Below are 143,339 nucleotides of genomic sequence, written 5' to 3'. Positions count from 1 at the left end.
TTGGACACAATTTAACTGAAGAGTTTTTTAAAAAGTGGCTTTCAGTGTCTGTATTTTTAGCATATAGCAGGTTCTACAGGTCCCCTTTAAAGTATTTCTATTTATTATTATATTTATTGGTTGAAGAAGTTGGACACTTAAGGAACTGACAGTCCATCTAATAGTTTTGCATATTTCACTCTGAACTATAAATGTCAACCTCATGGTGGCGCTAGAGGGAAAAGTCAGAGAATCACCAAAGTCAGCAGGATTCGTCTTCTGGGGAACAAGAATGTCTGAGCTGCAACAGTTAGTCAATTATTCGATTAGCGGAAAGTTAATTGGCTGTTTTCAACTTTCAAATGTGATGATTTAATGTTCGTCATACATGACAAAAGACATTTAAAGACGTCACCTTTCACTCTGGGAAATTGTAAGGGGCATTTTTCACTATTTTCCAAACGACTAATTGGTTAATCAAGAAAATAAACATTGATAATGAAAATAATTGTTAGTTGCAGCCATAGTTTGTACAAAATTTCACAGCAATCCCTCCGTTAGACTGATAATGCCGTAGCGCCACGCTGCCAGCAAGTAAAAATGTTATGTACCAAATTTAGTGAAGATATGATGAAAATTGTCATATAGTAGTGGGGGAAAAATGCAAGAAAAATTCAAAATGTGAGAAAACCTGTTCAGGTGTAAATTATTTGTTGTTGAACCAAAGAATCCACCTGGAAAGTCTTGTATAAATGGCGACAAAATGGCGCTTCTGGATTAGCGTTGTCTCTTTTTAAAATACTCAAGTTTGAATGCATGAGAAATTACACAAAATTACGTCAGATTAATTTAAATCCAGCCCACGTTGCCAGATCCTAAACTAACATTACGTTGCAGACTTTGTTTGGGGGGAATTTAGACCCTAAAATCCTGGCTGTAAAATTTGAATCAACAAAAATTTAACATCTTGTCATCAGGTGTCCTCCCTCCTCTCCTTCCCTCATTCATGGTGGTGGGGGAGGGGGTTCTCTGATCTGCTCCCCCTCTTCTTCTTTTTTCTGTGTCTTTCTGTTATCTTCTCTTTACAGGAGAAAATAGGCCGAGCGAGGACAGAAGAGGAGAGGAGAGGAGGACTCAGCTTCCTTCCCTCGGTGTGGTTTCCTGTTTGTAGGTGGGAGGATGTTGCGACGGTTGCAGCAGCGTTCACACAGCGCTGCAGCTTTTTAACACCCAGTTACATCTTCTGATTGGTTCGAGGTGTTTGTGTGAAACTTTTTTTTTTTTTTTCTGTTCTGACATTTTGCTCCTCTGAGCTGCAGGCCCTTTTTCTAATTTCCACCACCAGTTGCAGTTTGCAGCTCGCAGCTCAGGGCAGTTACATCAACCCACACAGCCACACTGTTCACTGCAAGAGAGCTGTGAACTTTTCTAGCAGCTTGCTGGTGAGTGAGTCACCTGCCTAGTGAGTCAACCTGTGCAGAAGCTTGTCACACTCATGAACTGCAATCTTGTGCTCAGGGTTTGGTCACTAAACAGGTGCTTTTTGTGACTCTTCTCTGTATTTTCTGTCATATTTCAGAAGCTGGTGCTCCATCTCTTTGGACAAACGTGACCTGAGCTGATGGTCAGTCATCATCTCTCTCAGAGGAAACACTGAGGAAGGCAACAGAAGATCAGAGGAGCTGTGGCGGGACCTGAAAACAAAACCCAGCGCCTAAGATAGCGCCCTGACTCAGAAGGTGATTGGGTGCAATGATGACAAAGGAGGAGAGTCTGTGACAAAGAGGGAGGGAGGAAAGCGCCAAAGTAGGTCGCTGAAGGTGCAGATCAGACACCAGATCAGCCGTCAGGGTGGAAAGACAGACGGAGGCAGAAGAGAAGGAGAGAGTGAGCATAGACGTCTTCAGATATGGCGGATGTTTGGTTACAGTAGTCGCCTCATGTGGTCCAGATCCTGCGGGGGATACGAGAAACTTCACCGATCCTCCATCTGCCTCGCCGCCACACGATTGTCCCTCCAATCAACATTTGTCCTCAGGTGTAGGTGAGTTTTTTCATCATTTTATCTCCTCATGTGCAATGGAGGAGCCTCAGGTTGGTTCCCAGCATGCATCTGACGGACAGGAACAAGGTCGAGCTCAAGGGGTTTCACAGCAGGGCCTAACAAAGTCAAGAAGCCAAACCGGTGTTCAATCTGTGGCACGAAAATCTGTCTTGTTCAGTTTTTTTTCTGTGTGGTGCCGACGTCGCGTCACTTTGGGCCTATATCTCTTTCAGTCACTCAATGAGGCAGAAACAAATGCTAAATGAGCACCAAGAGGTTTACAAATACACCAGTAGGAGTAAAAAATTAAAGAACTTTTCTTTAGTTGAACCTGTGAAAGAACTAAAACATCCCACACTTTACATCACTTGCACTGGTGGGATTTTTTCATCCTCACACAGTCAGTTTTTGATCTGACTCAGAGTACCTGCACGTCTTGAATTCTCAAAAAAGAAGCTTAGCTGGTGTTAAAAAGTCTTAAATTTCCTGTCCAAAGGTGTTGAATATCGTCTCTTTCCTGCTGTAGACAGTAACATTAGTTGTAAGTGTTTTTTGAATGTGTTTGTGGCTGTCAGGAAACGTGCTACATCTATAAACTACAGTGAGACGGTGCGACAGTAGATTGTGCTACAGGAAGAGTTTCAGTCAGCAGCATCAGACCTGCAGAAAACACTGTCACTGCTACAGCTACAGGAGCTACGAAGCTCATCCAGTGGTGGAAAGTAACTAAGTACATTTACTCAAGTACTGTACTTATGTTCAACTTTCAGGTACTTGTACTTAACTTGAGTATTTCCATGTGTTGCTACTTTATACTCCCACTCCACTACATGTCAGAGGGAAATATTGTACTTTCTACTCCACTACATTTATTTGACAGCTTTAGTTACTTTTCAGATGAAGATTTGACATGAAATAAGAAGCTTCTAAATTATGCTGCATTATTTAAGATTAAAGCAGCAGTTCCCAAACTTCACATAACATCAGTGTGTAGTTGTGTCTCCTTGTCATCATGTTTCAGATGCCTGTGAGCTGTTCGCTCCTCTAAACTTTGTTTCAAATAAATAAAACCCAAAGAGGTAAAACAATAACAACAAACAATATTTCACAAAAACACAAAGATGAGAGAAAGGTTCTGGAAAATAAATCAAAATGTATGTGTCAGAACTTTGTTTTTGCTTCTTTCCTACACAAATTATCATCTCACAGTCGCTCAGAGGGATTTATGATTTATGTGGCCAATGTTATAAAGTCCTGAAGATCAAATAATGATAATTAAATCCTGCTTAATAATGTACTTTATTAAATGTACTTAATATCGTCAAATCCTGATTTTTTGCAAAAACAAATACTTTTACTTTTAATAATAATAGTAACAATAGTAAATTTACCTGGTAATACTAACATACTTAAGTAGGATTTTAAATGCAGAACATGTACTTGTAATGTGGTATTGTCACGTTTCTACTTTTATTTACGTAAAGGATCTGAGTACTTCTTCCGCCATTGGAATACAACATCTGGAAACCACGAATGTCTGAACCACATTTTGTGCCAAACTATCAAGCAAATGTTGAGATATAAGATAGAATAAGTAAAAACTTTGACCTCATGGTGGCGTTAGAGGAAAAGTCAGAGGATCACCAAAGTCAGTAGAATTCATCCTCTGGGAAACATGAATATTTGCACCAAATTTCACTCCAATCCATCAGATAGTCGCTGACGTATTTCAGTCCGAACCACAGCGGTGGACCGACATGTTAGCAATGCTGCTAACGAGGCTAAAAATTAGCGACCTGAACTGAAACTGTACTGAAATAATGTGTTTACTACCTGTGTGTGGTGGGTACTAAGCAAAACTGGTCCTCTTATCATATACAGCGATAATAGACTTATAATAACATAAAAACATTTGTTGAGCTTTATACAAGTGGTTTTCTAGGCGACCCCTCTGGTTTACATTAAGTCACACTGATTTCAGTCACATGAATGTCACTTTGGCACAATGACAGACATTATCCTGGTATTTTAATAATATGATTTTGCAACCATGGATATTTTGAACATTTGCAGCTCATTTACGTTCTATTCACATGGTATTTGTACTGCAGGAGCAGCTCTCCAAAAATAAACATATAATATATTAAATTAAGCAGAGATTCTGTCTGTTTCTAGGCTGATATCATAGAGATAATGAAGTTCTCCTGACTGCTCCAGTACAAAAAGTTGGCACCAAATATTCATTCATATTTCTTTATTTTTAAATCACATTATTTCCTGATTTAAAATGATTATTTTCTTTTTTTTCATTTTTAACTGTTCTGTTACAGCTGCTGTTTGAAAAGAAGATGCTTTGTTTTTTTTTTTATTAAATGAGAACCTCTAAATAGAAGAAATATATCCGTCTCTCTGGAAAACAACACAGAGCATCACCATCATCTGTTTTTCCTTTTTACACTGTATCGAGATCATCTCCTCAGCAGTGTCATTAACTATAATCTGTTTGATAAAGTCTGCTACATCAGTTCAATGTCTTTTCCTGTCGCACTTCCTTTCCGTATCTTCGACTTTATTACTGTCATTTCTATTTGGCTGCTTACTAAAACCTTTCAGGGGTTTTTGTTGTAGTGAGGAAAAATAAAAAATAAGCATTAAGATGGAGCCAAGACTCAAGATGGCCGCCTCCCCATGCTCTAATCTGGTTTTGATCCCTGTTAAGACGATAAAATAAAGAGTGTTCGAAGAATTAAACGTGGGGGAGCTTCTTCTTCTGCAGAGTACCTATGTTTATCTGGATGTTTCCATTTTCAGGTCACATGAGGGGGTGCAGGTGTTTTCTGTTCTAGTGTATTTCTAGTCTTCTAGGAGTTTAGTGGAGAGTTCAGGTTTACAGAGGAAAGACAATGTACCAGTCAGTCAGTAAGTCAGTCGTACCACGTGTAAAATGGTTTTCCTTCCTGTGTGACGCACCTCTGCAATCAGGAGGCAGATTATCATCATGTTCTTGTGATGCTGCAGGAAAGTAAAAACCACCAGTTATTCAAGAAAATACAGCAGGCAGCGTCGGTTTCTAAAACATGGTTTCCTTCTGTTCATAATTCCATCAAAAATAGAAAGAGAACATGCTGTATGATAAATACATGACTGTGTAAAAATGTGTAAAAAGGATTATATGTGTTGAAGCCCCGCAATGCTGTCGGCGTCAAGTTTAGAGCTTCAACGATTAGTTGACCACCAATTAATTTGCAGTTATTTTGATAATTGATTGACATATTTCAATAAAAATGCAAAATATTTTATGGTTCCAGCTTCAAGTATGATCAATTGTTGCTTTCCTTTGTCTTAAATGACAGTAAACTGAATATCTTTGGGTTAGTGACTGATGTCCAGACAAAACAAGACATATAATAACTAATCAAAATATATCTGCAGATTAATCGTTTAATTGCAGCACTGATTAAGTTTATTAGAACTATACTGTATGGAGCGCAAAAACTGACAAAATGTAAGCAAAGGCTACCAGACAACTCAAAAAGATAACTGAACACATCAATAACAATACATAATACTGTTAGTTATATAGTCAAAATTAGTGTAAAACTAAATATAAAGTTTATACTTTTTATACTTTTTTTTTTTTTTTTTTTTTTAAATCTGCAAAATGTGACCACTAGTTTTCATCAAAAACAAACACAACACTGACATATCATCAGCTTTTAAGTTGATATGTTGAACTTCTCAGCAAACAGCTGTTACTGAGCAACGTTATCATCCCATAATAATTAACAAATACTTGTGGGGTTCCTCAGAGTTTTATTCTGGGTCCTTAATAGTTTCAGTCTGGTTAATTTGGTTGGATATTAATTTTGTTGTCCACTTGTTTTCAGCAGAATAGTCTGTAAAAACAATTTCTGTCATATTATCAGCTTATAAAGTAGTTGTGGCTAACATGTTAGCAAATATTCACTCTCTTTTAACAGTTTTTGCTCTCTACCAACTCCTGAGGGAAATATCTGGCTCTTTAGCTGCTAAATGCTCCACTATGTTCACCAGCTAGTCTACAGCTAACTGTGTCTGTTATCCATTTGGTGCTGAGCAGGTAGTATACAGTAGCTTTTTAGAGCTTTTCTCTGAAAACAGCCACCTGCTGCAGCCGAAAATGACGCTATGAGAGCGCTGAGAGTGAACTAAAACAGTAAAGTTGCAGTTTTCAAATGAGGTGACACCTCAGTAATGGTGGTTTGTCTCGTTTTGCCGACAACCTGGAATCATCTATACTTATGGTCAGAAGGCACAACACGTCATCATAACGTGTTATTTGCTAGATTAACTTTTTTGTCTGGTTGAAGAACTGAAAACTTAATTGTGTCGCCTCCACCATAATTCTACAGTCATATTTCTTTTCTACCACATTACCTCTGGCTGAATCAGAAACAGAGGGTATTAACCCTCTGTAGTATTTTGAGGATAGCTGGAGTTTCACTGTCAGGATGAGGTCACAATTTTCATTTGTTCAGTAGTTTACTATACAAGACATTGTGAACAGTAAGAGTCAGTGTGTTATATTTCTCTGCTGATGATGTTACATTGATTGTTTGTGATGATGATGATGATGATGAATGTGACCAATGGAAATATTCTTGGTGTCTTTTGCATAATTTTATTTACAAAAATCCCCTAAATTTCAGTCTGATATATTTTGTATTTTTGGAAACTTTTAAATCCCCTCTCATGACGTCCTCCTCAGATGAACCATGGCCATAACCTGGTACTTCCTGGTCCTGGTGGTTGCTATCTTCATTTCCCTCATCGTCCTAGTCATCGTCTGTCTCGACTGCAGGAACCAAGGCCCGTTGGGTGAGTTAATGTCATGTGGTTAACAGCTGCTGTATATGTTAACTCTTACATCCTGTGGTTTTGAGGTCCTGAGACCAAAGTTTTAACACTTTTGATGGTCATTACTGACTCTGTGATTCTTGGTTTTATCTGCCGAGAGTTGATACATTTAAATTTCAGTTGTTAAAATGACAATTGTGCTTCCTCCCACCAGTCTCCATCAGGCAAGCCAGCGCTTCAGAGATTTACATGCCGTGAGTACTACTTCACATGTCTATGAGTTGTTAACAGCTCCACCAAATAGTGATTTTTCCCTCTAAACTTCTCACATGCTTTCATTTCAATAAATGTTCAAATGATCCAATATTTCAGCAAAAATCAAAGATTAGAGAAAAAGTCCAAAAACTGAAAACAGATTTGTGTATCAGAACTTTGTTTTTTCTTCTTTCCTCTCCCATTAATCATCTCACCACCCCTCAGATTTATCTGCTGACCCTTTGGAGGGGCCCGACCCCTAGGTTGGGAACCACTGGACTAAACTAGCTAACTGTATATAAAGTAGTGTAAACTAGCTCCACCTCCAGCAGCTACAACAGTAACATGCTGCTCTAACACTGGTGCTTCACTATTAATAATCTAATGATGTCATATATAATAATATATCAGTCAGAGGGACCAAACCACTACTTTTACTGCAATACTTTAACTACATCAAGCTCATAATACTTATGTACTTTTACTGTGGTAGGATATTTCATGCAGGACTTTTACTTATAATGGAGTATTTTATATTGCTGTACTGTACTTTTCCTTAAGTAAAGGATCTGAATACTTCTTTGACCCACTGGTGATGACAATGAACAGCAGCTGTGTGTTTTTCTAATACATCTCTTCTCCTCTTTCTTTCAGCTCCAATGAATTCAGAGTTATCCATCCAGGTAAGTCTGAAACACTTGATGCTGTTGAGGGAAGTTTGTTGAAGCTTGTTTTTAGTTAGAAGTTTGTTCATCTGCTTCAATTTCTATAATTCACTTAAATCTGAAAAGTGTGTAAAACAGTTCCATTACAGAAAGCTTCTCCCTCTGAATATATTTTAAGATCCTTTTACTTTTTATACACTTCTTAAATCTTTTCATGGAGCCACAACTCGTCAGTACATGGCAGGGAAAGCACAACCCTTTATTGAATAATAATAGATAAATAAACTTTGCAGAAGTTTAAGTCCCATTCATTTTAAACTGCAAAAAACATTTTCAATACAATGAATAAAGTACATCTTTAAGCAAAGGGGGTTGCAGTTCATACAGTTTTTTTTAAATAAAAAAACATGTTTATAATTTTAACAGCTTATGGATTCTTAGAGGACTGAATTGAAATGTGAATACAGTCGATCTAACAGCTCAGCTGCTGTCATTAACCTGTATTTCTGTTCATTTTGTCTGATGATATCATGATTCTACAATAATGATTTTATCTGCACCTCAACTGCTTGGTAATGACAGATAGTTAACATAATATTTATAAGGAGCAATCAAATTTAATTTTTTCTCTGATATCTGACAACAGAAACAGAAAAATATGTAAATGGAAACCAACTATATGGTGGTAATGCAGTTGCATTAAAACACAGAGTATGTGATCACAGAGAGCAGGAAGAGACCATAATTCTATATCCATATTTCTTTTCTATCACGTGACGTCTGGCTGGATCTGTAGCAACAGAAGGAATTAACCATCTGTAGCATTTCAAGGATAGATGGAGTTTACATTCACTGTCACCATGAAGTCACAGTTTTCATTTGTTCAGTGGTTTAGTATTCGAGACATTGTGAACAGTCAGTCGGTTACATTTCTATGCTGATGATGATATATTGATTGTCTGTAATAATAATAATGATGATGATGTTGGATGTGATTTTCTGTTGAATTGCAGCTCAGCCGACCACCGATCTGAGCTCCATGCGTTCTCCCCCCATCCTGTTGTCACCTTTGTAAGTTACTTTTTATAACAAAACACACCTGGGATCATATCAGCGGACCAATTCAGTGGTCTGTCCACTGACTGTGGTCGCTGACACGGATCACTGGTTACTACCACTAGTAACTACCGGTGACGCTAGTGGTCTGTGGAGTGGTTTTTGTGGTCCCAATCCTCCTTCTCCCTTCTCTGGCTGTGTTGGCAATAGAGATAGATAGATAGTATAACCACACAAAATGCAATATACAGTGCAACAATAAGAATAAGGTATAACTGATAATAGAGTTTATTTAATAGACAATAAATGAAGCATGTTCCTGGAGTTTACTTTCCATATTGTAGGACAAACTGGCTCCACTACAGAATTTGTTATCAGAAGCTTAAAGTTTTGTGATTCTAATAAAGTTAAACAACAATTATTTTTTAGCATACAAAAAACTACAGATCCAATGAAACTTTTACCGTGCAGTATGTTTATTATGTTGAGTTTTAGTTGAAGCTGTTTTACAGACGTATTGATTCAACTGTCCACTTGTTTTGGAGGCTTTAGTTTGTGCTGCTGTTTTTCCACTCATTTATAAAAAGTTGGTTTATGAAATATAGGAAAATATCTGTCAGTGTAGAGGAATCTAATTCCATACCATAAAGTTTAATTAAAACCATGTTGACTTGAGTTGCAATTATCAACTAATTGTAATTTTTCAAGCAAAAATGCCAAAAATTTGACAGTTCCAGCTTCTAAAATGTGAGAAATCACTGCTTTTCTTGGTGTTACATAAAAGTATATTGAATGAAAATAATCGTTTGTTGCAGCCCTGAAAACCTTTTTAGAAAACAATTTCCACAAAAGCAGAACATTATACTCTCTATAAGGCTGTGATATCATTGCAGGGCTGTTCTATTAGACAGCATTAGTATTAGCTAAGTGTACCTGATAAACTGGCAATGATTGTAAATTTACAGTATCAAAAATATTGAGAAATAAGTTACAAAATAGAAAAACAGTTATGTAAACAAAACATATGTAAAAATAATGGAGAAAATATAATGTATCTTGGTTACTATCAGCTACAAAAATCTAATTTTCAAGTTTTCTCTCAGACGTCCCTCAAACTGATGTGTTTTTAATTTTCCTTTTTCACATTCAGCCCACATTCATCTGATCCTGGAACTCGGAGATACCCATCCATCACCCCGACAGAAACTGGTGAGATATTTCTTTTCTCTGACTTCCATCTGTTCGTATTTTAAAGTTTTCTGTTGTCACATACTGCAGTTTATCTCTGATGTTGGTAGTTCACAGCATTAACACACTTTAATTATTGCTTTTATTAATTTTTTTTTTTTTTATTCTTTCCTACAGAAAGTAATCCGAGTTACGAGAATTCACCGGATGGTAAGACCACATTTTCCATTAGAAATGAGTTTGTTGTTTCCTCTGTAATGAACAGTTGTTCCCAACAGGATGCTGATAAAAAACCAAATCTGAAGTCATTTTTATTTGAGGCACCGTGAATCTCTACTGGCAACAAATCACGAGACTCCTGCAACTTAAGCGTTAAAACACTTTTTAGCTGTAATATATGAAAGTTTGTGACCCGGCCACCATGTTGAAAACAGACGAGCCAAAACTAAGCACCACCCAACTCGCAGTACGTCACCCACCACATCCCCACCAGCCCGAGCATTTAGTGGTGATTGAATCAAATCCCCCTCCCCCATGGAAATTTGTTAGAGTGGAAGTAATGTCAGACTCAAGATGGAAATGCGGTGAAACGAGGTGACAATTCTGTCTGATACAACTCTGATACAACTGATCCAGTTTCTGCAAAGTGTTTTAGAGTTCCATGCTCTGCTCGGGGTCACATTTCACATGTCTATGAGTTGTTAACAGCTCCACCAAATAGTGATTTTTCCCTCTAAACTTCTCACATGCTTTCATTTCAATAAATGTTCAAATGATCCAATATTTCAGCAAAAATCAAAGATTAGAGAAAAAGTCCAAAAACTGAAAACAGATTTGTGTATCAGAACTTTGTTTTTTCTTCTTTCCTCTCCCATTAATCATCTCACCACCCCTCAGATTTATCTGCTGACCCTTTGGAGGGGCCCGACCCCTAGGTTGGGAACCACTGGACTAAACTAGCTAACTGTATATAAAGTAGTGTAAACTAGCTCCACCTCCAGCAGCTACAACAGTAACATGCTGCTCTAACACTGATGCTTCACTATTAATAATCTAATGATGTCATATATAATAATATATCAGTCAGAGGGACCAAACCACTACTTTTACTGCAATACTTTAACTACATCAAGCTCATAATACTTATGTACTTTTACTGCAATACTTTAACTACATCAAGCTCATAATACTTATGTACTTTTACTGCAATACTTTAACTACATCAAGCTCATAATACTTATGTACTTTTACTGTAGTAGGACTTTTAATGCAGGACTTTTACTTGTTATGAAGTATTTTTACATTGCTGTATGGAAATGTTTACTTAAAGGTAATTCATAAGTTTTGCATATTTACTACACTAACTTGCTCTGTTTGAAATGTTAAATTATTAAATAAAGTAAAATTAAATTATCCTTAAATTGGGAGAAGTTTGCATTATGATTTGTTCAAGAATTGAAACACAAAGTTTAGGACTTGGTCTTGACTCAAGACTTGAGACATAGTTGTGCCTTTCACAATGACAATGTGAATATATTGTTTCCCTTTTTTGATGTTAATGTGCTTTTTCTCAGGACCTGATTATGTAAACCCTGAGAGCTACACAGACACAGACTACATGTAGGTTTCCTCTTTCTGCTGCATCATCTGCATGGTTTTCTTCTGTCTTTTTTGGTTTTTTTTGAGTCTGATCTGATCGTCTCTTCTTCTGTGGTTCCTGCAGAATCGTGTTGCCCGATGGTGAAGCTCCTCTGACCAATCAGAGCCGAGCTTCAACGCCCAGTTCAGGTACCATAAGAGACACAAAGAGAGTTTATCATCCGGCAGCTCTGAGATCAGTTTATAAGTGATAAAAACAAGCAAGTTTTATTCATGTTTGATCATATTTTCTCTTTATTTAATGACATATAAGTAATACAGAGAAAGAAACTGACACTAAGAAGAAAACTGAGAATGAAAGTGAGGAAAAATCAGATAATGGAAGAGAAAGGATAAATGCTGCATCATCAGCTTCATCATCAGAAGGACTGAGGATTGGTGGATTTGAGGAAACTGAATATAAGCCAGTCCCTCCAGGAAATTATGATTTTGCGACTTTGTGTCGTGGTAACTTATGTCATCGACAGCGTTACCAGATGGGAAATGTTTAAGTATCGTACCAGAGGCCTAAGATTATCGTGTTTTCAGGATAATTATTGTACACAAGTCATAACCAAGACAACAAATAGGCGTAAATGTGTAATTTCAGAAAACACGGTCTGCTGCTGCCTGTGCTGGCACAAGATGATCAAATTATCGTACATTGTTGGACTTTTGGCATTATTGATCGTACATCTATACAGACGGCAAAATTATTGTACAAATATGAGAATTATTGTGCATCTGCCAACACTGGTCATCGCAGCACCTTCAGATGGAAGAAACAACAGCATCTATAAGTTGGTGTTGTCTAGCTGAAGGAGATCAACTATAAACCGAAACCCTCAGAGCCTTGGTTTTCTTGTGCCACAACCAACGACTCCACACTGGAGCTTTTGAGAGAGGAGATGATGGAGTATCATAGAGAACACTGAACTGTAGTTTCATACATGAGTTATATACATGTATATATGAAGCGATATTTTTATGTTAATGGATTTATTTTAATGGTATTATTGACTGATATTTGGTGCTAATGTTGAGGTGAAAGTTTATTAAATAAAAGCTTATAAATGGAACTCAAGTACACTATTTTCTTTTTTATGTAAACTTTTAGCCCATGATTCTCATGTCCACAAAATAAATTGAAAAATAGCACTTAAATATGGATACATATACATATGACTCTTCATTGGTAGTATTTTTTTTTAAAAATCGTATAATTTTTCCCTATTCCCGCAATTTTACCACAACAAAGAGTGCATAAAATGTATCGTAAATTGCATCGCAATTTTTGAGAAAGGCCGCTGCCAAATCAAGCATTTTTGGCTGCAATAATCACAAAAAACTGATAAACAATGTCTGTTTTCATCCACAGATACTCAACATGATTACGAGAATATCAACAAAGGTGAGTTAGTTCACATGTGTTGTGATGCTGTTTCCTTTAAACATTATTAGTCATTATAATGCAGTGGTGGGATGTAACTAAGTACCAGTAATTTTCTTTTCTATGGTTATCCTTCTTCATTTTAACATTGTTTATAAGAATTTGCGTGTTTACACAGCTGTACATCACATTTACCATTCTCTTCTTCTCTCTTCAGAGGAGGACAGAGACTATCTGAATGTGGAACCGCTGCACAGTGAGTTGGAAGTTCAATTCCTCTGTGTTTTCTTAAGTAGTAGCAGCAGTGCTAATGCTAACACAGACTACACAAACATAGTTCTACAGGTAGTGAAAAATGAACTGTGAGTGTCCCAAACATCCAGCAGCACTAGTTAAAAAAAACACTGAAGCTCCTCTCACACAAGTAACGTTAGCATGAAAATAATAAAGTAACATTAGCATAAAATACAAAAAAGTAATGTTAGCAAAGAAAATAAACAATGTTAGCATGAAAAATAAAAAGTAACATCAGCATAAAAATAGAAAAGTTATGTTCGCCTGCAAAAAAAACTTAACATTTGCATGAAAACTAAAAATGCAGTGTTAGCATAAATAGAAAATAATGTTAGCTTAAAAAAAAGTAACATTAGCATATAAAATAAAACTTAACATTAGCATGCAAAATGAAAAGTAATTAGCATAGAAAATAAAAGGTGAGCAAGAGAGATTTGAAAAAAAAAAGTAACGTTAACATGAGAATCCTGCTGTTTCCTCAGAATATAGCACACACTGGACAAAGCGTCACTCATAAGAAATTGTATCAATCCAGGATTTAATCAGTATTATTGATCAGCCACAGGATCATGTGTTCAGACTCATGATTCATATTTTTGCACAACACGATGAATTTTACACCCAAAGATATCAGTATATACAGAAACACTGAAATGACACATCAAACTGATCAATTAAGTATTGATCACAGTGTCTGACAAACTGATCACCAAAGTATTGATCACAGAGTCTGAGTTCACTGTAAATTTCAGATGCTTTATGTGTTCATTGTTTTAAACTCGGGTGTGGTGATGGTGCTGCTGGACAATTAGTTATGTAGCTCGCTCCCCGTCTCTCAATTTCCTGTCTCACAGGTTACAGGGAGTATGAATTGATTATTAGTAAGTTACATTATTTCTTGTTTCTGTCACAGATCTGGTAGTGCGACATGCTTCGAATGAGAGCAAGAGGACGTCCATGTCCATAGCTGAATATGGTACTATGCTGCTTTGACATACAGCATGTTGATGTTCAAGTTTTCTGCGCAGCATTTAATATGACGTCATTATATAGACTTTATCTCAGCACCCCAAACTCTGACTGACTTCCAGCGTCCCTGTGTTAATGGATTTATTTTAAGGCATTAACGACTGATTTTATTTGGTGCTAATGCTGATATGAAAGTTTATTTGATAAAGGCTTCAAAAAGCTGAAGAAACTCAAGTACAGTGTTATATATATATATATATATATATATATATATATATATATATATATATATATATATATATATATATATATATATATATATATATATCTTGGAGCCCATGCTAATTATATTAAGAACATTTTTAAAAAATTAGCACTGAAATATAGTTGTTTCTGTGATATGCAGAATGCTTCTTATCCAAGGAAGTGTCACTCAAAGTCGCAACGCCCTTAATTACGCATAACTTTAAGTCTTAATAAAATTTCAACAGGTGAGTTATATAAAAATTCACCCCCCTGTACAGTTGTCGTGAACGGGGAAATTAGCTTTTGTACCAGGCCGTAAACATGTTTATTTTAGCTTTAAAGTTGGGCGTTTTAACATGGGTGTCTATGGGGATTGACTTGCCATTAGAGCCGGCCTCAAGTGGCCATTCGAGGAACTGCAGTTTTTGGCATGAAGGCTTCATTTTTTCAGCCCTGGAGGCCAAATTTTTTTTCCCAGGATGGCGAAGTCATGACCCGTCCTACTCTGCCTCTGATTGGCTAGTACTCATTGCCTTCGTTGGTTGGGTTGGTTAGGTGTAGGCATGAGGAGTGAGACTGGTTAGGGTCAGGGTGAGAATATCAGGTCAAGCCTATCAGAGGCAGAGTAGGGTGGGTCATGACTTCGCCATCCTGGGAAAAAAAAAATATTGCGTGCCGGAATTTGCCGCTGGAGCTAGACGCTTGGTCACATGTTGTGTTTTCAGTTTGTTACGCTGCCCCCAAGTGGCCAAAAAAAATCAGTTATTGTTTTCCAAGCTTTGAGATTCAAAGACCTCAGAAACAGTAGTCCACATAAAACTCACCACAAAGTCCATTTAGTAGCTGTTCTGGAGCTTTCTGTCTACTGGTTGGTTTACTTTGAATAATGGTGTACATTCATGCTTCCAAAAATTTCCACTTGTACACACGAAATCAAAAATCCGAGGATGAACTCTTCACATTCTGGAAGCTCTCTGAGGTTTCCCGTCACAAATCTGTTTAATCTGATGTTTGATTTCATGTTTTCCAGCAGAAGAATCGGCTCAAAGTGACAGCGATGACGACGACGATGATGATGGGAACTACGTCAATCAGCCACCAGTAAGTTCACATGAGATTGCTGGTATTTAGAGGGTTTTTTTTTTTTTGTCCTGAAGCAGCCGTTGCTCAGTTTTTGTTTTTCCTTTCAGATGATCCACAGCCAGCCCACAGACTGACGAGGGAATGACCTCTGACCTGCCTGACCGTGAGCTTTTCCACTGCCTCCGTTTTTTTATTTTCCAACTTCGGCCTTGTGACGGGTGTTTAACTGCTGACGGTGTTTATTTAAACTTGCTGCAAGACTGAGAAAAAGAGACTGAAAAAATGACTCTTGTGGAGTAGCAATGTGGAGAAGTGAACCTCACTTCTCTCAGTTCCTGAGGGTTCATCTGGGGACACTTGTGATCTGTAGGGCTAAAAAACAAAACAAAAAAAGTCAGTGAGGTTTCACTTTTATAATCTCCACTTCCAGTCTTAAATGATTAGTCTGCTAATGTTCTTTATTTTCCTTCTTGTCAACAAATCTATGTGATATATCTGATTTCCTTTGCGCCATAGACCTCCCTTGTTTCTCCCTTGATTCCATTAAGGCTGCAACTAATGATTATTAATCATTAATTATTTTCTTGATTAATTGATTAGTCGTTTGGTCTATAAAATGTCTGAAAATGGTGAAAAATGGTAAAGATGTTTGGTTTGGGCCAAACTAACTTTTAATTTATACCTTGAAAGGCCTTAATATCAGGTTTGATCGTCATAGTTTTTGGTCAATTTGAAGTTTTTACCCCTAAAACTTACATGTGGAGTGATCCTGCTTGAGGTAAACGATGTTGCAGCTAGCAAGGCGGTCAGGTTTTACCCCCTTAAAATCACCTTGATCTGTGCATATAATCCATTAAAAATACCTCAACAGATTATGATCCATTTAATTTATCCATCAAGTGTCCCCATGCCATGAATCTGTCATCCTTTTAAAGAACAAATGAAGCGGTACATACAGTATATCTAATATTTTGTAAAGAAATGGAGAATGTTATTGTGTGTAGGAGACGACAGAGAATAGATCAGCAGCACATGAATGTGTAAATTAGTAATTAATAGAATAAATAAATCAAATTAAAGGTGTTTTCAATGGGTTTGGATTTCAAACTGATGGACACATTAATGAATCTCTGCCTACTTTAATCTAAGATTAAGGGTTCTGGTAGGTTTTCAGGGGTAAACTAAGGAGTAATTATTGGTATTTAGCTGATTCTTGTTTCATTACCATGAATGAAACTATATATTTGTGAGGTGTTTTTAAAGATCAGTAGGAACCAATGAGCTCGGAGCTGTAGAGACACAGACAAAAGCAGGGAAGGAGGAAAGTATTGAGAGACGGACGAACACGTTGTTGGTTTGGGTGTTTTCACGAGATTTGTTGACAATAAGAAAAATAAAGAATCTTCTTTAATTCTTTAATCAGCTGTTAGGAATATAAGATACGCTGGTATCTCCATGAAAAGAAGAGCAAAGACCATTTTCACTAAATTATTTGTTTCCAAACTTTTACCTGCACTATTTAGAGCTATTTTGATTATTTTTTGGTAATCGTTAAGTCTAAAAAAGTCAGAAAAGACTGAAAAATGACTCCAGACAACAATTCAAAACCCAGATATATCTATCTATATCAAATCTGTCTTAAAACAATACCAGCATACACAAACGTACATTGAAAGAGTTCTTATCGGAGGTGCAGTGATCCCTCGTTGTAAGTACAAATTAATTCTTAAGTTAATAAGAAATTACAGTAACAAGGCTTCATTCATTTGACAAATCAAATACACAAGTCAGAAAACATTTGGAACCACTAATTCGGACCGTCACTAAATTAAAAAATCCAGATTTAAACGTGTCAGCAGAGTGAAAATACTCCCAACAACAGAGTTATGTGTCTCGTCAGGCGGCAGGCAGTTCGGACAGTTTCCATTGAACTCTTCAGTCAGAAGAGTTCAAATTCTGTAGTTTTTTAAAAGTAATTTTTAACGAGCTATTACGTTTTTTTTTTTTATTGGTTAACCCTTTCCTCCACAGTGTCCGTCTAACATAATGAGAGGTTTAGACCACACTGATGGTGTGTATGTGATTATGTTTGAGCTTTATTTTGGTTTTTACTGACAACTCCTGAGAATGTCTACATCCAAACGTTTGTTTTTTTTTTAGTGTATTTATGTGTTGTTACCGTGTTGTCTCTGGATCTGTTTTCAAATCGTGTGTAATAGAAATGTTTTTTTTTTGTTTTTTTTTTAAATAACTACACTTCAATTAAACCTTTACAAAACTTTAAACTGTTCTAGATTTCATTCCTTTTATGAACACTTAACAGATATTTTCTTTTAACGACCACATCCATCCAACCAACCGACCGACCACAGTATCGCAGCTGATGGAGGAACAGGCCGACGTTTAGTGAAATCAATTATTCGCAGTGAAGGAAGAACGTTCGCTTCAAGTAGCTTTACTTTAAACACACGTCATCTCTTCAGAAATGCAGCAATTTTATCACGTTCTTGTCCCGATGTGATGCGTCGCGCCGCCAAAAGATCGCTGTGATGACGATGAATTTATAAAGTATTTATAGAAATTGTTTGTCATTTTGGAAAATACATTTATTTGCTTTCTTGTCAAGATTAATAACGTCTGTGCTTTAAATATGGAGCTACTTATCTTAAGCTTAAAGACAGCTAGTCTGGCTGTCTGAAGCTCACTGATTAACACGTTATATCTCATTTTTAAAAATCTGTACAAAAACCAAAGTGTAAAAACCTCAGTTTGTGGTTTTTAGGGGAACTGGGAACCACTGAAGTAACTGGAATTATTTCTTGCAAAATGACAGTTGGTGCAGCGACCGCAACTTTTTTGTGAACAATACTCAGTGCAAATTGCTGGAACTATTTCTTGTTAAACGCTCTTCAGACTGTATCTGGCAACCCAAACAGTACCTGGAGAACATACACGCCTAAACTACCTAAAACTACAAACTGCCATTTTTACATTTCAAATCAAACAAAAGAGATAAAACTTGTTAATTTGTGAGCAACTAGAAGTGTTGGCAGATGTGTTTTCATCGTCTTAACTCGGAAATAAAGCAAATTAGCGCTTTATTTCCCAAAATGTTGATACTACTCCTTTAATATTTTTCCTACTGTTCATCATTTGCTGCCATTCATTCTCTACAGTAAGAAAATCAACTTGAACAGACTTAGTTAAAGTAAAGTAGTTGTTTACACCTGGTGTTTACATGCGTCCTGGGTGACTGTTTGTGATCAGATCTCACTTCAACGCTTTATATGCAAATAAACACGGACATCATTTCCGTTTTCAAAGACCAAATTCGTTCATTATTAACCGGCAGTAGGACCAGACCAGGTCCACCCCGTCCAGGATAAACATTCAGGATATAGATAAATACTCCACGTCTGGATGGAGAGAGAGTTGTATACAGCGTCTCTCCATTCAGAGACACTGCGGCATAACTTCATTGATTATTTAAATCTCTGACAGGATCAGTCAGGATCTAATGTTAATTAATGTTCAGTCCAGGTTCATACTGTTTGGAGTAAAGCAGCCGCCCTCCTGATAAATTCTGAGCTCATTATGTCGAGCAAGCAAAACTAAAAACTGTCGTCATCAACTTGACAGGAAAGAAGAAACTATCCAGCGACGTTTAGAGACAGACAAGCGAAAAGTTAACGGTTTAAATATTCTGATTGTCGATTTGAAGAGTGAAACCGGTGAGAGGAAGAACGAGAGGTCGATTACATTTTTAATTCACATGAAAAACAAAATAATTAGTTTATCTTGTTATCAAACAGGTTGAACAGCTTTGGACGGAGGGTCGTGTGTCTAGTCTGCCTGAAAATAGAGGTTGAGTAGGCGGTCCTTCAATGTGACCCAGGATGCATTGCGTTTACACTGCTAAAAGAATGTGGCCACATGCGGCCCAGACCACCTCCGAATGTGGTCTGAGTGATCAGATCTCAATCCGTCCTCAATGCGTCTTTACACCTGTATTTACAGCTGTCCACTAGTGATACCAGGTGTGAACAGGGCCGTCGTGTTGTAACGTAGTCGTGTAAAAGTCTGCAGAGCGTTACGACCCGACAATAACAGAGAAAAATGAAGTTGTGTGTCATAAACATTGAGTGTCGTTGCTGCTTTTAAATGAATTAAAAAGTTCAAGGGTTTGTTTTTTTTTTCAGTGGTTTTATTTGTCTGTAAAAGGAGAAGAGGTGGGACGGGGGAGAAAAGAACGATGTTTCCACTGTCGTCAGTCCAAAAGTTTCCACCAGTGATCGTCTTCAGTCCAGCTTGTGTCCATGTGTAAAAAAAAAAAAAAAAAGTCTCTACTTACATATTAAAATCCAGAAAACTTTCCCCTAAAAGTTGACGGAAACGTCCCAAACGAGAGACGTTTCTGTCTTCGTCTGCTTTTCTAAGAGATGTGGGCAGAAATCAGAGCTTAATAATTTGATGGCAGGAGGTGGGAATGTTACAAGTTGATCGGGACGGTGGGGAGGGGGTGGGGGGGGGATTCGTCACACAATAACGCTCTTCCGTCGTCGTCGTTGTTTCCCCGAATGCAGCCGTGACGCTTCAGTTTGCAGAGTGGTGGAAGGACAGCTGCTGGGCGTGGTGAGCCTGGACCTGAACAGCTGGAAGACACAAAAAAACTGATTTTACACATCTGTTTCTCAACATTTTTAATTAAGGCTGTTACAAAATGATCCCAAACTAATTCCATTACCCATGGTGGGCTAAAGCAACATTAATTTGAGTCTTTTCACATCTGATTCTTTGGTGAAAGGGGATAAATTCATGTAAAGATATCCCAGTAGAGCCACAGAATATAAATATAGAGCTGGAAATGTGCTCGACGTGTCCTTGAAATCTTGTTCGATTCTAACTTAAACTTTGAGCATCACATGACAAAACTTTTACAAACGTGCTTTTGTTGAAGAAAATCACTCAAGTCCTTGTTCAAAGTTTGCTGTGGTGGAAGTGGTTCAGCAGTAGACTGACCCAGAGCAGAGGGGATGGAAACACTTTATACCATAAAATCAAACATTTGGTAACCAAAAGGTAGGGAGGGAGGGCATCTGCATACAGGATCAAGGCAGCGTAGTAAAGGGGGGGGGGGGACAGGAGGGGCTGCTGCATTCAGACAGTTGGCATCTTGTTGATCGAGGAGTTGTTCCCAGACATCACTTGATTATCAAGTCTAAACCCAAATGTGTATTTTCTTCTTCGATTTTAGAAAGATAGATAAACTTTACTGATCCCAAAAGGGGGAAACCACAATAATCACCGCATGCAAACACATACGACAAGAGGAAAAAACATAAAAACAAAGACCCGGTTTAGTTTTAAAATGCGTCTTGGGCGATCAGATCACAAGTGGACGGCGCTAAACACAAGTGTAAATGACCACCGAGGCGCCATTTTGATCCAGGACGCATTAGACCACATACATGTTTTTATCTCATCATGCCTTGATTTGATTTATGTGCCTGATGAGACAAACTGACGAGCAGCTACACACGTTAACCAGAGTAAACAGGTTTGAGCCTCTTCACGCTGGCTTTCAGTACGTTTTTAGACTTGATTTCAAGGTTCTTTTAATTACTTTCCAGGCACTTAATGGTCTGACTCCTCCTCCCAGTCTGTGCTGGGGGGGGGGTTCCTGGGTTTACCTTGGGGGTGTCCGATGTAGAAGTGTTGTGGAGCTCCCTGTTGGGGCGGCGGGCCGTGCTGGGGGTTGGAGCCGCTGCCCTGCTGAGGGGGGGCGTAGTGCAGCATGACGGGCGGGCCGTGGCCAGCAGAGTGGTGAGGTCCTGATATACCCGCTGAGACGTGAGCCTGCAGACGACAAACGTAATATTTATACTACAGCAACTTATAATAAATGTCTGTTGGAATTTAAAATCTGATCTCTTTATATCAATACTGTTGATCATAAATCCCACATCAGTGTATCCTTGATAAGACAGAGATGTTTTCTGCTCACCTGTGTGAGCTGGCTGATGGAGGGGAAGCCGTGGGGCAGCTGGTGGGTGGGGAGGCTGTAGCCCTGCATGGTGTAGGAGGCCTGCGGGGAGCTGTGGCCCGGCGGCAGGTTAGGGGGCGTTGGAGCCGACAGACCGGCGGAGTGGAACATGGACTGAGGCTGAGGACCGCCCTGACCCGACTGAGAGGGAAAACGAGAGATGGGAGTTAAAACTGATAGAGCACAACAACAACAACATATTACACACTGACAGCTCAGACATCGATATATAAATATGGATTATAGATGCTGTGAGGTCACAGTTTACAGCGTGTTTGTCAAGCCTCTTTCATACATAGTTCCTGGTAAATTACTGGTCCAGCAGATGGCGGTAATGCAACAGAAGAAGAAGGCGAAGCTCAGATCAAACTGTCAAACTAGGCAGACCTGATCAAATATGAATCAGGATTCTGTTAGTTTGTCGTCTATTTCTCGCCTCAAATGTTTCCAGAAACATATTTTAGTGTTTACTGTTTGGCCGTAATATGAGAAAGTTTGTGACGCGGCCGCCAGACGAATCAAAGCGCCGCCCAACACGCAAAACGTCACCAACACGTCAAGTCTTGTGATTGGTTCGCTAGCTCCACGGTGAAAGTTAGGTGCTCTTCCCTGTGATATTACTGCTTTCATTCACAACACAGCTGTTCTGGCGTTTTCCCTGAAATGTTTCTGGGTCTTGAGGTGGGATATTGTTCACACATCCATGCAGGAGATGTTCCTGAACATTTCAGGGATAGACCGCGTGTGTTGAAACAGTCGACAACAAGTCGTGATGGAAACACTTGTTTGGTGTTTTGTCAGTAGCTACAGAAAGCTCCCTCACCTGAGTGTGTCCTGGACTGGGCGCTGTGTGCTGGGGTGGGGGCTGATTCCCAGTGGGAGTGCTGGAGGGCTGAGGATGATGGATGGAGCCCGAGTGGTGAGAGAACGACTGAGCTGAGAGAGAGAGAGAATAAAGAACAGATAAAAGAGGCACAGAGAGAAGAGAAGCAACAAAATGACTTAAATGTTCAATCGATTATCAAAATAGTCGCCTTCACATACGTCTCCCAGTGACTGAAGATACAAATACTGCTATAGACGGATCCAGGTTATAGACGGTCATGTAGGCTGTAATGTTTGTAAATGATTTCACTTTTTAAGCACTTTTGCAAAGAAATCTGTCCAGGAGGAGTTATTAAAATAAAGTTTATACACTATCTACAAACACAGAGGAATAAGATCTATCAGGCTTTGATACACACACACAATAGTGATTAGTAGATCAGTTCTTCAAATGTGGTTTGACTAATTCAGGCTAAAATTATCCCGTCAACTCTCATCCAGATAAATTGGTTGTTTGAGGCAGTTTGAGGATTGATTTGTTATCTTGGATAACGGAGGCAGAATGAGTAGAAGCTTTCATGTGACTGCTGATCATGTGACGTAGGTGTGTTCTGTGTTCCTGCTTTATTTGTTCTACATTGAGCTTCACAATGTTTCTGCTCTTTACACACTTTCATCACACACACAATGAAACATTTTTAAACTTAATGCTCATAGACGAGGTGTCATATCAAAGGTCCTGAGTCAAGTTTATTTCCTACATTCAAGATAAGAACTTTGACTGCAAGAACCTTTTATATCACGTTTTTTTCCTTCACAACTATAAAAGTGATTCCCATAAACTTAAATATCCAACCGTCTATTTCATGCAGCTCATCTACATTTATAAAACTCACCGCTTTGTTTCATCTGATACGAAGAATAAAAAGCATGAACTGGGCCCTCCTGCTTACCGTACATGGCCTGCTGTGGCCCCGGCGGGCCCTCAGCCTGGCCCGGGTACTGGGGGCCAGGAGGACCCATGGGCTGAGGAGGGGCGCCGGGCGTCAGCATCCTCGCTCCCCCCTGCAGCATCGAGTACACCTGAAACCAGAAGAGACACAGAAGACTTCATCAGCGACTGGTTCCCAGTAGACGTTACACCCTTAAAGCTGAACGCCGCTCTGCTGCTGTACCTGTCCGTGGTAGTGGGGGGGCATGGCCTGGATCACCTGCCCGTACTGCAGGTAGGACTGGGGGTAGGGCGAAGCCACCAGCGGGGGTCCCGCCGCCGAGGCTGCGGCTGAGATCATGGGGGAGGCTGGGGACGGGTGGTGGTCCTGACGTGGTCCCACCACCGGGCCTGAAACAGCACGACAGACGGTGAAACCAGGCGGGTTCACATTCAATTCACATCCATGACAAATAATATCAGGATGACAGATTTGGGGAAAATATTACATTTTTCTGACTAAACAAAGGAAATTAAACTTTTATTGGTCGTCTACGTACGTATATTCAATACCAATTTATCTTAAAGAGCGTCCTGCTGGCCTGGACGTTTAAACGCCACATTAATGTTCACGTCCATCCAGGACTCGTGTTGTACTTCTGTTCATCTCTCCATATAAGATCTAATAAATGATCCCCAAAAAGATCAGTTGATGTAGGTCAGCTGCTCGTTGGGTCTCTTTACAAACCAAACAAGGAAATGTAGTTTATCTGTAGTAAAAGCTGGATATACTTTAAATTATGGACTTGTCATCTAATAAATAGAGATAAATAGAGGATAGTAAGGCTACAATTAAATTGATTTTCATTATTAATCTGTTGATTGTTTTCTTGATTATCAATTAGTTGTTCAGTGTTTAAAAAGTCGAAGATGACGTCCTCAAACGTCTTGTTTTGTCCAAAAGATACTTTTTACCGTCAGTTTACTGTCATAGAGACTAAAAAAAGCTGGAATCAGAGAATTTGGACATTTTTTTTAACTTAAAAATGACCCCAAAAGATTAATCAATTATCAAAATAGTTAGCGCCAAAAGCTAATAAAACAAACAAAAAGGTTAGCGACAAATTTTCTGTCAATGGAACTGATTGATTGACTAATGGTGGCGGGTTCAGAGGACGCTGAGTCTCTGCTGAAACTGTTTTGATACAACAACAAACTATTTAGTGCTCAACACAGATCATTTTCATCCGTCTGCTAATCATCTGCAGAGACACGTTGTGCATAAACATTCATAAAAACATAGATTTAAATCAGACGTGTGAGGTGAACGGTTACCTTTCGTTCTGGGATATTTCCCCTGGTTGACGGTCGACATGGTGTACTGATACAGCTGAGGAGCCTGAAGACAAAACAAGGACACATTCAAACTGTTTTCTTTGAGCTCAGACTGAAAAAAAACGTCGACACCGACGGGACGAAACCGACGTCGAAGGCTTCAGACCTGAATGGAGTGTCCTTGGATGGGGATGGGCGAGACGTAGGACAGGTAGTGTCCCGGTGGGCTGCTGTAAATGGCTCCGCCCCCTGGTTGTCCTTGGGGAGGCAGGATGAGCGAGGGGCTGGGCTGGGTGGGTCGAGGCGGGGTGGGGGTCGGCGCAGGTTTCTGTCGCAACACGAGGACAGAAAAGACTTCATCTAGAGTCACATTCAGCTGTTTGGTAGTTTTATACTTTCTCATAGTCGACCGGTGTAATATTAAACAAGTCTGTTATCATCATATTATTGTTTAGACTTTATTTTTTCAGTAATTTCAAGTTACATGTGCAAGAAAAACCTCTTTCAGTGTTCATTTAAACACCTTGATTATTGCCTCAACACAGACTTTAAGACTTGATTTTAAGGTTAAAGGACTTAAACCAACAGTCAGCTGTCTAAATGAACATTAAAGCTGTTTTTCTTGCTGTAATCATTCCTCCTGTTCATACTGACCATTAGAAGATCCCTTCATAATGACCTTACAATGGAAGTGATGGAGGACAAAATCCACAGTCCTCCTTCTGAGCAAAAAATGTATTTAAAAGTTTATCTGAAGCTAATATGAAGCTTCAGCGTCCAAATGAGTCAAATCAAATTTAAAAATTAAAGTGTTACAATAAGTGTTCATGAAGTGTGTGTCAGTAGTTCAGCTTTATCTCTGGGGAACACCCCCAACTCTGGGAGTGATGTCCAAATTAGGAAATGTGCGTCATGTAGCAGGTGGATGTGACTCCCCTCACTGAGACCTGCTGATAGACGTCACAGCGGAGCAGAGGAGAGACACTGAGATAGTGATGTAACCGACCTGCACGCTGGTGTTTGACATGGTTTATTTTTCTTCCTGAAAACAAATAATTTTTGAAATATTTGTATGAAACAAATATTCATAAAAAAAACAAAAAAAAAAACTCTATGTGCTTTGCCGAATAACGTATTTGTATTCAGGCACACCCCTAGTGGACACACTGTGGATTTTGGCCTCCATCACTTCCATTGAAAGCACATTTGAAGGATGTTTTAATATCCAGTATGAACAGGAGGAATGATTACAGCGAGGAAAACCTCTTTCACTGTTACCATGGATACCTGACTGCTGGTTGGGTTTTGGTTCAGTTTAGCAGCTAAAAAGACAAACATGTGTGTGTGAGACAGTTTCAACAAACTAACCAGCGTTGCATTTCCTTTTATGGGAAGAAATTCTTTTGCATTCGGATTCAATGTTGAGTTTTTCACTTGCCTGCAATAAAGAAAACAACAGAGACGATTATTCAGCCGTAAAATATAAAACGAAAAAAGACCAAAAACAGCTTTGACATCACTGAGAGGATGTTTATAACCAAAACAGTCATTTCTGAGTATAATTTCCCAAAAAAGGAGACACAGTTTCAGATATAAACATTTTTTCAGAAGCATAATAACACACAGTGAAGAACAGAAAGTTCATAACATCAAAAAATCAAGTAAATACAAGAAGCCTGGAGAATATTCAATTATTTAAACAACATCCTCAATGGAAACTCAGGAGTCTCCTGGATAATGTAACGATCATTTATGTTGGTTTTCTTTAAATTATTTTATTTAATTCTAACTTGTGGAACATGTTTTTACACTCTGTATGTTTTTATGGTTTTATTTTCAACTCTTGTTCTTGTGAAGCACTTTGTGAATTTCATTTCTGTGAAAGGTGCTACACTAAATATTATTATTATTATTATTATTATTATTATTATTATTATTATTATTATGTTCTGACCACCAGTTTCATTTGAGAAATCACAATCAATCAATCCATTTGCTTGCATTCTGTTGTATTGGATTTTTATCACTAGTGATGTTGCGGTGGAGCATTACACTGAGCTGCAACTAACCATTATTATCAATTATATATTTCAGTTTGTTCTATTTTTATTAAATCGATCAGTTGTTTGGTCCACAATATTTCAAAAAATGTGGTGAAAGATGTTTGATCAGTGTTTCCTAAAGACGACGTCCTCAAATGTCTCAAAAACATTCAGTTTACTGTCAAAGAGACCAGAAAATATTCACATTTAAGAAGCTTTTTTCTTAAAGAACGACTCCAAACAATTAATTGATTATCAAAATAGTTGGCAATTAATCAACTAATTGATTAATCATTGCAGCTCTACGTTACACTGCTGGATTCTGTGGAGAACTTTATGCCACAGACACACAAGATTTCCAAAAGGACGATAAACTAACTGACCTGCTGGATTTACTGTAAGTTACTTACGCAGCAGCTGTAGAAGCAGCCTCCGTTCGCTCGCTGCTCTCTGGACACGCCTCCTCGCCGCTGTTGGGCGGAGCCGGCTGCGGTGTCCCGGTCTGCTGCCGCCCCTCTGGTCCGGAGGACTGGGGGCCAGCTGCGGGGCTCTGGGCAGCAGCAGCAGCGGGGGCGGTGGCGGTGGCGGCGGTGGTGGTGGTGGCGGTGGTGGGGGGAGATGCATCAGTGGTCTGCTGCAGATCAGAGGAGGCGAGGAGGGAGGTGACGGCAGGTTTGGGTGGCGCGGGGGAGGAAGAGGAGGAGGAGGAGGAGTCGGCAGGCGGAGGAGGATCTGCAGAGGATGGGCTCGCTGAAGGTGAAGAGCTGGACTGCAGCTAAAGAGACGAGAGAGGAAGAGCAGCGAGAAACATCAACAGCTGAGTCTTTAATGTTAATAAACTGAGGCTGAAAGAAGCTCCTGATGAGACAAGTTATGAGAAACAACCAAAACTTTTGGTTAAAGAACAAAACATTTTAGCGTTAAAAGTCGTCCAGATCACTCCTGAGTCAACAAGGGTGTTTCCATCCACATCCACCTGTTCTCAATTCGTTAATAAAAAAAATGACAGAAATTTGAGGAAAAAAAGACAAAATATCAGAAAAAAAACGTGTTTGTTGTCTGAGATGTAAAAGTAGTTGTGTGGATAAAAAACTTGGTGAATAATAACGACGTACATGTGACTAAAACGTCACTTAAGAAATGAAAACGTCAAATCTTCTGTGAGTAAAACGATTTTACTTTTTTCTATTATTAGTTGAACTGAATTATATTTGAAAAGGAAAACCTGTAAGTATTTAGCTTCAGAGACTGGGCGGGATTATAAAAACATGTTTTGCTCAAATATATGAATATTACAGCCTTGAGATTTTGTGTTTGTTGTCCTTGTTTGGGTTTAAACAGTTTATGTTTATTCAGTGTGTCAAAAGATTCACAGTCAGGTGTCTGTAATCATTCCTCCTGTTCATACTGGATATTAAAAGATCCTTCAAATGTGCTTTCAATGGAAGTGATGGAGGCCAAAATCCACAGTGTGTCCACACAGTCATTTAAAAGTTGATGTGAAGCTTCTATTCAGCTTCATCAGTCTGAGTTAGTCATATCAAGTGGATATCTGACACATTTACAGTCTTTTTAGCATCAAATTCCCTCTTTGTGTTTCCTCGGACAGTGTTTCCCTGTTGAGCTGCAGGTGGAAGTATAGTAACAAAAAGAGGAACTTTGGCACTAAAAAGACTGTAACATTGAAAGATATCTACTTGATTTGACTCATTTGGACGCTGAAGCTTCATATTAGCTTCAGATAAACAGAAGGAGGACTGTGGATTTTGTCCTCCATCACTTCCATTGTAAGGTCATTATGAAGGGATCTTCTAATGGTCAGTATGAACAGGAGGAATGATTACAGCAAGAAAAAACAGCTTTAATGTTCATTTAGACAGCTGACTGTTGGTTTAAGACAAAGTTGGAAAAGATTTGTGAACTCGTCCTTTAAGAATTGTTGCTGCACGAAACTATTTAAAAGTACAAAAAACAGACCAGCAGAGGGAACTGTCTGGCACAGAGATGACCCCTGACCCCTGACCCCCGGCATCACAGCAGTCTTACCCTGAACTCTTTGCCGAACTTGCGGAGCTCCTCCAGCTGGGATCTCTGCTGGACCGAGGGAGCTGGGACAGAGAGGAGAGAGAGGAGGTGAAAGTTGACATGAGTACCGCTGGTTACGGATTATAGAAGAGAAACAAAGACGTTTTCTACCTTTGCTGCTCTTTCCTTCCTGCGGACTGGACAGACTCTCAGTTCGCTCTTTAGCTGCTGTGTTCAGGATTTCATTCACTGCAGAAGGCAAAAAAACAAGTTATTTCCTGCTTCCATATACATTAATATCAATCCAGCAGATGACAAATTATGATAAAATAAGATTATTTTATATTATTATATAAAAAGTGACTCAAAAAGACAAATTGATTATCACAACAGTTGCAGCTCTACTCTGTGTTATTAAGGATGTGACGGTTTATTCAGTTCTGTCTACAGCTGAGGTCACTAACTGGAGGACTGCGGTCCGGGTCCGGACCCAGACGCTGTCCCACATGGACCCGGACCTACAGCCAAGACAGAAGGTTATGATTTAAAACCTAACGGGGAGCTTCTATGTAGACTCTACTGTAGACGGAGAAATTTTCCTGAAGTGAAGCATTTTATTTAAACATTTTATTTATTTTCTCTTATTTTCATCTGCAGCCCTGTTTTATTTAGTAGATGAGATTATTATTACATATTACATATATAACATATATGTTCAGTTCTATGTTAACAATAAATATTGTCAAAAAGTTTTTGAATTGATTTGATTTGACGGTCAGGTATTGATTACATGCAGATGTTGATGCAACTACGAGGCTACTGAAATATATCTCACACTAAATAGTTAAGACATTATGATCTTCTGGACCTTTGCTTCAAGTTGAAACCCCCTGATCTACAGTGTTCCTCTCAGGCTGCTTACAGCCAATCAGCAGCTTCCACGTCTCCAGTCTGAAGAACCTAAAAGTAGCAACGACGGCCGTTAGCTGCTCCGACTGACTCCCGTTCACCAAACATCATCTTCTCTCTATAAATACCGAGTCAATCATTGTTTTCAATGAGTCACTCTGGTCTCAATCTCTGAATTCAGACCCTCTAATAAGTGCTCTGGTGGTCATTTTGGAAATTATTGCTTCATTAATAAGATTTGGAGACTTATAGAAGCTTTGATGTCTGCCGTGAAGGCAAAGCTCATTACTGTGAGCTCTAATGATTGCATGGTAATAATTAAAGGACACAGTTAGAGTGTGGTGGACACGTCTTCCCTCGGTTCTTCTACTTCTACCTGAATCTCTGTGGTTTGAAGTTTAGTTTCAGGTATCAGGGTTTATTTTACTGTTTCCTGATCGTTTTCATTCATAACTGAGCTCAACATTTCCTGCTGACGAAGCAGCGTTTTTTATATTTTACAGGTAAGATAATAAACCGTCTCACCATCGACAGGGAAGATCGGGGTGGGGCCGGAGGGTTTAGCGGTGGGTGCTGCGGTGACGGTGGAAGGGGAGGAGTCCAGGTAGGCGGGGCCAGCCAGGGGGAGGTCCTGGGGAGGGGCGTCTGGTTTCGGAGCACGAGACACTGACGGGTGGAGACAGAGAGAGGTGACGATGAAAGGATTCAAAAAACAAAACAAACTAAAATGCAACAACACGTACATGAAGTTCAGTTTCAAAGAGACATATTCGGCTTATTTTGTGATTTTCTGTTATTTATATCCTGTTCTGATGTCGGATGCCGCCTGCAAGTCAAGACTCAGGGCGTCAACCTGCTCTGAACGCTTTGTTTGCAACTGTTTTTGTTCTACCTTGCTGACGCTCTGTAGGCTTGGTTGCTAAGGTGGTTGCTAAGGAGGCTGAACTGAGGGGCTGCATAAAGGACCAGTAGAAGATAAATGAGGAGTTTTTAACTGGAAATCATGCAAAGATATTCCAGTAGAGCCCCAGAATATAAATATATGAGTCCTTAACTTTAATATCTGTGATTGTTTCTGATGCTTTTCGTTGTCATGTTTGTTGTGCGTCTTATTTCTTCTGTTGTACTCGGGACTCTCTTGCACTAGAGATCTCTCAAAATTTGGAAGAAACGTGATGAAATAAAACATTTTATAGTCGTGTTTCACAGTGTTGAGAGTTTTAGTTTTCTGGACTAGTAAGATGTGTTTTCAAACGGACTGTTAGAGAAACTCTGTGTGTCTCGTGTGCCGACCTGCAGGTGTAGACTGGGAGTTCGGGGTCCGCAGGGTTCGGCTGCTCTGAAGTCTCTGGGATTTTGGAGAAGTTCTGGATGCAACTGAGAGAAACAGACAAGCAGTCAAAACTAAACAACACAAACACCCTGAAGATGACTAAAGTCTGACAAAGAATTAAAGAAGAGAGTTTTGAATCGTTATTAGTTCCTTTGGCAGTTTTCAGTGTCGCCACATCAAACCTCAGGATTCACATTTTTGAAAAACAAACCATTTCCTGACAACTCAAGGTCATATCACAACCTCTTGACCTCTTGCTACACTGTGAAGAACTTTAACACAACAAGCTGTAAACAGAACCGTGTTCCTGCACATGCTCAGTAGCGTCCTCCTGTCTGATTAAAACTACAGTGAACAGCTGTTTTAGGGAAATGAATGAACCAATGGGCAAAGGAGTTAAGAGCCACATACAGAGCAGGAAAGCCTTATAAAAGATTTCACATAAGATTTTCTATATTTTTCTTATTGTCAACAATCTCATGTGCAGAACCAAACTGTGATATGAAGCACAACAAGCTAGTGAAGCTGTAAACAGAACCGTGTTCCTGCACATGCTCAGTAGCGTCTGCCGTACACAGAACTACTCTCCAGAGACTGAAAACATGATGCTGTTATTAGTGTTTGGATCCGTTTCTAAACAAACTAACGTGACCAAACTCTTCATGATGGAGGATCATGTGACCCAGCACAGCGCTGTGACTCACTGACGTGTTTTTAATAGTTTCTGGAACAACAACGGAGGAATCAGATACATCAGGCTTTAGTTTGGATACAAACATTAGATTTGTTAACAAGAAAAATAAATAAATTGGACATTTGCTTTAACAATAACTAAATCTGTCTGACTGTTTGTTTGTTTACGACTTGAGGACACTTGTTTTTATTGTATGAAGGTTTTAATCCCGTCACGTTTACACTGTTATAATGTTAATGTTGATCATTATGTATTGTCCCCTATAACAGCCAGGTTCGGTCTCCCTCCGTACCTCCATTGACAGATGAGCGCGTCGTGTCAGCCAGCGCCTGAGGATGTGAGAGCGAGTGAGGGAGAGGAGCGTGATTGGTGCAGGGAGGGCTGCCGGCCGCCGGCGGGCTGCCCTGTGATTGGTGAGGAGAGTAGGCGGTTCTGACGGACAGCGGGCTGCTCCTATCGGAGGATGGTTTCGGGGAGGACGAGCTGGGCGGCGGGTGTCTGGAGGAGGACGGCGCCGCCGCGGCTCGACCGGACGATCCCGCCCCTCTGCTACCGGCGGACAGGCCGATCTCTCGAGCCCTCTGAGGGAGAGGAATGTATTTACCTTCCCTGGAAAACAACATGGAGGAAAAGAGGCGGTGAGAAGGAACAGTTTAATGTTTACATTTTCTTCTCTGCTGTTCTGGAAACACATCAGAGTCTGGATTTATGTGCCGTGTAGATTCACCAGAGTTGGAGGTAAAACTGCAACTAACGATTATTTTCATCATCAATTAATCTGTCAATGATTTTCTTGTTTCATTGTTCAGTTGTTTGGTCCATAAAATGTCATAAAATAGTGAAATATGTTGATCACTGTTTCCAAAAGTCCGAGGTGACGTCTTCAAATGTCTCGTTTTGTTCCAACTAAACGATTAATCGATTAATTGCCAACTTTTTTGATAATTGTTGAATCATTTTGAGTCGTTTTTTTAAGAAGAAAAAGTCCAAATTCTCTGTTTCCAGCTTCTTAAATGTGAATATTTTGTGGTTTCTTTAGTCTCTTATGACAGTAAACTGAATATCTTTAAGTTGTGACGTCATCTTGGACTTTTGGGAAACACTGAACCACATGTTACACACCAAACAACTAATTGATTAATCAATAATGAAAATAATTGTTAGTTGCAGCTCTAATGTGAGGACTGTGGACCAAACTTCTACAACCTGTTTTCCAGCTGTGGTCAGTAAATTATTTTTTTATCAGAGAAACAAACCCAGGCTGAACAGACAGATTTGTGTCTCGTACCTGCTGACGGAGGAGAACCCGGGGCTGGCTCTGTCCTCTCGGACCACCGAGCTGTATCTGTCCTCTTCGCTCCTGCCTTCGTCGTTCTCTAAGGAGACCCGGCGGCGGTACTGCAGGCTGCCCTCGATCTCGCTGGCTAATCGAGCCGCTCGTACTTCCCGCTGCCGGTAAACCTCAGAGTTCCCCTTCTCTAAAGGCATGCTGGGAAACACAGAGACAAAAACAGCAGATCATCAGGAAGGTCGTTGACGTCACATCCACATCCGTTCTTTTTATTTTAAAGCTGCAATAAGTGATAATTCTCACATTCAAGAACCTGGAAGCATCATATCATTACTTAATGATGAATCAGTTGCTGATGAAGTTTCCTTTGATCGCCCAACACGTTACACACTATCAGTTCATACATTGTTATTATAAAAATATTGATTAAACACACTTTCCTGAGTCCTAAAGTCACAGAGAAACCAAAGTTTTTACATCTTTATCTTGTGAAAGGGGATTTCTTAGTGAATCTGTAGCGATGCAGAGAGATACAAGATATCTCTCTGTGACCTTTGACCCTCAGACTGACGCTGCAGCACAGTTTTACATGACGAGCGGGCGTCTGCTTACTCACGTGTACATAGAGAGGCTGGAGTCATAGGTGGACTTGACGCCGTACGCCTCCTCGTTAAACTTGAACATCTCGTTGGCGTCCCAGCCGTTTGACTGGAAAACAAGAAAACACATCAAACGTCAAACAGTAGAAGCTTTTCTCTTCTTCCTCACAGCCGCAGGTACGTATGTGCTGTAATGATAAACACGTACGATATCGACGCACAACAGAAATCAACTACAGTCTGACGGATACTGGATTCTTGAGTCTGTATGTTTGTTCCACGTCGATCTCAACAAACCGATATGACATCGTTTCTACAAAGCTCTGTTTTCCCCTGAACGCACCACAACGCCAGGCTGCTGTTTTCACGTTTACACACTCTGGAGAGGACGTCTTGAAAAAAGCTCCGTTTTCAGGAGAGAAAATCACCGTTTTAGTCTGGACGGAGGAACGAAACGGAGAGTGTGTGCGCGTGTGCGTGTGTGTGTGTGTGTGTGTGTGTGTGGTGTGTGTGTGTGTGTGTGTGTGGTGTGTGTGTGTGTGTGGTGTGTGTGTGTGTGTGTGTGTGGTGTGCGTGCGTGCGTGTGTGTGTGTGTGGTGTGTGTGTGTGTGTGTGTGTGTGTGTGGTGTGTGTGTGTGTGTGGTGTGTGTGTGTGCGTGTGTGTGTGTGTGGTGCGTGCGTGTGTGTGTGTGTGGTGTGTGTGTGTGTGTGTGTGTGTGTGTTCCCTCACCGTATCTGTCTCCAGCTCGAAGTTTTCTCCGTTTCCGTCTCCGTCCCACCGCTGCAGAACCTTCTCCCTGTGCTCCCCGTTCACCCGTGACGAGCTGATGGCGGCGTCGGTGAACGTGTCTGTAAACAAACACACACACGGGTTAATAAAACTAAACCAACTGTCTGCATCTTCCTCACGTCTACAGTCGCTCCTCGCGTCTCGTTACCTCTGACAGCGAAGCTGAGGTCGACATCACGGCAGGTCATGGTCACCAGGTCGGCGGGGCTGAAGATCATGGTGTCAGTGATGTCTTCAATCTTGGGTGAAAAGGACTGGCTGCTTCCTCCTCCTCCTCCTCCTCCTCCTTCCTCGCCTCCCCCGCCTTCGTCTCCATCACTACGTTTATGAACAGCGTCCACAGCGAGCTCACACTGTCAGACAGACGAGTAAACACATGGTTCAGTCATCTCAGTCGCTCCGACCGCTGCTGCCGTGGAAACAAGCTTTTTTTTTTTTTTTTTTTACCTGTGAGCTCAAAGTCTTGAAGATTCCTTCGTACACGGCGCCGTTTTTCACTGTCACGTCACAGGTGGAACCCTGTAAACAGCAGAGAGGAAGGACTCAGTCTTTACGTACAGAATGAAGTTCTATCAGGACTAGAAGTCTACTCACCACCACCGCCGTGAGGAAATGAAGCATCCGAGCGTTGTTGTAGACGCCTTCAAATATCTGCAAGAAAAGATGAAACAGACGCCGACAGTGATAACATGCTACATGCTATTATCATATTATCACATGCTATTAACTCAACTGCTGATTATTGTTACATTATTTCATATGTTATATGTTAGTATTCTTTAGTGCTGTATTATTACTGTATAGTGTTTGTATACATAACATTATGATTATTGTATTTACTGTACTTTCATTCATATCTTTACCTTTATACTTATACTCTAGTATTATATCTCTCTACTATAGTCTAAGGTACAATGTGTATTATATCTAATTTCTTTAATCTCTTATTTTATTTTGAAATGTATTTCATTCAGAGTTTGTTATGTTTTCTCAGCTCGTCTCTCTGTAACATTTGAATTTCATCTCATCTTAAAGGAGAAATTAAAGTATTTTACAAATCAATCCATTTGGTCTGTTTCTCAATTGATCATTTATTGAATGTAAACACAGACCAAATCATTACTGATGAAAAAACTGATACTGACACATGAACCAGTAAGGATCCATTTAACTGGTTTATAATGATGAATATATAAACATATAAAGATATGTAGTTAGTGGAACGTCTAACAGTGTAAAAATAATTATTAATCAGTTCTCTCTGGAGGGAAACTCTGTCATTTAGACAATAATCCTCATGTAAGAACCACAAACACCAACAGATTCATTCTTCAGAGGAGAAACCAGTAATCTCACAATATTTGTGGCATTAATCAATTTTCTCATACGAGGAAAAAAACAGCTGTTTGACTGAATTATAAAGTCTTAATCTGAATGAATTTGGAGTCTAAATATGACACCAAAATCAACTAAAATATTTAAACAGAATTCAGGTAAAATTATTATTCTGTTCACAGTATCATCATCATCATCATCATCATCATCATCATCATCATCATCATGGCTGCAGATTCACAGAGTTTTACATGTTTTTATTGGAATAATAAAGATAGTTTTATGTTCAGAAGATGAAAATGTTCTCGCATGCAGCCGTTTCTGTTGTGAGTTGTCTTGTTTCTTAGTGACCGACAAGCTAAATGCGATAATAATAATAATAATAATAATAATAATAATAATAATAATAATAATAATAATAATAACAACAACAATAATAATAATAATAATAACTGCCCTCAGATTGATCTGTTGGGTTCTACTGTGAGTCTGAGCGTTCTGCTTGTTTCTCATTTGATCACAACTTAAATGAACAGATTCTGATGATAAATGATATTTATATATTATTATTATTCGGGGATTTCTGTACATCCGTCCAAACTGTTTCTCTCATTTTTTCCCAGTTTAAGAATTTTTGTGAAATGTTCTACTTCTCTGATTCGAGTCTCAAAGAATAACAGTGTTTCTATTTTATATTTTGCTTCATTTTAACAACATTATTATTGTTTCTCCCTCTGGTTTCGCCTCCTTCAACGTGTTTCCTTCTTACTTCTTTAAATGTAATTGTTTGTTCTCTGTGTCGGTGATCAATAAAGTCATTAATCTTGAGATGTGGGAGTGATGGTTGTATGAAGGACGATCCTGCAGCATCAAATGCTGACGACACATTTAATTTAAGTGGATGTGAGTTCTGAGAAATGACAATAAAGAAATTATAAATCTCATCTTCTCTTGTTGTGGGAACAGCTGAAGAACCAGAACACGCTACTGTCCTCTTTGTGTTTAACATAAACGCCTGACAAAAGAACTCAAACCAGAAAAATCCAGACAAACAGCACAGACGCAATAAATTAAAAATTCATCTGCTTTCTTCTTGATAATAGAAATGTTCTGATACCATTTTTTCCTTCCTGATACCTGAACTTGCATATCGACCGATACCGTTGCATAAAAAAAAAGAAAGATACTACAAACCCTGTGCAGGTGTGATATGATTTCTGCCCCTCGAAACTAAAGCCTTGCACACTGTTCACGCTGATTATTTACTGGCGGGACTTTCCAGTGTAAATGTTGGCAGATTGCTGACATTCTGCTAACAGCTAACGTTACACTATTTACCGGTGATCAACTCTTCTTCACTGTTCTAAAACAGTAGTTATGTAGGGGAGTGTGAAACTACTATTGGATCAGTCCACAGACTCACATACTCGCTGATACTGATCCAGTATTTTAGGAAGTATCGCCGTTACTCGTATCGATATCAGAACGACTCATCTTGATAATTGATGATTCTTGAGCTGTTACTTACTAAACTGCTTACAGCAGATGACTGAGTCTGTGACGGTGGTTTCATTGTGCTCCTGGTCCTGCAAAGAGTCAAAAAACATCAATGTGAGCTTGAAGTTTTTACAATTAACACTTAAAATGATGAAGCCACTTAGAAACAACAGGTTAACAGATAATATAAACCAGACTTTGGTGTTTTATTTGACTTCTTTAAGATTTCATTAAACTCTTCTTATAATTTTTTTTAACAAAATGAACAAAATCACACACAAAGAGGAAGATCTTGGGTAGATAATAGAGATTATAAATATGAAACAAAATCAAATAATCCAAACCTTTCAAAAATATCACAGGTTTTTCCATTAAGAATTAATAAACAGTTATTGATTAGTTGCTTGGTTTGACAAATCGCTCCCAAATTTAAACCGTCGACTGGACAGAAAACAAATAAAAACAAGATAAAATAAAAACAGCTAAAAGGATATTTTAAAGCATCAACAAAACAAACATGTAATCATCATCTGCTGCTTGTGTGCGAACAATAACAACAAGCTTCAAACAGGCTAAATACACAGAGACTGACCAGCAGCTCGAAGTCTTACATGCTACGATGCGGTGAAATTATATTAACTCATGTTGCAATAATCTAAACTGTTTCCCTTGTAGATACGGTGGGAAACTCTATCTGTTGTTGTTGTACAGAATAGTAAAACCAGCTAGCTATGTGAGCTAACGCAGCTAGCTTAGCGTCGATTTTTTTTTTTTTAGCAACAGAGACTTGACGAACCGTCGGCGTCACATTAGAAACTGACAGCTGAGCAAAGTCTGAGTGTGTCAATTATACTTTTTAGTCATGTGCATCCCTGTTATTCCAGTCCCGTCGTCCCAGCGGAAAGTCACACGGTTTGACAGGCCGAGCACCGAAACGCCGCTGAAGAAAAACAACAACAAAACACAGCAGCGGGAGCGCTTCATTTACTTCTGCACACGAGACGGGGGGGTCACCTCCGACGGGCGGAGTCACGGTGGAAGAAGTATTCAGATCCTTTACTTAAGTGAAAGTAACACGACAGCGATGTGAAAATACTCAGCAAAACGAACATTACTTAACTAAAAGCAATTTAGACAAAATAAAATTGCACTATGAAATAAACATAAGTGCATATTTAAATGACAAGCAGCATCAGGTCGATTGATCCAGATCTCCTGATGATGTCACACAGTTAAAGACGTATTAGCTGTGATCACTTTCAGTTCAGATCAGGTTGGTGTCTGATAACTGTGAAGAAAACATGCACAACCCAGTGAGATTACTGGCACTTATCAGTACAGATCAGCTGCGGAAAAAGCATGATGCTGAACTGAAACTATGTACTGACCCAGTGTGTAATCCTCATCCTGGAGCCATCAGACCTGCAGGATTAGAGGCCTGAGTAAAGGCCACTGCTGAGGGTCAGAGGTGATGATGAGGAGACTGAGCAGGTATCTGCTGTTTCTGTAGCTGCAGCTGCTTCATCCTGCTGTCTGTGACTCTGCTTTTACAAGAAAAAATATATATAAGCACAGATGTAAAATACATCAATATATTCACAAACATATCAATCAGTCCTGCTGCTCCACACGCTGCCTCATAGCTGGGATTGAATGGGCCTCAGCTCACACAAGGTGCAGAATTACCACACAAGTCATTTATATGACTCACACTTCAAATATTACGGAGTTACATTATCATTTATTTACTGAGTTATATAATGAAAAGTCGTGTCTACTGTTTATCTGAATCAGTTTATCTGTCTGACTCCATCAGAGATAATAACGATACACTGGTTACTAATACAGTCACTAATACAGGAGACAGAGCAGTGCGGTCATTTGTTGTTGTTCGTTGTTGTTATAACCAATTAATATTACAAATGTTATCGCGAGGAGAGATTATCGATAATGTTACGCTATGAAAACGACACAATACTATCTCTTACCGTTCATCCGGCTACACTGCGGAGAAACAGCTGAATAAATGTCAGGAACAGACTTACTGAAGGCTAAAGATGAATATTAGCTCGAACAAATAAAAGTCTTTCGAGTTTCATTCACCACAAACATAAAAAGACACGAATAGTTCATATTTTGGCTGAAGTTTTCAGTGAAGTTAGTCATAAACTTTGAATCGCTGCTTCTGCCGTTTTCACTTCCGCGGAGTCAACGAGCGGAAATACGGACAGCGCCACTCTGCCATTGCAGCCCACATTGTGGTCGGAGGGGGGATTACACCCTAGTGTACAGACAGCAGTCGGACCCTTCTAAACGAAAAATGAACTCGTTTGTCATTATTATGAACGAAACTGCCAATCAGATTTATTTACTTATTAATCGAAGGTGGCTGAACGCCGTTCCGGCCCACTTCAACCCCTGTGTATAAGTATATAAAGTAGTGTAAACTAGCTCCACCTCCAGCAGCTACAACAGTAACATGCTACTCTAACACTGATGCTTCACTATTAATAATCTAATGATGTCATATATAATAATATATCAGTCAGAGGGACCAAACCACTACTTTTACTGCAATACTTTAACTACATCAAGCTCATAATATTTATGTACTTTTACTGTAGTAGGATTTTGAATGCAAGACTTTTACTTGTAATGGAGTATTTTTACATTGCTCTATTGGTACTTTTACTAAAGTAAAGGATCTGAGTACTTCTTCCACCACTAGTCAGATGATTAAAGGCAGCAGAAACAGACAGAGGGATGAGGAGGTCATCTGCTGTGATTGTTTCCTGCGTCCCACTTGTTCCTCTCCGTCTTATCTCTCTGAACGCACACAATATTTTCCAACAACACTTCCCTCCAGCCAAACAGCTGAAAACAGTCTGTCAGAGAGAGAAAGAGAGACGAAGAGGAGACAGAGGGAAAGAAAAGTTGGAGGCCAGAAAACAATCTGACTTCATAGAAATAGTTTAATAATAATAATGGTACATTTCATTTGTCCTGCACTTTTCATTCATAGTGAAACTGAAAATGCTACAGTATTAATAACACAGAAAACACAACATAAAGAAAATAGTAAAGAGTTAAGATGAAGCCTTCCTCAATAGAAAGAAAGATCTGGTCTGTGCTGCCTCAGATCCCCCATGGTGCTGAGCTTGGCACTGGGGGGCCCCATGGTGCTGAGCTTGGTACTGGGGGCCCCATGGTGCTGAGCTTGGTACTGGGGGCCTGGAGGAGCGAACTGCTGGCAGATCTGAGGGTGCAGGTGAAAGTTTGTGGTATCACAAACATCTGACAGGGTTAGAGAGGGCTGGAGTTTACAGATGTTTCTGAGTAGAAAGAGGTAGAAAGAGGAGTACAAACACCTCGGGATCAACACTGATAACAAACTGAAGTCAAACTATCACACTGACTGTATTTTGAAGAAAAACCAACAATCACTTTCTTATGAAAGCTAGTCTTCTTTGATTTTGAGTGTTTTATGTTGAGATCTTTTTATACGTTTTTTAATTCATTCAATTTATGACATTCTGCATCCTCTGTTGCCATGGTAACACTGATGCTGCACAGAAGGACTCACTTAGCGAAATTGTGAGTATTACCAGAAAAATAAACCGGCACTAAGCAAGACAGCCTTACCGACATCCTGTTCAGTGAGCTTCAGCTCCTCCCATCAGGCCCAACGTCTTCGAGCCCCGAGCTGCAAAAGTAACAGAGCGAGGAATTCCTTTATCCCATCAGCCATCGCTCTCTATAACACACAGCAGCACATAAAACCTCCTGGTACTCACAGCAGTACTGTAGTCAGTGCTGCACGGTGGAAAGTATGGTATTGTGTATATTTCTGGGCTGCATTGTGTCTTCTCTCACATTGAATCTTTGTACTCCAGGAGCACTGCTGGACGCTGCTGTGTAGTAGTTTAGTGTGTTTTATGAAGGATGTGTGCCATGTGTGGACGATGTCTTGGATTGCTTGTTTCTTCTTAGTGTGTGTGTTTCTTTTATTGTGTTTGTTAAGTTTTGGACAAACACTGCAAACCAATTTCACTCTTAATCTTAATTTTTCTCTATTTTTTTGACATTTGACAAAATGATTAATAGAGACATCTCTAACTAGATTTACTCTCCTCTTCTCACATTTTTAAACTGTTTTCTTGTATCGTCACATGGTGGCGCTGTTTCCTTGTTTGTATATTTCACTTGATTTCATCAATAAAGTGAAGGAATAAAGAAAACACAGACAATCTAAAGTTAGTAAATTTCCTGGAAAGAACCAAGTACTTCAGCAGAAATTTATAGGTCAAATAAAGACAGTGTTCAGTTGGTTCACATCCAATCAATGAATTCCAGTTGCTAAGCTTGCATAAGCTAAAGTCTTTCAGTCAGTTCACAGCAGGTCAGACAAACATGCAAACATGTTTCATCTACAGAAAAACACACAATTCAACATATATGAGAATAAACCTTCCAATAATAAATGACTGATGAATAGATATTAACTAAATGGAAATCTATAAATAGACCAAATTACACAAACAATTCTTTCCTGGGAACTTTGAAGAAATTAATAAGAAATTCTAAGAATAATGGAGCTTTAATATAAAACGTAACCATGAACTCAGATGGCGTCCTGGTGGTCCAGTGGTTCGATAAAAACATCTAACAGATCCACAGAAACAAAACAAAGAACTAAGATTCTATCAAATATGCTTCATTTATACACAAAGACAATAAAAATAGATGTTATACATGAAGAATAAAAACACTGCAAGTTCCACAGATGTTTCTGTTGTTAGATCTTTGTTGTGTCGTTGTTTGGTCTTTGTTTACCACCATCATAATCATCCCATAATATGATCTCTTTTCTTGGTTTTAGTTCAAAGTCTGACAGCAGCAGTGTTCTGTGCTGGTTTTATAGATATTATTTGAATATGTTTTAATGGTGAAAACAGGACTGGACCAGCTGCTGATATGATCATCAAAACTTAGTTTTTCACCACAGAACCAAGATATGATTTGACCTTCATGCAGGTTTTCTGGACCAATGATAAATTCTTTCTGAATTTAACTAAATGAAATTTGTGGACATCCAATCTGTCACATCTGTCACATCTGGGCCCGTATTTATCAAGCGTCTCAGAGCAGGAAATCACTCCTAACTGGCCAAAAATTATCAGAGTGACGCATCTCTGCTTCTACTTTTAGGAGAAAAAGCCTTTTATCAACTTTCCAAACTTGGTAAATGATTCGTATCTCTGCCAATGTTTCGGAGCTGCAGGAGATGGAGTTCAGGCAGAGATATTCCCTGAGAGGAGAGATGTTTTGGGAACGCTTGATGACACTGAGCTTATTAAAAGATTGTTTGGACTAAAACAGAATCATTAGTGAGACTGACTTTGTGTGTGATGCAGAGGAAGACACATGATTTAAATAAATACAGAACGTCCTCACAATGTTACACTTTATGGTAACGGAGAAAATGCAGCTGTGCAACAGTGACGATTCTGTCAGAAGCGACAATGATGGAAGTCATGAATCAAACTTTGATCTGGATTAATGCGCGTCGTAAAGATAATGAGCATGACGAGGGTCCTCAGTTACAGCCCACTAAAACTTTTATTTCAACACAATCATGTCAGCTGCATAATGAAGGATATCTCAACTTCATATCAACAGCTCAAATATCTTATGGGGTTTGGTGTGTATGTTCTAAAACGCTCATGTTGATGAAGAGTTCAGTGATTCAGTGTCTCTGTTTTTCCTCACAGAGTTCAGACGAGGACTGTCAGCAGCACTTTACGTCCTGTTTGCGTCGTTCCGGGTCGTTCCGGTCCACTTTAATCCCCGTGTAAGTGTGAATGTTGTGAACAACAACCGGGCTGACCCGAGCACCTCTAACGAACGCACCAATCATAAACCCCGCCCACTGACCGACACTAGAAACTGATTGGACAAGCTTTCTGTCAATCATTTCTGATCTTTCGTCTTATTGGTTTCCTTTCACATCAATCATAAACCTCATGGGCGGATACTTCAGGTCATAACATGACAGTGATGCAAAAGAATGTTTTTATTTGTTTTGGCGAATATTTTACGAATTAAACATGAATTGTAACAAATGTGATCCGGATTAAATTTAGTTTTATCTCAATAACAAGTAATAGGAGATGTTTTAAAGGCTGATGTTGATTTATTTAAAAGGAAAAAAAAGAATTTCTTTGAGACAATAAGGAAATAATTGAAACAGAAAACGAATGTGACTGTAGCACAAAACCCAAAATGAATATAAACACGTTCTTGACCTTTGAAATGGTATTTTGACCAACAAAATTTACATCTCTAGTCTTTATTATATTAATTATTCTATTTATTTTATTTTTGATATTTGAATTAGTCTATTTAGTTATTGTATATAATTTAGCCTATTTTTTGCTTTTACCTACTTCACTGTTTTCGTATCTATCTATCCATCCAGTTAATTAACTATTATGATAACTGATGATTACTTAAGAAAAAAAGCCCAAACTCTCTGCGTCCAGCTTCTCAAATGTGAATGTTTTCTGGTTTCTTTGGTCCTCTATGACAATAAACTGAATATCTTTGAGTTGTGGACAAAAAGAGACATTTGAAGACGTCATCTTGGGCTTTAGGTAACACTGATCGGCATTTTTCACCATTTTCTGACATTTTATGGACCAAACAACTAATCGATTAATTGAGAAAATGAATCATTAGTTGGAGCCCAAATCTAAACTCGACTGCCTGCTCTCACTCACCAGCCCGATATCAAACCAATACTAATCGTTTTATAAATATGACATTTTGTACCCGACATTTTGAAATGTATCTATGAAATTCTACATACTGTATTTTTGTATTTTTTCTATGGAAGGTTCAGCAGGTCCAACAATAACAAGTATTTTTTAATGTTGTCTTCATCGTCATTCTCAGGCTGCGAGGAGAAGGTTTCGTAGTAATCTTTGAAGATTTTAACAGTTTCTTCGGATCCATAAACTCTTTTGTGAAAGGGTCTCTGATCTTGTGTGTTGTGCCCTGAGGCGTCTTTCAGCCCTGATTCATGACAGGTTTGCTTTGTGAATCTCAATTTATTTTCTAATTTGTCAATCAAGATGTTATCTATTTTGCTTTTAGTTCTTTTATCTGGTTTGTCAGTCCTTTGTCATCATATTTTTGTTGTTGTTTGGTATGTATGAAGTTCTTGAAATGAGTCTCACTCTCATTATTGATTTAACCGTGTCCCGTACGATGGTTGGATCTACTTGATCTCTTATCTTTCATAGTCACTGATTTCTTTCTTAATCTCTTTACAAAAGTCTCATTGTTTAAAATACTGATATTTCGTCTCCTTAATGTGCTCTGCAGTCTATTGCTCAGGTGTATAGTTAAATAAATTTCATTGTGATCTGATACATCTGCTGTTCCTGCGTCTATAGTGTTCATTAAGAAATAGTCTGTTCTGGAGTTCACCTGATGAGTGGAGGTTCCTCCAAACATCATACATACCTCTCTTTAATCAACATATTGAAGTCTCTTGATCTGTCAGATTTATGTCTTTGTACTTGTTTTATTGCTAGAATAGTTTAGTATTATGTTCCAACCTCCAGCACAGACTAAAATTCATATTTAAAGTTTTTAATAAGTGTGTTTGTCTTTTAACGTTTCTAGAATGTGTCCGTTAAAGGCGGTTCACGATGTTTCCAGTGTGTTAAACCAGCAGTCAGGTGTCTGTAATCATTCCTCCTGTTCATACTGGATATTAAAAGATCCTTCAAATGTGTTTTCAATGTCAGTGATGGAGGATAAAATCCACAGTGTGTCCACACAGTCATTTAAAAGTCTGATGTGAAGCTTCTATTCAGCTTCATCAGTCTGAGTTAGTCATATCAAGTGGATATCTGACACATTTACAGTCTTTTTAGCATCAAATTCCCTCTTTGTGTTTCCCTGTTGAGCTGCAGGTGGAAGTATAGTAACAAAAAGAGGAACTTTGGCACTAAAAAGACTGTAACATTGAAAGATATCTACTTGATTTGACTTCATATTAGCTTCAGATTTGAAAACTTACCAGACTTAAAAAACCATAAACTCCTCTTTTAAGCAAGTATGTAAACCTAATAAAGTGATCTTACAAATGAACACACAACAACCACTATATGTTTCACTATATTTATATTATATCATTATCATTAAATTCAATGTAGTACCTGAAACTAACCACACAGGGTGGACAGACGACGCTGCCCCGCCCTCAACACACGGTCCCAGCAAAGAGAGAAAAGAGACAGAGAAAGGCACAAAGAGTTTTGAAACTGAGAAAAGGACACAGAACATGATGATCGGGGGGGTGAGGGGGTGGGGGTGGGGGGGGGGGGGTGCATATAGACAAACACATGAGCAAAGAAAAGAACCGGCAGAAATGACTGGGAAGGTTATGTGGTGTGTAAAAGAAACAGGCAAGCTCTAAACTGAATGATGAATGAATGACAGAGCGACACAAAATGCAGGCAAATAGGCTGATGACGAGACGACAGACACAGAAAGGCACAAGTAGAAAAAGTAGGTATTTTCATTGACATTTTTCTGCTAATTGTATACTTTTTTTTTTTTTACCCTTGATGAATGGAGGATGAGGTTGAGGAGGAGAAGACAGCATGAAAAAGAGTGTTGGGATAGTCATGAGAATGAGGCATTTTAGCAAATCTTATTATTTTTTTTTTCTCCTTTTTTATCCCAAAAAAAATAAAAAAAGGCACAAAAGACATTTCAACTGAATTACAAAGATGGAGTCGGAACAAGTGTTACATACATGGAGTAAAGCATACAAAATAAAAAGGTGTCTTCAAAAAAAAAAAAAAACAAATAAAATTAATACTATTATTCTGACCGTCATTATTATTATTATTATTATTATTATTTCCATCAATATTATTGTTATTGGTATCGTCAATAATTTCTCTCCCAGTTCAGCTTTTTTTTTTTTTTGTGTGTGTCAGAGAGAAAAAGAGAGAGAGAGACATACTGTACTCTGAGTGATGCTGCTGAGTGTGACTGAGGTAAAAAGTTTCCTGCCTGCTTTTTAGCCCCGATACATCACATCCTCCTCCACCGCCGCCGCCGCGTCCAGACGCCGTCAAAACCAAACTCCATTCAAACATCTGTCAGTTTAATAGTGTTCAGCATGCATCCGATACACAAAATATCCCTTTAAAATGGTTATTTTGAATCTTTTACTAAAATACACAACACAGGGCAGTAGTGACAAATTTTTTTTTCTAAAAAATTTTGCTAAAAGAAAAAATTTGCTTCAAAACATGAATATTTTTATTGGATTTACAATGTCAGATAATTTGATACCTCTTTTTAATAAAGCAGCAACTACTGGCTTTATTAATGGTTAATAAAGCATTTACTAATGTTTTATAGGTCAGTTATAAGCCATTAATTAAAAAATATGCTGTTGATATTTTAAAGTATTTAGTGGTATGATATTTTAGTGTCGCTGGCGTAGGCGGGTACGCAGGCTTGAAGGCTTCCACAAGAAAAGAGGAAACGTAGTTTGTAGCTGAAAACACACCGCCGCCACAGCACATCATATGACGCACGTTACGTGTCCCTCGCACCAATAGGAGGCATCGTTATAGTAGTTAACTGGATGTAACTCCAGTTCTATGAACACAGAGCAGGACAGTGAAACGACATCGGTGTCGTCGTCTAATTTTGATTAATAACTTGGAAAAAAATAATAATCTGAGCAGTGAGATTTATGTTTTGAAAGTGAAATAGTTAAAACAAGCAACAAACTAGTAAATGAGCCTGTTGTTCGGCCAACGTTGTGTTCAAGTGCAAAACAGCTTTTTCTCTGGAAAAAAAATGCATTTTTTTCTGGCGCGGCGATGCAGGAAATAGAACAGTGGCGTGAAGCATCGAGGGGCGGTGCATCAACGCGCGCCTAGCCACCGCCGGTGCGGGAACTGTACTTAGAGAATAATAGCGGCGGCTGTTTCGACGCGCCATTCGGCGGCGGTGTGTTTTGGCCTTGAGGCAGATCTCCAGAGTCCACCAGATGACGCTTCATGTGTCACCCGGCGGAAAGTTAAACATCGTTCATTTGCATGTTACTACCCACAATGTAATGATACAATGCTGGCTGAAAATCTGCAAAGTTTCCCTTTAAATAGAATTATTAAATTAAAAAAAAAAGTTGTGTCATTAAGATGATGACTGGAGTTTTTTGGTAACAAATTTCAGCCACTGATCTTGGCGTAGCGGCAGTAACCTTCTGTAGAGACTAACATATATCCTTTCATCACTGCAGTGGGACCATCTTCATCCCATTCATCCCTTATTCACAATTATGTTTGTTTTGTTTATATTTTAATCACCACAGGCTAGTTGGTGGTGTGTCTACTTTACTTTACTACTCACTACGGTTAACGCCCCTTGTGTGTCCTCAACAGAAGCCTTTTATTGCATTACGCCGGCCGACTGGCTGACCTTGCTAACATGTATGACATATGTGGCCACCAGCCCTCCTTCTATATAAAGGGCTGATATATATTCACTATTCAGAAAACTCCTCTTGCTTCACAGTAGCTAACGCCCACAACGGAACAGCCACTCTGGAGTTTTTTAGCTAAACTGTTCACAGATACGAGCTCCCACGTCAGTCAGCAAACGCTTCGCTCTGGATCGTTGTTCAGTTCGTAGGGCAGCTCGAGCTTCACTGTGACCAAGCAGCAGCTAGCTAGAAGCAATTCTAGTTGTCTTCGGTTGGAGTAGCAATTCTCCCCACTTGCTAGGTAGCCATACCTAACGTAGTTAGCCCCGCAGAGTAGCAACACTTAAAAGGGTCAGCGCCAACACCAGCTACACGGAGCAACAACACCATAAAAAAAAAAAGCAATAAGCAATATTTTTCCCCAAACTCACTAGCTGAGCAGTAGCAATACTACACTTTATATCACTAGTTACTAGACTTATGAGTTATGCCCACTTTCAGTCTCTGAGAGCAACTCACGTAGCGGTGATTATGAACTTGGGGGCAGATTTGCTCTCAAGAGGAAACCTGCTTTATGCACAGTGGAGGTTGCATCCGCAGATTATAGAAATGATTTGGGAGAGTTCCCGTCGGCTGGAGATAGATGTTGCGATAGTTCCTACTTTAAGAACCGTCAGTGTCTCATGTTTTTCTGTCTATATGATCAGACGGCTCCTCTGGGAGTGGACCACCTTTTGAACCCCTACAGCAGGTGGATATGAAAACGGCGTCTTTAAAGACTGCATTGCTGGGTGAAATCCATGCTGGCTGTAAATGACGCTTGCATGCACCTTGTACCTGACGTCTTCATCCGAACCCAGCCTTCATTTTTAAAGTGGTGGGTCTTTGCACACCGACAGAGCTGAAATCTCTCCGCCGTTTATTTCTACAGAACAGGAACAGCTACATTATCTTTGTCCTGCCAGGGCTCCACGGATACAACTTCAAAAAATCTGATCAGCTTTTTGTGTCTTTCAAAACAGTGACTTTCCCGATGGATACTGGTAGCTATTGCTCTTGCTTATACTAGTAGAGGCTTGCAACCTCCTGCAGGTCTGCAGACACTCTACTGGAGGTTTGGCATCATCGTGGGCATTTTTCAGGGGTGTCTCCATTCTGTGCAGCGGTTAGCTGATCATAGTTTTGCTGGGTTTTACAGCCTAGATGTTACAGCAGCCTCGTTGGCTGACTCACTGCTGAGTGTTGGGGCGACTGATGGCGATCTGTTTCCTATAACGGGTTTATGAAGCGATCCGGGAGTCAGTATATCCCATAGTGAGACACTCACTCATGCTACTTAGAGAACCGGGGTCATGTAAATAAACTAAAAAGTTTTCTTTAAATCTAATCGCCTCCCTTTACACATCTGGATGAAGTTTGTTTGAGTTTGTGTCTGTCCAGCTGGTGATTCTCTGTCAACAAATCTCAACTTTGGATCCAATATTACAGAGATTCCTGCATTTAAGATCCTACTGTAGTAAAAGTACTGAAGTATTATCAGTTAAATACAAAACTTTGTTAAAGATTGAACCAGTAGTTTTGGTGTGTAACTCGCAGTTCCACCAAGTAAATAACTGTTTGAGGCCCAAAGACGTAATGAAACTTTTCAATATTTCACAAAAAGCTAAATTTAGAGAAAACTTTGTGTGGCAGAACTTATCAGAACACAGCAGCTGATTTTCTGCAACGAGTACTTTTACTTTTAATACTTTAAGTAAATTTAGCTGATAATACTACTGTAGTTATATTTTACATTGTGGTATTTCTACTTTTATTTAAGTAAAGGATCAGAGTATTTCTACCACTATTATTAGTTATTTATTATTACTGATCACTATTATTAGTCTTCAGATGTTCTTCATGATGAAGGAACATGTCACCCAGTGCAGACAGAGGCTTTGGATACACACACAATACTTGCTAGTAAATCAGTTCATTGTTGGTTTGGATCCAAACATGAGATTTGTTGACAAGAAGAAAAAAAAAATAGATTCCTGTAAGTTAAACCCTGGCTGACGTCATCACAGAGAGGAGTAGATACTGAGAAATCTGGCTTAAACGTGTCTTATTTAAATCTGTTGGAGCACCTACGACATACACAGTGGGTTCGGTGTTAATGGGATAAATGATCAGCCTGAAAAGCTCCAGTATCTCCAAACTGGTGTCTAAAATATAAGTTACTGACGCGGTAAACAAGGGAGCGCAAAGGCAGCAGCAGTCTGAGGTATAAAATATTTAAATCAACATCATGTCATTAGTGTTATTATTATTATTATTATTATTATTATTATACATTCAACCACATATTGTGTTTATAGTGCTTTTAAATTCACGTTTCACACGTCTGTGTTGCTGTTTTTAGCTCTTCCAATCACACGTGAATGTTTTACTGTCGTTAAGATGTGTTTTTAAAACGGAGGTTGCCGTGACGACCGTCGAGAGAGAGAGTGCGTGTGATGTATCGGGGGGGGTCTACTTGCCACAGTAAAAAAAGTGTCTGTAGAAGTAAAGTTTGGCCTCTGGCTAGCGTGTGCTGTCTTGGCAGGACCACTGTGAGGTATCGGGACTGCTGGCTTCACAGGGCTCAAGCTCTCACTTACTGTTCGTCTGCATGTACGAGGAAGAGCCTGCTGTGAGGCGTACCGGCAAAAAAAAACAAACAAAAACAAAAAAACAAACCACAAAGCTTATCTGGCTAAAGAATTAAAGAATTGTACCGCTAGTTAGTGTTGTAAAGCTGCTCTCACCCGTCTCTCCCGTCTGCTTAAGTCTCCTCTCTCTCTCTCATTATATATATAGTGTTAGTACTTTTACACCTCCTCCTCCTCCTCCTCCTCCTCCTCCTCACCTCCACCTTGCTAACAAAATAAAAATACTGGTTATGAATGGCTATGATGTACGCCGCCTCATTCAATCTCACTTTCGCTCACACACACACACACACACACACACACACACACACACACAAACAGTCGGATACACACACACAAACAAACACGCTCCTCCTGCTGCGCTTCCCTTCATCAGAAGGAGTAGTACTGGTTAGCGATGGCTCTCGGGGCCCTCGCTCCTTCCCTCTCTTCTCCCTCCACAGCTTCTAGTTGGCGAAGAGGAGTGTCCCTGTCCCTCTCCTCCCAGTCCTCCACTCCTCCTCCACTTCCACCTCCACTGCCACCGCTTCCACTTCCTCCTCCTCCTCCACCGCCGCCGCCGCTGCCACCTCCTCCTCCTCCTCCTCCTGCTGCTGCTGCTGCTGCTGCTGCTGCTGCTCCTGCTCCTGTCGTAGTTGCCGCCGCCGCCGCCGCCATCGTCACCACAGTCGCTCCTCCTCCTCCTCCTCCTCCTCCTTCTCCTCCTCCCGGCTCCGTCTCGTTCCCTCTCTCCTGAGGTGGAGTCGGGGGTGGCGGCCGGCCCGGCGGCAGGGGAGGAGGCTGAGGAGGGCTACGGGGTCTGCTGGTCAAGTCTGCACGGAGAAGAAAAGAAAAGAGAAAGAAAGAAAAGGGGGCGGGGGGGAAATGAGAGAAAAGTGTAAATAAAGGAAGGCAGAAGAGAGGGGGGAGGAAGAGGAGGAAGAGGAGGAAGAGGAGGAGGAAATAAGGCCAAAAGTGACAGCGTAGTTGGAGGACAGAAGGGTGAGAGGTAGGAGAGAAAAAGAGAAAATGACAAGTGAGTGGCCGGTTAGGTGGAAGAAGTCTGTGGTCATGGAGTCCATGGGAGTCATGGAGGCAGTCCAATTCAGAGAACACGCACACACGCGCACACACACGCACACGCACGCGCACGCGCGCACACACACACACACACACACACACACACACACACACAGAGGCACGCACGCACGCACACACGCACACGCACACACACACACACATGCATGCATGCGCGCACACACACGCACACACACACATGCACGCGCGCGCGCACACACACACACACACATGCATGCACACGCGCACACACACACACGCACACACACTTCTGTCGACAAACAAAAACAGTTTTCACAGTGTGGAGTTGATCTCAGCTACTGATCACTGATCCTGATCTCTGTCGTTAGAATAAATTAATAAACTTTTATGAAATCTAAATATTCAGCTTCAGGGAAAACAAGCCTCAAAAGTCACACCTTTAACGAGTGAGGTGAATCTTTGGTGATTGTTTAACGAACTCAGTTTCTGCAGTTTAATGAATTACTCTGGAAGCCTCATATAAATGACATTAAAGCTAAAATGTCAAAGTCAATTATGATACTGAATAAAGTTAAAGATCCTCTAAATGAAGCTTCATTATAAACCTGATACTGTTTCCTGACAGTGTAACTGTTTGGAAATATGAGGAAATTCATATGAAACAGATAATAATCCAATAGAGCCATAAGAACCAACAAACTCACTGTTTTTTTTAATTTAAGGCTCTAAAATGTAAATATTTGGTTCAGATTATATATAGAGCAAAAAAAAAAATTTAAAAAATCAATTATTACCTGGAAGTAAAAGTTGTTTAAAATGAGAGAAAAGTTAGTTTGACTTGAGAGGAAAAAAACAATTAGTGAGGATTCATGTACAAAAAAAAATCACTGTATTCTTGTCAGAAGTATGAAATTATTCAGCTGTATTGAACACTTAGTAAGTTTAATAAGAACTTGGATGATGGGACACGGTGCAGGATGTGGATGTTGTTGTTGTTGTTTGAGGTCAAACAGGACGTGTTTCTGTTATTGATACAGAGACGAGACGAGTCAGCAGAGACTCATTGATTAAAACGTGTTATTAATAACAGCAACAAAATAATAAAACATAGATAATAAAAGTAGAGAGATGAAATCAGCCTAGACTCAGCCCTCGTCTTTTTCTGATTCATTTTATTACTATAATAATAATAATTCCTGATTGAGCTTACAGGCGTTACTTTACAGTCATGTGATCTCTAATCATTCATAACAACTACACTCCTCCTTCATCTATGTGCTTCATATAAACAGGCTGCGACTATCTGCTGCTCCCTCCGTTATTCTGTGTTCAAATAATCAATATTGTGCATCAGGCTCCGCCAGAGCGTCTCTGTAAAGATTTCACATTTTAAAAACTTGACATTTTTAGTGTAAAAAAAACTTAAAAAGTTCAACCTGAATATGCATCATAGAAATCACCTCACTCACTCCCACACACTCCCTTCTTTTTTTTTTTCTTTTCTCAGACTTGCTCTCAGCCGAGTCCGGTCTCACTTACACACAGTCAGAGATGGGGGTTGATGGAGAGTCAGGATGGCGCGTGGTGATGACATCACAGACTGTAGGCCGACTGCCTGCCCTGTCCCGGCCTGCAAGGGATGAGCCAACGGATACGACAGACAGCAACAACAACAACAACAACAACAACAACAGTGAGGTCAGAACAGTGATGGGTGCAGTAACACAGCGGGCAGATGGAGGCGACAGGGTGGAGACGGAAACATTTCTATAATATTTAACACAGCGGATTAACTCTATACTGCTATTCCCTTTCTGTATAAAAGGCATTTCTGTTAAATATTTAAACAAATGTCTGAAATCTAGATTTATATTCAAAATCATTCAGTCACTGGTTTTCCAACATGTGATTCTAGATATGTGGGGAAGGGAGGATATATGATATGAGAGATGAGGTTGTACAGCAGATATCATGCAGTACGTATGTAAAGACAGCTGAGAGAAACACATGTTCAGCATGCAAATGTACACAAAGGGACGGGTTCACAATGTTTCAAGTGTGTCTTAAACCAACAGTCAGCTGTCTAAATGAACATTAAAGCTGTTTTTCTTGCTGTAATCATTCCTCCTGTTCATACTGACCATTAGAAGATCCCTTCATAATGACCTTACAATGGAAGTGATGGAGGACAAAATGTATTTAAAGTTTATCTGAAGCTGATATGAAGCTTCAGCGTCCAAATGAGTCAAATCAAGTAGATATCTTTCAACGTTACAGTCTTTTTAGTGCCAAAGTCCCTCTTTTTGTTACTATACTTCCACCTGCAGCTCAACAGGGAAACACTGTCCGAGGAAACACAAAGAGGGAATTTGATGCTAAAAAGACTGTAAATGTGTCAGATATCCACTTGATATGACTAACTCAGACTGATGAAGCTGAATAGAAGCTTCACAGAGACTTTTAAATGACTGTGTGAACACTGGGGATGTGCAGAAATCCCAGTATTTGTATTTGTATTTGTTGAGGCAGCAAAATTATTTGTATTTGTATTCGAATAAAAGTGGAAAGAGGTTTAAAAATCCTGTTTTTGTTTTTATTACGCTTTTAATTTTAGAAAATTAAAGTGTTACAATAAGTGTTCATGACACGTGTGTCAGTAGTTTAGCTTTATCTCTGGGGAACACTCCCAACTCTGGGACTGATGTCCAAATTAGGAAATGTGCGTCATGTAGCAGGTGGATGTGACTCCCCTCACTGAGACCTGCTGATAGACGTCACAGCGGAGCAGAGGAGAGACACTGAGATAGTGATGTAACCGACCTGCACGCTGGTGTTTGACATGGTTTATTTTTCTTCCTGAAAACAAATAATTTTTGAAATATTTGTATGAAACAAATATTCGGGGGAAAACACTATTTGTGCTTTGCCGAATAATGTATTTGTATTCGGGCACACCCCTAGTGGACACACTGTGGATTTTATCCTCCATCACTTCCATTGAAAGCACATTTGAAGGATGTTTTAATATCCAGTATGAACAGGAGGAATGATTACAGCCAGTTGAAAAACTTGATAAACAGTCTTAACAAGCTGTAGGAGGTGAAAGGTTGACATGAAATACGATGAATTGCCTCAAGTGATGTCACTTGAGTCGGTGATCGTTGGGGCTGAAGACTTTAAGTGTGAAAAAGAAAGAAATCTGGAGGTGTGGAGTCAGAGAGAAGTGAGGTTACCGGACCTCTGTAGCTCCAGGATACATTAGCTGCTACTAGCATAACTCTTCCTAATTTCTGACTTAACTCTCACTGAATTGTGGGTAATGTAGGCGGCAGGTTTTCATGAGGAAAAAAAAAGATGATATCTCTAGTTCTGCTGCATCGATTATCATCCATTTTTAAAAAATTAAATAAAGCTAAATCTATGGACTACTATTGTATCTGTACCATCAATGTAATATCTTAATAAATGTGAGTTAAACTGACTAGTTTTCCATAGAAAAACTGGCCAAGTTTACTTGTTAACCTGCGTTATTTGACCTGATTCTATGCATGTAGAAATAATATAAACGTGTGTTTATGTTTGTTTAAAATGATGTAGACCACAAATACACCAGTGTGGTTTAATTTACAGACAATAATCACAATTTAAATTGCAACTGTAATATTGCTCCACAACAACAACAAAAAAAAGGCACAATTAGACATTTCTCTCAATTATTGGCCAATCCAGGTCCCAACAGGCAGCCAGAACCTGTCTGTGAGGTTTCAGTAACACTTTAACTGTTAATAAATGGTTCATAACACACTACGATATAGTTATACTACATTAGATATATGAACATTTTAAGTGTTTATTAATGTACAGTATTTGTTCTTTTGTTAACTTCTCCAGTGAAGACATGTTTTACATTATTACAGCTGTGTTTTACTATATTGTCATTTATTATCTGTTTATAAAGCAGCATAGTTGCTGATGAATACATTAGTAAACACTTATATCTGGTTACAACTACATTATAGTGTGTTATAAACCATTTATGACCTGTTTATATTGTATACTACTTAAACGTGAAAAATAAAGGGACTTAAAGTAAAGTGTTTCAACTAAAACAGGGCTGAATATTCATTTTTGGTAACCTAATTGTGTCCATGTTTGCTTTATGCTCAGTGTTGCTTGTTTTGTATTTTCTACACCGTCTTACATGTCAAGTGTTGGGCTCGCTCGTACCTGGCTGGCGAACAGCGGTGGCACCCACGAAGCTGATGAGCGTGACGTCCGAGGCTCCGCCGGACTCCAGCGGGATCGGATGCACCCGGAAGTGCTCCAACATGTCAAAGATGGACTGGAACCAAAGGTGCTGCACTCGGCACTGACCGTCCTCGTTCAGGGACAGACGGAGGTGCTGATGGGAAGAAAACAAGAGTCAGACCGGGACTCGACAGTCAAAGGTCAACCTGAGTGATATAAGTAGGCTACGTCTTCGGTAGCAGAGATCAGACAGATCGACAAGGAGAAATGGTGTTTAAATGTCCGGTTTCAGACAATAAACAACATTTATCACACTAGTAGTTGTATTTCTAACAATTTCTTCTATTTTAAGTCACAATCTGCTCTGTTGAGCAGTGTGATGAGATTATAACGGGTGGATAAGCAGCAGCCTGTGCTGTAAAGGCTGGTAGCATCAATGGTTGCCGTGGCGATGGCGTTGCGCCCTGCTGCCACTGATTTAAAATACAAAATACAGCAGCCGCTCACAGTGTGCAAGCACCTTCAATTGCAAATAAAATCACAATTATCCTTTAACCTGACAGATAAACTAACTGCCAGATATTTGCCATCCTTTAATTAAAAATTGGAATAAAGAACTGGGAATACTGTCCACCAGTTATCAGATTCCATTTTCTCCTCATAAACAGTCAGTCTGTAAAATTAACTATAAAATCTTCCATCTGTTGAAGGTTCCCTGTGGAGTTTCTGACCACTAGTAGCCTCTACTGAGCAACGTTTGTTTTGTTGTGTACATGAGGATGAGGTGATACTCAGTCACTGTTCCACTGAGTAGTGACTGCAGCAGTAAAGAAACGCATCATCAAAGACAGGAAGACGAAGACTGCTAGCTACATGTTTGCTAGACCTCGAGGATACACGCAATACATTTAGGTGAGAAACAGTAAATATAAACAGAACTTGTCTTTTTCTTAAAGGGAAACTTTGGTATTTTTCAACCTGAAGCTTATTTTCCATCTTTTTGTGTCTAAGTGACTGATGGGGACGAGCTGCTATAAGATCCTTGAACCTGTCTGTTTGTTATTGTGTCTCACCAAGTCTCGTTTAGGGAGAAGTCTCGTTCTGAAGTCTCGCGAGAGTTGAGTTGTTGTAGAAATCAGCTAAATATTCAGGCATGACTTTGAAAAAATCTTTTAGATAAACGCTAAGCTAAACTTTCTGTAGTCCGACTCTGTGTCACCTCTCACGGGATTTCAGGAAGACTCGTCTCCTTAATACGAGACCAACTGACTGGTTCAAGCGAAAGGTAAAGAATCACATTTTATTCTCTGTATTCTCGGTTCTTTCCATAATGTTGTCAGACACTTATAATAACAATCTGAGCCTGTTGGTGGGAAAAACAAGCACTGTTAGTGGACATATATTGATGGTTGTTTACTGGATTACATAGCAGCCCGTTTCAATACTGGACCCATTAATCCCCATTAGTCACGTGGTCATAAAAAGATGGGAAAATAAGGTCCAGGTTGAAAAATACTGAATATTAACTTCGACTCCCAGACTCACCTTGGCCTTGCCCTGGAAGTTAAAGGTGAGGACGTACTCTCCGCGCCGTGTCTCGCTCTGGCGAACCAGGAAGACGCCGTGACTCGCCGGGCCTCCGGCCAACACCAGCTGAGCAGCTTTGAGGCGCGACAAGGTGCCGTGAAACCACTGGCACTCACTGAGCGGGTGCTCCACCGTCTCAGCAGACGTCACCTCTGAGAACAGGAAGGACCCTGGGAAGGGACGGGCGAGAGGTACGAACGATGCTTTAATGCTTTACAGTTTTAAAAGGTGGTGAATGACATATTAGTGTCTGTGAACTCATTGTTGATGTTTTTGGGGGGTTTTTTTGCAGTATGTATGTATATAAACACATTTCAATGTGCTTTAAGTTGGATAAATATCAAGGCAAGAACTGACATGTTAAAATGTGAAACTGCTCACAACTGTACTGCATCGTATGAGATGCTGAAGGTGAAAATGTGGTAAATGTAGAATTATCAAAGCGAAACATTGTCAATCAAAACAGAAAAGACTAAACAAAGACTGGAAGACTTTTACAGTGTCTATCAGCAGATCAGAGTTTTTACTAATTGGGTTCAAATCACTTAAATAATCTCAGATATAAAATCACAATGGAAATTGTTTTTTTTTTGCAGTTTTGATGCAGTCATGTTTTTTATATATTTGAATAAGAATAATCAATTGTCAATAATCCTCTACTGCATCAGTTATGAAAAAAATATATTTCACTCTAGTTTTTGGAAGCTTGATATGTGTCATAACGAAATTAAAACACCAAGAAACATCAGAACAATTATCAGGTGACGACGATTCCCCCGTTTAGCATCAATAATCAGTAAATAAAGAGTTAATAAATGGTTTATAACACTATACATGTAGCTGTCAACAGATATAAGTGTTTATTAATGTATTCATCAAATGACAACATAGTAAAACACACTTGTATTAGTATAAAATATGTCTTCATAAGAGAAGTACGTTAACAAACACTTAAAATGTTCTTATATCTGCTTAGAAATACATGACAGTGTTTATATAAACCAGTTATTCAATTGTCATATATTGCTAATAAATTCTAAATATGGGGAATTAAATTCTATTTAAAAGGTTTTAATAAAACAAACATATGGTCTCGTATTTTACAAACACACGTCTTCGTTTTCTTGCTTCTCGTTCTGCTTTTGGTCGTGAAACAGAGATGGACGTCACATTTTCTGCTCTCTGTCTTTGTCTAAAACAATACAATATATTTGTATGGGTACATGTTAATCTGGGCTATCCCTTATTTCCACCCTAATCCACCCGCACAATGCTGTTTGTTCATCATAAAAAGGCAAATATGGGTCATTCTTGGTTGAAGAAATATATAAAAGGAACAAAAATCTACATAACTGCTGCTCAAAATGTAAAATTATGTAAACTTCATCTCATCAGAAATATGTCGTCAGATACTACGACATGTAAGAATTATAAATATTTAAAAACGGGACAGCGTGAGGATCAAAAAGACTGTTTGCTCAGTGCAAAGATGAAACGAGGAATAATAAAACGTGTCTTCAGGAATATGTCTTCTTTAAAAAAAATAAATAAATAAATAAAAAAACGTGACAAGTGTTCACCTGTGGCGTCTGGCGTCTCAGCGAACGGTGTGCCCAGACTAGCCCCGCCTCCCCCGAGAACCCGGCCATCCGGTTCGTCCAGCGGGGCTCGAGGTGGCAACTCTGGTGGGAGAGGATCCATCAGAGGTGAGGAGCCTCCGATACCTCCGTAACACACTGAGACGACCAAAAAGCACCAGAGAGAAGAGTTATAAGTTATAAATACGTTCCAGGAATTATGAAACCAACAACTGTTTAGCAAGACGTCCTGACTGGCCAGATTACCAAGACATCTGCTTGGATTTTCATGGTATTTTGGGGGTGTTTTGCAGTAGAGAGAGACAGGAAATGAGGGGAGAGGGGACACTGCAATCACATGGCCAGGACGCCCCAATAATTAATCAGTCAACTGTTAAATCACTGCAGACCTACTGCAATGTGCTGTAAAGCTCACAGCGTCACACACGAACCTTGTGAAAGACGGTCAACAATCTCAGGCGTCCCGCTGATGTCTAACGGCCCCACGCACACACCTTCAGCATCTTCCTGCTCACTGTGGGGGACAGACGGTGGTTTAAAACCCTCAAACACACTAACAGACAGACAGACAGACAGAGAGGAGACCTGCTGGAGATCCTTTTAGAGCAGCTAAAACGCCTCCATATGTTACCTGAGACAGATGCCGTTCCTGATGTCGCTCAGCCAGGCTCTCATCTGAACAGCGTCGCGTGTTTCGATCACGTACTGCGCCGACCCTTCCACCTGACGGGACAACAAGACAGACAGAGGGCGAAGCTTCAGAGTAGAAACTACACAAACATTTGATTATAGTCTGAGTACAACTTCACACAACAGATTGTCTGTCAGGTCCTTCAACTACTAACTACGACTATTTAGGGCTGAAACTGACAATTATCTTCATCAGCAGTTGGTTTCATCTTCAAAATGACAGAAAACTGTGAAAAAGGCTGAATGTAATTTGTCAGAGCCCAAACAAAACACAAAGATATTAAATTTATAATGATACAAAATGAAGACAAAAACAGAATGTTCAACATTTTTGCTTAAAAGTGACATAAATGATTAATTGGTTATTAAAATATGATGAATTTTCTGTCTAATCCACTGATGGTTTCAGCTCTACTGAGATTCATATTACCAGTTAAAGGAATAAACCACTGTAGGACGCTCAGTGTGAACGCAGACACTAGTGAGTAAAGTAAAGATGAGAGAGTGATCGGTTACCTGCAGCAGGAAGGTGTTCTCCTTATCGGGGACCTCCAGCGCCGTGGTGCTCCTCACGTCCACGATAGAGCAGCAGGGGACAGTCAGCCGAGGCTTTGACGACTGGAGAGACACACGAAGCAGATCGATAACTGGTGTTTCTCCACTGCTGTACACTAACTAACAAATACTTTCATTATAGGTCTTATGAACGATGACGTTGTGTAAACAGCGGCGCCGAGTGCACGCGCTGCATGTTCTAGCTGTGTGGGCAGCTCGGGAAAATGGATATTGATGACTTGTTACTGCTGTACGTTGCACAGAGAAAGACACTAGCTGCTGTGATGTCTCAGCGTTTACAGACCGACGGTAGCAGACGCTGAAACGCACAGACGAGCAGCTTTTACTGCGCTGTGGCAGGAAAACACGGTCCGAACACAGATCTGAAGCCTAAAAGAGTCGCTAACTTTGTTGTTTTCTAACGTTACACAAACTTATCTAAAGAAATCACCTCTGGGTGTCACTGACAGTGCGTCAATGGTGAGAAAAGGAGCAAAACCGCATTAAAATAAATAAATAAAAATAAATAAAGTCGTCAGTTAGTTTACAGAATTAAGATGAAATATGCAGGTTTTTGAGGTTTTACTGGAAACGTCGGGCTAGATGGAGATTGTGTCGTGCCGTATTGGTTTAGAGGATGGATTCTGATTGGCTGTCAGTGTTTGTATCGTTCATCAAATCACTCTGAAAGTGATCCAAACGTATCATTCGTCACCGTCGTTGTTGTCGTTATAGCTGTGCTGAGGACTCCGCCGTCCGCTCGCATTAGTATGACTTATTAAAACGATATATATTATTTATAGTTATCATGCTGGGTGTGAACAACAGTCCAAACACTGAAGATGTTCCATTTAATGTCACATAAAACAAGGAAACACAATAAATGAACCAAAGACTTTTTTAGCATTTTTGCTTGAAAAATGAAATAATCAATTATCAAAATAGCTGCAGATTAATTTTCTTTCGATCAAGCAATCAATTAATCGTCAGAACTCTTTACTACTTAACTTTATGTCTGTTAACAAGACTTAACATCCATGATTACAGCAGCTGGTAAATGAACCACCTGAACAGTAAATCTTATACTTCAGTCATTAAACATAAAATACTCTTATAGCTCGCTGTAACGACTATCATCTGACAATTATATACATTACAATGATTATAATTCCTTTTAATATAAATTATATTTAAAAACACCTTCGATTTCCGAGAGCCCGATGTGACGTCATCATATCTTATTTTGTCCGACCAACAATCCAACAAAACTCAACTGTGTATGAAATCTTTTTTGTTTTTATGAGATTTTAGAGAGTTTATAAAATATGTAAAATCATAAACATAGTAAAATGTACAATAATAATAATAATGTGAATTGAAAACATTCCCATTAAAATTATTTCATACATTTAAAATCAAATCATTTTCGGTGTCTTTACATTCAAAATATAACGAGTAATAAAACATAAATATCAGACAGAAGTGAAACATTTCCAGCTCGAGGCCTTCAAGACATTAAATCTACAAATCGTCACACTGGAGAAGCAACAATCAGAGAATATTTGATTCATTGACTAAATGTTTTAACCCTTTAATGTTATGTTAATCGCCATCTGCTTCACAGGAGGGAAACACTTACTTTGGGTGGAATGAAGAATTCCAGGTAGTACTCCTCTCCCCGCTCGCCGCCTTCTCTGTCCCGCTCTCTGAGGACCAGACGACATTTATGCCAGCGTCCTCCTCTCCAGGGCACGTTCCCGCCGCTCGCCAGAGGCTGCGCCGGACCCGCCTGGGCTGCGGCAGATGAAGCTGAGGCAGCGTTGTTGTTGTCTGTACCGTGATGCAGTAGACCGAACGAGAAGCCAGAAAATCCATGGCTCCCGCCTAACTCGTCGTTGGATGAACTAACGCTCACCCCGCCCTCCCGCACCAGCCGGCCCACCTTCCTCGGAGGTCCCATGGCGGCGGCGGCCGCGCTGCTCGGAGGCAGCGTGGAGGAGGCGGAGTGAGAGCCGGCGGCGGTCGGGGTGAGGACAGGAGGAGGGGATCGTGACAGTCTGAGTTTCTCCAGACGATGGCTCCACTTCTCCTTCTCGCCGCCTTCGCCGTTGCTCCGCCGCCGATCCCGAGCGGCTTCCGAAAGAGACAGAGAGGTGGCGCTGCTTGAAGATGAGGGGGGCAGAGAGGAGGAGGAGGAGTGGGGGAGGGAGAGGGGCATGGACAGAGAGACGGGCATGGACGAGGTGGGTGTAGGAGGCTGTGTACCAGAGTTCCTCTTGGAGGTTGACACCAGGGTGGCGTCCTGCACACCCATCGTGTAGCTGTAGCTGGAGGGCAGCTGGCTCTGGGCCGAGTCGCTGGAGGAGCTTCGCCAGTGCAGGATTCCTCTGACACTCCCCCGAACACTACGACCCACACTCCGCAGCGAGAAGCGCTTCTTCAGTTTGTTTTTGGAGGAGTTGGGTGTGCTGTTACCTTTGGAGCCGGGCGGAGGAGTGACAGAGGAAGGTGGAATCTGAGGAGTGTGGGAGGGGTCTGCACTGTCAACCTCTGTGGACTCAGCATCCCGCTCGTCTGGCTCAACGTCTTCCCCCACAGACGCTACCCCGAGCCAGCTGTCCTCCTCTTCCTCGACCGGTGCTTCCCCGTTCCCAGGGGTCATGATCATCATGGCGCCCCTCTCCTCGCGCCTGCCGTTATTCCCTCCCACCGAGGAGCAACATGACGACGATGAAGATGGAGGTAGGACTTGGCTGTGGGCGTAAGAATCTTGAAACCTGTCCCCGCTGCGGTTCTCCAGCACGAGCCGCGTCGGCGCGGGCTTGGATAAGCCCCGCGTCGTGTTGGCCGGGGGACACGGAAGGACAGCACCCCCGGACGCCGACAGGGGTGAGACCGCTTCCTCTTCCAGGGAAGTAGCATCTGACTGGGGAGCCCAGCTCACCATCTCCTCCCTCCCAGAAGCACAGCTCGGAGGGAGCGCCCCCTCCAGCTCGCTCTGGAAGTGACGAACAAAGCGGTCAGTGAAGCGACGGCAGAAGGCGGCTGCTGAATCTGGGGAGTAGTGGGGGTTCTCCAGGAGGAAAGCCCGAAAGTGGCGTGCAAAGTCACCAGCTGCGACACGCGCGTGGAGCTCACAGAATTCGGTCCAGCTCAGGCAAGGTGAGGGGGACGGCGTGGGGGTGTCCGACAGGGAGGACGGGTGAGCCTGGGGAGGAGGGCTCACCAGTGGTGGGAGAGGAGGTGGCCGGGGGGAGAGGGGCAGCAGAGAGGGAGATGGCGGGGAGGGTGACGGGGAGGGTGAGGGAGGTAAAGGTGAGGAGTTTGCCGCCCGCGGGCTGGGTGGGGTTAAAAGAGAGCCGTTCATTCTCCTGATTGGCTTGATGGTTCTATCAAATCACTTCAAACATACAACAGAAAGCTGAAGTGATTGCACAGCTGGGGTAACTGACTGGGGGCAAACACGGCACATTGGTCTAATCATTTACAAATGGGTGTGAACTTAAGTGTTGTGCTCGGCGCCATCGAAAAAAACCTAAGAGTTAAAAAGACAACGCTCCGGACCCACGCATGATGGGCTTTAATAGAGGTCAAATATCTCTGAGGCTAAGCTTATCGCTACATTATTTTGTGAAATTAAATACTTTATCATTTCAACAAGAAAATACAGGTTTCAGACATCCAGTAAATGGAAGGGTAGAGGAGGTTAGATGTGTGAGATTCGCGAGGTCTGCTCCTTCTTCACCGTCTGTCAAACATCCAGAGGAGCGCGGCCACATCCTGTAACAACAACAAACTGCAACTTCATTTATTTATAGTGTACATCACATCATTTATACTACACATGTTACAGCTGCAGTCATTATTATCATTCATTGGTTACCTTTCTCACAATGTCAACAAAAGCTGAACATTTATAATCTTCATAAAAAAAGTAGAATTTATGATGTGGCATCGGTTTACTTTAGATTGAACAGGTGTTTCTAATAAAGTGTCCAGTGAGTGAATGTACATGTATATAGACACAGAATCCCAAACATACGGGTAAGAATGTTAATACAACAGGATTGAGGTTAAGAAATTTAACACGACGACGACAGAATTAAGAGTACGAATAATTTGAATATCCCAACAGAGCCTTCCTCCTGAAGCCGCATTTAGCTCGGTGTAGATTTTTTAAATTCATCTTTGAGCAGCAACATAAAGGACATGATTGAATATTAAAACTGGACATGTAGCCAGTCAATTAAAAAGCTTTATGAAGCTCAGAAGGAGGGTTTTTAAATACACTCTGTCTTGTATTGTGAAGACATCAGGACAGGTGTAATATGATCAAAACTGAATTATAACTTTTGGGTGTTATGAGAGTTTGTGTACAAAGATTCTGATGTCCATAACTGATCAACCTGGACGTCATGTTACATGAAAAAAAAAGCAGATCTGTTATTAGCTTGATATGCAGCTCAAAGGTAAGAAAGTAATAACAAAACTGTTCCTAAATTCTTGAGTGTCTGAATCAAAAAACTGGTGGAAACATCCATGAAAACATTTACAGTACTTGTACTTTATAATACTTTATACTTCTACTCTGCTTCATTTCAGAGGAAGCAACTGTACTTTCTACTCTACTATATTTATTTGACAGCTGTAGTTATGTTGCAGACTAACATCATACAAACAAAACATATGATTCATTTTTTTAAATATCAAGCATTATTATTCATTCATCTCCAACTCCACCAGCTACAACATTAAAATGGTTCTTACATGTTTATGTATTGGTGATAATTCTCCAATAACCTCATGTGTAATAGTAAAATACTCACAGGGGTCATTCTGCTGCATTAATAGTACTTTTACTATTGATTTGTATTTCTGTACTCAAAGTACACGCTCATGCCGTAAGATTTTCAATGCAGGACTTTTACTTGAAATTTAGTATTTTCATATTTTTGTGTTTTTACTTTTTTGGGTCTGAACACTTCTACCTTCCACCACAGAAAACTGCACACAAACAAATTCATCCCCAGAGAGGAAACCTGCATTATCACACATTTGGATTAAGACAGTGGTGGAAGAAATACTCACATCCTTTACTCAAGTAAAAGTGCCAATACAACAATGTAAAATTACTTTATTACAAATAAAAGTCCTGCATGAAAAATCCTACTGCAGTAAAAGTACATAAGTATTATGAGCTTGATGTAGTTTAAGTATTGCAGTAAAAGTACATAAGTATTATGAGCTTGATGTAGTTAAAGTATTGCAGTAAAAGTACATAAGTATTATGAGCTTGATGTAGTTTAAGTATTGCAGTAAAAGTACATAAGTATTATGAGCTTGATGTAGTTTAAGTATTGCAGTAAAAGTACATAAGTATTATGAGCTTGATGTAGTTTAAGTATTGCAGTAAAAGTACATAAGTATTATGAGCTTGATGTAGTTTAAGTATTGCAGTAAAAGTACATAAGTATTATGAGCTTGATGTAGTTAAAGTATTGCAGTAAAAGTACATAAGTATTATGAGCTTGATGTAGTTTAAGTATTGCAGTAAAAGTAGTGGTTTGGTCCCTCTGACTGATATATTATTATATATGACATCATTAGATTATTAATAGTGAAGCATCAGTGTTAGAGCAGCATGTTACTGTTGTAGCTGCTGGAGGTGGAGCTAGTTTACACTACTTTATATACAGTTAGCTAGTTTAGTCCAGCGGTTCCCAACCTAGGGGTCGGGCCCCTCCAAAGGGTCAGCAGATAAATCTGAGGGGTGGTGAGATGATTAATGGGAGAGGAAAGAAGAAAAAACAAAGTTCTGATACACAAATCTGTTTTCAGTTCTTGGACTTTTTCTCTAATCTTTTAACATTTATTGAAATGAAAGCATGTGAGAAGTTTAGAGGGAAAAATCACTATTTGGTGGAGCTGTTAACAACTCATAGACATGTGAAATGTGACCCCGACTACACACTGCTTTTTGTAAGACGTCAAAAGCCAAAAAAGGTTGGAAACCACTGGTTTCATTTTTAACAATGTGTTGTATTTTAAAAGCTTGTTATATTATCCATTCTGTCAAATCTGCATCTGAAAAGTAACTAAAGCTGTCAAATAAATGTAGTGGAGTAGAAAGTACAATATTTCCCTCTGAAAGCTAGTTGAGTGGAAGAATAAAGTAGCATCACATGGAAATACTCAAGTAGAGTACAAGTACCTCAAAATTGTACTTAAGAGTATATGTCCTTAGTTATTTTCCACCACTGAGATTTAGAGGATGAAATGTTTATCTGCGTTAAACAGCTGCTTAAATGACCAGATGTTTCTCTGCTTTACATCAATCTGTTGTTATTTGTTATGTCAGTAATAATCAAATGTGGCATGTGACAAGCTACTGTAGTCTGTCTTTGCATGTCATACAAATAAACTCACAACGACAATTATTAACGATTGATAACCACAAGTATTATACAGTGAAACGCTGAGAGAGATGAGTATATCAGTCGCTTGCATGCTAACGTTAACCAGCCAGCAATGTGTGATTTGCTCATTCAGCTTTCTTTAAAGACGTGTAACGTTAGCTCGCTAACAATAGCTATCTAACGTTAACTTCCTTTCCTATCTGGCACTAATTAACACCTTAAAGTTGTAGATGTTAGCTATATGCATCTTATTTTGTGCTGGCTGCTACAACCTGTCGCCTAAATTACCAAATATTGAATCATCACGAAAAGATTCTTTGCGAGCTAAGCTAACCGTTAGCCAGCTAACTAGCTATTAATAAACCAGCTCGCTAGCTATCAATATTGCCTCAAAACAAGTCGCTGTGTTTTCTCTACCTGTACGTCACAGTCCGGTGTTTTCATCCGTGTCTTTGTGGGTGGAACAGGCCAATAATTCAGCACTCCTCCAGCCTACACAGCGGGATAATTATGTTCGTAAAGGTTGTTGTTGTTGCTAAATATGAACATTGCTATGCCTTGCCTGGACCCGTTCTTCTCGCGCACTGTCCCGGTTCTCGCGAGAATTGGCAGGTCGGCGAGTGCAACGCTCGTTCTTGACAGCTGCCGTTAAAACCGCTGGATGTCAATAAATGAGCCGCTTCACTAACTTGTGACAATGAACGGACAGAGAAGTAGTGAGGGACCGTCGAGTCCTGCTTCCACCCTCCAGCCCCTCAAACAAACAGACAAACAGACAAACAAACAAATAATCCAGTCTGGGACTGGGTCCATCACTAGTGGTGGAAAGTAGGCTACATTTACTCAAGTTAGGTCTACTGTAGCCTACTTAAGTACAATTTTGAGGTCCTTGTATTTTACTTGAGTATTTCCATGTGATGCCACTTTATACTTCCACTCCACTACATTTCAGAGGGAAATATTGTACTTTCTACTCCACTACATTTATTTGACAGCTTTAGTTACTTTTCAGATGAAGATTTGACACAATGGATAATATAACAAGCTTTTAAAATACAACACATTGTTAAAGATGAAACCAGTGGTTTCCAACCTTTTTGGCTTTTGACGTCTTACAAAAAGCAGTGTGTAGTCAGGGTCACATTTCACATGTCTATGAGTTGTTAACAGCTCCACCAAATAGTGATTTTTCCCTCTAAACTTCTCACATGCTTTCATTTCAATAAATGTTAAAAGATTAGAGAAAAAGTCCAAAAACTGAAAACAGATTTGTGTATCAGAACTTTGTTTTTTCTTCTTTCCTCTCCCATTAATCATCTCACGACCCCTCAGATTTATCTGCTGACCCTTTGGAGGGGCCCGACCCCTAGGTTGGGAACCACTGGACTAAACTAGCTAACTGTATATAAAGTAGTGTAAACTAGCTCCACCTCCAGCAGCTACAACAGTAACATGCTGCTCTGACACTGATGCTTCACTATTAATTATCTAATGATGTCATATATAATAATATATCAGTCAGAGGGACCAAACCACTACTTTTACTGCAATACTTTAACTACATCAAGCTCATAATACTTATGTACTTTTACTGCAATACTTTAACTACATCAAACTCATAATACTTATGTACTTTTACTGTAGTAGGATTTTTCATGGAGGGCTTTTACTTCTAATGGAGTATTTTTACATCGCTATATTGATACTTTTACTTCAGTAAAGGATCTGAGTACTTCTTCCAATGTCCATCACTGAGACTTTGACACTACTCCATCCTGATGGATCCCAGTTCAGTCAACCTCGAAGTCTGATTCATCTACTGTAATTCTTTACATCTGAATTGCATATTATAGGCTATGTGGACTCATCAAGGGACTGTAATTCATGATCTTGAAATTGATTAATTAAATGGTTGTTAAGTCTCATGTTCCCAGAGCTCAAACTGGATCACCAACTGGGCTTATTTTGAATCCTCGTTCAACCTTAAAGCACAGGTTCTCAATTTTTCAAGTGTGTCTTAAAACAACAGTTGTGTGTCCATATGAATAGGACTTCTTTAACCTTTTCTTAAAGAGAGTTACCTTTGATAATGACTAATGAAAACGGTTCAACAGCAGTAACTGTTTTATTTTTGGTAGGTCTAAAGGAAAAGTTAGAGGATCACCAAAGTCAGTAGGATTCATCCTCTAAGGAACATAAATATTTGTACAAAATTTAATAGAAAATTTGCTTACATATCAGCAACTAAAATGGCTCCTACCTACCTGAACTCCATCATTCAAGTCTACACTCCCTCCCGCTCACTATGCTCTGCCAACAAAAGGTGCCTGGTACCACCACCACAACAGGGCCCTAAGTTGCCAGCTTGACTCTTCTCCTTTGTAGTTCCTTGGTGGTGGAACGAGTTACCTAACTCTGCTCGATCTGCAGAGTCCCTCTCAATCTTTAAGAAAAAACTAAAGACCCAGCTCTTTCGCAAACACCTCTGCACTTGATGGACTGGAGGTAGAGAGGAAAAAAAAAACCTGCCTCTATGCAATCTATGCATTGCCTTGTTGCACTGCCTGTTGGTATCTACATCCTGTCGGACTCTATCTTAAGCTTTATGGCGCTATCTCGTATGGTTGTCTCCTGACTAGATCCCTGCTTGTGTTGTATCAGTTTCAGATGAATGTCACTTGGGATAAAAGCATCTGCTAAAAGAAAAATGTAAACGTAAAAGTAGAAATCAGTTTAATAATTGTTGAGATATTTCCATTTGGACCAAAGTGGTGGACTGACAGAGAGACAGACATCACCAACCATAGAGCCTTGCTGCTACATGTCAAAAAATGTATGACTAAAGAACAACATAGACCAGTGAAAAACGGTGTTCTCACATTTTAGGAGCATTTACTTAGATTTTTGATCCATGAGGAGCTCTGACTGCCAGGTGATGATGAATAAATGTAGATCATTTTTAAAGATTTTCCTCATGATTCTGTGTCTTTATTACTTCAACTGAAAGACTATTAAATTTACATGAATACATGAAGTCTCTGGAAGTTTGTAACATCTAAGTATGTATTAGATTGAAAAACAGTAAAATAAAATTGTAAGGTTTATATTTTTATTGCAACATCTAGGAAAATATATTTACAATTTCAGGATCTTTACAACATTGCAAATATGATATGGACAAAAACATATTAGTATAAAAGTGCTGTTGAATTGTTGTTTCATAATGCAGAGATTAAATGTATATACTTACATTGAAAATATATAAACATTTAGGATCTTATATCATATAAAATAAAGCCCAAACTTGTGAACATAAAGCATATAGTTACAGTTGTATTTAAAACAGTTCCAGTGATCATAGAGTCCATATTAAAGGCCACTTTAGTCCACTTCCTCAATGGTGGGCCCCTGGGAGCCAGCTCGTGCCTGCTGTCCACAGCTGCCTGCAGGCATTCCTCCCTGATACAACTTGCTGATGACGGGGTTACACACTTTCTCCAGCTCTTTCTGCTGGTGTTGGTACTCCTCTTTATCAGCCAGCTGGTTGTTCTCCAGCCAGCTGATGGTCTCGTCACACTTCTCAATCACCTTCTTCTGGTCCTCCTCGCTGATTTTGCCCTTTATGTTCTCGTCCTGCACACTGCTCTTCATGTTGAAGGCGTAGGACTCCAGCGAGTTCTTCGCAGCGATTTTGTCCCTCTGAAGCTCATCCTCAGCCTTGTATTTCTCACCATCCTGCACCATCCTCTCGATCTCTTCTTTGCTCAGTCGGCCCTTGTCGTTGGTGATGGTGATCTTGTTCTCTTTGCCGGTGCTTTTGTCCACTGCTGACACGTTCAAAATGCCGTTGGCATCGATGTCAAAGGTGACCTCGATCTGTGGGACCCCTCGAGGAGCAGGTGGGAGTCCTGTCAGCTCAAACTTGCCCAGCAGATTGTTGTCTTTGGTCATGGCTCTCTCCCCTTCGTAGACCTGGATGAGGACCCCGGGCTGGTTGTCAGAGTAGGTGGTGAAAGTCTGGGTTTGTTTAGTGGGGATGGTGGTGTTACGTTTAATCAGGGATGTCATGACTCCTCCAGCTGTCTCAATACCCAGGGACAGAGGTGCCACATCCAGCAGCAACAGGTCCTGAACGTTGCCTGAGGTATCACCTGAGAGAATGGCGGCCTGGACGGCGGCACCATAAGCCACCGCCTCATCTGGGTTGATGCTCTTGTTCAGCTCCCTGCCATTGAAGAAATCCTGCAGGAGTTTCTGGATTTTGGGGATTCGGGTGGAGCCTCCAACCAGAACGATGTCATGGATCTGTCCTTTGTCCATTTTGGCATCCCTCAGGGCTTTCTCCACTGGCTCTAATGTTCCCCTGAACAGGTCAGAGCACAGCTCCTCAAAACGAGCCCTGGTGATGGAGGTGTAGAAGTCAATACCTTCAAACAGAGAGTCGATCTCAATGCTGGCCTGGGAGCTAGAGGACAGGGTTCTCTTGGCCCTCTCACAAGCTGTGCGCAGCCTCCTCAATGCTCTCTTGTTATGACTGATGTCCTTCTTGTGTTTCCTCTTGAACTCCTCTACAAAATGGTTGACCATGCGGTTGTCAAAGTCTTCTCCACCCAGGTGAGTGTCTCCAGCTGTGGCTTTGACCTCAAAGATACCATCTTCAATTGTCAGGATGGACACATCAAAGGTGCCTCCACCCAGGTCAAAGATCAGGACGTTACGTTCTGCTGACTTGCCTTTGTCCAGACCATATGCAATGGCAGCTGCTGTGGGCTCGTTGATGATCCTCAGGACGTTCAGTCCTGCGATGACGCCTGCGTCTTTAGTGGCCTGACGCTGTGAGTCGTTGAAGTATGCTGGGACTGTAATGACTGCATTGGACACCGTTTGGCCGAGGTAGGCCTCAGCAATCTCCTTCATCTTCACCAGGACCATGGAGGAGACCTCCTCAGGGAAGAAGGTTTTGTTCTCCCCTTTGTATTCCACTTGAATTTTGGGCTTCCCTCCATCTCCCACCACCTTGAAGGGCCAGTGCTTCATGTCCGCCTGCACCACTGGCTCATCAAACTTTCTTCCAATCAGTCGCTTGGCATCAAACACAGTGTTGCTGGGGTTCAAAGCCACCTGGTTCTTGGCTGCATCCCCGATCAGCCTCTCGGTGTCCGTGAACGCCACATAGCTGGGGGTGGTCCTGTTGCCCTGGTCATTGGCGATGATTTCTACTTTTCCGTGCTGGAAAACCCCCACACAGGAGTAGGTGGTACCCAGGTCAATGCCGATAGCTACGCCTTTGCCTGCAGACATCTTGGTTGTTTTGAATTTGTGTCCTAAAGATGCAGAGACAGAAATTAGAAAGTGAAGTTAGAAACGTAACACAACATATATCAGTGTTAAGCCAGCAGCTGAACTAGAGAGACTGAATTAATGAAGTTCTGAATTAATCGTTTAAATTTTGTTCATCCCAAAATCTCTTTACTATTGCCTTGGTATGTAATTTTCTGGTCAGGTCTACTGAATAAAACATGTCATACTTCAAAATACTGCATCACTTCCTATAAATTATCACCTATAATTACAGCTTCTCTTTAACGTTGATTGCAGTAATGCAGAAATTAAAAAAAAAATGTTTGTGATGAGTCTAAATACTTAAAATGAATGTCACAGAACTGTAGTTCAATCTGAAGAACAAAGCAGCATTAAATTGACAGTTTTTGAGATGGAGTTTGGTCATTATTTATTCTTCCTATTATATATTCTTCTTATTTAATTATGTGTCATTATTAATATTGTTGAGGTTGAAGCATAAATACATCTACTGAATGAAAAATGTCATACTCCAAAATACTACATCACTTAGGACAGTAGCTACAACAAGAAAGCAATGATCTTTCCAAAATTGGCATCTTATAAATTGTTGCTCATAATTATTACAGCCTCTCTTCAAGGTCAACTACAGAAATGTAATTAACATTTTTCAGGAAAGCTCATACAAACTATTTATCTACATATATACTGCAACTTCTATACACCATAACTGTATAAATGAATGTAAATATCAAATATTGTCATAAAACTACTTTTGTCATCAGAAACAAAGTGTGAACTTACAGTTAAGCCTTGAGTTGTGTGTGTTTTGAAGAGGATTGATCTTCTCCTTCCTCTCTGGATCTTCTGCTGGTTTGATCTGTTTCTGTCTCTGTTTCTGTCTCTTATATCTGAGGAAGTCGACTGTCTGGCTGTTTCTAGACGTTTCACACACAAACTGTCAAGTCAGCATCAATGCAAGGCAGAACTTCCTGTTACTGACTTCAAGATAAAATGCCTCCTAATGAACACAAGCTGTAGTAAGTGGGAATGAACACACACTCGTCTTATTGTGAAACCAACATCTTGTACTAACTCTGACCGCTTGATGCAGATTTTACCAGAAGTCTCTCGAATCAACCTGAAAGTGGAGAAAAACCCAGAAAAATCTAGACAGAAACTTCTATTTCTCTCTTGTACATTTTATGTGTCTCTGTCTTTTACTTTTATCTTGTTTCATTTTAAATTCAAGTGACTGGTTTTATTAGTTTTTCATCATTTTTTCATTTTTTTCACTGTGTACCTCGAGACCGCACTGCCCGCCCTCTCAGCTGTTTTGCACGTTATTTATCAAACAGAAAAACAAATTGTCTGCACTTATTCTCATATGTAATATTCATTTCATTTCATCTGTATGTAACTTATACATGCTTTATCCCTTGTACCTTATTTGTAAATCTTGCCTCGTTCTTTTTACTTTAATTTTCAATTCAATTCAATTTTATTTATACAGCAAAGTTATTTCCGGGCACTTTCCACATAGAGCAGGTCTGGACCGTACTCTTCACTTGGCAACAGCGGCAAGGAAAATCTCCCCTTTAACGGGAAGAAACCTCAAGCAGAATCGGACTCTAGGTGGGCGCCATCTGCCTCGACCGGTTGGCTTGAAAGAGGGAGAGGGGAGAGAGACACGGAGAAGCATAATAACAGCAATAATAACAATAATAACGATAGTAATAATAATAATAACAATACATTTATTATCTGTATATGTTTGTGTTTATATAACAATATATCTCACATATTCTCGCCTGTAAATATTGCTTCATCAGTACTTTATTCTACTATTTGAACTTTCTGGTTGGATGCAAATATTGTGTTATAAAAGCAGTGTGTAGTCGGGGTCACATTTCACATGTCTATGAGTTGTTAACAACTCCACCAAATAGTGATTTTTCCCTCTAAACTTCTCACATGCTTTCATTTCAATAAATGTTCAAATGATCCAATATTTCAGCAAAAATCAAAGATTAGAGAAAAAGTCCAAAAACTGAAAACAGATTTGTGTATCAGAACTTTGTTTCTTCTTCTTTTCTCTCCCATTAATCATCTCACCACCCCTCAGATTTATCTGCTGACCCTTTGGAGGGACCCGACCCCTAGTTTGGGAACCACTGGACTAAACTAGCTAACTGTATATAAAGTAGTGTAAACTAGCTCCACCTCCAGCAGCTACAACAGTAACATGCTGCTCTAACACTGATGCTTCAGTATTAAAAATCTAATGATGTCATATCAATATCAATATATCAATCAGTCATTTGAATACTTCTTCTACTACTGTGATATAAAAGTATGGGTCTATATATGTTTGTATACTGTATACACATATATTTGTGCTATATGTAATATATAAAGCTGAGAGAAGGAGAAGAGGAAACAAGGAGTTGAGGAAAGGCCAGCAGAGGGTGCTGTCTGCTCTGAAACCTGCCTCCTGCACTGTTGAGATCACAACATTCAGTCACTACAGGTGCAGATTTAGCCATATCTCACCACTGGCTGTGGTATGTTGAGATTACATCACAGCTAAGTTTTCCCCTTCACTATGATATAACCACAATATACCATGGCCAGTCTTGAGATACTGCTTTCATAAAATGGTTACCAAATATCCCAAAAAAGAAATTATAGAGACAATCCAATAAAAACTGTTTTATTAAATAACAGTTGCATTACTAGAGTCATTTGCAAGAAAGTAGTCCCCGGCTGCCTGTGGTTGCTATGCAACATTAATAAACTGCTCAACCAATGTTCAAGCTAGTCAGTCACATTCATTTGGAATTTATAAAGGTAAGTAAGTGGGTGGGAAAAAGTATAATACTACATTACCCATGAGTCTTAGAGGATGTTGCAATGGAGACGTCTCCATTGAGAGCTGTGAAATCAGAGTTTCAGAACAAAACATCTTTGTAAAATAAAAAGTTTTACTAAGATGAACCTCTAACTTTACTCTGTCAGTCAGTCACATAGCAACAGAGTCTGAAGCTCTCTGATTGGATGTTATTGACAGCAGTGCACTATGGGAGTTGCAGTTTGTTGTTATGAACACAGTCTGACCTCTGACTTTTTCTGAATGATACAGAGTTTTTAAAGCTCAGTGTTTTATTTTTTTGTACTGATTATTCTGTGTGCGCAGTGTGTTTCAGTGGGTTGTGTGTGTGTGGTGTTCTGTGTGTCACTGTGTTGATACTCCCCCTCCACATGGACAGCAACTCTGTGTTTCCACGCTGCCTACACATCTCCACCAATCAGAAGCTGGTCTGCACCTATACACTGGGTAACACACACACACACACACATTCACACACACAAAGCCACTCAGTGGTTCTCGTTTCCACCTCTTCAGGCCTTGAAAAATCAAGTGAAATCCTTCAAGTGAGATAATATGAGACGAAAAAACAGTCTGATATCATTATAAGGAGCCAGGCTGAATCAGAGCTCAGTTACTCTCTATAAACTGAAGATGTAAAGAGAAACCTGAAGTACAGTGAACTCATCTGTCCCTCCAGGATTACTGCAGCCAAAAATGTTTGATTCTGTAACGGCTTTTCTCAAAAATTGAGATACAATTTGCAATATTTTATGTGCATTTTTGTGGTAAAATTGCGGGAATTTGGAAAAATTGCAAGCAAAGAAAAATAATTAGATTATTTTTTAAACTCCTACCAATGGAGAGTCATATTTTATGACTTCATTGGATAAAAAGCATCATGCATATCACAGCAACAACAATATTTCATTGTTCATGTTAAATGTATTTTCTGAACATGAGAACCATGGGCTCAAAGTCATATAAAAGAGTCACACGTTGTCTGATGATTTGGACATTTCATGTGGAAAAGTTGTAATAATTTAGCAAAATTTAAAGCTCTTGCCAATATTGCAGAGATTTCTTGAATTTGCGTTAATTTATTGCAGTTGCAATACACAGTTTCCTGGAGGGACTGATAGAAACAAATGTAAATTAATGATTCCTTCAAATTTAGCATTCAGTATACTTATTTTGTTCCTTCATCATTTTAATTTTCAGTTATTTTTTGGCAAATCAATATATCCATTTGTCAATAAAACATCAGAAAACAGAGAAAAATTCCCAGAAGACCAAACAATAGTCCAGAACAACAGGGTTGATCATTTTCTCAGTTGATTTATCATTTTGTCTGTAAAATGTCATAAAATTTTGTTTTGTTCGATCAATACTTGTTCTGTCACAGAAGAGCTTCAAATCATCACATCTGAGAAGCTTGAAACAGAATTTTTTTAGCAACTAAAACAATTATTCAATTATCAATTATCATTCCCACTCTAACATTAGTCTAAAAATCTGATAGCATCCATTTAATAATTTGTGCTTCCGATTTAATAATTTGTGCTCTTGATTGAACCTTTTTGCCTGTTCCTCTCTCTCTCCTCTTCCCCAAACCAAATGATAACTAAACACACACAGAAAACATCTTTATTTTTATTTGTACGGCTGAGATTCCTCTACGACATCTGAACCAAACAAACATGAACAACAACACGACTCACAGCAGAATGGAAACTGCTCTGTACGTGACATTTGTCCATGAGTCTGTATTATTATCAAACAAGTTAAGCTAAGTCGGTCTTCTCTGAATTATCAGGCTTCACTAAACCTGACTCTGTTAATCCTGATAACTGCTCAAACGCAGCTGTTCACGTGATCAGATTACAAGAGTTTAAAGTGAGACTGTTGCTGCTGCTGAAGTCTGAGATGAAGTTCAACATGGTGGATGTACAAGTCAAACTAGAACATGTGGCGTTCCACAGGGACATGTTTCGGCTCCTCTGTTGTTTTTCATTTTAGCTTCACTTCAGAACAACAGCACATCGGTCCAATTCAGAAATGATGCTCTGTGGTGACAGAGGTGATGATGTCATCGTCATCAGCCAATCCCTGCTCAGCTTGGGTGGGCAGGGGCATTGCCATGGAGACAAGTAGGTCGTTTCCTGTTGTATGAGGAGTTACTGATCAAATTTAGAAACATTTTCAAGAACACGACTGACAGAGGCAAAGATTGATTGTAACTAACATGTAATCAACACCATATAACTGATAGAGATACTGTGTAACACTTGATTGATTGATTGATTGATTGATTGGTTGGTTGGTTGACTGATTGATTGATTGATTGATTGATTGATAGTTGCTGAATGGCTGTGTGGCTGCAAGGTGAGTGAATGATTACCTGTGGGCCTGTGTCTATACAAAGACACCATGAGGAGAGTGGAGATGAAGTATGGACAGAACACCACGAGGTGGCAGACCAGTCTGAACACAAGGGGTGGGGCTGCTGAAACAGGGGGTGGGGTTGTTGAAACAGGGGTCGTGGCTATGGTTGCAGGTTTACCTACAGAGAGAATCACACCTGGTCATGTCAATAGGTAAATAGCATGAACTTATGTCATACTGTATACCTGACAAAGTCAAACTTTGTCATCACCTTTAAGCTTTTTCTCCTTCTTTTATCTAACCAATCAATGTTAAAATCACAGAAAATTAATGCTTCTGATTTATGGGAAGTTATTCTTAGTAATTTCTCTAAATTATCATAGAAGGTTCTGTCACAAGCAGGAGAGTCATACAAACCCATGATATGAAACTGCATCCATGGTGATAAACAGACATGAAGACATTCAAATTGTACATTATATTCCATTTCTGTACACTCTATTGAGTTTCTTATATAGATTACAACCAGTTTTTCTATCTTTCTGAAAAAAATGTATACCAAGGGACGTCAATACAAAGTTTGCATGATTTTCAGTGGGAAGAGTGAACATGTGGATGAAATAAGTGGTGAAATGAAAGGTAACTTCCTCACCTGCGACAGTGATCCAGCTGGGTGGAGACTCTCCATGACTGCTGCTGTGACACTTGTAGAGGCCTTCATCAGACTTAGAAACATGGCGGATGGTCATGTGACCTTTAGGCTCAGTCCTGATGAGGGAGCCATCTTTATAGAAATCAGCTGGGAGGTCAGAGGTCTTTGTTTTACAGTGCAGAGTGACATCATCTCCCTCCATCACAGGGAGGACAGGACTCTGCAGGATCACTAATCCATCTGAACACAGAGACAAACTACAGCATTTCATCATTTACACTCAGCTTCATCAATACTAACTCCACAGTCTGATCTTACCAGTGACAGTGATGCTGATGCTGTTACTGGTTTCTCCCTCTCTGGACTCACACCAGTAAACTCCACTGTCCCAGGTGATGACGTAGCCGATGTTGCAGGAGGAACCAGCTGGTTCTCCCCAGATGCCACACTCTGTCCGGGTGTCTTTGGTTGTGTTCCTCTTCAGCGTCCATCCAGCAGAGCTGTCATCCTCTTCACAGCTCAGAGAGATGGACGCCCATTGGAAAAACTGGGAGCTGCTGGGACTCACAGTCAGACCAGCTGTGGCGGATTCAGAGTATAAACTAAATGATGACATGTTATGCTGATGACACTGTTGTTTGTTGCATTGCAAACTCTCACAGCTTCAACCTGCTTTCACAACTCTCTCCACTGTGTGTCATAATAAATGAGCAACACACGTTAAAAGGACATACATTATAAGGATACATTATGTTGCCTTTTGTCTTTGATAATTGATTTGTTTTTCATTGTGAAAAGAGAGAAAGTCCCCCTAACTTCCTCCTGAAAACTAATCACAGTCTTTGAGTCGTGGGAGAGGTACTCAGATACATTCAGTAAAAGTACCGATACAGCAATGTAAAAATACTCCATTACAAGTAAAAGTCCTGCATGAAAAACCCTACTATAGTAAAAGTACATAAGTATTACGAGCTTGATGTAGTTAAAGTATTGCAGTAAAAGTACATAAGTATTATGAGCTTGATGTAGTTAAAGTATTGCAGTAAAAGAAGTGGTTTGGTCCCTCTGACTGATATATTATTATATATGACATCATTAGATTTTTAATACTGAAGCATCAGTGTTAGAGCAGCATGTTACTGTTGTAGCTGCTGGAGGTGGAGCTAGTTTACACTACTTTATATACAGTTAGCTAGTTTAGTCCAGTGGTTCCCAACTGAGGGGTCAGGCTCCTCCAAAGGGTCAGCAGATAAATCTGAGGGGTGGTGAGATGATTAATGGGAGAGGAAAGAAGAAAAAGCAAAGTTCTGATACACAAATCTGTTTTCAGTTTTTGGACTTTTTCTCTAATCTTTGATTTTTGCTGAAATATTGGATCATTTGAACATTTATTGAAATGAAAGCATGTGAAAAGTTTAGAGGGAAAAATCACCATTTGGTGGAGCTGTTAACAACTCATAGACATCTGAAATGTGACCCTGACTACACACTGCTTTTTGTAAGACGTCAAAAGCCAAAAAGGTTGGAAACTGGTTTCATCTTTAATAATGTGTTGTATTTTAAAAGCTTGTTATATTATCCATTGTGTCAAATCTTCTTTAGTGTAAAAAATTTAAAAAAGTAACTTTATCATGAAAAAAGTCAGCAACTTGTTAAAGAAGTTAAATATATAATCGAGTTTTTGTTTTGCTCCTGCACATCAGAACAGATTTATTCATGAAAGACAAGCCTTTCATTCTAAAAAATACATGAAGGGTCCATAATGTTATTCACGCAGAGAAAGATACTCCAAATGTCATCTCTCTATCAAGGCTGCAACTAATGATTATTTTCATCACTGATTTAAAGAGTCCTGCACAGACTAACAGTCAAAACTCAAAGATATTCAGTTTAATATTGTTTGTTTAAAAATACAGAGAAAAACAGCAAAAATTCACATTTGACAAACATAAAATATATAAAAATAAATAAATGTGTATTTTTGTCTGAAAAGCGACCAAACGGAGGAGGAATTATCAAGGAGAAATCCTTCCTGTCCTCCTTACATTAGACCAGCCTTTACTTATAATGTCCTGATTACAGGTATATTTTCATATAAAATCTTTCATATGTTCATGAGATATCTCTGTGTTTCTATAGAAGATTTAAAATGCCTAAATTAAATAAATCAAACAATGCAATAAAGTGAAATACATTGTAATATGCATTTCTTTTTATGTATGCATCCACTGTGTCTTGATTCAATTAAAAAATATATTTTAAAAGGACAATTATTTAGTTATTAGTCCTTTATAATTGCAAGAACAGTTTTTTTCATTATGAAAACAGCTCCCAGTGTTGATCTGTAATTTTGACAGTAAATGCGTACATGCAGTTGAAAGGTAATACAAATAAAAATATGTGCTGTGTTTCACTTTATTTCTTTGTTTGACTTGTTTTCATTTTTTTTAAGTCTGTTCTTCCTGCTGCTGTGTATGTTGATATATTTTATATAATATGTGTGCCAACCTTGAGTGCATCTGCAGAAGAGCATTGTGGTCAGACCTGAAGGGAAATGACAGTCAGGTTTGAAGTTTCACATATAAGCAGAGAAAACAACTTTACTTAAACCAATACTGACAATAAGTTTCAGCCTTAATACCATGTAGACGTACTAAACAAGACTTCAAACAAGACAACATACAACATGCTTCACAAAACATGAAAAAAACATAAAACAGAAGGATTTTTAAATTTTTTTTTAAAACAGAGACAAACAAACAGGTTTAAAACATATATATTGAAGGTTGTGGGTGAAAGGACATTTTGAAACAATGAGTTGTAAGTTTACATGAGATCATAGCTGATTCCTAATATTAAACTTTACTTACAGAGCAGCCACTGAAGAGATGTTTGCTCCATTCTGCTGTCCGGTCATATGAGACCAAACACTCGACACTCCTTCTTCTTCTTCTTCTTCTTCTTCTTCTTCTTCTTCCTGTTCTAGGTGATATGTAGTTTTCTCTGCAGGAGGTGGCAGATAAACCAAGCAGGTGAGCTGAAAACATCTCAGGAGCTCCGTTAAAGGTCTCACCTGAAGAAGGGAAATAAAAGATAAAACACCAACATGTTAAATGAGTGAAGAAGCATCCATCACTGCAGCCACAGTTAAATAATGTGAGTTTTGATTAACTACGACTCCCAGGGTGCTTTTCAGCAACAAACCGCTGCAAATAGCTTTACAACCTGCAGAGTGAATCAGTTCAATTTTCATTTCTGGATCACTATTGAGTGACCAAGGCGACACATTTTGTTTACAACTTCAAAAATGAAGCATTTTGAATTTGACTGGTTTCTTCTCCATAGCTGCAGCAGCTGAGGATCATGGGTAGTGTAGTATTTAGAGCTGTCAACCAAAATGACGGAGAAATACATGATTTGTCAGAAAGGAAGTTTAAATAATGTAAAGTGGTTCAGAATTTAAACCTGTAGGACTGTGACATTATCCAGGAGAGCCCTGAGTTTCTGTGCTCAGTAACATTGAGGAGATTAAATAAAGAAACATCAGAAAAAATGAATACAGAAAGAGGAAAAACACCTCAGGAACCAGCAGCTCTATTCTACCCTCTACCAGAGAGTTTCACCCTGTAAACAACGTGATTCAAATCAAATCAATAATGGTGTTACCAAGAAACCGATGACACTCATTGGCTCCATAAAATAAAAATTGAATCATGTCAATACAAATGATTACAGACATCAGGTACCCATTTTGGTTATAATCCTGTTGTGTGAACAGAGTTGAGCTCAGAGGATGGTCAGACACAGCAACAGAAAGAGAGACAATGACACTAGTCACTAGAAAAAAGTTTCTAGTGACTTCAATGAGATTAAACAATTTCTTAATACAGTCACACTTAATGCTCAGATCATGGCTCATGGCTGACACACTGATTCTCCTGAGTGTTTTTATTTGCTTTTTATTTGCAATGTGTAAACAAAGTTAAACACATCACATTTGAACATGTGTTCTTCTGTTAACAGCATTACTGTGGCATTCATTAAAGTAGCCAACATTTCCTCCAACAGCAGCGTGTTACTGTCTGTCTACTGGCTTTCTTTAGTCGGTAGTTGAATGTCTGACAGCACTTAAACATAGCATGACAAGTGCTTTTCACAGAAAACACATGACGCATGGCAGACACATCCTCAGGACAGAGGTGATAATGGCAGGAAAGTAAGAAGGGAGTAACCAAACAGAAATAGAGCATGTATAAAATTAAGAAAACATTCAATGCTGTGTTATGCAGTGGAATATAAGAGATTTAGGGCAGTAGCAAGACAAGTAATTAAAAATGCAAAAATTAACACAGAATGTCAGGACTTTATAAAAGAAGACCTATTCCAGTTTTACAGAATGGTGAGGTGGAAGCAGTATCCAATAAAGAAAAATCTGACATGTTTGTCCTGGGGATTCTGGAGTTGAGGGAAATGAAATAGTCGATTCTATAGCAAAGACAGTCCTAAAGAAAGGAGAAACAGATGTAAATATATCCCTGGGAAGAGTGGAACTTAAAGGAAAAATCAAGGGATTATGAGAAAAGGAGACCAAAGGAAAGCACTATTTTACTCTTCATCTGCAGATTAAAAAAGTCAGTTATTATTCTGGAACCTGAGGAGATTCTGTTAAAATTCACAGACTGAGCTTGGACACTGTGGGTTAAATCAGTGCTTGCACATTATAGGAAAACATCCTACTGGATTATGTGAGTGTGGATGTCCTGAAACAGTCAAGCATGTTTTCCTGGAATGTAGCAAATATAATACAGAAAGCAAAACTTTTTATGAAAATTGACTATGAACTAATACGTGATGGAAATCATTGTCAGTTGAGCTGAACTGTAACTGAAATTTTGTGCAAGAGCAATTTAACGCTCCTGCTTAGATCAGCAGGAAGCCGGTGGCCTGCAGAGCGAGCTGTGGTTTCTGCACCTGACAAAGACACTCTACATCCTTGACCTTTAACTGTGAAGTCTTCCAAATGTTAAAATATATTATATTGTTACAGTTCTCAGAATTGTGTTGTGTTGTTATCCAATAGTTTGCTGATGTTCTGGTCGGTGACCATGTATGGATTTTGAGATGTTGATGCTTTAAGACAAATGATATAAAAGTGGAGGCCGGAGAAGCTTCAAGGCTTTTTTTTTCCTTTTTGGCTTTTCTGCCCTTTTTTGGCTTTAGGCCCCTTTTGCATTTTGGCTCTTGGCCCTTTTTTGCCTTCTTTAAATCTTAGAGAGGGTTTTTCTTCTTTTTATCTTTTACATTCAAGTTCTTGTATTTTACTTTTTACATTTTGTAATACTCATTTTTGTAAAAAAAACAAAAAAAAAACAAATAAAACTGGTTTGTATTTTTATACACTCCAAGCAAAGTTCCTGGCTTGTGCTCATCTCTGAGGTCTTCTGGTTAGCAGGACACAAAATATGAAGTGTGATTGTGTCAGTTAAATTTTGTCCTGCGGAGGGCAGTAAAACGCCTCGTAGAAGCAGCAGCAGCAGCAGCAGAAGAAGAAGAAGAAGAAGAAGAAGAAGAAGAAGAAGAAGAAGCAGAAGCAGAAGCAGAAGAAGAAGAAGAAGAAGAAGAAGAAGAAGAGGAGGAAGTAGTAGTAGTACTAGTAGAAGAAGAAGAAGAAGAAGAACGTACGTAAACTGGAAATAGCAGCTCAGAAGAGTTTGCAACTCGTCATGGATACCGAAACATGTAAATTACTCAGGGCTGTCCTCACCATGATGGTTTCAGTTCAGATGTCAGCCGCTGAAGGTGAACTGTCAATATGTGTTTGTTACAGATTTACCTTTTTTTTGCTTTGTCATGCTAGCTGCATGCTAGTCTGTCCGTCCACTGTTTTGATCCAAGCTCAAATATCTCAACAACAATCAGATGGCTTTGCCCATGTTAGCATGCTAAAATGCGAAACGCGTAGTTGTTGATATGTTAAACATTTTACCTGCTAAACATCAAATGTTTTAAATGGAGTTTGTGTCGAGCTTGCTGCCCAAACAGAGACTGTAACAGCAGTACAGATGTGGAGCAGATTTAGTGATTTTACAGAGTTGAGAAGTACTGATGGAACTACAGCTCTTCATATTATCAGGCAGGATGGTCCACTGACTTGTGGCTTTCACAGAGAAAGCTGACTGTCCAAATGCAGTGTGACGAATTGGTCTGGTACAATCTGGTATAGAGGATATTCTGGTGGATCTAATAGAACTTACACAAAGTCACATAGTGGCGGAAGCCAAACAATTTAACATTTTATAAACTAGGCACAAATTTGAAAATAATCTAAAATTCTCAAAGCTCAGTAAATTGTATTTCTCCAGTACCCTACAGTGATGGAAATGCATCACCTTTTTGTTTGCTGCCAGCATTAACCTCCGCTGTCACGAAGTTAATGTTAATGTTAAAGACAAAAATGTCTTTTGTCGTGATGCTAACATTGTTTGTGTTTCACATGCGATAAATTCAAATGTATTTTGTTATGCAAGTGGAGAGAGTCACTTCAAGGCCTCACTGTGGAGCTGTTTGAGCTGTAACTGCTTACAATAAAATAATTTCTTACTATGCTGATCATTGTTTTTGTTTTTGTTCAGACCATTTCGACATCAAAGTGCATCCTGGACAGAATGCCATGCTTCAGTGTCAAGGTCAAGGTGGTACTATCGGAGTGTTACAGTGGATCAGAGCTGACCTAAAGTCAGACGATGGTCGGGTCTTCTTCTACCGAGAGCAGCGCTTAGTTGAGTCTTACCAGCATCCATCTTTTCGTGGTCGAGTGGAGCTGATGGATCCAGAGATGAAGGACGGAAACGCATCTGTGATTCTGAAGAACGTCACCATCAATGACACTGGGACATACGAGTGTCACGTTAAAACGAAAGCAGTGGGGCGGAGTCAGAGAGACGCACCTGAATGCCTCAGCACTATAAACCTGAAGGTTGAAGAATCAGGTGAGTCTGTAGAGGTGATCAGAGGTCAGCAGATAATGTCGGACATGAGATTGAAAAGTTTAGTCACCACCTACCTGACAGATGATACCTCACATCTGTTTCTGTTCTGCAGGTCCCAAAGCTGGAAACACAGCGGGTGGAAAATACACACATGGACATGTTGGAGTAATTCTGTCAGTAACTGCTTTGATTGTAATTGTTCTTGTTGGACTTGTCATCAAGAAATCTAAAGGATGTTTGGAGAAGAATTCAGACGTCCCTGGTGTTGAAGCAGGAGAGCAGTGCCTTCCATAATTATGACAGTTATACTGTGGAAATGACAAAATTATCGGAGGCAGTGTCCTCCATAATTATGACAGTTATACTGTGGAAATGACAAAATTATCGGAGGCAGCGTCCTCCATAATTATGACAGTTATACTGTTGAAATGACAAAATTATCGGAGGCAGCGTCCTCCATAATTATGACAGTTATACTGTCGAAATGACAAAATTATCGGAGGCAGCGTCCTCCATAATGATGACAGTTATACTGTCGAAATGACAAAATTATCGGAGGCAGCGTCCTCCATAATTATGACAGTTATACTGTCAAAATGACAAAATTATCGGAGGCAGCGTCCTCCATAATTATGACAGTTATACTGTCAAAATGACAAAATTATCGGAGGCAGCGTCCTCCATAATTATGACAGTTATACTGTCAAAATGAAAGTATTATCGGAAGCAGGGCCTTCCATAATGTGCAGCTCTTACACTATGTTAGTTTCACTCTTTATTATTATGTATTTAACTGTTTTTTGGTGTCTATTAGAGAAATTGTCAAACTGAGTAGGAATATTTGAGACTCAACTGCTCAGACCTCCCTTCACTTGATCAGGCAGAAAGGAGAGCAGCAATTGTTTTAGACCAGAAATAACTTTTTGTCTGGATAAATTATAATTCTCATGAACAAAGTTGCTTTATATGTTAATTGTGCACTACAACCATTATTTTCTATGCAATTAAAAGTCTAAATGTGAAATACCATTTCACCTGTAGGTGGTGCTAAAAGATTTTCAAAAATTGCAGCTGGAGCAGTAGCCAAAAGCTTGCAGCTCTCACACATTTTCTTCAGAAAATGCACATTCAAGTTATTATTTCCCTGTTTTTTGGCATCTATCTACTTCTGTACTGTTTGTCATACAAAATTAGTTTAAATGCCAAACCGTACATCTTCTTAAGGAGGTATATGCTATTATTTTATTGTAACTTTATTGTACTTAAGTGATTTTTTTATTTTTCTTTTAAAGTATTAAAACTTATAATGGAAAGTCTATGGGAGGAATGTTTTAAAGTTGATATCTCAAAAGAGTGCGAAACTATTCAAACTTCATATACAGGTGTCCCATGTGGAAATACTTAACATATTAAAACATAGTGCCTATAGCGCGACCATGTGGTCAGTTATTTGGCGCTTTACAGTTTGTCTAATAACTCATGAATCGTGAGGCGTGGCAAAACAATATTTGTACAGTGTGTTCATTAGATGAAACTGATTCAACTGATATACGCCACGGCCATTTGCACCTGGAAAAATTTTCCGTTATTTTGGATATTGAGGTAAAAAAAATGTTGCTTCTGTTTGCACATACAGTTGTACTCATTAGTGGCAGAATTTTTTGGACAATATGACTGATAGTGCAGAAAACATTTATTTAGGGATAGTGATCAGGTGAAGCCATTTATTTTCACATAATTGTGCTCTTTTTAAATCATGATGATAACTGAATTCACCCAAATGGCCCTGATCAAAAATGTACATACCCTTGAATGTTTGTCCTGATAATATACACACAAGATGACACACACAGATTTAAATGGCTATGAGGGGTAAGTTTCAACATCTGTGACTTGTTTGATTGTAAGTAGTATCTGTGTATAAATAGTTAATGAGTTTCCCAGCTCTCAAGACCCTGCACATTTCATCCAGGGCTACTCTGACTTTACTGGATACTGAGCAATGGGGAAAGCAAAAGAACTGTCAAAGGACCTGCAAGAAAAAGAAGTTGAACTTTATAAATCAAGAAAAGGATATAAAGAGATATCCAAAGATTTGAAAATGCCAATCAGTAGTGTTCAAGCTCTGATAAAGAAGTGGAAATTAGGAATTAGGGGTTCTGCTGACACCAAGCCACGGTCAGGTAGACCAACAAAGATTTTAGCCACAACTGCCAGGAAAATTGTTCGGGGTGCAAAAAAAAAAAACCCACATGCAACTTCAGCTGAAATACAGAATCCTCTGCAAAAACGTGGTGTGGCTGCTTCAAGATGCACAATAACGAGGTACTTCAACAAAAATGGGCTGCACAGTCAAGTTGCCAGAAACTGCACCAACGCCATAAAACATCCCATTTACAGTCTGCAAAACAGCACCTAGACAAGCCTCAAAACTTCTGGAACAAAGTCATTTGGAGTGATGAGATCAAAATTGAACTTTTTGGTCACAACCATAAACACTATAACACTAATTCTGCCAGGTTATGTAAACTTATGAGTACAACTGTATTTTATCTAATCTATACCAAAATTGGTACATACCATATTTAGAGGACCCCGAACAAAACTTATGTGTTTGTTTTTTGGTATCACTTACCATTTGTCTGTAATTGGTTACCAAACTTTTCAAGGCATGGCCTGATGCACTAAAGGGACCACAACTCTTCAATACTGAATTGGATTGCAACCAAATTTGGGAACGTTGTGCATACAGCCACACTGCATAACTGTGTAATGTTTGATACAATTCTACCCACAGGGGGCACTACTGTAATATTATAACATGATATTTCTGCAATTTTGTTGCCTTTAATAAAATGAAACTCAGTACACAAGTTCTCCATGAGAAACTGCATGATATACTGAATCATAGCACCAACAGACCCACCTTGTGGCCATTAGTGAAACACCAACATGCTGTTTATTAACTGCCATATCTCTTAAATGTAATATTCCATGGTTACCAGATTCAGCAAAGTTGTACAGATGGGGATGCTAAACAAGTCTGTAGCGTTTGATACAATTTCACCTGTAGGTGGTTCTATAATTTTTTTTAAAAATTGCTACTGGAGCAGCAGCTTGCAGACGAAGAGCAATTCAAACGACTGAAAGCTCACAGTGAGGCTCCCCCTGAGGCTGACAGACTCCATGTTAGTGAGTTCACTGCATCCTTTTCTGACACTGTAGAATTTTTGTATCCAACAATAAACTTGAGAATGAACTTTCTGTTTTCCTCCTGTGACGATGACTGTGTTGTGTGTGTTTTTTGGTTAGACTTTACAATGACTCAGCAGGTTTCACCTGCAGCACTATGAATATACATGACGCTCTGGCTCCAACCTCTCAGCAGTTTCTGCCAAATGTAGAGAAAAGTTTCAGCCTCCATCCAGAGTAAGATGATGCCTACACACCACCTGATTTTAATGGTTTATTAAAACACACTTTCTCTGTGTGAGGAGACGTCCAATAGAAACACCTGAACAATCACTTCCATCTCTTCTCTATTTCAGATGAAGATTTGACACAATGGATAATATAACAAGCTTTTAAAATACAACACATTGTTAAAGATGAAACCAGTGGTTTCCAACCTTTTTGGCTTTTGACGTCTTACATAAAGCAGTGTGTAGTCGGGGTCACATTTCACATGTCTATGAGTTGTTAACAGCTCCACCAAATAGTGATTTTTCCCTCTAAACTTCTCACATGCTTTCATTTCAATAAATGTTCAAATGATCCAATATTTCAGCAAAAATCAAAGATTAGAGAAAAAGTCCAAAACCTGAAAACAGATTTGTGTATCAGAACTTTGTTTTTTCTTCTTTCCTCTCCCATTAATCATCTCACGACCCCTAGTTTGGGAACCACTGGACTAAACTAGCTAACTGTATATAAAGTAGTGTAAACTAGCTCCACCTCCAGCAGCTACAACAGTAACATGCTGCTCTGACATTGATGCTTCACTATTAATAATCTAATGATGTCATATATAATAATATATCAGTCAGAGGGACCAAACCACTACTTTTACTGCAATACTTCAACTACTTCAAGCTCATAGTACTTATGTACTTTTACAGCAATACTTTAACTACATCAAACTCATAATACTTATGTACTTTTACTGTAGTAGAATTTTTCATGGAGGGCTTTTACTTCTAATGGAGTATTTTTACATCGCTATATTGATACTTTTACTTCAGTAAAGGATCTGAGTACTTCTTCCAATGTGCATCACTGAGACTTTGACACTACTCCATCCTGATGGATCCCAGTTCAGTCAACCTCGAAGTCTGATTCATCTACTGTAATTCTTTACATCTGAATTGCATATTATAGGCTATGTGGACTCATCAAGGGACTGTAATTCATGATCTTGAAATTGATTAATTAAATGGTTGTTAAGTCTCATGTTCCCAGAGCTCAAACTGGATCACCAACTGGGCTTATTTTGAATCCTCGTCCAACCTTAAAGCACAGGTTCTCAATTTTTCAAGTGTGTCTTAAAACAACAGTTGCGTGTCCATATGAATAGGACTTCTTTAACCTTTTCTTAAAGAGAGTTACCTTTGATAATGACTGTAATGAAAACGGTTCAACAGCAGTAACTGTTTTATTTTTGGTAGGTCTAAAGGAAAAGTTAGAGGATCACCAAAGTCAGTACGATTCATCCTCTAAGGAACATAAATGTTTGTACAAAATTTAATAGAAAATTTGCATACAAATCAGCAACTAAAATGGCTCCTACCTACCTGAACTCCATCATTCAAGTCTAGTCAAAAAATATATGACTAAAGAACAACATAGACCAGTGAAAAACGGTGTTCTCACATTTTAGGAGCATTTACTTAGATTTTTGATCCATGAGGAGCTCTGACTGCCAGGTGATGATGGATAAATGTAGATCATTTTAAAAGATTTTCCTCATGATTCTGTGTCTTTATTACTTCAACTGAAAGACTATCAAATTTACATGAATACATGAAGTCTCTGGAAGTTTGTAACATCTAAGTATGTATTAGATTGAAAAACAGTAAAATAAAACTGTAAGGTTTATATTTTTATTGCAACATCTAGAAAAATATATTTACAATTTCAGGATCTTTACAACATTGCAAATATGATATGGACAAAAACATATTGTAATAAAAGTGCTATTGAATTGTTGTTTCATAATGCAGAGATTAAATGTATATACTTACATTGAAAATATATAAACATTTAGGATCTTATATCATATATAAAATAAAGCCCAAACTTGTGAACATAAAGCATATAGTTACAGTTGTATTTTAAACAGTTCCAGTGATCATAGAGTCCATATTAAAGGCCACTTTAGTCCACTTCCTCAATGGTGGGCCCCTGGGAGCCAGCTCGTGCCTGCTGTCCACAGCTGCCTGCAGGCATTCCTCCCTGATACAACTTGCTGATGACGGGGTTACACACTTTCTCCAGCTCTTTCTGCTGGTGTTGGTACTCCTCTTTATCAGCCAGCTGGTTGTTCTCCAGCCAGCTGATGGTCTCGTCACACTTCTCAATCACCTTCTTCTGGTCCTCCTCGCTGATTTTGCCCTTTATGTTCTCGTCCTGCACACTGCTCTTCATGTTGAAGGTGTAGGACTCCAGCGAGTTCTTCGCAGTGATTCTGTCCCTCTGAAGCTCATCCTCAGCTTTGTATTTTTCACCATCCTGCACCATCCTCTCGATCTCTTCTTTGCTCAGTCGGCCCTTGTCGTTGGTGATGGTGATCTTGTTCTCTTTGCCGGTGCTTTTGTCCACCGCCGACACGTTCAAAATGCCGTTGGCATCGATGTCAAAGGTGACCTCGATCTGTGGGACCCCTCGAGGAGCAGGTGGGAGTCCTGTCAGCTCAAACTTGCCCAGCAGATTGTTGTCTTTGGTCATGGCTCTCTCCCCTTCGTAGACCTGGATGAGGACCCCGGGCTGGTTGTCAGAGTAGGTGGTGAAGGTCTGGGTTTGTTTAGCAGGGATGGTGGTGTTACGTTTAATCAGGGATGTCATGACTCCTCCGGCTGTCTCGATACCCAGGGACAGAGGTGCCACATCCAGCAGCAACAGGTCCTGAACGTTGCCTGAGGTATCACCTGTGAGAATGGCGGCCTGGACGGCGGCACCGTAAGCTACCGCCTCGTCTGGGTTGATGCTCTTGTTCAGCTCCCTGCCATTGAAGAAATCCTGCAGGAGTTTCTGGATTTTGGGGATTCGGGTGGAGCCTCCAACCAGAACGATGTCATGGATCTGTCCTTTGTCCATTTTGGCATCCCTCAGGGCTTTCTCCACTGGCTCTAATGTTCCCCTGAACAGGTCAGAGCACAGCTCCTCAAAACGAGCCCTGGTGATGGAGGTGTAGAAGTCAATACCTTCAAACAGAGAGTCGATCTCAATGCTGGCCTGGGAGCTGGAGGACAGGGTTCTCTTGGCCCTCTCACAAGCTGTGCGCAGCCTCCTCAATGCTCTCTTGTTATGACTGATGTCCTTCTTGTGTTTCCTCTTGAACTCCTCCACAAAATGGTTGACCATGCGGTTGTCAAAGTCTTCTCCGCCCAGGTGAGTGTCTCCAGCTGTGGCTTTGACCTCAAAGATACCATCTTCAATTGTCAGGATGGACACGTCAAAGGTGCCTCCGCCCAGGTCAAAGATCAGGACGTTACGTTTTGCTGACTTGCCTTTGTCCAGACCATACGCGATGGCAGCTGCTGTGGGCTCATTGATGATCCTCAGGACATTCAGTCCTGCGATGACGCCTGCGTCTTTAGTGGCCTGACGCTGTGAGTCGTTGAAGTATGCCGGGACTGTGATGACTGCGTTGGACACCGTTTGGCCGAGGTAGGCCTCAGCAATCTCCTTCATCTTCACCAGGACCATGGAGGAGACCTCCTCAGGGTTGAAGGTTTTGTTCTCCCCTTTGTATTCCACTTGAATTTTGGGCTTTCCTCCATCTCCGACCACCTTGAAGGGCCAGTGCTTCATGTCCGCCTGCACCACTGGCTCATCAAACTTTCTTCCAATCAGTCGTTTGGCATCAAACACAGTGTTGCTGGGGTTCAAAGCCACCTGGTTCTTGGCTGCGTCCCCGATCAGCCTCTCGGTGTCCGTGAACGCCACATAGCTGGGGGTGGTCCTGTTGCCCTGGTCATTGGCGATGATTTCTACTTTTCCGTGCTGGAAAACCCCCACACAGGAGTAGGTGGTACCCAGGTCAATGCCGATAGCTACGCCTTTGCCTGCAGACATCTTGGTTGTTTTGAATTTGTGTCCTAAAGATGCAGAGACAGAAATTAGAAAGTGAAGTTAGAAACGTAACACAACATATATCAGTGTTAAGCCAGCAGCTGAACTAGAGAGACTGAATTAATGAAGTTCTGAATTAATCGTTTAAGTTTTGTTCATCCCAAAATCTCTTTACTACTGCCTTGGTATGTAATTTTCTGGTCAGGTCTACTGAATAAAACATGTCATACTTCAAAATACTGCATCACTTCCTATAAATTATCACCTATAATTACAGTTTCTCTTTAACGTTGATTGCAGTAATGCAGAAATTTTAAAAAAATGTTTGTGATGAGTCTAAATACTTAAAATGAATGTCACAGAACTGTAGTTCAATCTGAAGAACAAAGCAGCATTAAATTGACAGTTTTTGAGATGGAGTTTGGTCATTATTTATTCTTCCTATTATATATTCTTCTTATTTAATTATTTGTCATTATTAATATTGTTGAGGTTGAAGCATAAATACATCTACTGAATGAAAAATGTCATACTCCAAAATATTATATCACTTAGGACAGTAGCTACAACAAGAAAGCAATGATCTTTCCAAAATTGGCATCTTATAAATTGTTGCTCATAATTATTACAGCCTCTCTTCAAGGTCAATTACAGAAATGTAATTAACATTTTTCAGGAAAGCTCATACAAACTATTTATCTACATATATACTGCAACTTCTATACACCATAACTGTATAAATGAATGTAAATATCAAATATTGTCATAAAACTACTTTTGTCATCAGAAACAAAGTGTGAACTTACAGTTAAGCCTTGAGTTGTGTGTGTTTTGAAGAGGATTGATCTTCTCCTTCCTCTCTGGATCTTCTGCTGGTTTGATCTGTTTCTGTCTCTGTTTCTGTCTCTTATATCTGAGGAAGTCGACTGTCTGGCTGTTTCTAGACATTTCACACACAAACTGTCAAGTCAGCATCAATGCAAGGCAGAACTTCCTGTTACTGACTTCAAGATAAAATGCCTCCTAATGAACACAAGCTGTAGTAAGTGGGAATGAACACACACTCGTCTTATTGTGAAACCAACATCTTGTACTAACTCTGACCGCTTGATGCAGATTTTACCAGAAGTCTCTCGAATCAACCTGAAAGTGGAGAAAAACCCAGAAAAATCTAGACAGAAACTTTTATTTCTCTCTTATACATTTTATGTGTCTCTGTCTTTTGCTTTTATCTTGTTTCATTTTAAATTCAAGTGACTGGTTTTACTAGTTTTTCATTTTTTTCACTGTGTACCTCGGGACCGCACTGCCCGCCCTCCCACCTGTTTTGCACGTTATTTATCAAACAAAAAAAGAAATTGTCTGCACTTATTCTCATATGTAATATTCATTTCATTTCATCTGTATGTAACTTATACATGCTTTATCCCTTGTACCTTATTTGTAAATCTTGCCTCGTTCTTTTTACTTTAATTTTCAATTCAATTCAATTTTATTTATACAGCGTCCAATCATAACAAAGTTATTTCCGGGCACTTTCCACATAGAGCAGGTCTGGACCGTACTCTTCACTTGGCAACAGCGGCAAGGAAAATCTCCCCTTTAACGGGAAGAAACCTCAAGCAGAACCGGACTCTAGGTGGGCGCCATCTGCCTCGACCGGTTGGCTTGAAAGAGGGAGAGGGGAGAGAGACACGGAGAAGCATAATAACAGCAATAATAACAATAATAACGATAGTAATAATAATAATAACAATACATTTATTATCTGTATATTTTTGTGTTTATATAACAATATATCTCACATATTCTCGCCTGTAAATATTGCTTCATCAGTACTTTATTCTACTATTTGAACTTTCTGGTTGGATGCAAATATTGTATTACAAAAAGCAGTGTGTAGTCGGGGTCACATTTCACATGTCTATGAGTTGTTAACAGCTCCACCAAATAGTGATTTTTCCCTCTAAACTTCTCACATGCTTTCATTTCAATAAATGTCCAAATGATCCAATATTTCAGCAAAAATCAAAGATTAGAGAAAAAGTCCAAAAACTGAAAACAGATTTGTGTATCAGAACTTTGTTTTTTCTTCTTTCCTCTCCCATTAATCATCTCACGACCCCTCAGATTTATCTGCTGACCCTTTGGAGTGGCCCGACCCCTAGTTTGGGAACCACTGGACTAAACTAGCTAACTGTATATAAAGTAGTGTAAACTAGCTCCACCTCCAGCAGCTACAACAGTAACATGCTGCTCTAACACTGATGCTTCATTATTAATAATCTAATGACGTCATATCAAAATCAATATATCAATCAGTCATTTGAATACTTCTTCTACTACTGTGATATAAAAGTATAGGTCTATATATGTTTGTATACTGTATACACATATATTTGTGATATATGTAATATATAAAGCTGAGAGAAGGAGAAGAGGAAACAAGGAGTTGAGGAAAGGCCAGCAGAGGGTGCTGTCTGCTCTGAAACCTGCCTCCTGCACTGTTGAGATCACAACATTCAGTCACTACAGGTGCAGATTTAGCCATATCTCACCACTGGCTGTGGTATGTTGAGATTACATCACAGCTAAGTTTCCCCCTTCACTATGATATAATCACAATATACCATGGCCAGTCTTGAGATACTGCTTTCATAAAATGGTTACCAAATATCCCAAAAAGAAATTATAGAGACAATCCAATAAAAACTGTTTTATTAAATAACAGTTGCATTACTAGAGTCATTTGCAAGAAAGTAGTCCCCGGCTGCCTGTGGTTGCTATGCAACATTAATAAACTGCTCAACCAATGTTCAAGCTAGTCAGTCACATTCATTTGGAATTTATAAAGGTAAGGAAGTGGGTGGGAAAAAGTATAATACTACATTACCCATGAGTCTTAGAGGATGTTGCAATGGAGACATCTCCATTGAGAGCTGTGAAATCAAAGTTTCAGAACAAAACATCTTTGTAAAATAAAAAGTTTTACAAAGATGAACCTCTAACTTTACTCTGTCAGTCAGTCACACAGCAAGAGAGTCTGAAGCTCTCTGATTGGATGTTATTGACAGCAGTGCACTATGGGAGTTGCAGTTTGTTGTTATGAAAACAGTCTGACCTCTGACTTTTTCTGAATGATACAGAGTTTTTAAAGCTCAGTGTTTTATTGTTTGTACTGATTATTCTGTGTGCGCAGTGTGTTTCAGTGGGTTGTGTGTGTGTGGTGTTCTGTGTGTCACTGTGTTGATTCTCCCCCTCCACATGGACAGCAACTCTGTGTTTCCACGCTGCCTGCACATCTCCACCAATCAGAAGCTGGTCTGCACCTATACACTGGGTAACACACACACACACACACACACACACACACACACACACAAACACACACACACATTCACACACACAAAGCCACTCAGTGGTTCTCGTTTCCACCTCTTCAGGCCTTGAAAAATCAAGTGAAATCCTTCAAGTGAGATAATATGAGACGAAAAAACAGTCTGATATCATTATAAGGAGCCAGGCTGAATCAGAGCTCAGTTACTCTCTATAAACTGAAGATGTAAAGAGAAACCTGAAGTACAGTGAACTCATCTGTCCCTCCAGGATTACTGCAGCCAAAAATGTTTGATTCTGTAACGGCTTTTCTCAAAAATTGAGATACAATTTGCAATATTTTATGTGCATTTTTGTGGTAAAATTGCGGGAATTTGGAAAAATTGCAAGCAAAGAAAAATAATTAGATTATTTTTTAAACTCCTACCAATGGAGAGTCATATGTTATGACTTCATTGGATAAAAAGCATCATGCATATCACAGCAACAACAATATTTCATTGTTCATGTTAAATGTATTTTCTGAACATGAGAACCATGGGCTCAAAGTCATATAAAAGAGTCACACGTTGTCTGATGATTTGGACATTTCATGTGGAAAAGTTGTAATAATTTAGCAAAATTTAAAGCTCTTGCCAATATGGCAGAGATTTCTTGAATTTGTGTTAATTTATTGCAGTTGCAATACACAGTTTCCTGGAGGGACTGATAGAAACAAATGTAAATTAACGATTCCTTCAAATTTAGCATTCAGTATACTTATTTTGTTCCTTCATCATTTTAATTTTCAGTTATTTTTTTGGCAAATCAATATATCCATTTGTCAATAAAACATCAGAAAACAGAGAAAAATTCCCAGAAGACCAAACAATAGTCCAGAACAACAGGGTTGATCATTTTCTCAGTTGATTTATCATTTTGTCTGTAAAACGTCATAAAATTTTGTTTTGTTCGATCAATACTTGTTCTGTCACAGAAGAGCTTCAAATCATCACATCTGAGAAGCTTGAAACAGAATTTTTTTAGCAACTAAAACAATTATTCAATTATCAATTATCATTCCCACTCTAACATTAGTCTAAAAATCTGATAGCATCCATTTAATAATTTGTGCTTCCGATTTAATAATTTGTGCTCTTGATTGAACCTTTTTGCCTGTTCCTCTCTCTCTCCTCTTCCCCAAACCAAATGATAACTAAACACACACAGAAAACATCTTTATTTTTATTTGTACGGCTGAGATTCCTCTACGACATCTGAACCAAACAAACATGAACAATAACACGACTCACAGCAGAATGGAAACAAACATGTCAACTGCTCTGTACGTGACATTTGTCCATGAGTCTGTATTATTACCAAACAAGTTAAGCTAAGTCGGTCTTCTCTGAGTTATCAGGCTTCACTAAACCTGACTCTGTTAATCCTGATAACTGCTCAAACGCAGCTGTTCACGTGATCAGAATACAAGAGTTTAAAGTGAGACTGTTGCTGCTGCTGAAGTCTGAGATGAAGTTCAACATGGTGGATGTACAAGTCAAACTAGAACATGTGGCGTTCCACAGGGACATGTTTCGGCTCCTCTGTTGTTTTTCATTTTAGCTTCACTTCAGAACAACAGCACATCGGTCCAATTCAGAAATGATGCTCTGTGGTGACAGAGGTGATGATGTCATCATCATCAGCCAATCCCTGCTCAGCTTGGGTGGGCAGGGGCATTGCCATGGAGACAGGTAGGTCGTTTCCTATTGTATGAGGAGTTACTGATCAAATTTAGAAACATTTTCAAGAACACAACTGACAGAGGCAAAGATCGATTGTAACTAACGTAATCAACACCATATAACTGATAGAGATACTGTGTAACACTTGATTGATTGATTGATTGACTGATTGGTTGGTTGACTGATTGATTGATTGATTGATTGATTGATTGATTGATTGATTGATTGATTGATTGATAGTTGCTGAATGGCTGTATGCCTGCAAGGTGAGTGAATGATTACCTGTGGGCCTGTGTCTATACAAAGACACCATGAGGAGAGTGGAGATGAAGTATGGACAGAACACCACGAGGTGGCAGACCAGTCTGAACACAAGGGGTGGGGCTGCTGAAACAGGGGGTGGGGTTGTTGAAACAGGGGTCGTGGCTATGGTTGCAGGTTTACCTACAGAGAGAATCACACCTGGTCATGTCAATAGGTAAATAGCATGAACTAATGTCATACTGTATACCTGACAAAGTCAAACTTTGTCATCACCTTTAAGCTTTTTCTCCTTCTTTTATCTAACCAATCAATGTTAAAATCACAGAAAATTAATGCTTCTGATTTATGGGAAGTTATTCTTAGTAATTTCTCTAAATTATCATAGAAGGTTCTGTCACAAGCAGGAGAGTCATACAAACCCATGATATGAAACTGCATCCATGGTGATAAACAGACATGAAGACATTCAAATTGTACATTATATTCCATTTCTGTACACTCCATTGAGTTTCTTATATAGATTACAACCAGTTTTTCTATCTTTCTGAAAAAATGTATACCAAGGGACGTCAATACAAAGTTTGCATGATTTTCAGTGGGAAGAGTGAACATGTGGATGAAATAAGTGGTGAAATGAAAGGTAACTTCCTCACCTGCGACAGTGATCCAGCTGGGTGGAGACTCTCCATGACTGCTGTTGTGACACTTGTAGAGGCCTTCATCAGACTTAGAAACATGGTGGATGGTCATGTGACCTTTAGGCTCAGTCCTGATGAGGGAGCCATCTTTATAGAAATCAGCTGGGAGGTCAGAGGTCTTTGTTTTACAGTGCAGAGTGACATCATCTCCCTCCATCACAGGGAGAACGGGACTCTGCAGGATCACTGATCCATCTGAACACAGAGACAAACTACAGCATTTCATCATTTACACTCAGCTTCATCAATACTAACTCCACAGTCTGATCTTACCAGTGACAGTGATGCTGATGCTGTTACTGGTTGCTCCCTCTCCGGACTCACACCAGTAAACTCCACTGTCCCACGTGATGATGTAGCCGATGTTGCAGGAGGAACCAGCTGGTTCTCCCCAGATGCCACACTCTGTCCGGGTGTCTTTGGTTGTGTTCCTCTTCAGCGTCCATCCAGCAGAGCTGTCATCCTCTTCACAGCTCAGAGAGATGGACATCCATTGGAAAAACTGGGAGCTGCTGGGACTCACAGTCAGACCAGCTGTGGCGTATTCAGAGTATAAACTAAATGATGACATGTTATGCTGATGACACTGTTGTTTATTGCATTGCAAACTCTCACAGCTTCAACCTGCATTCACAACTCTCTCCACTGTGTGTCATAATAAATGAACAACATACATTAAAAGGACATACATTATAAGGATACATTATGTTGCCTTTTGTCTTTGACAGTTGATTTGTTTTTCATTGTGAAAAAAGTGAAAGTTCCCCAAACTTCCTCCTGAAAACTAATGACAGTCTTTGAATTTAGCAGTGGTGGAAGAAGTACTCAGATATTTTACCACAGTAAAAGTACCAATACAGCAATTTAAAAATACTCCATTACAAGTTAAAGTCCTGCATGAAAATCCTACTACAGTAAAAGTACACAAGTATTATGAGCTTGATGTAGTTAAAATATTGCAGTAAAAGTACACAAGCATTATCAGCTTGATGTAGTTAAAGTATTGCAGTAAAAGTAGTGGTTTGGTCCCTCTGACTGATATATTATTATATATATGACGTTAAATATGTAATCAAGGTTTTGTTTTGCTGCTGCAGATCAGAAGAGATTTATTAATGAAAGACAAGCCTTTCATGCTGTATAATACATGAAGGGTCCATAATATTATTCATGCAGAGAAAGATGCTCCACATGTGGAAAGTATCACGACTGCAACTAATGATTATTTTCATCACTGATTTAAAGAGTTTTGCACAGACTTACAGTCACAACTCAAAGATACAGTTTAATATCATTTATATGTTTAAAAAGACAGAGCAAAATCCTTCCTGTCCTCCCTACATCAGACCAGCCTTTACTTATAATGTCCTGTTTACAGGTATATTTTCATATAATATCTGTCATATGTTCATGAGATATCTCTGTGTTTCTATAAAAGATTTAAAGTGCCTAAATTAAATAAATTAAACAATGCAATAAAGTGAAATACATTGTAATATGCATTTCTTTTTATGTATGCATCCACTGTGTTGTGATTCAATTAAAAAATATATTTTAAAAGGACAATTATTTAGTTTTTAGTCCTTTATAACTGCAGTTTTTTTTCATTATGAAAACAACTCACAGTGTTTGTTTCAGTGTTGAAGACAAAAAACAAAATGTCTGACCTGTAATTTTGACAGTAAATGCGTACATGCAGTCAAAAGGAAATGCAAATAAGAATATGTGCTGTGTTTCACTTTATTTCTTTGTTTGACTTGTTTTCATTTATTTTAAATCTCTTCTTCCTGCTGCTGTGTATGTTGATATATTTTATATAATATGTGCACTAACCTTGAGTGTGTCTGCAGAAGAGCATTGTGGTCAGACCTGAAGGGAAATGACAGTCAGGTTTGAAGTTTCACTCGTTAGCAGAGAAAACAACTTCATTTAAACCAATACTGACTATAAGTTTCAGCCTTAATACTGTAAGGACGTAGTAAACAAGACTTCAAACACGACAACATACAACCTGCTTCACAAAACAAAAAAAACATAAAACAGATGGAAAGGATTTTAAAAAAAGAGAGAGTCAAACAAACAGGTTTAAAAACATAGAATGAAGGTTGTGGTTGAAAGGACATTTTTGAAACAATGAGTTGATTCCTAACATTAAACTTTACTTACAGAGCAGCCACTGAAGAGATGTTTGCTCCATTCTGCCGTCCAGTCATATGAGACCAAACACTTCTTCTTCTTCTTCTTCTTCCTGTTCTAGGTGATGTGTAGTTTTCTCTGCAGCAGGTGGCAGATAGACCAAGCAGGTGAGCTGAAAACATCTCAGGAGCTCTGTTAAAGGTCTCACCTGAAGAAGGGAAATAAAAGATAAAACACAGACATGTTAAAATGAGTGAAGAAGCATCCATCACTGCAGCCACACTTAGACACATAGGAAGTTGAAATATGTGAGTTTTGTATGTTGACACATTAAATGTCCTGAGTGTGTCTGTAACATCACTGAGCATGCTAAGAGCATACGTATTAGTATTAGAGATGTGCTGGTATACTGTTTTTATGATATACTGCAATGAAACTTGCTCACGGCTCAATACCACCAACCATTTCATTACCACCATTACTATGATTATGGTCACTGTCAGAGGATACCTTGAACACAGAGCAGCTGTCCTGCCTTCATCAGCTGTTTTCATTTTAATTTGTTTAAGGAAGCAGCTTTCTACTGTCACACAGAGAACCAGATTCCTGACTGTCAGCTCTAGCTGCTCTGGCCATGACTCTGTATTTTAACATGAGCCAACAACCCACTGCAGTGTGGCTAGCTTACGTGATGATGTGGATAGGGTGTGCAAAGGAGCAGTCTAATTTTTAAACATGAATGTAACCATTAACACCCAGCAGATAACACTGACTGAAAAGTAATTGACCAATTTCATCAGGAAAAATTCATGAATTTTCTAAATATGAATGTGCATGTATCCAACCCCCCAGGAGCAGTGCTGGGGTGTGAAGCCGGGCTGTCACTTTTTAGTGACTCTGGTAGGAAAGGCAACACATTTTGGTTACAACTTCAAAAATGAAGCATTTTGGATTTGACTGGCTTCTTCTCCATAGCTACAGCAGCTAAGAATCATGGGTAGTGTAGTATTTAGAGCTTTCCGCCAAAATGATGGAAAAATACATGATAATGTAAACTGGTTCAGAATTTAAACCTGAGTATCTGTGCTCAGTAACATCAAGGAGATTAAATAAAGAAACATCAGAAACATGAATACAGAAAGAGGAAAAACATCTCAGGAACCAGCAGCTCTATTCTACCCTCTGCTAGAGTTTCAGCCTGTAAACAACGTGATTCAAATCAAACCAATAATGGCGTTACCAAGAAACTGATGACACTCATTTGCTCCATGAAATAAAAATTGAATCCTATCAATGCAAATGGGTACAGACATCAGGTACCCATTTCGGTTATAGTCCTATTGTGTGAACAGAGTTGAGCTCAGAGGAAGGTCAGACACAACAACAGAAACAGAGACAGTGATGAACGACCACTGACCACAGTTTCCTGAAACAGATGCAGATTTCTACTTAAGTGGAACAACAGTAATTTCCTGAGTGCTTTTTTTCTGAGCTAAGATTCTGAAGAAGCAGTAGGCTTACTGTGTCCTCATTTAAAAATCAGATTAATGCGGCGGCGTGTCTGGTCTTCAACCAGCCCAAAACAGCACACGTCACCCAGCTATTCATATCCCTCCACTGGCTCCCAGTTGCTGCCTGCATCAAATTCAAAACCCTGACACTTGCTTACAAAACAGCAACTAAAATGGTTCCTGCCTACCTGAACTCTATTATTCAGGTCTACACTCGCTCCTGCTCAATATGCTCTGCCAATGAAAGATACCTGGTACCACCACCACAACAGGGCCCTAAGTCGCTAGCCGGACTCTTCTCCTTTGTAGTTCCCCGGTGGCGGAACGAATTACCTAACTCTGTTCGATCTGCAGAGACCCTCTCAATCTTTAATAAAGACTAAAGACCCAGTTCTTTCGTGAACACCTCTGCACCCGATGGACTGGAGGTAGAGAGAGAGAGAGAGAGAGAAAAAAACAAAAAAACAAAAACCCTACTTCTATCCAATCCATGTACTTTATGAATTGCCTTGATGCACTGCCTGTGGGCATCTACACCCTATCAGACTCTATCTTAAGCTTTATGGCACTTGCTCGTGTTGTTATCTCCTGACTAGATCTCTGCTTGTGTTGTATCAGTTTTAGATGTCCGTCGCTTTGGAAAAAAGCATCTGCTAAATGAAAAATGTAAATGTAAATGTAAATGTAGATATTTACCTGCTAAATGTCACAGACTGCCTCAGCCAATATTAATGTTGCTACAAGAGTTACATGTTAGTGATGTTTCCGTCTTAACCTGGCTGTATTATAAGAGCTGGATACAGACTGAAAGATGGAATCTATTCAGTCAAATGAACCAAAAAAGTTTTTAGTGACTTGATTTCAACGAGAAGAAACTATTTCTTAATACAGTCACACTTTATTAATGCTCAGAGCATGGCTCACTCACATGATTCTCCTGAGTTTTGACTTTTTATTTGTATTGTGTAAACAAAGTTAAACATATCACATTTTCAGATTACAAACACAATGTTCAGATTTTATCACTAAATGTGAACATATGTGTTCTTTTGCTAACAGAATTACTGTGGCATTTACTAAAGTAGCCAACATTTCCTCCAGCAGCAGCTTGTTACTGTCTGTCTACTGACTTTCTTTAGTTGGTATTTGAATGTCTGACAGCACTTAAACACAACACGACAGGTGCATATTTCCAGAAATCACATGAGGCATGGTAGACACACCCTCAGGGTGGAGTTAATAAAGGCAGGAAAGTAGGAAGGGAAGGAAAAAGGAAGAGAAACCAGGAAGTAGCAGGGTCAGTGAGGACCGGCAGCAGCTCAGCCATCATGGATACTTTAACATCTGCATTATCCAGGGCTGTCCTCACCACTCTGCTATTTTCAGTTACGATGTCAGCCTGTGAAGGTAGGCTGTGAGTGTTTGTGAGTCTTTGTGAGTGTCATAGATTTACCTTTTTCCTCTTTTTTGCTTTGTCATGCTAGCTGCATGCCAGTCTGTCCGTTCACCATTTTGATCATGATACCTGCTAAACATCAATGTTAGCATTATCATTTGTAGCTTGTTAGCATGCTAAAATGCTAAAACTTATTTTTTTAAATCTTTTTTTAATCTTTATTAAATAATTGTTATACACCAGTAGAATAAACAAGACACGGCCAATTCACAGCACAACTTTCACATGACACAGTCATGACAAAGGAATGTTCAACGCAAAACAGGGAAGAGATGTATGAGGGTGTGTTTATATCGTACATACTGTACTTTGTATGTAAATGCAGACCACATTTTTTAAATGATGTGACACGTTTTATATATATATATATATTTTTTATATTTTTCCATATTTTTTGTTTGCTGAAAAAATAGCCTCCTTAACTGTTAACATGTTAAACATTAAATAAATGTTTTAAATTGAGTTTCTGCCTCTGAAGGGGTCATTTTGGGGCCTTATTTTCACCCTTTTTCATGTTGGTGTTGGCAGTGGTAGAAGTTCTTTTTTTTTTTCTTAAGTAAAACTATTAACTGTTAATAATAAAACTGTTAACACATGTAATAGTAAAACTATTAATACCGCACAGTAAAAATACTGTAAAAGTCCTGCCTTCAAATGTTTACTTAAAGCAAAGAGTGACATAGAGGAATTACCAGCACAATGTAATTAAATTTACTGAACATCTCTTGAAGGTAGAGTTTTTAATTCTTATATAATGCTTCATGGTTAAGCTTGTTCATGTTATTTGACTTTGAAAGACTTTCTGACATTCTCAGTTGTATTGTGGTTTGAGTGTTGTGTGTTTTGGTTTTCTGTTGCTCCTCTCACTTGCCCTGCATTACCCTTGTTAGCCCTGCCCTGCTCTGTGTTTTCCCCATACCTGCCATGTATCAGCCTCCACCTTCTCCTCAACTCGTGACAATCTACAGTGTAACCATAACATTTACCTGTCAGGTAGATTTAGTGGAACAATGTTTTCCTCGGTAGCAGAAGTATGCAGTTGCATATTTTTTTGAAGTGTAAATTCCGCCCTGGTGTGGATTATTGGACACAGAAAAGATTGCCTCTACATGTGACACACATTTCTCACCATTATTGAGACTCATTTCTCATTTCTCTCTCACAAAAAATGTGCTAAAAACCCCAAATAGGAGTTTGGGAGTGTTCCCTCCATGTTCCGCCTGATATTTGTATCCTTTATGTAACCAGGTAAAAGTGTAATTGGGATTAAAATCTCTTTTTCAAGAGTGACCTGGCCAATAAATACAAACAACATAAGACAAATACACCGGTCACACACTGCAGTTAATATGCAAAATAAGATTATTGATAAAATCCACTGAAAAGGAAACTTTGGTATTTTTCAACCTGGATAATAACTAATGGGGACAACATTTTTTGGAACTGATCCAGTATTGAGCAAGTGTGCTTCAGCCAGCAGCTGCGAAACGGGCTGCCATGTAATCCTTTGAGGCAAAAGCGCCTAATCAGTGTACATCCACTAAAATTGTTTTTGGATTGTTATTATAAGTGTCTGTTATTATGGAAAGGACTATACAGAGAAATAAAACGTTTTTCTTTACTTTTCGCTTGATCCAGTCTGTTTGTTATGGTGTCTAACCAAGTCTCGCTCAAGTCTTTCGTGAAATTTGAGTTGTTGTTGAAATCAGCTAAATATTCAGCCATGAAAGTCTTTTAGAGCTACAGCTCTTCATGTCATCAGGTAGGGCATTCCACTGAGTTGTTTCCTTCACCAGGAAAGCTGATTGCCCAAATGCAGTGTGACAAAATGGTCAGATAGAGGATATTCTGGAGGATCTAATTGAACTTACTGAGTGAGTATACACAAAGTCTTAGTAGACTTACTTAGTGAAGGAGGGGCCAAACCATTTAAAAACTGGAACAAATTTGAAAATAACAACATACTCATTTCTCCTGTACCCTACAGTGATGGAAATGCATCGGCTTTTTGTTTGCATTAACTTCTGCTGTCACGAAGCTAATGTTAGCCTCTTTTGTTGTAATGCTAACTTTGTTTCATGTATGATAAATTCAAATGTAGAGGAGAGAGTTACTTTAAGGCCTCACTGTGGAGCTGTTTGAGCTTTAACTGCTCACAAAAAAATCATTTCTTACAGAACACTATGCTGATCATTGTTTTTATTTTTGTTCAGACTATCTCAACATCAAAGTGCATCCTGGACAGAATGCCATGCTTCAGTGTCAGGGTCAAGGCGGTACTATCGGACTATTGAAGTGGATCAGAGCTGACCTAAAGTCAGACGATGGTTGGGTCTTCTTCTACCGAGAGCAGCGCTTAGTTGAGTCTTACCAGCATCCATCTTTTCGTGGTCGGGTGGAGCTGATGGATCCAAAGATGAAGAACGGAAATGCATCTGTGATTCTGAAGAACGTCACCATCAATGACACTGGAACATACGAGTGTCACGTTAAAACAAAAACAGTGGGTCGGAGTCAGAGAGACGCACCTGAACGCATCAGCACTATAAGCCTGACGGTTGAAGAATCAGGAGAGTCTGTAGGGGTGATGAGAGGTCAGCAGATAATGTCTGACATGAGTTTGAAAAGTTCTTCAGTACCTCACACCTGTTTCTGTTCTGCAGGTCCCAAAGGTGGAAACACAGAGGGTGGAAAATACACACATATTCATGTTGGAGTAATTCTGTCAGTAACTGCTTTGATTGTCCTTGGACTTGTTGGTCTTGTCATCAAGAAATCTAAGGGATGTTTGGAGAAGAATTCAGACCTGCCTGATGTTGAAGCAGGTATCCTTCAGCAGCTGAAAGAAAATGAAAACAGTGAAAGTTAAACAGTCACTTGTTACACTGCTGATACTCAGATATATACCTGATCCAGATATATATGAATAATATATTTGTGGATATGTTTGAATAATTATGGCGAGCAGTGCCTTCCATAATTATGACAGTTATACTGTGGAAATGACAAATTATAGGAAGCAGGGCCTTCCATAATTGTGACAGTTATACTGTGGAAATGACAGTATTATCGGAAGCAGTGCCTTTCATAATTGTGACAGTTATACTGTCAAAATGACAAAATTATAGGAAGCAGTGCCTTTCATAATTGTGACAGTTATACTGTGGAAATGACAGTATTATCGGAAGCAGTGCCTTCCATAATTGTAACAGTTATACTGTGGAAATGACAGTATTACGGAAGCAGTGCCTTTCATAATTATGACAGGTATACTGTGGAAATGACAGTATTATCGGAAGCAGTGCCTTCCATAATTATGACAGTTATACTGTGGAAATGACAAATTATAGGAAGCAGTGCCTTCCATAATTATGACAGTTGTACTGTGGAAATGACAAATTATAGGAAGCAGGGCCTTCCATAATTGTGACAGTTATACTGTGGAAATGACAGTATTAAAGGAAGCAGTGCCTTCCATAATTGTGACAGTTATACTGTGGAAATGACAGTATTATCGGAAGCAGTGCCTTTCATAATTGTGACATTATACTGTGGAAATGACAGTATTATCGGAAGCAGTGCCTTCCATAATTATGACAGTTATACTGTGGAAATAACAAATTATAGGAAGCAGTGCCTTCCATAAATGTGACAGTTATACTGTCAAAATGACAAAATTATAGGAAGCAGTGCCTTTCATAATTGTGACAGTTATACTGTCAAAATGACAAAATTATAGGAAGCAGTGCCTTTCATAATTGTGACAGTTATACTGTGGAAATGACAGTATTATCGGAAGCAGTGCCTTCCATAATTGTGACAGTTATACTGTAGAAATGACAGTATTATCGGAAGCAGTGCCTTCCATAATTGTGACAGTTGTACTGTGGAAATGACAGTATTATCGGAGGCAGTGCCTTCCATAATTGTGACAGTTATACTGTGGAAATGACAGTATTATCGGAGGCAGTGCCTTCCATAATTGTGACAGTTATACTGTGGAAATGACAGTATTATCGGAGGCAGTGCCTTCCATAATTGTGACAGTTATACTGTGGAAATGACAGTATTATCGGAAGCAGTGCCTTCCATAATTGTGACAGTTATACTGTGGAAATGACAGTATTATCGGAAGCAGTGCCTTCCATAATGTGCACCTCTCACACTATGTAAGCTTCACTCTTTATTATTGTTTATTTCACAGTTTTTTGGTGTGTATCTACTTCTGTACTGTCATACAAAATGTGTATCTTCTTCAGGAGATGTATGCTATTACTTTTCTTAATTGTAACATGGTGCAGTGATTTTATATAATTTTTAAAGTAAATTCTATGGGAGGAATTGTCAAACTGAGTGAGAACATTTGAGACTCAACTGCTCAGACCTCCCTTATCTTACAGACCCTATTCAAACTTTGAAACATTCACAAAACTTTCAGTTTTCAAAGTTATCAGATTGTGTTGTGATACCTTTTGTACTTTTGGAGGAATTTAAGTCTAAAGTGAGGGCTTTTACAGCAGTTTTCAGATCTCACCAATGTGTCACTTGATCAGGCAGAGAGGAGAGCAGTTTTGTTTTGTTTTAGACCATCAAAAAAATCCTAAACACATCTCACTCCCACAGTTTTAACTCCTCCAGCACATATTATACCTTTTAAGATGTTGCCACAAACATCCTCTCACAATGTAAATACATTTCCCATGGGACGTTTTTGAAATTTAAACCTTAATTGATAGGGAGTCCCTGTCACATTCTCATTGATTGCATTACAGTCTCCAGGCTATGTGTCTCCTCTCACCTCAGTTTCTTATGTCATTCAATATATCTGAATGATCCAGTGGTTTAAGATCTTGTCACTTCTGTGCCATTTTTAGATTGAAAGGTTGTAAGTTCGTACCCAGGTACTGCCAATCTGGTGATTGAGATTGCTTAATACAGTCTGTGTGATCAGACCTGTCTCCCTCTCTCTTCCTCTTTTTTGAACTGTCATGTCTGTCACGTCTGTTAGTCACGTCAAACCTTAAGGTTTGACGTTTGATGTTGAATAACAGGTTTGGCTTGTCTTCTTATCTGACAAACACAAGCAAACAAGACATACAAAAATAGCACAACGTACTGGCATGCACAAACACATAAAATTGCCTCTAAAACTTTTTGTCTGGATAAATTATAAACTATAAAATTATGAGCAAATTTGCTTTATATGTTAATTGTGTACTACAACCCTTATTTTCTATGCAATTAAAAGTTTAAATATGAAATTGTGATCTTGCTTACTGTTTGCTTGCTTACTGTTTGCTGTGTTGACAATGTTATAGACTGACTATAACATTGCTGTCTTACAAACATGAGGATTCGATCCCACCTGCTTGGTAAATTTTCAATACTATTCAGCTTCCAGGGGGCGCTAAAATAACATTAAAGCATGACATTTCTGTGATTCCATTGTCTTTAATGAAATGAAACTTGGTAAACAAGTTTTTCAAAGGAATCTGTATGATGTATTGAAGCATGGCACCAACAGCCCCACCTCATTAGTGAAACACCACCATACTACTTATTAACTGACATATCTCTTTCATGTAATATTCCATGGTAACCAAATCCAGCAAAGTTGAACACATGGGGATGCTGAACAAGCATTCAATACCATTTCACCTGTAGGTGGCACTAAAAGACTTAAAAATGATTTAAAGATTTAAAAATGTGTGAGGGCTGTTTTCTTCAGAAAATGCACATGCAAGTTATTATTTCCCTGTTTTTTGGCATCTATCTACTTCTGTATTGTTTGTCATGCAAAATTAGTTTAAATGCCAAACTGTACATCTTCTTAAGGAGGTGTATGCTATTAGTTTATTGTAACTTGTAATTTTTCTTTTAAAGTATTAAAATTTATAATGGAAAGTCTATGGGAGAAATGTTTTAAAGTTGATATCTCAAAAACTAAAAGTGCTAAACTATTCAAACTTCATGTACAGGTGTCCCATGTGGAATTGCTTAGCATATTAAAACATAGTGCCTATAGCGCCACCATGTGGTCAGTTATATCATGTTTTACATTTAGTCTAATAACTCATGAATCGTGAGGCGTGGCAAAACAATATTTGCACAGTGTATTCCTTGGATGAAACTGATTCAACTGATATAGGCCACACCCATTTGCACCTGGAAAAATTTTGGATTTTGGGGGGAGAATATTTTGCTTCTGTTGGCACATATGGTTGTGCTCATAAGTGGCAGAATTTGTGAAAAATTGGCCATTTGGAAAATATGACAGATCGTGCTTAAAACTTTTATTTAGGGTTAGTGGTCAGGTGAAGCCATTTATTTTCACATAATTGTGCTCTTTTTAAATCATAATGTTAACTGAATTCACCCAAATGGCCCTGAAAGTTTTCATACATAGAATGTATGTCCTGATAATATACACACATGTTGACACACACAGGTTTAAATGGCTATGAAGGGTAAGTTTCCACATCTGTGACTTCTTTGTTTGCAATTAGTGTCTTTGCATAAATAGTCAATGAATTTCTCAGCTCTTAAGAGACCCCTGCACATTTCATCCAGGGCTGCTCTGACTTTACTGGATACTGAGCAATGGAGAAGGCAAAAGAACTGTCAAAGGACCGTTGAGAAAAGGAAGTTGAACTTTATAAATCAAGAAAAGGATATAAAGAGATATCCAAAGATTTGAAAATGCCAATCAGTAGTGTTCAAGCTCTGATAAAGAAGTGGAAATTAGGAATTAGGGGTTCTGCTGACACCAAGCCACGGTCAGGTAGACCAACAAAGATTTTAGCCACAACTGCCAGGAAAATTGTTCAGGGTGCAAAAAAAAAAACCCACATGCAACTTCAGCTGAAATACAGATTCCTCTGCAAAAACGTGGTGTGGCTGCTTCAAGATGCACAATAACGAGGTACTTCAACAAAAATGGGCTGCACAGTCAAGTTGCCAGAAACTGCACCAACGCCACAAATCATCCCACTTACAATCTGCAAAACAGCACCTAGACAAGCCTCAAAACTTCTGGAACAAAGTCATTTAGAGTGATGAGATCAAAATTGAACTTTTTGGTCACAACCATATACACTATGAGTGGTAAACATCTTACAAATTCTGCCAGGTTATGTAAACTTATGAGTACAACTGTATTTTATCTAATCTTTACCAAAATTGGTACATACCATATTTAGAGGACCCCGAACAAAACTTATGTGTTTGTTTTTTGGTATCACTTACCATTTGTCTGTAATTGTTTACCAAACTTTTCAAGGCGTGGCTTGATGCACTAAAGGGACCACAACTCTTCAATACTGAATTGGATTGCAACCAAATTTGGGAACGTTGTGCATACAGCCACACTGCATAACTGTGTAATGTTTGATACAATTCTACCCACAGGGGGCACTACTGTAATATTATAACATGATATTTCTGCAATTTTGTTGCCTTTAATAAAATGAAACTCAGTACACAAGTTCTCCATGAGAAACTGCATGATATACTGAATCATAGCACCAACAGACCCACCTTGTGGCCATTAGTGAAACACCAACATGCTGTTTAATAACTGCCATATCTCTTAAATGTAATATTCCATGGTTACCAGATTCAGCAAAGTTGTACAGATGGGGATGCTAAACAAGTCTGTAGCGTTTGATACAATTTCAACTGTAGGTGGTTCTATACATTTTTTTTTAAAAATTGCTACTGGAGCAGCAGCTTGCAGACGAAGAGCAATTCAAACGACTGAAAGCTCACAGTGAGGCTCCCCCTGAGGCTGACAGACTCCACGTTAGTGAGTTCACTGCATCCTTTTCTGACACTGTAGAATTTTTGTATCCAACAATAAACTTGAGAATGAACTTTCTGTTTTCCTCCTGTGACGATGACTGTGTTGTGTGTCTGTTTTTTGGTTAGACTTTACAATGACTCAGCAGGTTTCACCTGCAGCACTATGAATATACATGACGCTCTGGCTCCAACCTCTCAGCAGTTTCTGCCAAATGTAGAGAAAAGTTTCAGCCTCCATCCAGAGTGATATGATGCCTACACACCACCTGATTTTAATGGTTTATTAAAACACACTTTCTCTGTGTGAGGAGACGTCCCATAGAAACACCTGAACAATCACTTCCATCTCTTCTCTATTTCAGATGAAGATTTGACACAATGGATAATATAATAAGCTTTTAAAATACAACACATTGTTAAAGATGAAACCAGTGGTTTCCAACCTTTTTGGCTTTTGACGTCTTACATAAAGCAGTGTGTAGTCGGGGTCACATTTCACATGTCTATAAGTTGTTAACAGCTCCACCAAATAGTGATTTTTCCCTCTAAACTTCTCACATGCTTTCATTTCAATAAATGTTCAAATGATCCAATATTTCAGCAAAAATCAAAGATTAGAGAAAAAGTCCAAAAACTGAAAACAGATTTGTGTATCAGAACTTTGTTTTTTCTTCTTTCCTCTCCCATTAATCATCTCACCACCCCTCAGATTTATCTGCTGACCCTTTGGAGGGGCCCGACCCCTAGGTTGGGAACCACTGGACTAAACTAGCTAACTGTATATAAAGTAGTGTAAACTAGCTCCACCTCCAGCAGCTACAACAGTAACATGCTGCTCTAACACTGATGCTTCACTATTAATAATCTAATGATGTCATATATAATAATATATCAGTCAGAGGGACCAAACCACTACTTTTACTGCAATACTTTAACTACATCAAGCTCATAATACTTATGTACTTTTACTGCAATACTTTAACTACATCAAGCTCATAATACTTATGTACTTTTACTGCAATACTTTAACTACATCAAGCTCATAATACTTATGTACTTTTACTGCGATACTTTAACTACATCAAGCTCATAATACTTATGTACTTCTTTTCATGCAGGACTTTTACTTGTTATGGAGTATTTTTTTCTGTATTGGTACTTTTACTTCAGTAAAGGATCTGAGTACTTCTTCCACTGTCCATCACTGAGACTCTGCCACTACTCCATCCTGATGGATCCCAGTTCAGTCAACCTTTAAGTCTGATTCATCTACTGTAATTCCATTCTTTACACCTGAACTACATATTGCAGGCTATGTGGTCTCATAAAGGGACTGTGATTTATGCTCTTAAAATTAAGTAATTAAATGGTTGTTCAGTCTCATCTTCCCAGATCTCAAACTGGATCACCAACTGGGCAAAGCTTGAATCTTATTTTGAATCGTTGCTCAACCTTCAAGGACAGGTTCTCAGTTTTTCAACTGTGTTAAACCAGCAGTCAGGTGTCCATATGAACAGTGAAAGAGGTTTTCCTCGCTGTAATCATTCCTCCAGTTCATACTGGCTATTAAAAGATCCTTCAAATGTGCTTTCAGTGTAAAAAAAATCCACAGTGTGTCCACACAGTCATTTTTGTGCAAAGATGCATAAAAATGCAAAAAAAAAAAAAAAACAACACCCAACTTTTGTGTAAATCTGTATGAACCGTTTTAAGATCCCAAAATCACTGCAGCAAAGTTGCTTATGGCGTAACAGGAGTGCATATGAAAAAGAGCAGTAAGCTAAAATTAGGAAGACAACTTTTAAAAAGCTGAGATAAAACTTTTTTTTAACTAAATTTGTGCCTCTGTAAATGTTAGACGTCTGACTTCTTAAACATTTTCTTAAAAAGAGTAACCTTTGATCATGACTGTAATGAAAAGGATTCAAGAGTAGTAAATGTTTTATTTTTGGTAGGTCTAGAGGAAAAGTAAGTTTGTAACCTGTTAATTTCTTTTATAAATTAGATGATTTTTTTTTTTTTTGAGTTGTGGTAACTGTTTCCGAAACATATTTTTGTGAGTACTTGTTCCATATTTATTACTCATGACAATGTAATCCTCATCAACTTCAGCTCATCAGTTTAGATATCAGGAACAGCTTAAATGAATGATTAACTGCAACTATTATAACAACAAAAAAATATAATAATATAATAAATAAAAAGCAGTAAGATAAAAATATTTATATCTTTATTGCAACATCCAGGAAAATATATTTACAATTTTAGGATCTTTACAATGTCACAAACATGATACGGACAAAAACATATCGGTATAAAAGTGCTGTTGTATTGTTGCTTCATTATGCAGAGATTAAATTTATATACATACATTCAAAATATGTAAACATTTATACGGAAGCCCTGAAAGGCAAGTGAGAAGAAAAAAATTTCTGGACATGCAATTTCTAAGTCTGATCTAAATTATTTTTTCTCTCCTGTGTTTATGACTTAAGAACAGGTGAAAAAAAGGTTTTGCCAGGATGATTTTTCAAAGTTTTTCTTTTGTCTGTAAAAATGGGTGAAAAGTTTTGGCAGGTTTTTTTGTTTGGATTTCAAGTGTTTATTGTTGTAATACTCATTTCTGCCACAAGAGAGAACAAGTGCACCTCTACCCCATGTTCTAGATAGCACTGAAAGCATTCATGTTTTCTTCCAGGTGAGTTTTAATTTCTCTATACGCTCTAAAAACAAAGTGCATATATTGTGTGTTAGCAAGTTATGTAACATGTACTGTCATGACTTCCTTTTGGCTAGACAAGTATCACCAGTGGAACCTTCAGGTGTGCTTGGACCTTTGAGTTGTGCATACTGTATTTTTCCTATAGATTTTATCAAGAGAAAGAATGATTTATTCAGATGAAATGACTCTACTCCAATCTGCAATAATCTTATATTATATGTTATGGCAAGGAAGGGTCTAAAAGTAAAAAACATAAAAGAGAAAATCCACTACTTAAAGTGAGAAGCATAATCATAATGTATTGAAAGAGTGAGCTGAAATGGGGTCTTTTTAATGCTTTGCATGTTGTACAATCATTACTGTGTTACATATAAAGGCATTCAAGTAAGACTAACAGCATATTCTTATTTTCTCTCTTAGAACTTTCAAGTTTAGCTCACTGCTCCAGTTTGGGACAGTTTGGGTCATACTTTATAACACCTTACCTTCGCACAGCTGATCCGGTTTGGATTTTTCCCCAACAGTGTGTAGGTCTCATTCTGCCCTCTGTGAAAAAAGACAGCATCATTCAGAGTCATAGTTGCTGCTACTTAAGTATTTTATTCATTGAATAAATAAACAAAGCTTATTAACCTTACATGGCCTTCTACTTCATCGATGTGGACTACACCTCTAGGAGTTGTTGGACCCACAAGTAAAATGTTGGACTTCCCTCTGGAATATTAAACAACAAAAACAAATATTAAACAACAACAGATGGAAAAAAACAACCTTAGACTGTGTGTAAACTCACTCAGTAAATTCTATTAGATCCTCCAGAATATCCTCTATACCAGATTGTACTATTTCTTTGCACTGCATTTGGACAATCAGCTTTCTCTGTGATAGCCACAACTCAGTGGCATGTCCTGCCTTATGATACGAAGAGCTGCAGTTCCATCAGTACGTTCAAAACCAAATTTAAAAATCTGCTAAAAACTACTCAGCTCTGTAACCACTGACTAGCCATTTTAACTTAACATAATGTTAATGGTTAAGATCTCTGCAGAGATGCCAGATTTGTGTGTTTTCTGTGAAAAGTGAGTTAAGTATGATAACGATTGATAAGCTGGATAAGGGGGATACTCAACTTGATTACATGGCAACCCCCAACTTCAAACTGTGTACGCATTGATGACTGGACTCTGTGATGGACGGTTGTGAATATGAAACCGGTGGTTTCATGGTTTATTTACCATTTTTTCATGGTTTAAACATTTTAAATGTCACACAATTGAAAACAACTTCACTGGACAAAACTAACATCAGCTGATATTATATTTAAATATCAGGTGTTGCGTGTTGTTAAGTAATTTGCGATCATTGCTTAGACATTTCATTTGATTAAACAACTCTATTACTGCAGGAAAATAAGAAAATATGCCTCCTAAAGCGAATTGAGGTCCTTTTCAAGGAAGAACCAAAGTCTCATTGACAACTGAACTTACCTAAATAAACTGTTCTGTAGTCAATCCAAACACGACTTTGCACTCCACACGATGACACAGATGAAGACGTAGACATGGACAAAGACACTACATAGTTGGAACTAGGAGAGGCTGCTGTAAATGCAGACAGAGAGAGAGAATACCACCAACAAGGACCCCTTCATTTCTTCTTCTTATCTTCACAAAATAACTCTTCTGTTAGCTTTCTAAGTGCAGTTTCTCCTTTGGAATGTTGGTAACAGTGGCAGGTAGCAGGTAGCAGTTCACAGCTAGCTAGTTGTTCTGTTTTAAAAAATATATCCAAAGATGATATTTCCTCTTCTGTTCTTGCTGAATTATGCTGTTACCTCTTCTTTAGAGCGTTTTCTGAAGATTATTTGAAGGTTATTTTGCAAAATGTCCCACTGCTTAGATCCAAGTTTGAGATGTATTCAGGAGCTCATCTCTATAGCAACTCTCTCTCATTCCAGAACAGCGAGATTGTTTGAGATCAGTTTTAGCAATCCCATCTAATGCTGGCCTTACACCAGACGACTTTTCAAATGATTTCACTGTCACAGACAAATTTCTAATGTGGCAATAAAATCATGAGTTTTACCATGTTCGTTTTCATGATCGTTTTGACATTCCGATAAACTCAAACATGTATAATAGTCTTTAGTCTTGTATGTAGTCTTAGTCATGCAATAGTGAAGGTGCGCTGTCCCCAGCAGCAAACGGGAAGCAGCATAGTTACTGTAACGACCGCAAAAACTGAAATACCGTCACACACGATAAATTTTGGATCAACAGTGTTATGAGTCCGTGTTTAATTCGGCATGTATCTGATCCACCAACCAAGAGAGATTTTGAGAAATTTTAATTTTTGTAACTGTTCTCCTCTCATTCCCACCGCCTTCTCTTCCTAAAATACTGCAGCTAACCAACGGAGGCTGGTGGCGCGTTGAGCGAACAAAATCCAAATTGTAAAGTTTGTACGGAAATACAGTTTATCTTTATCTATTATATTGATTGACAAGAAGACTGTCGATATATGACGCCTTTTCTTTTGTGTTTCTAGAGTTATGTGTTTTTGGAATTGCTAATGTCATATTTCTTAAAGGGAGTTTGGCAGAGATCGCAGGAGCATCAGTTTAATTCAAACTACTAATATGTATATTTATTAATGTTTTGTCACCACTACAGAAACACCAGGTAACTGCTAAAGTATGATAAGGTTGTGTGACATTGACTGCTGTTAGTTATTGGTTTGATTAATGGTTTACAGCCTAATGATATGTGTTTGTATTGATTACTGATGGTGGCTGATTGTACCCAGTTTCTAACAGCAGTATGCAGTAAATGATTGTGTGTTTTTAAACTACTTTCCTGATTAAACATGATGTAATTGATGGTGTTATTAATGAGTCCTGATGAAACCTGAAAGTTCAGCATTCTTGTTGCCCTTTAGCTTCCCTTTTTACAAGTTACATTAACATTTATTCATCCAGAAAAAGCTAATATTTCTCTGTATATTCTGACCTCCTCTTTCTGTCAGCTGCTGTGTGTCTACAGTGTATTTACTGCTTTTCCACACATGATTGAATTATGAATGATTGACATAATTAACATTTTCTTTTGGCTGGTTTTTCAGAACAAACCGATGCACACACAAGAGCAGCTTCTGTTTCTGTCTCTCCATTGTTCAACCATTTTTCTTCTTGCAAGTTTCACCAGGAGCAGGAAGGGAAATAATCTCAAAAGGAATCTAGTTGTAGTCTTGCAAATAGTGACTCTGCAAGATCCCCAGTCTTTGCAAAATCTTAGTCTGTGACTAAAAGCTCAGTGACTGATGTCTTTAGATGAGAGGGTGTCAAATTTTAGTCTTTTAAAAGTCTTTTAGTGTATGGTAGGCATAAGAATATATTTAAACCCATAAAACCTGACCTTGTACCTTTATTAACTGTGTTTATTGTCTTTCTTATATTATTATGTGAAAGCCAAACTCCACTAACAGATTCATGTTTTTTTAGTGTTATTAGTACTGTTACGAGGTTTCCGGGAAATCCTGAGGTAGAGCTTGTTGTGGATATTTTGAGCGATGGTCAGCACCTCGGTGGAGAGAAATGGACACGAGCCTTTGATGTCTTGAAGCTGAAAATGTTTATTGAAGTACTTGGCCAAGGAGAATTGAAATAGCAAACATTGAAGTCATTTGCAACTCGGATGCTGTCTCTTTCTGTTCTGCCCCTGAAGGTCTTAGTCTTTATCAGCCTACAATATGAAAAATTAGTCTAATTAGTTCACTAGTTTCTAAACAAGGAACTGCATTTTACTCGTGTCAATTTAGGTCACGTTGCATGGAATTTCAGCAGTTTTGGTTTGAATGTCTGACTGTGTCAATAGAATTTACAGAGCTTCAGATTCACCACCGTTCATTCATCACCAACTCTACTACAAGGCCTATTGCCAAGCTGCAGCTAGTCGACACTGAATATAACTTGAAGTTGAGGGTTGCTTGATTAAGTCGCATATCACCCTTGTCCTGCTCTGTCACTCATAATTAGCCACTTTTCACAGAAACACATAAACCTGGCAACTCAGATCTCAACGGTAACATTTAGAGTGGTGAGATCGTTTGAAATCAGTTTTAGCAATTCCATCTAAGAATATATTTAAACCCATAAAACCTGATCTTGTACCTCCATTAACTGTGTTTATCACCTTTCTTGTCATGTTATGTGAAACACAAACTCCACTAACTGAATGTTTAATTTAGTATTAATGGTACTGTCACAATGTTTCAGGGATATCCTGAGTTAGAGCTATGTTACAGTTAGAGCTGTGCTACTTTCACTTTCCCTTGTTTTTACTGATTTACAAGAAATGCACATGCTGAACTCTTCACCTTGTAAAAAGCGGATATGAGAGGTTTGTGAGGAGCACACCCAGAAATGAAAGATATATATATGCGTATATGTTTCCATTTGATAACTGTCATCTACACAGAACAGGCACAGCTATGAAAACATGAAACAATGGTGAGTTTATTTTACATTGTTATAGTTGTTTTGTGTAAAGACTTGTGGGAATCACTACAGCCTGCAACATACAGTGAAATTATTCCCAATTTAGTTTTACCAGTACAGTATATACTGATACATACATGTAGGTACAAGGGAACAAGATGTGAGGTTATAAAGTAAGGGGGTAACAACCAGTTGAAAGTTTGAGGGAAGATGGAGTAGTGTGTTCTGCAGAACTTTCTAAAGCTGTGATTTCATTTCAAAATTTCCATGGAGGGTGCAGACCAACTGCACCCTCCAGAACAACTTTCCTTAAACTTACTTGTGTGATGATTTTTTAAGATTATATTTATTTATAGATTTTCACAATAATGGTTACAAGAAAATAACTAAGTAATGTGCTAACCAACTATCTGCTGTAAGAAACTTTCAAACCTCACCTCAGATCTGTAGCTCTGTCCTTATTTCTGTTTGTTGATTTGGGAGACACAATTCAAGAGTTTCATGACAGAGCCACAATGATGCTCAAACCTCTTTAAATCATCTCAAAAACCTCTGCTTGTATTATTTTGATTAAACTCCTGACTTTATGGTCCAACTTTCACTTTCCCTTGTTGTCACTGATTTACAAGAAATGCACATGCTGAAGTCTTGCCTTGTGAAAAGCGGATAGGATAGGTTTCGGAGGGATACACCCAGAAATGAAGGATATATATACGCCTATGTGTTTCCATTTGATAACTGTTATCTACTGGGAAGAGGCACAGCTATGAAAACACAAAGCAATGGTGAGTTTATTTAACATTGTTATAGTTGTTTTGTGTAAAGACTTGTGGGAATCACTACAGCCTGCAACATACAGTGAAATTATTCCCAATTTAGTTTTACCAGTACAGTATATACTGATACATACATGTAGGTACAAGGGAACAAGATGTGAAGTTATAAAGTAAGGGGGTAACAACCAGTTGGAAGTTTGAGGGAAGATGGAGTAGTGTGTTCTGCAGAACTTTCTAAAGCTGTGATTTCATTTCAAAATTACCATGGAAGGTGCAGACCATACCAAAAAGATGATACTAGCAAATTATATCGTTCCTTTTATTAGGTTTGGGCTAAATAGTCTAACTTATGTAATAGGGGCCTGGATTTGGTTTTATTTTTGGTAGGGACCATCAGTGTTGCCAGGTAAGTTTGCCAGGGCTTAAGCCCTGAATGTTTTGAGTGTAGCCGCGAATATAATTTTACATGTAAGTCTATGTGAAGCTTGACAAAAAACATAATGCGTGTGACGCCGTTGAGCCACCTCTCAAATTCAGAAATAACGTAACTCACTCAGACTTTCATCACTTTACAGCTGTTAGTGGCTCAGACTGGCTACCTACTGCAGTCTCTGTTGTAGCTTCTAGGAGCACTTATTTTGTTTAATGTTTGAACACAGTAACCTCGTATGAGACACGGAGACGACTGTTAACACGAACCAACAAATCACTGCCAGCTCCTGCTACGCGGGTGTGTAAAACAAACCAACCCTCTGTGCTGAAGTTAGCAGGCAGACTGGAGCCGCTTTCATGAGAGACCGATGAGTCAGCTTTCAGAGGATGAATTATGACATTAATATGTGCAGCAGACTGATTGGTCTGTCTGTCACCCATATGCCCTACGTTTAATTATTACCAGTATTTATTTACAGTTAAATGTAATTTATGGGCACTCGTTTCATTTCAACTCAGTGTGGAGAAATACAGCGATACAAAGGACCGCCTTACTGTGCGCATCTATGAGGACACGGTCGACACCATGTATCCTTCTCCGTGACACGCCCGCCCCGCGACAAAACTAGTAGTTTTAGGGGGCCTCCCACTCACCCTGAAAAAAATCCTTTCACTGGAGATAAAGACAGACAGCAACAGATGATGGAGAAGTGAACAGTGCAGCAGTGCAGAACCACACTGCATGAACTGGATTTGAAAATTGTGTGTGTGTGTGTGTGTGTGTGTGTGTGTTTGTGTGTGTGTGTGTGTGTGTGTGATTTTTTTCTCTATTCTTTTATTCATAGATATCATGTCAATATATGTTTTGATGATAGCAGTTGTGAAGTATGCTTCTAGTCAATACTAATACTAATTACTAGCATAATTAATCTGGAAGGTAAACAACAGATTTTGAGGTACACATTTCAATTTTTCAGTGATTAAGACATGTACTTTGAATGTAAATAAGGTGCCAGAGTCTATAAAAAAGAATTATAATAGAGCTTGTTTATGAAAAAAAAAATCTGGGGAAGAATGGACCCACCTACAGAGGTCCAGGCTAAGCTCTGAGTGTCGTCAAATCCTAGAAACACCCCTGGCTGACAGAAATTTTATTACAAAAAAATCATGTTGGACAAGCTGTGGCTAATATACCTTGTAATTAATGTTCATGTCTTACTGATATGCCTAAAATAATAACTCAGCTCTTGGTCCACTCATTGAAAAAGGAGACAGGAAAAATGGAAAACGATGTTTCTTTTCCACATCGCAAAATTTGGACTTTTCTCACCTTCAGTGAAATATTCAGCATGTTCACCAAGATGAGTTATATGTTAGATATAGTCCTTGTCTTTATCTAATACTCTGTCCAGTCAGCTTGAAAGGCAATTCACACCTACAGAAATATTTTATTTCAGTATTTGTGTTTGTGACTTTGTCCTGTTATTCTGTAAAGAATGAGGAACAGATAAGATGGAGGCAGAGGACCATGACAACACAGCAGCCGGAGGGGAGCCTGAAGTCGAATTTGAAAATCCACCTGTGGCAAACGACAAAGGTAATTTAAAGTTTTGAAAATAAAGTTTAATAAACCTCAGGTAGGTGTGATCCAGTGAATGAACCCAGTGAAGCTGAACACTCAGAGAGGAACGATGAAACAACGTCAGGAGAGTCTGAAATCACAGTTGAAGTACCAACTGCATCAGATAAGAAAGGTGAATATGGCAGAAAATAGCCAGACAGACTTTAATTTTATAAACAAGTGAATATCTAATGTTGAACATTAAATATCTCTGAATTTACAGCACTGAAATATTTTAATTTCAAATTCATCTATCTGAATTTCTGTGTTCTGAATTCCTCTCTTTGGAGTTTTCAATATTGTCTTTTTAAGGTTAAGTGACTGAGATACAAGCACAAGAAAACACCAACACGTTCACTTTAGTTACATACACATTTATTACTAATACTACAGCCACAAGTACTAAACACTACAACATTTTACAAACAAGACACAAGAGGGAAAGGGAAACTGGTACACAAGGTTATGGCTAATGAATGATTTAAATGCATGATGCAGAGTTATCTATTGTGTAGTTGGTATGAGAGACCTGATAAACAGATGAGATGACTGTTACCTGATAAGCAGTGAGTCAAATCAACGGTACAACAGCTTAGTTCTGAATTGCATATTAAAGTGACAAATCATGAAAGCACCAGAGTTTAAGCAAGTTGTTGAAGGTTCTGTACGAATACTTGCTTGCTCCCTGAGGTGGCTTCTCGCAGTGTGTGGGTACTGGGTTGGACCCTTTTTCTGTAAGCAACATTCATAGAAATGATTGGGGTGATATCTTAGAACGCAATATCCAGTTCTTCTGAATAGATCCATGATTTAACCAAGGCATTTTGAGCATCTCAGTCTCAGTGACTCAACATGAAGTTTTACATCTAAATTGAGCTAGATGAATTTTAGGAATTTGAACATAATTTCTTGAATATGTGACATCTAAACATATATATATATATATATATATATATATATATATATAGTGGGAATTAAGTTTCTGAAATTGACTTTTGAACTTTTAGAACATCAGGAATAATAATAATAAAACAAGTTTTTCAGATTATATTTAAGTCACGTTTCAAACACCGTGGAGAATTATGAAAACTCAATAAACAATATCCTCACATTTGGCTACTTTGACCATTCAGCAGGAGAGGCTGATGAAGTTAAAGAGGTCCATGATGAAAACAGCAGTGACATTAGTGAGCAGACTGCAGGGGAGAGCGACAGGCTGGAGTGCACAAGTCAGAGTGTTGCAAGAGAAATCAAGAAATGTAAGAAATACTTTAATCCATTTCCCTATTTTGTATTGTATTTCAGAAAAATGTCAAAAAGTGTGTTGCTTCAGTGATTGCAACATTATGATATTATTCTTTATTTTGTTTCAGTGACAACTGATCTCACACTTGTGTTAGTTGGTGACACAAATTCCATTGAGATTGGATCGAAAAACCTCCTACTTGACCATGATGTGCAAACAAATGAGGAACAATTTTCACACAAACTGTATGATTTGTTTGGACGGTGCATATATGTCATTAACATGCTTGGTCTTCAAAACATTGACAAATTCCCATTAAAGAGGGGAATCCATGCCTTTCTCTTACTGTTACAAAATGGTTTGCATATCAGCCAGTATAGTTCAGGAGTGCAGTGGCTAGAAAAAACTTTTGGAAAAGGATCACTTCCTTATTTACTGACAGTTGTCACTCATAAGTCAGATGAAAAATGTGAAAGTGCATTGACAGAGTTGAAAGCCAATAGTGGTGAAAAAAGATACCTTACATGTAACAACAGTATGATGGATGTAAATGAGATAATAGCATTATTGAAGAACATAGATGACTTGGTGTCTGAAAATGATCCACACTGCTACAGTGGACTGATGTATGATGACAAAGACCAGCTGGACCCCAAATCCCAGGAAGAAGAGAGGATCAATTCCTCTGTGTCTCAGCAAAATCAAACAGGTGAGATTTAAAGCAAAATTGTGCTTGAATACAACTTGGGTTTCATTTTTGTAAGTTTGAAAACACTGAAGTCACAACAAAATTGTTGCTGAAATTGTGATGTTACAAACAGACTAAAGACCAAAACTACAAAAGGGTTAATTTTGTTGATGTGAAAAAATATTTTATTTTAATAACAATATAATTTTATTTGTTCTGAAACATAAATTTTAAGATTGTCTCCAGAATGTTCTGTATCTGTTACTGTAAACTTATCAACAAGTCTTGATAAAGCTGCTTCAAATTGTATGTTTCATAGATGTAAGCCTTATATTACTGTTCACATGGCCAACACATAAATCTGCCAGTTTATTATGGGATAAATGGGTATAGACACCCTATACTCTGTATAGGTTAAGTGGATCAGAAAATAGATAAAGGTTGGACATTGTCAAAGTATAGTAATCATGCAGCATTAAAAACTCAACAATAAATGTAAGATTAAAATCCACTGTCCAATCTGCTTTTTCCACATTCCCTCCAGTAGATGAGTCAGAGAAGAATGCATCTGCAATCAAGCTAAAGGTAAGCTCTTACACCTGAATTTACAAATTAGATGCTATAGAAAGTGACTTCAACACAGTTCATTTTGTTAATTAACAATAATAACATTTATAAAAAAAGATATTTTTACTTGAGTTTTAACATATACTATATGTACATTTAAACACTCAGTACACATTCCCTCTCCCAAAGCAAAAAGGACAAAAAAGCTAAAAAAAATAGCAAAGTCCTTCAAAAGTGTGACTTTCCAAAAAGTCACAGACAAGTAAAGTTTGTGTCTGTCCTTTTCACAACATAAGTAAATCACTCCAAAGCAAGACAGGCTTCAATTCCTTGGTCCATATTCCTATAGAAGTTATGTCCACATTTTTCCAGAGGCGTGAAAAGTCAATAAACATGATTGCTGTAAAGTGACAAGTATTCATTTCAAATTCCAAATACACAGAGTTTGGCTCGAAGAGGAACTGCTTTAAATAACAAAGATATCAGACCTTAACCTGTCTTATGAGCGGGTGTTAATTCCTCAATTTTGGCCAATACTGGGATTCTGTCCAAAAATGAAGAAATTGAATTTGTAAATTATTTAAACTACAAATATTACTCTTTTTTGAATGTTGCGCTTCTCACACAACTGGTTACTCTCTGCGTATAATCTGAAATTTGCTCCACACTTTTTAAAAATCATAATTTAAAATTGTTGCTATATTATTGCAGCCAATCACTGATGTATGGCAGACATTTAAGACCATCTACTTTACTGTATCTACCCTGGGGTGACGATTATAGCATTTCTAATAGTTTTAATCCAGGTTTTAGAACTTGCCCTGTTCTCCTATATTGTCTAGAAACATGTTTAGTCTAAATCTGTTACATCAGAACCTTCTCTGTTGTAATGACCTGGTGAACTAAAGGGTAAATAAAATCATCTGTTTTCTTAGTGTCATCCAGTGACTGAACCTGGTGATGCTGAACACTCAGAGAAGAATGATGGAAGCACAACATCAGATGGAGAGCCTCCGGACAAGTCTGTGAAAGAATCTGCACCAAATGAGAAAGGTAAACATTTAATCAAGTTTTGATTTTTTAATTTTGACATGGATGTACAGTAACATGGGTTTAATTCATATTCATATTTTAAAGAGTAACTACACCCCAGAATGGTTTTTAAATAGTAAACCTTTAATTATGTCTCAACTCTGATAGAATAAAACAATTCTAGTCATTTTGTCAACACTTAATCAAGTTACATACATTAAAGTATTCACCTGTTAAAACTGGGCTCAATGTGCCACTTCATGAAGTGAGCAGAGGCCACTAATTTTGAAAAGCCCCTTCTGCATGAGTGGAGTGAATTTCCTGAGGGGGGCTGCATAATTCAGTACTAATGTCTGTCTGAACACAGCTTTAGAGACTTCTGGCTGAGCCAGCTGACTTCCTGTTGGCTCCTCACAGACATGAATTTTATTGTATCACATTCTGATAATACAAAAAGTAATTTCAGGATTTTTTTTATTGTTTATAATCATTACTTTTGTATGGTTTTATATGGGAAAAAGTATTTTTGGTCCAGTGGGCATCATGTGATCCTGCAATATTGAGTGCATCCTCTAAGCCAAAATCACCATATAGCGCAACGCTGTTGGTGGGGGCTTGGTACAAAGAGGACTGTACTAATGTCATCAGAGAAAAAAATACATAATCAGTGTAAAAGAAGATTATAAGGTGTTTCTGATCAGAACTGACCCTGCTACAGTCCAAGTTAAAGTTGTTTTGTCCACTCCAACATACACATCTACTCTGTAGATCACTTGTCCTGTGTTTTCCTTTGAGAGAAAAATCAGAGACTGAAGGGGTAAAACTTTTATTTTTGGTTTCATGATGGCACCCCTTTTACATTAATTCAATGGAATTAACTTCCATACTACTTAGATAGACAACTTGTTTTCATACAGCCAATCAAATCCTCACATAAAGCAGTAAAGTCAGCGTTCTGTCATAGGTTGACTTGTAGCTACAGCACAAGTTTGTTACTACTACTACTCTCTCATACTGCCAGTGTTTGAACAATCCCACCCACTCTGGTAAAGGGAGGGACCAAGCAGGGTTACACAGTACACTCACTCTTTAATTGAAACTTTTCATGGCTATTTCAGTCTCATTTGAACCCTTTCAAGAAAAAAGAAAACTAATCAAACTAATAATTCAGAATTAATAATAGAAACCAAAGTACATTGATTCAGTAGTACACTGCTCTGTCCCTCTGGTAATGCAGTTTAAGTTTTTGCAATTTTAAGTTTTGAAAATAAAGTTTAATAAACCTCAGGTAGCTAACTAACCAAACATTATGATTTTGAAGCTCATCATGTGTTTTCTGTTTTTCCTACAATAGCCTGCACTGCTGTCGAGGAGTTAGAGGAGAGTGAGACTGAAGCCAAGGTAAAGGCATTATTGTCATCATCAGACAGCTGCATTTAGGACAGTTCCAAGTTCTTTCTATCCAAAACCTTTATTCACAGGAAGTTTTTTTGGTAGCACATCTAAGTCTTCAGAAAGATATGAGATATTTTATTTTATCTTCATCTTAAACTGAAAAGGTTTTGACTCAATGACTCCCTTAACAGACTTTATTTTTGTTTTATCACTCTCTTGATCGTGACACCACTGCATGTTGTTGATCTTCAACTTGTTATGTTATCTCTATTTATCCAGATGCTGTTTTCTTGGTTTCATGTTGTCAGTGGGTCTAACCTGAGGAATTTATTGTAAAACAAATCATCTGTTTTGTAGGGTGATCCAGTGAATGAACCCAGTGAAGCTGAACACTCAGAGAGGAACAACGAAACAACGTCAGGAGAGTCTGAAATCACAGTTGAAGTACCAACTGCATCAGATAAGAAAGGTGAATATGGAAGAAAATAGCCATACAGACTTTAACTTTACTAACAACTGAATATCTAATGTTGAACATTAAATACCTCTGAATTTCCAGCACTGAAATATTTTAATTTCAAATTCGTCTATCTGAATTTCTAGTGTACATATAACTATTTATTTAGTGTATATATATTTTAGGGTTCAAATTCAGATGGAAAATTCATGTAACAGTAGGCCTATTCGAAAACTATGTAGACATGGATTATTTCTGACTGTTACAAACACCTTGAAATTCAAGACCAGTTGTATAATTCAATAATTTTATCCCATTCATGTGTATGGGGAGCTGACAGGGCGTTAGCTGGCTCAGCTAGAGGAAGTCTGTAATGTGCACACTCTCAGACAGCTTGGCAGCGCGCATGATATGTGGCTCCAAAAATACAGAAGCACGAGGAAGCCCGCCTGTCCCGTGGATGTTAAAATCCACAATTGCAAGTGACAGTATGAAATGAAATATGTCCTCATGAAAAGTATTCATATCTGTAGGAATATGTGCACTCAAATAGTTATTGATTTTATGGGGAATTATGAATTATTATTGTGCACAACTTCAATATGAAATTATTCGTCAGGGACTTAACTCATATTAGAGCAGGTATGATAATAGGGAAATAATCCTCCTTGTTGGCCATACAAGAGAGGTCACTTAGAATTATGATTGTTATTGATCGTAATTATGATTTGGCAAGGGTGTAGGTCTTTTAAGGTTAAGTGACTGAGATGCAAGCACAAGAAAACACAAACAAGTTCATTTTAGTTATATACACATTTATTACTAATACTACAGCTACAAGTCCTAAACACTACAACATTTAACAAACAAGACACAAGAGGGAAAGGGAAACTGTTACACTAGGCTATGGCTAGTGAATGATTTGAATGCATGATGCAGAGTTATCTATTGTGTAGTTGGTATGAGAGACATGATAAACAGATGAGATGACTGTTACCTGAGAAGCAGTGAGTCAAATCAATGGTACAACAGCTTATCATGAGATAAATGGGTATAGATCTACTGTCCAATCTGCTTTTTCCACATTCCCTCCAGTAGATGAGTCAGAGAAGAATGCATCTGCAATCAAGCTAAAGGTAAGCTCTTACACCTTAATTTACAACCAAATTAGATGCTATAGAAAGTGACTGCAACACAATTCATCTTGTTAATTAATAATAATAACATTTAGAAAAAAAGGTATTTTTATTTGAGTTTTAATGTATACAATATGTACATTTAAACAATCAGTACACATTCCCTCTCCCAAAGCAAAAAGGACAAAAAAGCTAAAAAAAAATAGCAAAGTCCTTCAAAAGTGTGACTTTCCAAAAAGTCACAAACAAGTAAAGTTTGTGTCTGTCCTTTTCACAACATAAGTAAATCACTCCAAAGCAAGATAGCCTTCAATTCCTTGGTCCATATTCCTATAGAATGTATGTCCACGTTTTTCCAGAGGAGTGCAAAGTCACTAAACCATGATTGCTGTAAAGTGACAAGTCTTCATTTCAAATTCCAAATACACAGAGTTTGGCTCGAAGAGGAACTGCTTTACCAGTTACATGGCTCACACATTTAATAAACGTTCTTTCAGAATTCCTGTGGCTGACATTCTCATACAAATCTAGAAATGTATCCTTCTCGTCCCGGCATTTAACACAATTATCTGGAACATGTGATTTACTGTAGTCTGACTGGTATGAAATAACCATTTGTAATGTAATAATAACTTCAATTTTGTATTCATTGTCTCTGTCTGGGCCTCTCTATGCATGAAATTTTCTGGAAGACAAGTCCTAAATCAAAGATAGCTAACCTTATCCTGTCTTATGAGCGGGTGTCAATTCCTCAATTTTGGACAATACTGGGGTTCTGTCCAAAAATGAAGAAATTGAATTTGTAAATTATTTAAACTATAAATATTACTCTTTTTGGAATGTCGCACTTCTCACACAACTGGTTACCCTCTGTGTATAATCTGAAATTTGCTCCACACCTTTTAAAAATCATAATTTAAAATTGTTGCAATATTATTGCAGCCAATCACTGATGTATGGCAGACATTTAAGACCATCTACTTTACTGTATCTACCATGGGGTGACGATTATAGCATTTCTAATAGTTTTAATCCAGGTTTTAGAACTTGCCCTGTTCTCCTATATTGTCTAGAAACATGTTTAGTCTAAATCTGTTACATCAGAACCTTCTCTGTTGTGATGACCTGGTGAACTAAAGCGTAAATAAAATCATCTGTTTTCTTAGTGTCATCCAGTGACTGAACCTGGTGATGCTGAACACTCAGAGAAGAATGATGGAAGCACAACATCAGATGGAGAGCCTCCGGACAAGTCTGTGAAAAAATCTGCACCAAATGAGAAAGGTAAACATTTAATCAATTTTTGATTTTTTAATTTTGACATGGATGTACAGTAACATGGGTTTAATTCATATTCATATTTTAAAGAGTAACTATACCCCAAAATGGTTTTTAAATAATAAACCTTTAATTATGTCTCAACTCTGATAGAATAAAACAATTCTAGTCATTTTGTCAACACTTAATCAAGTTACATACATTAAAGTATTCACCTGTTAAAACTGGGCTCAATGTGCCACTTAATGAAGTGAGCAGAGGCCACTAATTTTGAAAAGCCCCTGCTGCATGAGTGGAGTGAATTTCCTGAGGGGGGCTGCATAATTCAGTACTAATGTCTGTCTGAACACAGCTTTAGAGACTTCTGCTGGCTGAGCCAGCTGACTTCCTGTTGGCTCCTCACAGACATGAAGAGCATAAAATGATTCACTGATAGAGCTCTAGACATTCACAATTTTATTGTATTGCATATTGTAGCACATTCTGATAGTACAAAAAGTAATTTCAGGATTTTTTATTGTTTATAATCATTACTTTTGTATGGTTTTATATGGGAAAAAAGTATTTTTGATCCAGTGGGCATCATGTCATGCTGCAATATTGAATGCATCCTCTAAGCAAAAATCACCACATAGCCCAACATTGTTGGTGGGGGCTTGGTACAAAGAGGACTGTACTAATGTCATCAGAGAAAAAAATACATAATCAGTGTAAAAGAAGATTATAAGGTGTTTCGGATCAGAACTGACCCTGCTAAAGTCCAAGTTAAAGTTGTTTTGTCCACTCCAACATACACATCTACTCTGTAGATCACTTGTCCTGTGTTTTCCTTTGAGAGAAAAATCAGAGACTGAAGGGGTAAAACTTTTATTTTTGGTTTCATGATGGCACCCCTTTTACATTAATTCAATGGAATTAACTTCCATACTACTTAGATAGACAACTTGTTTTCATACAGCCAATCAAATCCTCACATAAAGCAGTAAAGTCAGCGTTCTGTCATAGGTTGACTTGTAGCTACAGCACAAGTTTGTTACTACTACTACTCTCTCATACTGCCAGTGTTTGAACAATCCCACCCACTCTGGTAAAGGGAGGGACCAAGCAGGGTTACACAGTACACTCACTCTTTAATTGAAACTTTTCATGGCTATTTCAGTCTCATCTGAACCCTTTCAAGAAAAAAGAAAACTAATCAAACTAATAATTCAGAATTAATAATAGAAACCAAAGTACATTGATTCAGTAGTACACTGCTCTGTCCCTCTGGTAATACAGTTTAAGTTTTTGCAATTTTAAGTTTTGAAAATAAAGTTTAATAAACCTCAGGTAGCTAACTAACCAAACATTATGATTTTGAAGCTCATCATGTGTTTTCTGTTTTTCCTACAATAGCCTGCACTGCTGTCGAGGAGTTAGAGGAGAGTGAGACTGAAGCCAAGGTAAAGGCATTATTGTCATCATCAGACAGCTGCATTTAGGACAGTTCCAAGTTCTTTCTATCCAAAACCTTTATTCACAGGAAGTTTTTTTGGTAGCACATCTAAGTCTTCAGAAAGATATGAGATATTTTATTTTATCTTCATCTTAAACTGAAAAGGTTTTGACTCAATGACTCCCTTAACAGACTTTATTTTTGTTTTATCACTCTCTTGATCGTGACACCACTGCATCTTGTTGATCTTCAACTTGTTATGTTATCTCTATTTATCCAGATGCTGTTTTCTTGGTTTCATGTTGTCAGTGGGTCTAACCTGAGGAATTTATTGTAAAACAAATCATCTGTTTTGTAGCGTGATCCAGTGAATGAACCCAGTGAAGCTGAACACTCAGAGAGGAACAACGAAACAACGTCAGGAGAGTCTGAAATCACAGTTGAAGTACCAACTGCATCAGATAAGAAAGGTGAATATGGAAGAAAATAGCCATACAGACTTTAACTTTACTAACAACTGAATATCTAATGTTGAACATTAAATACCTCTGAATTTCCAGCACTGAAATATTTTAATTTCAAATTCGTCTATCTGAATTTCTAGTGTACATATAACTATTTATTTAGTGTATATATATTTTAGGGTTCAAATTCAGATGGAAAATTCATGTAACAGTAGGCCTATTCGAAAACTATGTAGACATGGATTATTTCTGACTGTTACAAACACCTTGAAATTCAAGACCAGTCGTATAATTCAATAATTTTATCCCATTCATGTGTATGGGGAGCTGACAGGGCGTTAGCTGGCTCAGCTAGAGGAAGTCTGTAATGTGCACACTCTCAGACAGCTTGGCAGCGCGCATGATATGTGGCTCCAAAAATACAGAAGCACGAGGAAGCCCGCCTGTCCCGTGGATGTTAAAATCCACAATTGCAAGTGACAGTATGAAATGAAATATGTCCTCATGAAAAGTATTCATATCTGTAGGAATATGTGCACTCAAATAGTTATTGATTTTATGGGGAATTATGAATTATTATTGTGCACAACTTCAACATGAAATTATTCGTCAGGGACATAACATATTAGAGCAGGTATGATAATAGGGAAATAATCCTCCTTGTTGGCCATACAAGAGAGGTCACTTAGAATTATGATTGTTATTGATCGTAATTATGATTTGGCAAGGGTGTAGGTCTTTTAAGGTTAAGTGACTGAGATGCAAGCACAAGAAAACACAAACAAGTTCATTTTAGTTATATACACATTTATTACTAATACTACAGCTACAAGTCCTAAACACTACAACATTTAACAAACAAGACACAAGAGGGAAAGGGAAACTGTTACACTAGGCTATGGCTAGTGAATGATTTGAATGCATGATGCAGAGTTATCTATTGTGTAGTTGGTATGAGAGACATGATAAACAGATGAGATGACTGTTACCTGAGAAGCAGTGAGTCAAATCAATGGTACAACAGCTTATCATGAGATAAATGGGTATAGATCCACTGTCCAATCTGCTTTTTCCACATTCCCTCCAGTAGATGAGTCAGAGAAGAATGCATCTGCAATCAAGCTAAAGGTAAGCTCTTACACCTGAATTTACAACCAAATTAGATGCTATAGAAAGTGACTGCAACACAATTCATCTTGTTAATTAATAATAATAACATTTAGAAAAAAAGGTATTTTTATTTGAGTTTTAATGTATACAATATGTACATTTAAACAATCAGTACACATTCCCTCTCCCAAAGCAAAAAGGACAAAAAAGCTAAAAAAAAAATAGCAAAGTCCTTCAAAAGTGTGACTTTCCAAAAAGTCACAAACAAGTAAAGTTTGTGTCTGTCCTTTTCACAACATAAATAAATCACTCCAAAGCAAGATAGCCTTCAATTCCTTGGTCCATATTCCTATAGAATGTATGTCCACGTTTTTCCAGAGGAGTGCAAAGTCACTAAACCATGATTGCTGTAAAGTGACAAGTCTTCATTTCAAATTCCAGCTACACAGAGTTTGGCTCGAAGAGGAACTGCTTTACCAGTTACATGGCTCACACATTTAATAAACGTTCTTTCAGAATTCCTGTGGCTGACATTCTCATACAAATCTAGAAATGTATCCTTCTCGTCCCAGCATTTAACACAATTATCTGGAACATGTGATTTACTGTAGTCTGACTGGTATGAAATAACCATTTGTAATGTAATAATAACTTCAATTTTGTATTCATTGTCTCTGTCTGGGCCTCTCTATGCATGAAATTTTCTGGAAGACAAGTCCTAAATCAAAGATAGCTAACCTTATCCTGTCTTATGAGCGGGTGTCAATTCCTCAATTTTGGACAATACTGGGGTTCTGTCCAAAAATGAAGAAATTGAATTTGTAAATTATTTAAACTATAAATATTACTCTTTTTGGAATGTCGCACTTCTCACACAACTGGTTACCCTCTGTGTATAATCTGAAATTTGCTCCACACCTTTTAAATATCATAATTTAAAATTGTTGCTATATTATTGCAGCCAATCACTGATATATGGCAGACATTTAAGACCATCTACTTTACTGTATCTACCCTGGGGTGATGATTATAGCATTTCTAATAGTTTTAATCCAGGTTTTAGAACTTGCCCTGTTCTCCTATATTGTCTAGAAACATGTTTAGTCTAAATCTGTTACATCAGAACCTTCTCTGTTGTAATGACCTGGTGAACTAAAGGGTAAATAAAATCATCTGTTTTCTTAGTGTCATCCAGTGACTGAACCTGGTGATGCTGAACACTCAGAGAAGAATGATGGAAGCACAACATCAGATGGAGAGCCTCAGGACAAGTCTGTGAAAGAATCTGCACCAAATGAGAAAGGTAAACATTTAATCAAGTTTTGATTTTTTAATTTTGACATGGATGTACAGTAACATGGGTTTAATTCATATTCATATTTTAAAGAGTAACTACACCCTAGAATGGTTTTTAAATAATAAACCTTTAATTATGTCTCAACTCTGATAGAATAAAACAATTCTAGTCATTTTGTCAACACTTAATCAAGTTTCATACATTAAAGTATTCACCTGTTAAAACTGGGCTCAATGTGCCACTTAATGAAGTGAGCAGAGGCCACTAATTTTGAAAAGCCCCTGCTGCATGAGTGGAGTGAATTTCCTGAGGGGGGCTGCATAATTCAGTACTAATGTCTGTCTGAACACAGCTTTAGAGACTTCTTCTGGCTGAGCCAGCTGACTTCCTGTTGGCTCCTCACAGACATGAAGAGCATAAAATGATTCACTGATAGAGCTCTAGACATTCACAATTTTATTGTATTGCATATTGTAGCACATTCTGATAGTACAAAAAGAAATTTCATGATTTTTTATTGTTTATAATCATTACTTTTGTATGGTTTTATATGGGAAAAAAGTATTTTTGATCCAGTGGGCATCATGTCATGCTGCAATATTGAATGCATCCTCTAAGCAAAAATCACCACATAGCCCAACATTGTTGGTGGGGGCTTGGTACAAAGAGGACTGTACTAATGTCATCAGAGAAAAAAATATAAAATCAGTGTAAAAGAAGATTATAAGGTGTTTCGGATCAGAACTGACCCTGCTACAGTCCAAGTTAAAGTTGTTTTGTCCACTCCAACATACACATCTGCTCTGTAGATCACTTGTCCTGTGTTTTCCTTTGAGAGAAAAATCAGAGACCGAAGGGGTAAAACTTTTATTTTTGGTTTCATGATGGCACCCCTTTTACATTAATTCAATGGAATTAACTTCCATACTACTTAGATAGACAACTTGTTTTCATACAGCCAATCAAATCCTCACATAAAGCAGTAAAGTCAGCGTTCTGTCATAGGTTGACTTGTAGCTACAGCACAAGTTTGTCACTACTACTACTCTCTCATATCCCTGCCAGTGTTTGAACAATCCCACCCACTCTGTTGTATTTTTTTACTTTGGTAAAGGGAGGGACCAAGCAGGGTTACACAGTACACTCACTCTTTAATTGAACTTTCCATGGCTATTTCAGTCTCATCTGAACCCTTTCAAGAAAAAAGAAAACTAATCAAACTAATAATTCAGAATTAATAATAGAAACCAAAGTACATTGATTCAGTAGTACACTGCTCTGTCCCTCTGGTAATGCAGTTTCTTGTTGTACTGCAGGTACCTTACATACAGATGCGGATGGAAACAAGGATAAGGTAAGGAATTTAAAATTAAAGACTATATAATTTATAACCCAGTCTTTGAAGGTCTTTGAAGTTTTTATATACAGTACATGATTATTTACTTATTATTTACAGAAGTCAGAGAAGATTTTTGAAGAGAAGAGAAAGGAGCAATATCAAAGAGAATTTAAAACACTGCTCAGCAGACTTCACCTTCAACAGAAACTGACACCAGCAGATTTTCTTAGAATAAGTCAACCTGTAAAACAGCAACACAACACATCTGAGAAAGATCCAGCTCACACTTTTCTTCAGAGGCTGATGATGTTAGACTACAGAGCCAGATATATTCCTGTAAAACAAGACAGTCCTGAGGTGAGCCATTCAAAGTCACAGAACACAGAAACAGAAGAAGAAGAAGAAGATGATGACTTTGCTAATTTTAACACCAGTGCAGACTCTCATAAACCAAAACAGTCCCATGTGCATCCAATGGATGTTCAAATGGCAGTATTTCACTGCTCAGACAGCTTTCTTAAGCAGAACATGATTACAAAGCTATCGCAGTGTCAGTACGCCGTACCTTTGCTTGTTCCTGACCCCATCACAATGGATATTAAGTGTCCTCTGTGGACATTCAGACAAATAACAAAAAGCTGGAAGATAACTCAAACTAAAGATAATTCAAACATTGTCATCATGAAGAGTATGCCCATCTGCAAAGCTGAGATGCCCATGGTGTCATTTTTTCGTCTTGGTTCACTATCACTGTCTAAATCTCAGCTGATCAACACTTTGATCAACGACCGTCACAGCACCTTCTTCCACAGAAACTGCAAAGGTAGCACCAAATCTCGCCATTTGATGGATGGCGTGGCAGAGATTGCCTGGTACTGCCCTGCTGGGAAACATGATGATGCCTTCACTGACTGCATTGCCTTCTGTAATCTTCATGGTGATGCTCTGTTGATTGAAAAACAGTGTAAAACACTTATGGAAAAGTCTTCAGTCAATGTTGTTCTGTTGCAAACTCTGGAGAAAAGTCACAAAAGTTGGACAGTTGTCTCAGCCCTTCTTAAGTCTCCAAAACCTCTCATTTGTCTCATTGTTGATAATGATTGTGGTGCAGTTGAGACAAAAGAGGGAAAATACAAAATGGGTCTGAAAGACAGAAGCCAGTCAGATGTTGGTGAAGAACTGAAAGAAATCATTGGAAAAATCTTGTCTGGACAACATACATCCTTCCAGCTGGAAACCATGGCTGAGGTCTCTGGAATCAAAGTGGATGAAGATAACACCGTCTGCCAAGAGGGAAAATCTGCGGCTGTGAAAATAGTGAATTTACTTCAAAAGATGGATGTTTCAAAAATCAAAGATGAATATCTGCCTTGTCAAGGCCGACTGTGGCATGAATGGTGTAGAAAAAACAAAGAACAGTATCACCTCAAAGGGCGTATTGAGAAGGAGAAATGTAAAAAGCAACAGGAAATGGAGAGAATACGTCAAAAACAATGTGATGCTTCCTTTAGTGAACTGATAAAGTTGTTCATTCAAAGCCTCTCGTCTCTGTCACCAAAGGAAAAAGAGTATTTCCTTAAATGGCTTCAGATCTTACTGGATTCACTCTCCACAGATGATCTGTCTTCAGTTCTCCAAGAGTATGATGAAAAGTGGTCTGAAGTCTTGGATTTGAAGAAGAAGCGTGGCAAATCTGATCAGCTAATAAAGAAGCAAATTGAGCTTGAGAAAATATCAGCAAAACTACAGTCAGCTACTTTTGGCTTAGAGCACATCTTTAGAGAAATTGGACAGATCTATGAAGCCCATAAATCTCTGAAGAAACAAACAAAGATGGAAAAGACTGACTGGTCTAAATACCCTGAGCTGGCTGCAGAGCTGATGATAGCAGGGCAACCGATGGAGCTGATGGATGGTGATGCAGGTCATGTGCCTTTAACATGGATCTCTAGTCTTTTAGATGAAGTCATCAACAAACTGGGCGACAAGAGAATTTTTGTTTTGTCAGTTCTGGGTTTACAAAGCAGTGGAAAATCAACCATGCTGAATGCCATGTTTGGATTACAGTTTGCAGTCAGTGCTGGCAGGTGCACCAAAGGTGCCTTCATGCAGCTGGTTAAAGTGTCAGAGGAGATGAAGATGAAGTTTGACTATGTTCTAGTGGTAGACACCGAAGGACTGCGTGCTCTTGAGTTGGCAGGCAACGCCACTCTTCACCACGACAATGAACTGGCAACATTTGTTGTTGGTCTGGGAAACATGACATTGATCAACATCTTTGGAGAGAATCCAGCTGACATGCAAGATGTGCTGCAGATTGTTGTTCAGGCGATCATGAGGATGAAGAAAGTTAAACTTTCTCCAAGTTGTGTGTTTGTTCACCAGAATGTAACAGATATTGGAGCTGCAGAGAAAAACATGGATGGAAAGAGACGACTGCAAGAAAAACTGGACGAGATGGCTAAACTAGCTGCCAAAGAGGAGGTTTATGATGCTGAATGCTTCAATGACATAATTGCATTTGATGTGCAAAAAGATGTGAAATACTTTGCCCAACTGTGGGAGGGAAGTCCACCCATGGCACCTCCAAATCCAGGTTATAGTGAGAGCATCCAGGATTTAAAGAACTTCATCCTCTCTAAAGCCTCACAGTCTGCTGGGACGACTCTCTCAAAGTTCAAAAGCAACATAAAGGACCTGTGGGAAGCACTTCTGAAAGAAAACTTCGTTTTCAGTTTCAAAAACACACTTGAAATTGCAGTGTACAGAAAACTTGAGGTCCAGTATGGGAACTGGACCTGGGCCCTGAGGAGCAACATGTTGACTGTTGAGAACCAGCTTTATAACAGAATTGAAAATGGAAAACTTGAGAAAGTTGATCCTAGTTATCTTTTTAAAGAAATGAGCAAAACATATGAAGAAGTCAAAAAAAATATGAAGGAGTACTTTGATGATGACAGAGACAAAGAAATCTTGGCTCAGTGGCGAGGCCGATTTGAAATCAAAATCAAAGAGTTTCATGATGAACAGGTGAGAGGAGTTAAAAGAAAACTGGACGAAGTCATCCAGCAGAAGAATGCTTGTAAAAAACTAGATGACAAGAAGGCAGAGTTTGAAAAGATGCTGCTACAAAAGAGCAAAGAACTCGCTCAACAGTTAAGAGACAAGGCCAAAGATGAAGAGGAACTTAAAAGGCAGTTCAACGGTGTTTGGAGTGGCTGGGTTACTGACTTAACTGGAGACATTAAACCTATAAAGGATATCGACCTGGAAGATGAAAAAATGTCCATCCTTAATGAGCTCTGTAATGAATGGGCTCTAATAGATGATTCAAAGAGTTCTAAAAGCTACAAAACAATATCAACGACGGGGAATTATTTTAAGTATGTAACCCTGAACAAGTATGAAGAGCTCTGCAACAAAAGCCAACAATCCCAAGATGGTAAGAGGGAAAACAAGAAGATAAAAGGGCAAGGAGGATGGAAAACTTGGCTTTTTCAGACATTGTTGAGATCTGGATCAACACAAGAAGAAGGACCACTTAAATCAAGTGAAAAGTTTTCATATGAAGAGCAACAACTGTTCACATCCCTCATTGATAATGTTGAACAACAGAGCATTTGCATAATTGAGAGCAAACCTGTAGCTACAAGAGGGTACAGTCAAACATACTTGCAGGAGGTGGCCAAAAATGTCAAAGAAAAAGTGACAGAATTTGAAAATAAGACAAAATACGCCCTGAAGAAGGAGTTTACAGTTGATCTCCTACTGTATGTGTTTGACGTGGTAGGGAGTAAGCTTTTAGAGTCCCACAATGAATTCAAAATGAAAAATGATGCTGCAACTTTTGTAGAAAGCAAGAAAATACAATATTACAACATTTTCAGAAGTTTCTGCAAAGGACACTCATCTGCTGTTGTGCTTGGAGAACTGATCTGTGAAAAACTGAAGGATTCCACTGTTGAAGCTGTCTGTAACAAGACTGCCATTGATCTCTCTGGAGAGATGAGGTGCAATTCCCCAGCATTCAAAGGGAACAGGTTGAACTTGGAGAAACATGTGTTGAAGTCACTGGCAGAGAAAGAAGATTTTAATAGTTACATCAGGTACATCCGACACCCAAGGAGGCAAGCAGAAATTTTCATAAGACAGGAAGTAAAGAAATACATCTTTACAGAACACAAGGCTAAAACACTGAATATACTCAAGAAAAATGTTGACGACATCAAGAAACTTGTGATTCAAGCTTTATTTACTGCAACAGAGAAGGTCAAAACTCAAAGAGGAGACACAGACATGTGGCTGAAGGAATTTTCTAGTTTGCTAAAAGAAAATGATGAGCTAACATTCGACACCATTTGTTGTCAAAATTTCAGTGACATAAACAAATTTGACTTTCTTAAAGAAGAGATAGAGAAAGGACTTACACCCATCATTCAAGAGTTGAGCAGCCTCTCATTGGATAAGATGCAGAAATTCAGGCTGAAGCCAGATCAAATCCTTATTGATCAGCTGTGTAAGTGCTGCTGGGTAAAGTGTCCATTCTGTTCAGCTGTTTGTACCAACACCCTGGAGGATCACAGTCCTGATGATCACAGCGTGCCTTTCCATCGATCAACTGCTATTACTGGGTGGCACTACAGAAACACAGATGAATTGGGCATCGAATTCTGCACAACAAAAGTGGCAAGTGATTTAAGTTTTTACCCTCATCCCGATTCAGACAAGTCCATTCCCTTCAAACAGTACCGAACTGGTGGCCCAGAATATGCTAACTGGAGAATCGACTATGATGAATCTAAGCTGAAATACTGGAAGTGGTTTGTATGTCGATTTCAAAAGCAACTGGAAGACCACTATAAGTTAAAATTCAAGGGCAGAGGTGAAATTCCCAGCGAGTGGAAAACGCACTCTAAAGAAGAAGCTATTAAAAGTCTGGATGAAATGTGTGAGGTAGCCAACACAACACAACTACAACCCTGCTGAAAATGACGATACTGTTTTCTTTTACATGAACCAAACTACTTTAAAACAGCGTTTTCAGATTTATGCTGATTTTATAATTGACAGGTGACTCTGACTGTGATAAAGAAATAGGGAAAGTCAGTGATTTGACTTAAAGGACGTGAAGGAACACTTGATTGCTTGATTGAAGTGAACACATAAACAAAACAAGCGCAAGAGAACAATAATTGTAATTCATCTACAAAGCTGGCTACATCTGTAGTGAGAATATCTGGAAATGAAAGCATTTTCCTTGCAGAGAAGATGTGTTTCTCAGCAATAATGAGTTAAAGAGGAAATGAGACAAGATAAAGCCTCCTATTGCATTATTGTTTTACAGGATGCACAAATATTGTCAGAAATTATGTATGTTTTACTTTTTTTATTTTTGCTGTTTCATCAAGGAGTCATGATTGACATGACCACAACTATTTTCATTTATGTATTTCAACTCTTTTTTGTTTTATATTTGTATTTCTATCATGTATTGGTTGTATGCTGATATGGGCATAAAGTCTAAATGTCTAAATATCTTGTTTTTTGATTTAATCTTTTTTTCTTTTTTTTTTAAATATTCATGAAATTTGTTTGTTATAATTGTTTCAAGGAGCACGGAAATGTGCAAGATGTTTTAGCTGAAACTTACTGAATGGTGATCATGGACATATTTTACCTTTTTTATTATGTTGAACTCACTAGAAAGGTCTGAATTTCAATTAATATGGAAAAAGTTGTCAGACAGGAATTTTTATACAAGCCACATTTTTTCTTATACACATACATATCTAGATATTACATCTGAAAATAACGTCAAACAAATATTATCTTTTGAATTTCTTATATTTTAACTTTCTTTTAAGTTTATTGTTTATGTTAAAGAATATATCAAACATAATTGATGAAGAATGTTTTATGTTTCCAAAATATTTGAAGTGTTCAATTGAATTTGTTCTCTTTCATGTTTATCTCATTTTAACCAAACTGTTATTGTATCCTCATATAAATGAGTTTTGTTGTTTTGAATAATTAGACTCCTGCTCTGTCTTAAATATGATGACATCCAGGACACTAATATCAATAATGTTGTGTTTGTGAGGAAAATCTTTTTAAATGAGTATGATGAGTCATGATAATAAATAAATATCTACTGAAATACCAAGTTTCTTATTGATTAGTGTTTTTGAAATGACAAAGACTCAGTAAACACATGTAAGTGCTTGTATGTTTACTAGTGTACATTTTCACATTTTGAATAGTCTCATTAGATGCTATTGATTCTAAAAACCTGCTGAACCTGAGATAATATGGAGCATCACCTTTGACTTTAGGAATATTGTTTTATCCAGTAAGCAGTGCTAAATTCTAAAATATAGGTACTGTAATTTGACATTAGACCATCATTATATTGAAAACATAATAATATAAAGAGTTCGGTCTCAGTTACACATGTTTAGAACAAACACAAACACACCTTTCTTCTCTGCATAAAAATGAAGAAGACTATAAAGTTAATTTGGTTCTTTTTAAAGCATCAAACAGAATTACTTCCTTCGCTGTCAGCCTGGTCTCAGTCAGGTTAGTTTTCACGTTCACCACTGTCTGAACCAGTGTTACAGTAAATCTGTCGGACTGAAACACAGTTTGGAGTTTCCTCCATAGTTTCTCCCCAACAGTTCCTCATTACATCTGCACTGTGAACATCAGTGTGTTTCTGTACATGTAGCCTAATCTCTTTCGTTCTAAAATATCTGCACAGTGGTCCAGTCAACATATGTGTTAAATTCACTGCACTTAAAATAGAGCTGATAAGCAATGTTCACGCACAGTATAGCCTCATAGTAAGAAACATTATTACCATTCTTTGTAATTTCTTCTCTCTTTAAATGGAATTAAATAAAATGAAAGAAACATACACCCAGAATCCATTCATTAAAAATGTAGATAGTGGCAGACTGTCAATCTGAGGGTACCCAGTCCAGTGAGCGCCAATCGGGATTTCAACGTTAATTTCGACAATTTGTGTCACAAAACACAAATCTCTTTAATCATTTTGATAGTTTGTTCAGTTGTAGCTTGAAAGAGAGGCGATATTTATTAGTGTGAAGGTATTTCTCCAAAGTCATATTGCACTGGTGGGCGAAATGTGGTCTACAAAAAGACGTCCTTTAAACGCATTTAATGTTTCATATAAAATGTCATAAATATGGAACTATAAAGTAGGGGTGGAGCCAAATATGAATACAGTATTTGGAAAAGCACAAATAGGTGATTTTTACTAATATCTATTTCGTACAAATACTTTTAAAAAAAATACGTGTTTTTGAGAAGAAAAAAAACTTGTCAAATACTGCACAGGTTGGGACTTGAAGCTTGTAGCGAGGTTACATCATTGTGTCTGTTTCTCTCCTCTGCTCCACTTGCTCTCTGTGTCACGGATGTATAAAGAGCTGCAGGTCTGTGTCTGAGAGAGCTGAGCTTTGGATGAGTGGTCAGCGTAGTTGTCTGTGGTCTGAGACCCCAGGGTCTGAGATTCAGTGTGAGAACCCTCCATTGTTAGACCACATTTCACTAAGATTTGCAATAGTGAAAATTGTCATTCTCTACAATGTGCAAATAATAGCCTAAAGCTGTATTCAGATCAAATCAAGCAGTGCAGCGAGAACATGGGGGTAGTGCATTTAGGCTGCAGACATTGTGGCCACAGCGGTGCCTCACTGGCCTGCAGCGAGAAAGTTGATCCAGAGTTAACTTTTGGAGAATCGCAACGTCATGCTGCAGTGGCCAATCACAGCTGGTGATCAGACTGATCAGAGCTTTAATCTCTGCCAGGCCCTATATGGTACTTCAAATATAGCTACCGCCATCTTGTGGCACTTGTACGTTACTACAAACCACAGTCACATTATAACAGACACCAAGAGGAGGGGGGCGGACATTTCTTTTCATTTGATAATGTTAAAAGTAAAGTTAGGGTTTCCCAACTTATTTTATAAAATGATAAAAACATGTAAATCTCAAGAGAAACAGATAAACAAAAAAAGGAACAAACAGTTAGCACTTAGCAGCACAGTGAACAATAAGAATTACCAACATTTATTTATAGATCAATGCAGACTGATTTACTGACTTCCCTGCTTTATTCACATCCAAACATTATTTTGTGTGCCGATTTTGGTTGGAGAGTGTTTAGCTGAGATAAATTATTTATATTTTAAGCATTAATACATTGTTGCAGCATGTCTGCAACAATGTATTTAGTCTGATCTTGTTGATAAAATCACCAAAGCAGCAGCGGATTGATATTGATATTGAAATTTCAACCTGTCTACTCCTCTCCTGTGAGAGAGGCTGTGCCATGTTCCTTGAAAACCCCCAGGAGAATTCCACTACCGCTGGTGGGGAAAGTCAAAGAAGAGCTCCAGTGCATGGAAAGCCTAGGCGTCATCAGCTGTCGTGCCCAAGAAAGACAGTAAAAAAGGTACCTTAGTGTGTGTACCTGACTGGCTTGAACAAGTAAGTGTGCTGTGAAAAGTACATTCTGCCGTCAGTAGAACAGAGTCTTGGAACACTTGCTGGAGTGAAAATGTTCAGCAAATGGGATGCCAACATGGCAGATCCCACTTACAAAGGAATCAGCCAAGTAAACTACATTCATTACACCCTTCAGGCAGTTCCACTTTATCTGTCTTCCACACCAACACTTCCAGTGCAGGATGGTTGAGGTCACAGAGGGGCAAGACCATGTGGTCTGCCACATGAATGACCTACTGGTGTGGGGGCAGGACCAGGGGTAGCATG

General features: G+C 38.6%; 9 protein-coding genes across 21 annotated transcripts; 3 read left to right on the top strand and 6 right to left on the bottom strand.

Moving 5' to 3' along the window:
- The first annotated feature begins 1,329 nt into the window (after nucleotides 1-1,329).
- On the top strand, nucleotides 1,330-17,928 carry LOC121884533. Of its 7 annotated transcripts, XM_042393399.1 has the most exons (16): nucleotides 1,330-1,421; nucleotides 1,559-2,023; nucleotides 2,599-2,793; nucleotides 6,771-6,880; nucleotides 7,074-7,113; nucleotides 7,769-7,797; nucleotides 8,793-8,850; nucleotides 9,986-10,044; nucleotides 10,201-10,233; nucleotides 11,598-11,643; nucleotides 11,747-11,811; nucleotides 13,040-13,072; nucleotides 13,269-13,307; nucleotides 14,259-14,321; nucleotides 15,591-15,661; nucleotides 15,751-17,928. In XM_042393399.1, the coding sequence occupies exons 4-16, from the start codon at nucleotides 6,778-6,780 to the stop codon at nucleotides 15,775-15,777; spliced, it is 666 nt and encodes a 221-aa protein (XP_042249333.1). In that variant the 5' UTR covers nucleotides 1,330-1,421; nucleotides 1,559-2,023; nucleotides 2,599-2,793; nucleotides 6,771-6,777; the 3' UTR covers nucleotides 15,778-17,928. The 7 variants fall into 7 exon arrangements, with proteins under 7 accessions (XP_042249333.1, XP_042249336.1, XP_042249332.1 ...); XM_042393402.1 differs by lacking the exon at nucleotides 2,599-2,793 and having other exon boundaries at nucleotides 15,594-15,661; XM_042393398.1 differs by lacking the exon at nucleotides 2,599-2,793.
- A 2,283-nt stretch (nucleotides 17,929-20,211) lies between these two features.
- Nucleotides 20,212-38,805, bottom strand: atxn2l (ataxin 2-like). Of its 4 annotated transcripts, none has more exons than XM_042393278.1 (23): nucleotides 38,681-38,805; nucleotides 37,324-37,381; nucleotides 35,055-35,111; nucleotides 34,908-34,979; nucleotides 34,609-34,813; nucleotides 34,401-34,519; nucleotides 33,688-33,779; nucleotides 33,069-33,269; nucleotides 32,073-32,389; nucleotides 31,047-31,130; nucleotides 30,279-30,419; nucleotides 29,016-29,093; nucleotides 28,866-28,927; nucleotides 27,230-27,594; nucleotides 26,146-26,215; nucleotides 24,944-25,105; nucleotides 24,778-24,841; nucleotides 23,687-23,853; nucleotides 23,465-23,594; nucleotides 22,510-22,622; nucleotides 21,648-21,827; nucleotides 21,334-21,499; nucleotides 20,212-20,295 (listed from the first exon to the last, which is right to left on the bottom strand). In XM_042393278.1, exons 2-23 carry the CDS (start codon nucleotides 37,366-37,368, stop codon nucleotides 20,237-20,239), a joined length of 2,949 nt encoding a protein of 982 aa, XP_042249212.1. In that variant the 5' UTR covers nucleotides 37,369-37,381; nucleotides 38,681-38,805; the 3' UTR covers nucleotides 20,212-20,236. The 4 variants fall into 4 exon arrangements, with proteins under 4 accessions (XP_042249212.1, XP_042249209.1, XP_042249211.1 ...); XM_042393275.1 differs by lacking the exon at nucleotides 38,681-38,805 and adding an exon at nucleotides 38,146-38,253; XM_042393277.1 differs by lacking the exon at nucleotides 38,681-38,805 and adding an exon at nucleotides 38,089-38,176.
- Nucleotides 38,806-51,175: 12,370 nt separating this feature from the next.
- sh2b1 (SH2B adaptor protein 1) lies at nucleotides 51,176-67,229 on the bottom strand. Its single transcript, XM_042393283.1, has 10 exons — nucleotides 67,054-67,229; nucleotides 61,860-64,000; nucleotides 60,182-60,283; nucleotides 59,607-59,698; nucleotides 59,407-59,489; nucleotides 58,958-59,113; nucleotides 57,336-57,547; nucleotides 55,770-55,944; nucleotides 53,082-53,172; nucleotides 51,176-51,316 (listed from the first exon to the last, which is right to left on the bottom strand). The coding sequence occupies exons 2-10, from the start codon at nucleotides 63,585-63,587 to the stop codon at nucleotides 51,295-51,297; spliced, it is 2,661 nt and encodes an 886-aa protein (XP_042249217.1). The 5' UTR covers nucleotides 63,588-64,000; nucleotides 67,054-67,229; the 3' UTR covers nucleotides 51,176-51,294.
- Nucleotides 67,230-69,602: 2,373 nt separating this feature from the next.
- On the bottom strand, nucleotides 69,603-72,782 carry LOC121884465 (heat shock 70 kDa protein 1). The gene is made up of 2 exons (XM_042393300.1): nucleotides 72,742-72,782; nucleotides 69,603-71,960 (listed from the first exon to the last, which is right to left on the bottom strand). The coding sequence occupies exon 2, from the start codon at nucleotides 71,935-71,937 to the stop codon at nucleotides 70,018-70,020; it is 1,920 nt and encodes a 639-aa protein (XP_042249234.1). The 5' UTR covers nucleotides 71,938-71,960; nucleotides 72,742-72,782; the 3' UTR covers nucleotides 69,603-70,017.
- Nucleotides 72,783-76,439: 3,657 nt separating this feature from the next.
- LOC121884523 (Fc receptor-like protein 5) lies at nucleotides 76,440-81,150 on the bottom strand. The gene is made up of 7 exons (XM_042393385.1): nucleotides 81,069-81,150; nucleotides 80,714-80,916; nucleotides 80,352-80,387; nucleotides 78,162-78,422; nucleotides 77,844-78,083; nucleotides 77,208-77,369; nucleotides 76,440-76,968 (listed from the first exon to the last, which is right to left on the bottom strand). The coding sequence occupies exons 2-7, from the start codon at nucleotides 80,742-80,744 to the stop codon at nucleotides 76,859-76,861; spliced, it is 840 nt and encodes a 279-aa protein (XP_042249319.1). The 5' UTR covers nucleotides 80,745-80,916; nucleotides 81,069-81,150; the 3' UTR covers nucleotides 76,440-76,858.
- Nucleotides 81,151-83,450: 2,300 nt separating this feature from the next.
- LOC121884534 (coxsackievirus and adenovirus receptor-like) lies at nucleotides 83,451-108,493 on the top strand. Of its 2 annotated transcripts, XM_042393405.1 has the most exons (4): nucleotides 83,451-83,642; nucleotides 84,476-84,832; nucleotides 84,945-85,043; nucleotides 106,001-108,493. In XM_042393405.1, exons 1-4 carry the CDS (start codon nucleotides 83,567-83,569, stop codon nucleotides 106,114-106,116), a joined length of 648 nt encoding a protein of 215 aa, XP_042249339.1. In that variant the 5' UTR covers nucleotides 83,451-83,566; the 3' UTR covers nucleotides 106,117-108,493. The 2 variants fall into 2 exon arrangements, with proteins under 2 accessions (XP_042249339.1, XP_042249340.1); XM_042393406.1 differs by lacking the exon at nucleotides 106,001-108,493 and having other exon boundaries at nucleotides 84,945-85,856.
- On the bottom strand, nucleotides 89,918-92,969 carry LOC121884464 (heat shock 70 kDa protein 1-like). The gene is made up of 2 exons (XM_042393299.1): nucleotides 92,929-92,969; nucleotides 89,918-92,148 (listed from the first exon to the last, which is right to left on the bottom strand). The coding sequence occupies exon 2, from the start codon at nucleotides 92,123-92,125 to the stop codon at nucleotides 90,206-90,208; it is 1,920 nt and encodes a 639-aa protein (XP_042249233.1). The 5' UTR covers nucleotides 92,126-92,148; nucleotides 92,929-92,969; the 3' UTR covers nucleotides 89,918-90,205.
- Nucleotides 96,673-115,582, bottom strand: LOC121884524 (Fc receptor-like protein 5). Its single transcript, XM_042393386.1, has 9 exons — nucleotides 115,257-115,582; nucleotides 114,403-114,483; nucleotides 114,255-114,315; nucleotides 100,311-100,488; nucleotides 99,978-100,013; nucleotides 98,418-98,678; nucleotides 98,100-98,339; nucleotides 97,465-97,626; nucleotides 96,673-97,203 (listed from the first exon to the last, which is right to left on the bottom strand). Exons 4-9 carry the CDS (start codon nucleotides 100,339-100,341, stop codon nucleotides 97,094-97,096), a joined length of 840 nt encoding a protein of 279 aa, XP_042249320.1. The 5' UTR covers nucleotides 100,342-100,488; nucleotides 114,255-114,315; nucleotides 114,403-114,483; nucleotides 115,257-115,582; the 3' UTR covers nucleotides 96,673-97,093.
- A 2,590-nt stretch (nucleotides 115,583-118,172) lies between these two features.
- On the top strand, nucleotides 118,173-140,835 carry LOC121884437 (interferon-induced very large GTPase 1-like). 3 transcript variants are annotated; one of them, XM_042393241.1, is made up of 16 exons: nucleotides 118,173-118,276; nucleotides 120,968-121,069; nucleotides 122,227-122,352; nucleotides 122,467-123,048; nucleotides 123,575-123,612; nucleotides 124,530-124,647; nucleotides 125,981-126,027; nucleotides 126,379-126,490; nucleotides 127,574-127,614; nucleotides 128,781-128,898; nucleotides 130,288-130,334; nucleotides 130,686-130,797; nucleotides 131,879-131,919; nucleotides 133,087-133,204; nucleotides 134,515-134,552; nucleotides 134,655-140,835. In XM_042393241.1, the coding sequence occupies exons 2-16, from the start codon at nucleotides 120,985-120,987 to the stop codon at nucleotides 139,521-139,523; spliced, it is 6,492 nt and encodes a 2,163-aa protein (XP_042249175.1). In that variant the 5' UTR covers nucleotides 118,173-118,276; nucleotides 120,968-120,984; the 3' UTR covers nucleotides 139,524-140,835. The 3 variants fall into 3 exon arrangements, with proteins under 3 accessions (XP_042249175.1, XP_042249173.1, XP_042249174.1); XM_042393239.1 differs by having other exon boundaries at nucleotides 123,572-123,612; XM_042393240.1 differs by lacking the exon at nucleotides 118,173-118,276 and adding an exon at nucleotides 119,376-119,446 and having other exon boundaries at nucleotides 123,572-123,612.
- The last annotated feature ends 2,504 nt before the right edge of the window (nucleotides 140,836-143,339 follow it).

Source organism: Thunnus maccoyii, chromosome 18 (assembly GCF_910596095.1).
Source record: "Thunnus maccoyii chromosome 18, fThuMac1.1, whole genome shotgun sequence".
NCBI lineage: Eukaryota > Metazoa > Chordata > Actinopteri > Scombriformes > Scombridae > Thunnus > Thunnus maccoyii.
This window is presented reverse-complemented; position numbering and strand designations above follow the sequence as displayed.

Coding starts and splice junctions, on each gene's coding strand:
- LOC121884437 (XM_042393239.1), top strand. CDS start 120,985: ATGGAGGCAGAGGACCATGACAACACAGCAGCCGGAGGGGAGCCTGAA. Junction 123,049..123,571: donor GTCTCAGCAAAATCAAACAG/GTGAGATTTAAA, acceptor CATTCCCTCCAG/TAGATGAGTCAGAGAAGAAT. Junction 130,798..131,878: donor AACTGCATCAGATAAGAAAG/GTGAATATGGAA, acceptor CATTCCCTCCAG/TAGATGAGTCAGAGAAGAAT.
- atxn2l (XM_042393275.1), bottom strand. Junction 35,112..37,323: donor CATCTGCTGTAAGCAGTTTA/GTAAGTAACAGC, acceptor CTTTTCTTGCAG/ATATTTGAAGGCGTCTACAA. Junction 30,420..31,046: donor CTCCCAGTCTACACCTGCAG/GTCGGCACACGA, acceptor TCCACCCGTCAG/TGTCTCGTGCTCCGAAACCA.
- LOC121884524 (XM_042393386.1), bottom strand. CDS start 100,341: ATGGAGCAAACATCTCTTCAGTGGCTGCTCT. Junction 98,340..98,417: donor CATCAGCATCACTGTCACTG/GTAAGATCAGAC, acceptor CTCTGTGTTCAG/ATGGATCAGTGATCCTGCAG. Junction 97,204..97,464: donor GTATAGACACAGGCCCACAG/GTAATCATTCAC, acceptor CTCATACAATAG/GAAACGACCTACCTGTCTCC.
- LOC121884534 (XM_042393405.1), top strand. CDS start 83,567: ATGGATACCGAAACATGTAAATTACTCAGGGCTGTCCTCACCATGATG. Junction 83,643..84,475: donor TCAGATGTCAGCCGCTGAAG/GTGAACTGTCAA, acceptor GTTTTTGTTCAG/ACCATTTCGACATCAAAGTG. Junction 84,833..84,944: donor CCTGAAGGTTGAAGAATCAG/GTGAGTCTGTAG, acceptor TCTGTTCTGCAG/GTCCCAAAGCTGGAAACACA.
- LOC121884533 (XM_042393398.1), top strand. CDS start 6,778: ATGGCCATAACCTGGTACTTCCTGGTCCTGGTGGTTGCTATCTTCATT. Junction 7,114..7,768: donor GCTTCAGAGATTTACATGCC/GTGAGTACTACT, acceptor TCTTTCTTTCAG/CTCCAATGAATTCAGAGTTA. Junction 8,851..9,985: donor CCCATCCTGTTGTCACCTTT/GTAAGTTACTTT, acceptor TTTCACATTCAG/CCCACATTCATCTGATCCTG.
- LOC121884464 (XM_042393299.1), bottom strand. CDS start 92,125: ATGTCTGCAGGCAAAGGCGTAGCTATCGGCATTGACCTGGGTACCACC.
- LOC121884523 (XM_042393385.1), bottom strand. CDS start 80,744: ATGGAGCAAACATCTCTTCAGTGGCTGCTCT. Junction 78,423..80,351: donor CTTCTGCAGATGCACTCAAG/GTTGGCACACAT, acceptor AATCCGCCACAG/CTGGTCTGACTGTGAGTCCC. Junction 78,084..78,161: donor CATCAGCATCACTGTCACTG/GTAAGATCAGAC, acceptor CTCTGTGTTCAG/ATGGATTAGTGATCCTGCAG.
- LOC121884465 (XM_042393300.1), bottom strand. CDS start 71,937: ATGTCTGCAGGCAAAGGCGTAGCTATCGGCATTGACCTGGGTACCACC.
- sh2b1 (XM_042393283.1), bottom strand. CDS start 63,587: ATGAACGGCTCTCTTTTAACCCCACCCAGCCCGCGGGCGGCAAACTCC. Junction 60,284..61,859: donor AATTCTTCATTCCACCCAAA/GTAAGTGTTTCC, acceptor GTGTCTCTCCAG/TCGTCAAAGCCTCGGCTGAC. Junction 59,114..59,406: donor TGTTGACCGTCTTTCACAAG/GTTCGTGTGTGA, acceptor TGGTCGTCTCAG/TGTGTTACGGAGGTATCGGA.